At 39.1% G+C, this 144179-nt stretch overlaps 1 protein-coding gene and 1 pseudogene across 4 annotated transcripts; one reads left to right on the top strand and one right to left on the bottom strand.

Moving 5' to 3' along the window:
• Positions 1-27868: 27868 nt before the first annotated feature.
• Positions 27869-121397, top strand: LARP4B (La ribonucleoprotein 4B). 4 transcript variants are annotated; one of them, XM_075550139.1, is made up of 18 exons: positions 27869-28206; positions 56317-56451; positions 57726-57785; positions 80808-80958; positions 82135-82275; positions 87933-88014; positions 89621-89757; positions 95517-95620; positions 96186-96296; positions 97668-97721; positions 97813-98022; positions 102358-102464; positions 103220-103471; positions 110995-111055; positions 114042-114206; positions 115077-115201; positions 115293-115401; positions 117529-121397. In XM_075550139.1, exons 2-18 carry the CDS (start codon positions 56371-56373, stop codon positions 117814-117816), a joined length of 2238 nt encoding a protein of 745 aa, XP_075406254.1. In that variant the 5' UTR covers positions 27869-28206; positions 56317-56370; the 3' UTR covers positions 117817-121397. The 4 variants fall into 4 exon arrangements, with proteins under 4 accessions (XP_075406254.1, XP_075406255.1, XP_075406256.1 ...); XM_075550140.1 differs by having other exon boundaries at positions 27870-28206; positions 110995-111040; XM_075550141.1 differs by lacking the exon at positions 103220-103471 and having other exon boundaries at positions 27870-28206.
• LOC142448532 (calcium uniporter regulatory subunit MCUb, mitochondrial pseudogene) lies at positions 92134-93114 on the bottom strand (annotated as a pseudogene).
• Positions 121398-144179: the final 22782 nt, after the last annotated feature.

The raw sequence follows: 144179 nt of genomic DNA on the forward strand, positions 1-144179 counted from the left end.
GGGAGTTTTCTCAGGTGTGTGGCCTCTTTTTGAAGCACACCCTCTGGAAAGTCTTGGGCCTTCTTGTTGGCTTGGATACTGTGTCTTGTTTCATCAGCCTCCAGTTCTTTGGACTTGAGCCTTTGCCTGCTGACCTGGGGACTGTCAGTGGCCTGCCACATTTCCTGCCACCCTTGGATTCATCCACCTCTGCCGCCATCACCCTGCTGCTTTCCTGCTTCCTCCTGCTGCTTTCCTGCTTCCTAGTTATTTTTCCTGCTTCCTGGTTCATCAGCCTTGGGAGGTACACAAGTGAGGAAAACCTCCAACTTAACACTTGACCCAGGAACCTGAACTTCACTTCTACAAGCCACTTTCTTGATAGAATTATTTTTCGTTATATACACATATAAGCCTCACCGGTTTTGTTTTGCTAGAGATCCCAGCTGAAGACAGCGATTTAATTCCCAATAGCCCAAATGGAAAATAACTCTGATATCCTTCAATGGGTAAATGATTTCTTTTAAAACTGTGTTATATCCATACCATGAAATATTACTCAACAAAAAGTAACCAGCAATTGACACACATATTTAGACGAAACTTGAGAAAATTGTGCTGAATGGAAAACAGCTAATACCAAAAAGTTTCATACTGATTGACTCCATTCATATAACATGCTTGAAATGTCAAATTTATAGAGATGGAGAACAGCCTCAAGATGGAATGGACTGCACAATTCTTCTTAATATGATTGATTAAATTGTATGCTACGTGAATTATATGCCAATAAAACTATCTTTTAAGAGATGGAATGGAGATGGAAGGGAAGGGGGTCTCACAATAAAAGGTACCACAAGGTAGGATTCCTTGTGTGATGGAAATGTTCTGTATCTTAATTGCATCATCCAAATCCTGACTGCCAATCACACTTGGGATATAAACCAAGCTAATTAAGCACAAAGGGAAAAAATTTAATTAAAAAAGTTAAGCACAAAGAAGCAAGGAGAAATGGGGGAAATGACATGTCGTACCACATGAGATCTCTAAGAAACAAAAAAAACCCCAAAAAACCAAAGTTGAAAAGAAGTAAGGAAATTCTCCAAGAACCAACAGAGAAAGAATGCCTTCCCCCTAGAGCTGGCACCCTGGATATGGATTTACAACTGTCTAAACTGTGAGAAAAGAATTGTGTTTGTTAAAACTAAAAAAAAAAAAAATCCTGGCTGCAGTAAGGTATTAAAACTAAAATTTTGCAAGATGTTATCTTTAGGAGAAACTGGGTGATGCAAATTATCTCTGTATTATTTCTTAGAAATCATATGAATGTATAATTATTTCAAAATTAAACATTATTTTAAACAAAAGTATCTTCTATATTTATATATAATCATATATGTATATTATATATAATGTACATATGTCTATATAATACCACTTTCCAATTCAACATTTTTTCAGGGGTAGGATCTAGTGATATCAATTACATTAACCATGTGCATTCACCATGCATAATTGTTCCCAAATTTCCTATGACCATGAACAGAAATTCACTGCTTCTTAAATAACCACTCTCCCTCTCTCCTCTCTGCCACTAACAAACTTTGGAGAGAGAAGCTTTTAACAGTGCATCACTGTACACAGTGTGTCCCTCCAGTGGAAAACTGCCCCGTGGAATTCACATATGTTAGATGACCCCTGCTCAAGAGCAGGAAAAAAAGGCTCAGCTTTCTTGAATGATTTCTTGTAATGCTCAGGCTGTCCTTACAAGTTCTAAATTTCATTCTCTCTTAGAAATGGCTTAGGTGTGCTACATTTTAAGCTACTTGCTTCCAATTTAAAATATTATAATTAGCATCATAATTTGGGGTAGCTTTTTACAGTTACATAAGAAGGCAATAAAAAAATCTGAGCTTCTATTACCTTAACTTCCCAGGATCACAGAATATTTAAGTCTCGGTTCCCAAAGGCTAAAGCAATCGCTTTCATCATTCCTAGCACAGTGAAAACGCTCAGAGCCGGAGCTCAACACGACTACCTTGTTTTTCAACTCTCACAAGTTTTCTGCCTTTAATAGGGTACAGTCTTCTCACTTTTCTATTTTTTGGGGGAAGGGGGGAGATATTTGACTTGTCCTTCTCTGATGGGCTTCTGACTCCCACAGGCTCCGGTTTTTGCAGATCTTACTGTATTCTGTTCACACTGTATCATCTTTAAAAGTGGTAGAGTTTTGATGTTAGATTTGGAACACCGGTTATCCTGTTAATCAGTGAACCATGGCACATTGGATATTTGTATTGTAAAATGGAATTATGGAATTTTTTTTTCGTGCCCCAAACAAATCTGTCTTGGAAGAAGGACAGCCAGAATGTGCCTTTGAGGCAAGGATGATGAGATTTAGTCTCACGTACTTTGGACATGGCGTCAGAAGAAGGAAATCATTCTTGACAAAGTAGAGGGGAAGGAAAAAGAGGAAGACAGTCAAGAAGATGGGGTGACACGGTGGCTGTAAAAACTGGTGCAATCAGAAGAGCAATTTGAAGGATGGTGCAGGACCAGGCAGTCTTTGGTTCTGCTGTGCATGGGGTTACTATAGGTTGGAACCAACTCAATGGCACCTCACAACAATAACAAAAGAAGTAGAACAGTCACTCAACCAGTTCTCACTAATAGAAGGAGGGTGGGAATGATGTGTGTTATTTCTGAGCAAGGCGGTGAAGAGCAGGTTGCCTGCTCCAGACACCCACCCTGTTACTGGAGGATGCAGCGCATGCAGTGGAGGACTCTGAGACCAGACTGATGGAATTCCATCAAGGAAGGAGCCTGGGTGCCTGGATGACTGGATAGAGCAGAGCTCCCCCTACTTCACTGGGCTGTGACGAGAGTAAAAAACAAGCCTTTACTGTCATAAGCCTTTGGGGCAGGGACAGGGGAGGGAAACAAAGAAATAGAACAAAATGTTTGTTTAAAAGAATTGTCCAAATGTACTAGTTTGGGTTGTGATATGCTGGTTCTTAGTTCCTTTACAACCTGAAATAGCTCTGGCGTTCAGCACATACAAATAGTTCAAAGTTATGACTGCTTTTATCTCTAGTTGGCTTTGGTCAAAGCCCTTACACTGAATGCTAAAAAAAAAAAAAAAAGGAGGCGAAGAAAAATGTTTTCAGGTGTTTTCAACTAATGTATCTATTCTATTTAGTTATAGCATGTAGTAGAGTTTAAATTCTGAGCATTAAGTTTGCAGAAGGCTAGGGTTTACAGGTGAAGCCTTAAATCCATTTTGAGTTATCTACATAAATTTAGCCTCCGTTGAATTCTTTTGACCATTAACCCACAATGTGAAAAGCCTCACCTTCAGAAAGTGGACGGTTCCCACTCTCTTGTCTAGTCCCGGGAGGGGAGCTTAGCCCTTAGGGACTTGCCTGGGTGTACCTTTAATGGAAATGAAAGCACTAGGATCTCAAAGTCATGAGTCATCTCCTGACTGCCTTGGTTGGAGGGCCCTGAACCAATCTTAGAAGCTGTTCATGTCCCAATTATGGTGCTCTGCCAGCTCCTGTAACCCTTTCTGCAACGGTGATGCATTGGTGTGCTTCCAATAATTCTTTTGTGACAACTTCCTTTCATGTCCCATTTAAGCAGCCAGTTCTCTGTAAATCCTTGGACGCCATTAGGGCCACGTGTCGATGGGTGCTCTCATCTGGATGAACTGATTTGACTTTTTCCTGTTTAAGACATTATCAATGTATCTCAGTAAATTGTATCTGACTCCAGGGTCTTTTTTGTCCTCTACAGGAAGATTAATTCAATCCTTTTTAATGGAAGAAGCAATGCTCACTAAAGTTAAGTCACTTGCTAGAAGTTAAAGCTAGAGAAGGGACTCATAGGCCCTATAGTCAAACAAACAAACAAACAAAAATATTTTCATTTAAATCTGAGTATACAATAAACATCTAATTCTTAAAAATAGCCAAGTTTGTTTTGATTTTTACTAGCTGATTTTTCAGAATTTTATGATGTGGTATTAACCAAGAACAGATAAACTTGGGAAAGTACCAGATAATACCCATAGATGAATATTCTGGCTTTAACAATGATGTCAATGAATCAACTCTTGTTAGTACCCTCTTACTTTCAACTTCTCTGGGGGCTGCACTATGTCCCCCTACTATGATATGTGGTAGTAATTTCTTTTAGAAGAATTAATGCCAGATTGGTCCCAAGGACTTTGAGATAAATGATATCCCAAATGTCCAAACTTCCATAATGCTGTTCAGCTTATTTCCCCACTACTCTTTCCTTGATAATATTCCTTCGAGTCTCTGCATTTTCATATAAAATCATGCAACTTTGAGGAAACATCCCAAAATCTGAAAGTTAACAGAGCTAAGCCAAAGGCAGGATCTAGAGCCAGAACCCAAAAATGTCCAAAAGTCACAGCAAGTCTTCTTGCTTTTATCAAAGATCAATCAAGAAACAGCGGTACGGCTTTCCAGGTGAGGGGATGTGCGTCTTGGAACTATGTGGTGGTACCAGTATATATTCAAGGAAACAAAGGGTGTGCCTTGATTCACACTTTTGACTAAGGTTAGGTCTTAACCCTATTCCTGTCTATTAGTAGAGAATGCCTTCCAAAATGGGACGATAGCCACAGGTGTCTGAAGTCCAGAATGACTATATCACATAAGGAATTACGGCTAGAAGGACCATATTAATTGACTATAACTAACCATGTGCCAGGTTCTGGGGATAAAACAATGGTCCCTGCCATTATAGTTAGGCAATATATATATAGATAGATAGATAGATAGATAGATAGATAGATAGATAGATAGATAGATAGATAGATATAGATATAGATATAGATATAGATATATAAAACAAGTATCACCAGTCTTCCTATGATATGGCTTTCCCTATTGTCTTCCTGATGTTCTACAGCGCCTCGGGCATCAGCACTCAGGCACTGTTCTATCACCTCACTCCTCTCTAACTTTGATTAAACAAACAATCAACAAAAAAAGGGAAGATTTATATCAAACTTAGTTCAACCAATTATTTCTCATTGTAAGAAGTGTGTGTGTGTGTGTGTGTGTGTGTGTGTGTGTGTACTAAATAGCAATCTTTCCCACTTAGAATGAAGGTCAAAGAACAGGCCTCTGAGTCACCCTCTTGCATTTGTTCAAAAATGATCTCCACCTACATGCATGTCATTAGAAGAAAGTTAAAGGAGGAGAAAGGTTGGATGAGACCAACCCTCAGGACAATAAGAAGAGGGCCAGTTTACCTTTCTGTTTTTCCTTTTAAATTTACCATTTTTAAAAGCAGTTGGAAATTCAGGTGATTCTACTTGGAGTCTCCCACAGCTTCAGGAAAGAAGTCAGGTTAGGATGCCGTCATCTGAAGGTCTAACTGGGGCTAGAGGATACACATGCAAGATACACTCCATGAAGAGGCCTCACTTCTTTACCATGAAGACTTCTCCCTGGGGCTATGCCATGCCAGTTGGTTTCTCCTAGAAAGACTGGCATGAGCAAGTGAACCATGATTTTAAAAGTGTCATTAGAACATGAAATTGTTATAATTTCCCATATTTATTGTGACATTTGCTCCCATGCTTATTGTAATCTTCCTATAGGGATTCCCCACACATTCAAAACTGGGCACTAGTGTAACTCCTAATAGTAGAGTGGTATGTCAGTATTCCCTTTTTTGAAGTGAGATATGGTAACCCATCATATTCCATACTTTGCAGCGGCTGTTCCATCTTGAAGAACCAACTTCCAGAACTGAGGCTCTGAATTCAATGTGTCTAAATAGGTTTACTGGGAAAATGGATCTTACCCTGGTAAGAAGAAAATTTTTAAGTGTGTTGGGGGTGGGGGTGGGGATGGGGTGAGAGCATATGGAATCTGGTCCTGAAGAAAATGAGGAAGGTCTAGGCATGTAATTTAGGATGTTGCTTTTCCTTCTCTGCCTTTATTTCCCTATTTCTGTGACCCAGCCTTATATTTTCCATAACATAATTATTTTCTCCCCTGTATTTCCTCTGTCTCCATCAGAGGTTTCTTTTGCCAAATCTGGATCCAAATTGGTTAGAGAAAAATCGACATGACTAGTACATGATAAAATGTGTTCAAGCTCAGTAATTAATATAGAAAATATGAGTAAAAATTAAAGTCATAATAAATATCTGGGAAGAATTTCCCAAAGTGGAGGTATGTGGGCAATGTATTATAAACAAGGGAAGCTTCATTCACCTCAAAGTTTAATTATGTATAATTCTGTAAGTTCAGTTCAAGAGCTGTGTGATTCAATTTCAAATATAAATACAGATGAGATACTATAATTCCACAGAAGCATTGCTGTTAAATTTAAATATACCATGAAATACCAGATTAACTGAAGGGAGACACTGGACAGTGAAAGATATGGCAAAAATAACAATTTATAAATTATCAAGGGTTCATGAGGGAGGGGGTTGTGGGGAGAGAGGGGAAAAATGAAGAGCTGATACCAGGGGCTTAAGTGGAGATCAAATGTTTTTAGAATGATGAGGGCAATGAATGTACAAATGGGCTTTACACGATTGATGCATGTATGTGTTGTGATAAGAGTTGTATGAACCCCTAATAAAATGATTTTTTTAACCCTAAAAACAAAATAAAACCTTTCCAGTCAAAAAGAAAAGAAAAATACCCAATTAACAAAATACCCAAAACAGGTATTACAATTGCTTATACAATTACAATTGCTTATACAATTACAATTACTTATACAATTACAATTAGTTGTAGGGAATTGGGAGGCCCTTTGTTCTGCCATCTCAGATAGGGGACAGAAGAGGGACTTCCATAATAGAAGATGAGACAAGAGGGATAGGAGCAAGCTGACTCACAATAATGTGTGAAGGAAAGGGGGCTGATGTGTACCACAGAATCTGATATTTGACTTAGCAAAAGACATATTGTGGTAATCGTTCACATCCACGTTCATATTCTTCCAAATACATTCCTTACAATAATTTTTCCATATTGCCCAATTTACCCTTCTTTCTAGAACAAACTCATTTTCCACAAGTGACCTAACCTCTTCATTGACCAGACTTAAGTTCTGGATCTCTGCTTTCTTCAGCCTTAGGATAGTAAAATTCCACTTCTATGCCAACACTAATTTCTTCACCTGAGCCAATTATGCAACCTGTCATTCAAAATTCAATACCTGGTCTGTAGACTTTAGGTTAGCCTATAATTGTCATGTAAACTCCACAGTTTCAAAACAAAATTAATCTTTCCAAAGACTTCCACTTGCCTTCAGGACACAGTCAGAATTCCTTAGTTTGGTTTCACGATCATCACAAACTGTAACTAACTTTCTCTCATTCTTTCTCATTAACTCTCATCTTGTATTATCGGATTCCTCTTGTCTCATTTTGTTGCACTTCATAAATGGCAAGTTCTTACTCCTGTTTAGAATACTTTGTTTCCACTGGGTAAACTCTGTCCATTTTTGAAGTTCTGGCATGACCAGCTAGGATACCTCTCCCAATCCCTATGTCCATAGCATTTATTTTTAGTAGTATATATACATTTTGGCTTCTGGTTATTTAATATTTTATTATACATAATCTGTTCCTTATCTCTCCTCAAACACTGTAACATCTTTGCGAGTACAGCCCATAGTTTATATAGCTGTTTTTGCTTGTTTGTTTTTTACTACCCCTTAGTATGAGTGTAGAGCATAATGCATCCTCAGTAGTCATTGAATGGTCCTGGCTTGGGGATAGGAGTGGGACGGTATACCAAGATAAGTCATATTCGCCTGAATGTAGGCAAACCTTCCAACATTTGATGATAGGATCAGGATTGAGAGATTTCTGATTTCAATTAGATTTTTAAAAGCTCTTGCATTGATTTAGTAAAAGTTATATAACCAGAGCTGGACCCACAAAACACATTTATTTCATTGAATAGAATTGAAGTTATTGTTCTTAGTGCTAAAATGTCACAACTGACTGAACTCTATCAGATAGCAATATATTAAGCCTGATTTAATTTTTCATGGAGAAAGCTATTTGTCTTTCAACTTGCTCTGTTAAGCAAGCATATTGCAAAGAAATTTCCACCAACTTAAAAGGTGAAATTTCTATATTGATGAAACATCTGTTCTGCTGACAGAGAACATCAAACACACTTGTAGACTCCGCATCTGGAGTTCAATTTAGTGGCACATCTTGGGCAGGAAAATCTTGGGCAGATTACCTCTTTTTTTCTTATTTATAAAATAGAATTATGACACTCTACATCCCAGAGTCATTTTAAAAATGTAAAGTACTATCATATGTGAAACATTTTCTAAATCCAAAGTGGTAAACCAATGGTATGTGTTCAATATTAGTATATAAAATGCTTCGGATTGTTGGGAAAAAATGCTTTAAAAGTTTACAACATTGATGTTGTTGTTAGATGCCGGCAAGTTGATTCCAATCATAGCATCCCCATGAAGCAACACTGCCCGGTCCCGCACCTTCCTCACAATTGTAGGTAACTGTCAGCCCATTGGGGCAACCCATCTCCTTGATGCTCTTTCTTTCTTTTGATGACCGTTTTCTTTACCAAGCACGACGTCTTCTCCCAGGGACTGGTCTCTACTGAGTATGTGAGACCAAGTCTAAGGGACATTCTGGCTGTATCTCTTCCAAGACACATTTGTTTGTTCTTTACCCGTCTCTGGTACTTTCAATATTCTTCACCAAGACCACAACTCAAACGCATTGGTTCTTCTTTGGCCTTCCTCATTCAAGTCCAACTTTCGCATGCATGTAAGACAATTGCAAATACCATGGTTTGAGTCAGGTGCACCTTCGTCCTCAATGTGATATCCCTGCTCTTCACCACTTTCAGGAGGTTGTGCAGCATAGGTGGCCAGTGCATATGTCATTGAATTTCTATCTGCTACTTCCATGAACACTGATTGTGGATCCCAGAAAGATAAAATCCTGGACAACTTTGATCTTTTCTCTGTTTATCATGATGTTACCTATGCTACGGATGGTCCAGTTGTGGACCAATATTGATAGAAATTGCAAATAACATCTTTGTCAATATTGATAATATTACATAAATTAGGCAATTAAAATCAGAAATATGACAGTTTTGTACACTGCTGTAATGTTTTCATATCCTCTTTCTAAACACTCTGTTCTTTTCATATCATAAAAGAAAAACAAATCTTTCATCCCATGGTATTATCACTATTTCTTGATATTATCACTATTTCTCCTTCATTCCCTTCATGTTCAAACATTTTCATAATTTTAATAAATCATTTTACTTGGGTCTCTTTCAGCTCTTATAATGATCCATACATCCATTGTGTCAAGCTCATTTTGTACATATGTTGCCATCAACATTTCCAAAACATTGTCTTTCAACTTGAGCCCTTGGTATTAGTTATTCTTCCCCTACCACCCCCTTCCACCCTCATGAACTCTTGATAATTTAGAAATTATTTTTATTTTCATATTTTATACCATCTGCTTTATCCCTTCACCCACATATCTGTTGTTCATACCCCTTGAGGTAGGCTGTCAATCACTGTGATCGGTTCCCCCTTCCCCCCCTCCCCCACCTTCTCCCTTCCCTCATGGTATCGCTACTCTCATTAGTGGTCCTGAAGGGCTTATCTGGACTGGATTCTGTGAGTCAAGCGCTCCTATCTGTACCAGTGTAATGCTGTGGCCTCATGGCCAAACTTTTAAAAACAAGTATCTGTGATAGAGACTGCAAACTCAGGACTGTGGAGCAAATGAATCCTTTTGTCTATATACCAATTAATTTTTTTATGTACTAGTAGTTTCTTTCTTTTGGATGAATTCTATTCCATTGATTGGCTATGTCCCATTTCATTCCTACATTCATGAGTTAATGACATTGTGGGTTATATTCACATATTGACAGCTATAAATAACGTTGCAATGAATATTTGTATGCAAAGTTTTTGTTTCCCTGTATAAGGAAATATCCAATTCTTTGAGCTATATACCTAAGTTTGGGATTGCTGAGTAATACACATGTAGTTCTATGTTTAACTTTTGAAAAACCATTTTATTAACATATACTTCAAGTATGATACAGTCCAATGATTTAAATATATTTAAAAGTATTGTGCAATCACTACAATAGTTTTTTGATAATTTTCTTCATTCTTTTTATCTATTTTTATTAGCTACCTGTTTTCTCCCTCACCCCCCACTTGCTCTGCTATATCCCTAAAGATCTATTCATCTAGTTTCTGTCTCTATAGATTTACCTATTCTAAGTTTCACATAACGAAAACCAAAAAACCAAATTCACTGCCATCAAGTCGATACCAACTCATAGTGACCATCCAGGGCAGAGTAGAACTGTCCCTGTGAGTTTTTGAGACTGTAACTCTTTAAGGGAGTAATTTTGTCCATTGGAGTGGCTGGTGGTTTTGAACTGCTGACCTATGCTTAACAGCCCAAAACATAACTACTGTACCACCAGGGCTCCTTCACTTATAGAAAGTCATACCAAAAAAAATAAACCATTAGTGACAAGAAAATAAGACAGATACACTTCAACTAAAAAGAAAGCATACAATAATATACACTAGGACAAGTTAAAAATGGGTCAAGAGGTAAAATATACTGTAAGGTGTTAAATTTTAAGCTATCCATACCTGCAGTAATCTATTTTCCAATGCACTCTATTTTAGAACAAAGCAATTGACACATCTGGAGGATGGTCCAAGGAGGCTCAGTGGAGGCTTAGTCCATGTGGAGACTCTGCAAATGAATTTGGGACCTTCACTCTTTTTTTTTTTTTTTAAAGTACTTTTTGGGGCTCTTACATCTCTTATCACAATCCATACATTCCTCCATTGTGTCAAGCACATTTGCCCATTGCCATCATCATTTTCAAAGCACTCTCTTCCCACTTGAGCCCCTGATATCTGCTCCGTATTTCTTCTCCCTCCCTCCCCTGGCCATGTCCCCCACGAACCCTTGATAGGTTAAAGACTATTTTTTCCATATCTTGCATCATCCTCTGTCACCCCTCACCCACTTTTCCATTATTTGTCCCCCTGAGAGAGGGTTCTAGTTTGATCCTGTGATCGGTTCCCCCTTTCTCCCCCACCCTCCCCTAATCCTACTGGTATCTCTACTCTCCTTGTTGGCCTTATCTATCCTGGATTCACTGTGTTGTGGGCTTTTATCTGTAGCAGTGTGCATGTTCTGGTCTAATCTTATTTGTAAGGTAAAATTGAGGTCATAATAGTGGGGAGGGGGGAGGAAGCACCAAAGAACTAGAGGAAAGTTGTGTGTTTCATTGGTGCTATACTGCACCCTGACTGGGTCATCTCTTCTCTGTGACCCCTCTGTGAGGGCATGTCCAATTATCTACAGATGGGCATTGGGTCTCCACTCCATGTCCCCCGCTATTCACCTTGGGCATGGTTTTATTCTTGATCTTAGATGCCTGATACCGGATCCCATCAACGCCTCATGATCACACAGGCTGGTGTGCTTTTTTCATGTGGGCTTTGTTGCTTCTCAGCTACATGGTTTTTTGTTTATCTTCAAGCCTTTAAGACCCCAGATGCTTTATCTTTTGATAACCGGGCACCATCAGCTTTCTTCACCACATTTGCTTATGCTCCCATTTTGTCTTCAGTGATAGTGTCGGGAAGGTGAGCATCACAGAATACCAGCTTGTTAGAACAAAGTGTTCTTATGTTAAGGGAGTATTTGAGTTGAGGCCCAATGTCCATCTGCAACCTTAATTCTTAACATACAGATATGAATGAGTACATAGTTCTAGTCCTCTCTCCTCTCTCTCTCTCTCTCTCTCTCTCTCTCTCTCTCTCTCTCTCTCTCTCTCTCTCTCTCTATATATATATATATATATATATATATATATATATATATATATATATATATATATATATATATATTTATATTTACATCCCTCCCTAGACTATCCAAGATGGACATCAACAACCTCAACAGACCCATAGCAATAGAAGAAATAGACAAAGTTATCAAGGGATTCCCAACAAAATATCCCCCAGGCCAGATGGCTTCACAGGAGAATTCTACCAAGCATTCAGGAAATAACTGACACCAATCCTACACAAACTCCTCCAGAACATAGAAAAAGACAGTAAATTCACAAACTCTTTCTATGAATCTAGTATAACTCTGATACCTAAAGCAGGCAAGGATCCCACAATAATTGAGAACTATAAACCAATATCCCTAATGAACATCAATGTAAATATCCTTAACAAAATACTGACTGATAGAATATGAAAGCATATAAAAAAATAATTCACCATGACCAAGTGGGATTCAAACCAGAGGCTTTCACTTTCAACCAGAACCTTCTGAAAACCAGATGTTTGAAATTTAAGCTTCAATGCAATTCCTTCCTCTGCTCTGGGATTTTATCGTCAACAATTCTTGTATCACAAGGGCCAGTGTGCTTCTACACTGGTACAGTGGCCCCTGAGATTGTCCTGTGTCTTAAAAAATCTATTAAGATGACTCCTGTGAAATACTAAAACATAGTCATTTTAAGTTTCTGATCTGATCCAGGAAATCCCCTCAAAAATCCACTGTTTTGATTGGATCTGTTTATTGAAGGCACCTAACGAGATCAAGACAAGTGTATTGCTGAGACAGCTTGTCTGCAGCCACCACTGAGGGCAGAGACATGTTAAGCATCGTTTGTTTGGAAGAAGCTTATGCATATATGAACTGGAACCCTAGTGCAAGATTTTTTTTTACTGAGTGCATGTAATTATTAGCAGTTTGGTTTTGCTCACTCTTTTTAATTACATAGTTTAAAATTCATCATAAAAGCTAAGGGATGCCTAGTTAGCTTGCTGAACATCAAGAAAATAGGCCTCATTGTCTCATTCCTCAGCTCAGTGTCATTCCAATCACAGGTTATGAACATTCGTGAATCATAAAATCAATAAGGTTGTAACTAGAATTTTAAAAACAAATATGGAGTAGAAGATACCTGAGTGAATTGTAGAAAGTCAGGGTAAATATTTTGTTGTTAAACTTTTGCATCGGGTGTGTGTGTGCGTGTGTGTGTGTGCACGCGCGCGTATGTGCATGTGCATGTAGTAGGCTGTAATGTAAATTATGAATCATGTTTGTCTTTATTTTAAAAGTGTGAAAAACAGGCCTCATCTCACTTTTCCCATATGTAAAATACTGGATAACATGCCAAAAACATGGCTTCTCTAGAGTTTGAGAGTTCGAGAAGTACTCTAAACCTAAGGATAAAAATGTTTTTAATTTTAAGGAGATACTTCTAAAAGAAAAGGTAAACTCAGAGAGTTGAGGCAATGAAAATTTTGGACTGCATAACTGTCTTGTGTGTGTGCTTCATATTGTATACATCTAACCAATGCATGAAGATTGTAAGCTCAAGAATTGGAGAGATCAGAAAATGCGCGTTTGCAACTGCTGATAGAAAGAATGTACACAAACTGGTTTAGATCAGCATTCTACAGCGGTAAGTAAGACTGTGATGACTCTCAATATGTGCCTGATGAGACTCAAACATTTCACAAAGTGGAGCAGAGGAGCAATGTTTCCAAAGTCTAATCAAAGTGACTAAAATATATGCAGAGGAAAACACGAGTAGAATATAACTAATGTATGGAAAATTATAATTTACTCAACTATATTATATGGTATCTAAGGCTAAAAATGTGTTGTCAAAACAAACAGAGAAACAAAAATAACATCACCATGGAATCCAGAAATAGGATTGCAAATGATAAAAATTCCAATTTGACTGAATTCACTACCATCTTCCCAATCCCCGTGGTGCTGGAGCTAAAGAAGGGAGGCAAGTAGAGGTAGGCTCAGAGAAAACCAGTTTAAAAGCCCCCAAATGCAATGTGTGTTTGAAGACCAATTCTTACTTCATAAGCTTTGCTAATAAAACTGAATTCTTCAATATGTAAAGTCAGGACTAAATTTTGCCTGGGTGCTACCCTTAGACCACTAAATATTTCAATACAAGTTTACAACTATTGTTTTAAAAACATCAAAATCAGAAAATTCAATAGATTTTCTGTGTTATGCAAGTCTCACTTCTTCAGACTGTTCATGCCTGCGTTTTGCCATGGGGTGAAATTCTATTTTTCCTAACCCCTGGTGGCACACTGAGTTCCCCATTGGGTTGCTAACTCACCAGGTCAACAGTTCGAACTCACCATGGAAGAAAGATGAAGCTTTCTGTTCCTTTAGAGATCTACAGCCTTAGATCAACGGAGGCAATTCTACTTTGTCTGTAGGGTCGTTATGAGTCAGAATGGACTTGATGGCAGTGAGAATTACAAAATACCAAACTGGAAACTCCCCAGGACATACTAATGCAGCTAAGAATTATTTTTATTTGATGCCACATAAACAATGTTTTATTAATTATCAAGGTACACATCTAGTTTGGAATAAGTCAATTATGAGTCTAAGACTTTATTAAAATAAATTCAGAAAGTTTGTAATATAGAGCGACAATAAGGATTTAATTATACCAATCTAATATCTCATTAAAGAGCCTTGGTGGTGCAGTGGGTTAGGTGTTGGGCTCCTAGCTGAAAGATTGGTGGTTTGAACCCACTAACCCCTCCTGGGGAGAAAGAAGAGAGGGCTTGCTCCCTTAAAGATCTGCAAGCTCAGAAAATCTATAGAGCAGCTCTACTCTGTCTCATATGGTCACTAAGACATAGAATTGACTGAAAGCATTGGGATTTTAATATCTCATCATTTCACATTTGTGTAAACTGATTATAGGCCATAATCTGAGTAGATACCCTCTTTTCAACCTTTCGACTAGAGGTTATTCATTAATATTATAATCTACTTATGCCATCATATTTCTTCACTTATAATATCCTATAATTTTTAAGTTAATGAATATTTAAGTTACTATCCTATTATGCTTGCTGCTTTATATGAAAATGAGGCAGCTTATTTTGAATTAATTGTAGGTGACACAAAACTTGTAAAACAATGTAGCTATCAACTCAGCAGCAGGTGTAACAATGTTTCAGCAAGAGGTGAAGATCAGAATAGAATTTGTTAGATTGTGTTTTTGAAGAATGGGATAAAATCAAAGCAGCCTATTAAGAACTTTTGGAAACTTATTAGAGGCTGATAGATACGTTGCCATGTTGGGGGGTGATTTCAACTACCAGTTGCTTATTGCGAGTCATTGTGAACAATAATGAAGATAAAAATCCTAAGATTAAGTGTATACTTTAATCTTTGTCTTCCTTATAAGGAAACTTATGATGAAGCAAGACATTAAAAACAACGACAAAATGCATGCACTGAGGCGTCTATGCATACAATGCAGGGAGTTCTGTGAGGAAGCTGCCGAATGGAGCAGTAGTTTGATAAGAGTGGACACGTCACTTAGTGTAGGATGGAGGGAAGGTAAGTGTGGATTCACTCCGTGGTTTCCACAGAAGTAATAGTATTTAAATTCCTGGAAAGAGTAGAAGATGATTGGGCAAGAAGGAAGAGTTGAGCAATAGGACAAAGGATGGGGAAAGAGATGGGAAAAGATAGAGGGGTGTGAATTGGCACAGTATGGCCAGGAGATTCCAATTCCATAATTCAGGAGGAACAATTGAAGACCTGACGGCTGGTTGTAATAACTGTTAGTCAGAGTTCATTCCCTAGACCTCATAAATTCCTCATTACTAGCAAATAAAATAGCCATCCACCTTTGATGACTGAATATTGAATATACGTGCCCATTTCTTAGTCCATGGATGACACAAAAGGAGCCCTCTTGGCATAGTGCATTAAGTATTGGGCTGCTAATTGGAAAGGTCTGTAGTTCAGGCCCAGCAGCCATTCGGAGGAAGAAAGGTGAGGCAGTCTGCATCTGTAAAGATATACAGCCTCAGAAGTTGGACGTCCTATTGGGTCACAGTGAATTGGAATCAACTCAATGGCAGTGGGTTTGGTTTCATTTTGGTTAATAGCAATTGTTAAGCATTTGGCGGTGAACCAAAATGTGAGTGCTTCAATCCACCCAGAGTTGCCTCAGAAGAAAAGCCTGGGCACCTACTGAAAAATCACAACCATTGAAAACTCGATGGAGTACTTCTAATCTGACATGACAACTGGCTTTGTAGGTCTGTTTCAGCAACAAGGAAGAGAATTCTTCCCTGGGAAACTATTCAGAAGAAAAGAACCACATTTTCTCAGAAGGCTTTTGTTTCCAATCATAGGATGAAAGACAGGAAGACACTGGTACCACTCCTCCTTGAATCATTTTGGAGCTGGTGGCCGAAATGAGGCCCTGATGTCATGTTACAGCAGTAGCGGTGGAGGAAGAAGACTGGGAAAAGCAGGAAGTGAGCTTCCTGGGGAGCTTCTGGATGAAAACTAGGCGGGATCCTTAGGGGCTGCCATGTGGTCTCTAGAGCATATTGAACATTGGACAACATTGAGACTTTGGCCTTCTTTTCTTAGCAGAATGTCTCTCATTTCTTAAGAAGCTAAGAGTCCACCTTGCTAGGTCAAGGAAGTTAAAACTTTCCTAAATCAATAAAATCACAAAACACTAAGTCTTATTTGTCTGCTTATATTAGGGCCTAATATAACCAATCCCAAACTGAAGTGTCTTTAAAAAGCCACTGCTATCAATCCAGGAGATTCCAACTTCATAGCAACCTTAGCGGTTCCCAGAGCAGAACCACTCCTTAGGGTTTCTGAGACTATAAATCTTCATTGAAACAGACAGCTTCTTCTTTCTCACAAAGACTGGCTGGTGGAGTTCAACAATTAACCTTTCAGTTCACAGCCCAAAGCTTAACTCACAGTGCCACAAAGTCTCCTGTGACATGTCTTAGTTATCTAGAAATACCGCAAATGGATGCTATTAACAAGCAGAAATTAATTTTCTCACATTTTATGAGATTGGAAGTTTGACTTCGGGGTACCTATCTCTATAGACTTAAAGCTTCCTCTCTCCATAGACTCTAAAGCAGTGGTTCTCAATCTTCCTAATGCTGCCACCCTGTAATAGTTACTCATGTATAGTGTGACCTTCCAATCATAAAACTATTTTTGTTGATACTTCATAACTATAATTTTGCTGCTGTTATGAATAAGGCAACACCTGTGAAAGGGTCATTAGATCCCCCAAAGGGGTCATGACCCACAGGTTGAGAATCGCTGCTCTAAAGGCTCTAAAGTTTCCTTTGAGATCTCATGTGGTGCAGCATCTATCTTACCCCATCTGTCTTTGTGAACTTGCTTAATCTATTCTTTTATATCTAAAAAGAATGACTCAAGACACACCAATACTGCCATCTTAACGTAACAGAGAAAAATTACTCACAAATAGGATTATAACCATACTTGTAAAGGTTAAGATTTGCAACAATTATTTTTGGGTGATACCATTCAATTTATTACTGTAGTCTCACCAAAATGTCATTTTGTGCCTCATCAACTCATTATTAGGGGAGCTACCATCAGGAAAGCAAACCTAGTGGAAATGCCCACTTTTCTCCTATCTAGAGAGATAATTTCAGAGGGAAGTTAGATGCTATGTATGTCAAATATTCTAGATGACATTCTTCAAGAATGTATGTAAGTCCTCGCAGGCCCTGAATGCCGTTACTTTTAAGGGAAAGCCAGATCCAACGTCAGAAGCCTGAAAAACCCAGCCTAGGTCCATTACTGCGCAGTTTTCATTAGGGGCTAGCCCAAGGAGGTTTACTAAGTACTAAAAAACCCAAACGCATTCCCGTGGAGTTGCTTCTGACTGCCAGTCTCTGAGAACACGGCACGGTTTCCAAGGCTGTCATCTTTAGGGATACAGAGTGCCACATCTTTTCCCCACAGAGCGGATGGTGGGTTCAAACCCCTGACCTTTAGGTTAGCAGCCAATTACTTAAATCACTGTGCCACCAGGATGCTTTAGAACAGTGTTTCTCAAACTGTGGGTCGTGACCCCTTTGGGAGTCAACTGACCTTTCACAGAGGTCACCTAAGACCATTAGAAAACACATATTTCCGATGATCTTAGGAACCAAGACACCATTCCTCTATCCATCTCCAGGCAGATCCGCCCACATATGAGTACCAGTGTGAAGACTGTTACCCATGCTACCCCATGCTTCAAGACAAAATTTCATTTATTTGTCATTAGAAATAAATAGTTCATAATATATAATTACACATTGTTTTGTGATTAAAAACTATGCTTTAATTATGTTCAATTTGTAACAATGAAAATGCCTCCTGCATATCACATATTCACATGATGATTCATAACAGTATCAAAATTAGTTATGAAGTAACCATGAAAAATAATTTTATGGTTGGGGGTCATCACAACATGAGGAATTGTCTTAAGGGGTCACAGCATTAGGAAGGTGGAGAACCACTGCGTTAGAAAGTCATCTACATAAATCATTTTGAAAACCCCTCTAGATATGGTTCTTTCTTTCCAAAATTTCATAATCATGCCAATCCTAAAATCTCTGGTGGCTTCTGATCCCAGCAGTGCTTTCATCTGGCTGCTCATACCTCTCCTTTGCCCTGCACTTCTCCCTCCAGGATGCCACTTGTCAACATAGGCCACTCCTGCTCCTCCCATTTTCCTGAGTGCTCTAAAAGGGCTCCAATCCACAGAGGGTTTGCGCAGGCTCCCCTTGTCCCTCTAGAGCAGAGGTAGGGAACTTTTTCCCTGGCAAGGGCCATTTGGATATTTATAACCTCATTCTTGGTCCATGTTAGCCAAGCATTTCATTAACTCATCCTTAAGGTGCTGGCTGAAACTGCTTCTCTTCGGTGAAGCATGTGATGTTAGCTGCTATTGATGATTTCTTGACCTTATAAGTTCCCCAGCCCTGATCTAAAGAAAGGATGCAGTATGTCCTGGGAAATGTAGTCCTTTTCTTTTTTTTAAACTTTTCTTATATTTTTAATGATTTTATTGGGGCTCATATAACTTTTATCACAATCCACACATATATCAATTATGTAAAGCACACTTACACATTCGTTGCCCTCATCATTCTCCAAACTCACTTTCCACTTGGGTTCCTGGGATCAGCTCCTTTTCCTTTTTCCCCTCGCCTTCCCTCCCCGCTCCCCCTCCCTCATGAGCCCTTGATAATTTATAAATTATTATTTTATCTTATCTTACACTGCCCGGCGTCTCCCTTCACCCACTTTTCTGTTGCCCACCCCCCAGGGAGCAGGTTATATGTAGATCCTTGTGATCTGTTTCCCCTTTCTACCCCCACTTCCCTCCCGATATCGCCACTCTCACCACTGGTCCTGAAGGGTTCATCTGTCCTGGATTCCCTGTGTTTCCAGTTCCCATCTGTACCACTGTGCATCCTTTGGCCTAACCAGGTTTGCAAGGTAGAATTGGGATCATGATAGTCAGGGGTAGGAAGCGTTTAAGAACTAGAGGAAGGTTGTGAGTTTCATTGTTGCTACACTGAACCTTGAGTGACTCTTCTCCTCCCCACTACCCCTCTGCAAGGGATGTCCAGTTGTCTACAGATGGGCATTGGGTCCCCATCATGTACTCCCCTCATTTATGATGATATGATTTCCCACCCTCCCCGCCTTTGGTGCTTGAAACCTGGTCCCCTCGGCCCTTTATGATCACACATGTTGGTCTCCATAGCTGGGCACCGTCAACCTTCTTCACCACACTTACTTATGCACACATTCGTCTTCAGTGTTTATATGGGGAAGGTGATCACACAATGATGGTTTTTGCTCTTTGGTGTCTGCTACCTGATCCCTTCAACACCTCGTGATCACAAAGGCTTGTGTGCTTCTTCTCTGTGGGCTTTGTTGCTTCCGAGTTAGATGGCACTTGTTTGCCTTCAAGCCTTTAAGACCCCAGACACTATATCTTTTGATAGCAGGGTACCATCAACTTTCTTCACCACATTTGCTTATGCACACGTTTGTCTTCAGCAATCATGTCAGGAATGTGGGTATCCATGGAATGACCATTTAGCTGAGCAAGGTGCTCTTGTTTTAAGGGAATGCGCTTGAGGAGGCCCAATGTCCACCTGCTACCCTATTACTAAACCTATAAATATTCTCTGCTTTTTCAGTGATACAGTTTCATCAGATATCTGTGGTGATTTAGAAACCCTCCATCTCACTACAATTTTATTATCTTGGAGAATTTTAAATATATACAAAAGCAAGAAGAGTTTCATGAACCCTCATGCATCAAACGACCTTCAACAATTATCAATACACCAGTTTGTGCCATTTTTTCCTATATATCTCTAATTTCCTTTTCCCCTTAAGATTATTTGAAGCAGATCTTAGATATGATAGCATTTTTAAATCCTTCAATGTGTGTCTCATACTTGAAAGAGTCTCAAATGTACAAGCAAGTTGCAACACTTTTATATGCTTCATCTAGATTTATCAATTAACACTTTGTCATATTCTCTCTGTAAGTATGTGTGTGTATAAATGTACAATATAAATAAACATATATTTATACATAAGTATATATTTATACACATATATGTTCTATGGAATATACATAAATGTATATGTGTACATATAAATATGTTTACATTATACATATAAATATGTGCACATAAATATAGGTATAAATGTACTGATATAAGCTATTTGAGAGAAAGTTAGATATATTAACTCTTCATCCCTAAATACTTAAGTTTGTACCTCAGAAACTCAAAGACATTCTTTGACATGTTGTTGTTAGGTTCCCTTGCATGGGTTCCAACTCACAGAGACCCCACACACAACAAAAAGAAACACTGTCCAGTACAGCACCATCCTCAAAATTGTTACATTTGAGTTCCTGTTGGATCCCACTGTATCAATCCTCTCTTTGACTGACTAAGTATGCCGTACAGCTCCAGGCACTGATTTCTTCTGATACTATGTCCAAAGTACATAAGGTACAGTCTCACCATGCTGGATTCAAAGGACCATTCTACCTGTACTTCCTTCAAGAAAGATTTGTTTGTTCTTTTGAGAGGACGTGGTACTTTCAATAATTGTTGCCAATATCACAATTCAAAGGCATCAATTCATCTCCAGCCTTCCTTATTCATAATCCAGTTTTCACATGCATATGAAGCTATTGAAAATACCATGGTTTGTGGCAGGGATACCTTAGTCTTCAAAATGACATCTTTGTTCTTTAATCCTTTAAAGACATCATGGATTACACGTTGGGCTCTCAAAAAAAAGCACTGCCATTGAGTTAATTCCAACTTATAAAGACCCTATAGGATAGAGAAGAGTTGTCTCTGGGGGTTTCTTTATGGAAGCAGAAAGCCTCATCTTCCTTCAGTAGAGTGGCTGATGGTTTTGAACTGCTGCCCTTTCGATTAGCAGCCCAATGCACATTTTTTTTCCAGTGCATAATTTACATAGTGGGACACTAACTGCAAAGTCAGCAGTTTGAAACCACCAGCTGCTCCTGCTGAAGAATCTGAAAAGGGTTCTGGCTAGCAGTGGACCCATGGACTTGAGTTGGATTGGGCTGGGAGACCTTCTTGATATAAAATTCTTTCTTACACATAGATGAGTGTCACTGGTTTTGTTCCTCTAGTCAACCCAACCTAGCACAGGGTGTGCATTTATGGCAGGAATATCAGATAACTGATGCAGGTCATAGAGTTCTGCAAACATGTTCCAAGCCCAGAGGCCAGGTGATGAGAAGAGTACAAGAAAAAAAGCCAACTTCGCCAGCACATACATTTACATACTGGAGGCAGGCCATACCCATGAGAAACCCTACCGCTTTCAATTAAGTGACTGTTCGCATCCGATCACAAAGTGGAAGATGATCACACAGTATCTGCCAAAGCAGGGAGAATCTTAGCCTAGCCAAAATGACACCTCACAGTGCTCTCCCAGACACTGGCTACCTAGCACTCTTTACTTCTGTTGTCTGTTGGCATGCTCTGCTTTTGTCATTAGACAGAAAGCTCCCAGAGGGCAGCGGATGTGTTTTGTTCTCAATTATCTCCCCAGCTCTTAGCAAGTTTGGTTGGCCTGTTTAGATATGTCATGTATATAAAATGCACTTATAAAATGATATATTCACCCACTCCCTCCTTGCTAGACATGCAAGCAGCTTCAAATCGTTGATCATGACAAACAACATTTGTAGCACACTCCCTGAGGTTTGGTAGGTAATTAGTGAATACTTGCTTAATTAATGGGTAAACCAATAGCTCTAGTCATTGCAAATGAATGCGAGCCATGTAGTTAAGGCAATGGAAATGTGTCTGCTAACATACAAGTGAGGTGCTGTTCAATGATCACATATGCGATGGGAGGCTGAAAGAAAATGGTGAGCTAAAAAAAAAATCCCGATATAATTCACCAATTAATGTACTGAATGCACAAAACCAGAAAATACTGATCTCAGAAGGCTAGCTGAACTTTAGGCCTTCACTGATAATGTCTTGCTCTACTCATTGGTTACAGGCAATCTGAGTTACGAATTAGATCAGTTCCTAATTGTGTCTTTAACTTGAATTTGTAGATAAGTAGAAAAAGGTGACAACAGTTTTTCCCCTTTCTTATTTATTTTGCATACAGTTCTTATTTAGCCTTACTTTGTTGAAGAAAGGAGCCTTGGTGGTGTGAAACTGCTAACTGCAAGCTTGATGGTTCACACCCACCAGTCACTCTGAGGGAGAAAGAGGAAGTTGTCTGCTCCTATAATGACTTGGAAATCCTCTTATTGCCGGCCCCACTATGAGACATGACATCCCTCACTGACCCATAGCCCTACGAGGGGACACTAGAGACACAGTGTGGGAATTGTGCCCTATCTGACCCCACCACACCGAGGCAAAACACTAAGGGCGTGCAACAGAACAGCAAGGGGAGCAGAGCAAGGAAGTCCCAAGGGAATACCAAATATAGACATTGGGGCCAGAGATGGGCACTCCATCACACCGGAAAACACTCCTAAAGGTCAACAACCAGACCTTGAACTATTTACAGGCTTTTCATTTTCTTGTCATTGGCTTTTTGTTGTTGTTGCTGTTGTTGATTTGTTTTGCTCTATCTTGTTTTTGTGCATATTATTATCTCTGTAGGTCTTTCTAGAAAAGATACATGGGATAAACAATCTGGAGGAGAAAACAACAAGACCAACAGTTCTGGGGGACATGGGAGAAGGGGAGGTGGGGGAAAGGAAGTGGGTGTTAACAAATCCAGGGACAAGGGAACAACAAGTGATCCAAAATCATGGCGAGGAGGGTGTAGGAGGCCTATTAGGGCTTGATCAAGGGCAATGTAACCGAGAGGAATCACTGAAACCAAAATGAAGGTTGAACATGATAGTGGGACAAGAGGAAAGTAAAAGGAAACAAAAGAAAGAACTAGGAGGCAAAGAGTATTTATAGAGGTCTAAACACAGGCATGCACATTTGTAAATATATTTGTATATGATGATGGGGAAATAGATCTATGTGCATATATTTATAGGTTCAGTACTAAGGTAGCAGATAGACATTGGGCCTCTACTCAAGTACTCCCTCAATGCAAGAACACTTTATTAACCTGGCATTCCATGATGCTCACCTTCCTGACATGATTGCTGAAGACAAAGTAGGTGCATAAGCAAATGTGATGAAGAAAGCTGATGGTGCCCAGCTATCAAAAGATTTAGTGTCTGGGGTCTTAAAGGCTTGAAGATAAAACAAGCAGCCATCTAGCTGAGAAGCAACAAAGCCCACATGGAAGAAGCACACTGGCCTGTGGGATCATGAGGCGCTGATGGGATCAGGCATCAGGCAATAAAGAACAAAAAAATCATTATCATTGGACTTGAGGGGGAGCACGGAGTGGAGACCCAAATCCCATCTGTAGGCAACTGGACATCCTCTTACAGAAGGGTTACAGGGAGGAGACGAATCAATCAGGGTGCAGTGTAGCAATGATGAAACATACAGCTTTCCTCTAGTTCTTTAAAGTCGGTGAAGGGAGACAGTGTAAGACATGACAAAATGATAACCTATAAATTATCAAGGTTAAGGGAGGAAGAGAGTGGGGAGGAAGGGGGCAAAATGAGGAGCTGATACCAAGGCTCAAGTAGAAGGCAAATGTTTTGAGAATGATGATGGCAACAAATGTACAAATGTGCTTGACGCAATGGATATTTGTATGGATTGTGATAAGAGTTGTACGAGCCCCAATAAAATGATTTTAAAAAAAAGACTAGGAAATCCTAAGGTCCATTCCACTGTGATCAACAGAGCTGCTGAGTCAGATTCAATGGAAGTGGGGTTTCTTCTGGTTTCAGTACAAGAGGGAGTCCTGGTTGTGCAGTAGGTTAAGCACTGAGTTCTTAACTAAGAGATGGTGGCTCCCACCCACTAGCTGCTCCCGAGAAGAAAGCTGAAGCTGTCCACTTCTATGAGGATTTAGAGTATTGGAAACCTACAGGCATTTCCACTTTGTCCTCTAGGATCACTGAGTTGGAATCAATGACAGTGGGTTTGGTTTTGGTGAAAGAGAGGAATTCTGGTGGCAGAATGGGTAAGCAGCTCAGATCTACGAGCTGCTTAGAGGGAGAAAGCTGAGGCCCCGTGCTTCTGTAAAGAATTATAGCCTTGGCAAGCCAGCGCGACAGTCCTGCTCTGTCCTGCAGACTGCTGTGCAGTTCAGTGACAGTGTGCTGGCTAGAGCAGGAAACAGGCCAAAGCCTTTCCCGTGATTTAAAAGCTCCCTGGGCAGCAAGTAAAGCTGATTATGATGAAGAGTATGCGGTAAGTAGGGGTGGGTTCAGTTGTTTCAAAAACCAAACTCACTGTCACTGAGTCAATTCTGATTCATGGTGATCCAAAGTGAGGACAAATTTATACATCATTAAAGGGGAAAATGGTCCACAAGTTTGTTTCTAAGTTTGATGTTTATAACCCAGGGGACTGTAAATCAAAAAGTATTACAATGTGACAGGTACTTTGAGAATGCTAAGAAAACCCAGAGGGAGACTAACTATCCAAAAGCAAAAGATTTGCATGACTCCTATTTGAGCTAGAGCTTGCAAAGTAAGATTTTACCACAAGTAGTACACAGAGGCAGGAAACTTTATGTGAAAGACACAGAAAGGACCCAAAATGTACACTAATGAAAAGACATTCCCTCCTAAAGACATTCCATGCTTAACTTGGACTTCTGAGAACCTAGTTTGCCTCAATTAAAAAAAAAGGATCATATAAAGATAATGAGGGAGTAGTATTAATTCTCACAGAAAATGTTGAGACAATAAAAGAAAACAATGGATGGTGAAACGTTTGTGCTTGTCTAACCTCAAGATCTGTGGTTCAAAAACACGCGGTGGCACTATGAAGAAAGCTCTGTGGGAGCTGTACTTGGTAACAAATGAAGTGTTGGAGTGGACTCAACAGCAAGGGGTTGGACTTTTGGGGGTGAGGGGGTTGAATATATATATATATATATATATATATTTCAAAATTTGTGAAAATGGAATTACGAGCTAATGGAATTTTCCCACACACTTTCTGAAGCCCCTTGGTACATAATGGACCAGAGCAGTTCTGTGGGAATTGAGGCTGGAAGTGGAAAGGAAATGTAGCATATTTCACCTTTGGGTTCTCTATTTCTTCCCTCATAGAGAAAAAAATTGATTAGTGTGTAGGTAAGATGTTTTTGTATGATAAAAGTTGCTCTAGTCTAGAGTCTTCAGCCTTCTTAACTTACATTGCAGTGAATGCAGCTGATCTTGTTGAAAAGAGACAGGTTGTTCCTGACTTATGACATAGTCTGTGCTAAGATGAACCACAGACAGGCCACCAGTGTATCTGGAACAGTGCATCTTTCTGGAAGTGACAGGAAAATGCATGCAGTGGGTATGGAAAGGGAAAAAAAGCTGAATTATGTGAACACACTTCAAACACTGGATATGGGTAGGGATCATTGAATGGATTTTGAAGAGGAAAGAAGTGCTAAAGAAGATGTAATGAGAAAGAGGAAAGCGAGAAGTTGTCAAAAAATGTTAAGTGAAAGGATTATCGATGATTTTTAAAAAAAGTGAAATCAGGACCTTTAGTTGCTTAAAAACATAGACCCAAATGTTGATTTCCTTGCTAAAGTTGATAGGTAGATTTGAGCAGCAGTGAGATGTTATATTAAAAAATTTTTTAAAAAGAGGACCTCGGAGACAAGTCTCACTGCTTTCACTAGGAAAATGTCCTTATTCCTAGACATAATCCCATTACCTAGAACCTTCCACAAGTGAAATTATTAGTGCAACTGACAAAATGTCAATGTGATCCAACTCATTATAGGAGTGCATTTTCATAATTTGCACACTTTTTGCATTAAAAACATATCTAAGTTTATATGTAATGTTTCCCACCCTACAAATATAAAAAATACAAAATAGCCAACTCACTGCCCTGTGGGTTTCAGAGATACCAATAATAAACGACAGTAATGAAAACTAAATTACTTATGAGAGAAGAGTGTTGAGGTGTATCTCTACTTTTAAAAAATTCTTTGATTTAATAAGGAATCAAGAAATTAGAGGAAAGATAATAAAGTGATAATTGAGTGACAACCATTCTGTAGATGGTTACTGTGCATCAATGACCAGTTAATACCCAGCTGCTTCCACAGGGGAGGCAGAAATGGGTGGATGACATGTGGGGCGCTATGAAGCACGGCTGGATAAAGGAGATAACTGTACTGGGAGAAGAAGGTACTCTTGGTACAGACTTGCGTGAGTAAATGACGCCTAGAGAAGAGAGCTAACATTTACTGAGCGCCTACTATTGTGCTGGGTACATTGTACCAAACAAGGCAGGCTTTCATTAATATGATTAAAGACCCAATTGTCTTTGAGGTGTATTTCTAGGATTGTTTCTGAGGTGTATGTCTAAGATCAAAGGGCATCAAGCTACAGATAGTATATAGCTCAAATTGCATAGGGGAGGAGACACAAATGGGATCATTTAAAAGTCAGGACCGACTGCTAACTGACGGTTGGACAATTTAATTACTTCAGTGAAAAGCAACCATTGGAAGTTGGGATTACATTTTAGGGGCTGACCAGAGGAGGGTGGTAGTTTCAAGGGGGGAGGGGGAGCTGAAAGTAAGTTGAGTGGGAACATAAATATTTGCATCTCGCATTATAAATCAGACGCCCTCTGCCTTTGACAACACCGATTCTGGTCCCTGGAGTCTGGATGCCCAGCGAGCCCGCAGTGGGTGAACCTGCGGCACGGAGCCGGGGAACTTGCTGTGGCTGCAGGGTTCACCAGGCGCCCCGGGCGCCCACTTCCATATCCGCCACCACCTGCCGACGTCCGGGAGCCGCCCGTGAAGGGGTCGGCCAGGAAGTTGGGGCTTCTGGCCTCGAGGGTTGGCCGGCGGTGGCAGGAGTCCCTGCGCTCCACCCACCGCCGCTCCAACCCAGGCGAACGCAGCGCCCGGAGGCTGGGGCAGGGAGGGCAGACCAGTCCCAGGGGTGCGAGGAGGGACCGTGGAAACGGACGTCGCCCAGGTCCTACGGGCGCCGTCTCCCCAGTTTGCCAGAGGGCCGAGGCCGCGGCGGCTACGTGCAGCCGGCGCCAATCGGAAGCGCCGGGCGCCAGGGGACGCGCGCCGCCGAGGAACCGGGGGCGGGGACAGGGCGGATAGGGGCGGGCCGGGGCGGGGAGCGCTCGCCCAATGGCGGCGCCGCGTGGGGATGACGTGATGCTCTCCCGGCCTCCGAGACCGCCAGAGTCCCGGCCTCGGTGAGCGAGGGGGCGACGGGGACCGGGTGGAGGGGAACGGGAGGGCGGGATTTCCGCCAGAGTCCCGGAAGTGGGAGGCTGTGTGTTCTCATGCGAACGGGAAGGAGCGTTGGGGATTTGGAGTCTCGAGGTTGAGACATTTTCGGGCCCGAAAGGGGAAGAGTCCTCGTTCGTCGCCGCCGCCGCCAGCCCGCGCCGCTCCCCACCCTGCCCTCCCCCTCTTTCCCGGCGCCCGCCCGCCCGCTGCGCCTCTTCCTTCCCTTTCCCTTCCCTCCCTCTCCTCTCGCCCCAGTCCCCGTGTGTGGCGCGGCCGCCGGGGGCAGCCAGGGCTGCGGCGCAGGAGCCCGGGGCCGGGTGAGGCTTTGGCGGCGGCGGCGGCTGTGGTTGGGACGGTGCTGACAGGTGAGTGTCGAGGCTGCGGCGGGAACGGCGGCGGAGGGAAGGGCTGGGGCAACTCTCCGGTACACTTACTCTTCACACCTCGCACTTCCCCGACACCCCCTCTCCCGCCGCCGCCCCTAGAGCCGAGCCTCGGGTGGGGGGAGGGGAGGAAACGAGAGTTGGGCGGGGACTCCTCCCTTTCCCCTCCCCCCCGCCGGGCTCGGACCCGCCGCCCGTCTCTCGCCTGTCACCGGAGCCGCCATCTTCCCGCCGGAGGCAACTCTCCAGGCCCTGGTTGGGTCGGCCCCCGGGTTTTGCCTAGCATTTCCCCCGGTTACCCGGCGCCCCGCTCCGGGCCCGAGTCTAGGAGGCGGAGGCCCAGGGTGGTAGGGCCAGGGAGAAGGGAGCAGCTTCATGGGGGAGAGGGGGTTGTTTCTCTGGCCCAGGCTCTTCCCGATTCAATGAAGTCGCCCAATCTTGCTGCGACGCCCCCCCCCCCCCAGGGCCAGGCTGTGGGAATGGGCACCCAGCGAGGGGGCGCATCTGCTGGGCCTGGCGGGCTCCGCCTCCTGCTTCCCGACCCCTTTCCGGACTGCCCTTGGCACGGTGGGTTGCTCCAGGAGGATCCCGAAGAGCCTGGGCAATTGCTGAATACCAGGAACGAGAATCTGGGTCTTCCCTGGCTTCCTTCTTCCGAGCCTGGCTCCGGAGTGGGGCGGCGGCGGCTGCTGCTGCTGCTGCTGCACTCCATGCTGTCAGCTTCTCCCGGACCTGCACTGCGGCGGCTCCGGCCTCGCCCCCTGCCCCCTCGGCCCCTTCCCTCCCAGTGCCAACTTGTGCGCGCCGCCCGCCCCCACCCCGGCTGTAACCCCCGCTCTCCTTCATTTCAGCATGCTCTGGATTACTCCGAAGTGATTATACATTCCTGTCTAGTGGGGTTCCGTGCCGCTTTGCCTTTAGGACGGCTGGCCGGGTCACCCGGTTGGTGGCACCCCCGAAGGGAGGCCGATGGGGTCATAAAGGGTGTCCAGTTTTATTAGAACCAGGAAGTTCGGATCCTGTTGCTCTGATGTTTGTAATACTCCAATTTGTCTCTTGGTATGCTTGTGCAGTCGCACATTGCGAAAGGAATAAAGAAAACCGAATGGAAGGATTCCTGTGTTTGCAACAAGGCGGGAATACACAGTATCAGATCAGGGAAACTCTTACCGGTGCGGTTCTCCATTGTGTAAAATTAGAACTTGTTATTAAAATCAGTTATTCCGACGTCATGTTATTTCGTATTGCATCCTGTTATGAATTAGCCTTACGTGCCGCCTCATTTTTATGGAAAAGTGTCCTAGATTGTGAGTGTGATGAAACTTGGAAAACATTACCTGTAGGATAACTCTTAAAAGTCGCATCCATCTGCCACTCTCATTTGCTGCCTGGTAACTTGCCTTAGTCATAAAGTTTGAAGTTTTGGATAAGTTTAAAAAAAAACCCAAGCTCGACTGGTTTTTAAGTATAAATATTAAGTGTTTTTTCTCATCGAGATAGTAGCAACTTGAAGGTGAATGTTTAAAAACCAATTACCCATCCACTGCAGTCCAGCCATTGCACATCATAGTGACCCTATAGGGTTGGATAGAACTGCCCCATAGGGTTTCCCAAGCTTTAATCCTTATCCAGGCAGACTGCCACCAAGCGGTGTGTTCTCCCACCAAGCGATGCACTGGTGGGTTCACACCAGTCACCTTCCCCTTGGCAGCTGAAGGATTGACCACTGTGCCACCAGGACCCCAATTTTAAATAATCTTGCAAGTTACTCCCCAATAGAAAGTATTTTTTCTTTTAATACTTCTAGGTCACTTTGGCTGAACTGAGGATACTGTACTGATCTTTGAAGCTGTGTTACATATCTAACATACATCCAAAATAGATGTTAGTAGTTTGCAAAGGAAAATAGGGACAACAGTACAGGTGCTCACTTTTTTCCTGGGGTCAGATAATGTGTGAAATGTTTTCTCCATGCTTCCCCAACCTGCATGACTCCTTTTACATTCTGGGTAATTTACTGAAGTGGTTGTGGCTTTTCAGCTTTTCTCTGTATTCAATATATTGAAAGGTACAATAGTTTTGTAATCGAGCTATATAATAATTAGATTGAGTGGGCTTGCTTGGGTTAGTGAAATCGTTTCTGAAAGGCATAGTATTAAAAATTTTTTATTTAGCCATGCTTTTGATTTGTATGCTCCACTTTGAAACTTAGGTTTGGTTAGAAAGAAATATAGTTCTGTATTTTGAAAAGTTAATGTGAGTTGACATTTTTACATGGAAGAATGGCCTCACTTACTTTGTTAGAAATAATTTACTTTCTTGGTGCTTTGGTTTCCTCATCTGTTAAAAGTGGATCAGAGTATCAGCCACACACCAAACCAGACTCACTGTCGTCGTGGTGTCCATTCTCACTTAGGAGAGTCCAACTGCTCCACTTAGTTTCGGAGACTGTAGGTAATGACAGGAGCAGATAGCATGATTTTTCTCCCCCCAGAGTGGCTGGTAGGTCTGAACTACTGACCTTTCTGTTAGCAACCCAACCCTGTAACCTGGTTCCATAGGGCTCTTGTAATAGAAGCACAGTACTATTGACTGTTTTTACTGAAGGCACGGAAACGCCACCCACATGTAGGGAGAAGAGAAGCCAGGGCCATGTGAGGGCTGGCTACAAGCCAAAACCCAGCATTAGGACGGTGCTACTTACCTTATTATTTTCAAAGATGTTTTACTTGTGGCTGTTGATTTTAATTTAGTAGAATTTCTTAATCCCATATATCTGGACAGAGAACAAAATTGGAGGTATATTGTATCTCCTGAAAAAATGTATTTCAGGAGGAAGGGGTTACACTATATATTTGAGTAGAAGGGAGGGCCAGGGAGGGAGAGAGAATCTGATAATATGGGCACAAAAATTTTGTAACATTTGTTTGAAATTGATCAAAACTCAGAGAAATTGAAACAAGCTTAATCAGAGCAGTTACTCATCATATGTAAAGGGCGATCATTCTGATCCATACCCACCCTCTAAAACAGCAAATGGCTAGAGTAAGCCCATTGATTACATTGATGCTTACAAAGAGGGAGACTGTAAAATCAACCATTGGTTAATATTAATGTGATTGATTGAACCCTACCTTCCCCCATTTACTGAGATCAACTAATGATAGGCTGACCACTGCTAGCCGCCTGTAGCCCTAAAATTTTTTGAGATTTAAATTAGGAGGGCCTAGTTAATTGGCTTAATAATATGTGTAGTGTTTCTGCTTTACCACCTAGTTCTTTGCTCAGTACCTGGGGCCTGAAAAGCTTACAAGTGGCCATCAAGGGCACAATAGTCGGTAGCTGTTAACCTGGAGCAGCTAAGAATAGGAGGCAAAAATGGAATGTGTGTTTAATAGCCTCCCTGAACTCCCTCCTTTGCTCTAGGACCAGAAGAACTGGACGGTGTCTGCCTATCATTACTAAACATTTAGATCAAAGATTCTAGAAGAATCCTGATCAAAAGAGGGAAAATACAGAACAGAATTTTAACATTTTCCTGGATCCGAAACTTTCTAGAGCCATGTAGAATGGAGGAATCTTGAAAATTATTGCTTTGAATTAATATTTTTAAAGTTCTGCCTTGAGCATTGTGCTTGTTTAAAAACTATTTTGGGGGGAGCAAATCAACTACAATAGTGAGAAAGATTAGACAGGGACGTTAGTGGCCCGTGAGGAACAACGCGAGGAGGAGGGTGGGAATGCTGGCACAACTCAAGGAATGCAATCAATGGCGTGAATGGTACGTGTAGAAATTTGTGTATGTTCTGCAACGTGTATGTTCTACTCAACAAGAATAACAAAATGCACTAAAAATATTTTTCAGCATTAAAATAGAGGCTTTGAGAGTTTTAAATTAAATCAGTAGGTAATTATGGGTTTTTTTTTGTATTTTTTTCCAGAAGCTAAAGGTTTTGACTATCCTTGTTTATCAGGAGACAAATTAATAGTGCTGTAGAGCAGCAGCTGGCAGAGTTTTGCAATTTGAGTCAGACTTCTTATGGTTAATTTTTGTTTTTACTCAAAAAGAAAGCCTTACATGGGGGAGCAATGGGGGAATGAATGCATAATCCCCTCCTCCCCCCTTCCCTCTCCCCCCCCTCCCGTGACAAACAACAGAAACACGGTGAGACAGCAGCCGGTGTAAGATATGAAAATAATAATAATTTATCAAGGGTTCATAAGGGTGGGGAGGGAGGGGAAAGTAAAGAGGAGCTGATACCAAGGGCTAAAGTCTAAAGAAAATGTTTTGAATAGGTTGATAGCAATATAAGTACAAATATACTTAATACAATGGATGTATGGATTGTTATAAGAGCTGTAAGAATCCCCAATAAAATTTATTTATTAAAAAATGGGGAAAACCTTACAATCAAAATAAGATATGTTATTAATTTTTCATTTGAACAAAATAAGAAATTCTCAAGGAAAGTAGTTGAAATTCAGTAGTAGCAAATTGAGAAGTAGCTTCAATTTGTTTACTGTTTCTGCGAATTGCCTTTAAAAAAGAGGGAGAGAGGTGGAGAATTTGTCAAACCTTGTGATTTCTATGGGGAAGCACACTTTCTAGCAATTGTGAGGGTAGATTCAAAGGGTCGCTGCTACTGTTCCAGTTCCCACATGCATGAGTTTTTTCCAAACAACCCATTTAAACATGGCGCTGCAGTCAGTGGACAGCTGCGAGCAAGTTCTATCAGTAATACATTTGTCTTGGTCTCATTAATGTGCATTCATATCTCTATATATACTTTTTGTGCCATGGTACATTTTTTGTACCACTGAAATGATAATGAAATTTTTAACAACATCTCAGATTATTGAGTATAACACGTTAATAGGAATACTGCCACACAAAAAATAACAAGTTTTAAGAAAGGTTGGGAACACCTCATGACGTCTCAGTGGCAGAGAGGGTTACATGTTCTGCTCACAGAAAGGCCAGCAGTTTGACTCCCATCAGTCTGCATGGGGAGAAAGATGAGGCTTTCTGTTCCTGTAAAGAGGTGGTTCTCAAACTGTGGGTCGTGACCCCTTTGGGGGTTGAACAACCATTTCACAGGGTCACCTATAACCATTGGAAAACACAAATTTTTCACAATATATAATTACATATTTTGTGATTAATTACTGTGCTTTATATTCAATTTGTAACAATGAAAATATATCCTGCATCTCAGATGTTTACATTATGATTCATAACAAAATCATAGTTATGAAATATCAACGAAAATAATTTTATGGTTGGAGTCACCACCACATGAGGAACTGTATTAAAGGGTCACAGCACTAGGAAGGTTGAGAACAACTGCTGTCAAGATTTACAGCCTTGGCAACCCAAATGAGCAGTTCTGTTTTGCCCTATAAGATTGCTGTGAGTGGAAATCAACTTCATGGTAGTGTGTGTTTTGGGGTGGGAAGAACTCAAAGAAGCCACGGGATGAGAAACCATTAATCTCATTGAATCTTTGGCTGTCAACCGGAAACTGGAAGATCATGGAGTTAACTAGCTATTGAAGTTAGGATTTCACGTGGTTTGTTATGTTTGATTCACACAAGCAAGCTTTTGATTCAGGGGGTACCAGAAGTATTATGCAAAGTTCATTTAGCTTAAAGAGCCAAATCTTTCCTTTCGTCTTCAATGAAGACAGTTTTAAAGAATGAAATGTAACTGGCATGAGTCTTTGATGGACCGATTCTATCCAGTGCACAAGGTTCAGTCAAAACAGTGACTTCTGTGGGGTTCTGCTGGGCCAATTAAATGCAAAGCAGAGTGTTTTAACTCAGAAAGTCAAGGCAACTTTGTTTTGGTACCCCAATGGTGATAATCTTAATAGCTTTCCTCAGAGGAGCACCTGCTTTCAAGGTCTTATTTTGAAGATCTTTTAGAAGAATTGAAACTGCATCAGTGAGAGAAAGGCCTGAAAAGACACACTGAAGAATCGGCTTCCATTACGACAATGTATCTGCTCTTCCATTGATGGCAACGACTGTCCTATAAGATTTCCCTTGGGAAGCTTTACCCCATCTACCCTAAAGTCCTGATCTTACACTTTCCAACTTCTTGCTCGCCAAACTGAAAGTGCAGTTTAAAAAATTGAGTCTGGAGGATGCCGATCCTGCTGCAAACTAGAGCACAGAGTTTTTAAGGTGAGGGTTGGAAGAATGAAATCACCACCTTAAGGAAACGAGTATAGTGATTGATTGTGGATGTATTGAGAAACACTAGCTTGGCATTTTGATATATTTGTTTACTGAAGGTTTTGAAAGGAGCCTGGTGGTATAGTGGGCTGCTAACCGCATGGTCAGCAAATCTGACCTACCAGCTGCTCTTTGGGGAAAAGATGAGACTTTTGCCCCTGTAAAGAATTACTTCCTTGAAAACCCAAAGGAGAGAAAGTTCTACTCTGTCCTGTAGGGTCCCTGTAAACCAGAATTGACTTGATGGCACTGGGGTGGTAGTTATTCTGGGGGGTTTCTATTATTTTTGTAGCAGTATCTTAACTGTTGTATATTTAATCTCAAGTATTTTCATTATTTTGTTTTTGTTTTGGCTCTTGAATTAAGTCTGATTCATGGCCACCCTGTGCGTGTCAGAGTAGAACTATGCTCTACAGAGTTCTCAAGGACTGATATTTTGGAAGTCAATCATCAGGCCTTCCTTCCTTCCTTCCTAGGTGCCTCTGGGTGGGCTCAGTGAGTGCATACTGTGAGCACCACCCGAGGATAGTCGCTTGTTTTTAGAAAGCAAAATACTCACATTCTGAAACCGTTCTAAAGCATGCAATTGCAATTTGGAGTATTCAGTTGTTTACAGTAGTTAGAATAAACAAGGACCTTCATCTATTATGTACCTTTGTAACAATATTTACAAGTTTTTGTAATGATCAGTGTTACCAAACAGGAGGTGACTGACACACTTTTTAAAGAATCATTTCAAAGTCTTCTGCCAGAGTTCATACTTTGCATTGCAACAGTAAAACAGATAGGGTTGTGATCCAGGTACCATGTACCATCCTTCTGATGACCTCTTGAGGCTGTAAAATTCCATTTGTTATTTGGCTTAATACTAAAGATACACATTTTATGCTTTCATAATGCAGCATACTTGTGCTTCGGTAGCTTTCTCAGATTTAAGGAGTCCCTTCAGATTTCTAAATGCAAGAAAATAACATGTGCTTGTAAATCCTTCAATGAAACACGAAACAACCCTTTTATAAATGGGGAGGGAAGACATGAATATTGAAATTCCATTTAAGGAAATATGTTAAAATTTTACATTGCTTCAGTGGCATGCTTGCTTATGCTTCTTAATGAAATTTATTTTATCTCGATAAAACCATTAGTTTATCCCAAAGAGCTCCTTTTTCTCTTAAGGGCTAACTTTAGAGTACAGAGTATATAATTGAAGCATCACCTTCTGCAGAGGTTAAACTCACCAGGCTTGATTTTAGTTTAGTTGAAAAGTTTTGCTCTTTTTTCCCCTTAAATAATTTTATTAGGAACTAATCCAGACATCATACCATGCCATAGTTCAAACACATCAAGCAGTGTTGTACAATTGGTACTACAATCAGTTTGAAAACATTTTCTTCCTTCTTGAACTAATTTTTATGCATGTTGATAGCTTTTGAGATTCTCTTTTTCTTTTGTAGTCAGAAAACCCGTTTGATATAAATGATAGGAAACTGTAATGTAGGAAACCATCATGTTCTCTTATTTTAAAAAGATAGTTCAAAGGCTGTTGGGTTGTACAGCGGAAAGGGTTTTCTTAACATTCTAATACTTTATTTTTACTGATGAAAATGTCTTTCTTAGTTTCCACCCTCAGTGCTTCTATAAACTACCCTTTTACCTTACTTATAGTGAAATGTCATGGCTCCTGTTTTAATCTTAAAGGATTAAAAGTGAAACACTAGGGCTACAACCAGTTTTATGTCTTCTTACTTAGTATTGCTCTTCAATGTCAGTGTTACTGCCCCTAGGACATCAAGTGGTTTGTCATTCTGAAATATCTAATATTTTAACTCAATTCTGTAACTATCTTATTTAATTTTTCAGGGGAAGTTTCATAATTACTGAGATGAGACCCAGTCTTCACAGAAAATACTTTGCATGAAACATGGCTTGAAAACTGATATATTAGTATATTTATTTATATAATAAACATTAAAAGTGACCTATTTGCATACATTATTTTAGCCACTACAGTCAAAGAGATTGTTTGAAACCATTTCTTGATTTCTGGACACTTGAAAAAAATTCATCAGTGACTCTCCCTTGCATAAACGTGAAAAGCCCAGGTGCCTACACACAACATGCCTTGGTATATTTCTGTATTTTTTATTCTCACATCCCCTGGTTTATTTACTTGATTACTTTTGGTTGTTCCTGTGTATGAAATGGTGCTTTAAAAAAATTAGCATCATAAACCATTAATCATTAGTAGATTCTGACATCTGTGTCTGAGTAAAATAGTACTCGCTAAGCTCAGTGGCTGGTTTCTGGAAGTCAACCACAGATTTTTCTTAACTATCTGAGTGGATTCAAACTTTCCCCTAATTTCAGTGTATGCCTAATCATTGACACAACCCAGGAACTCCACTGAGTTTTAGCCCATTCCGAAAGATACATTTCGGGAGTCTTTCGGGAGTTTTTCCATAATTTCTAAGGTTGTACTAAATGTACTTCTGTTTTCATAGTTCTTAAGCACACTTTTTGTCCAACTTAGCACACTGATCTTTGCTGCAGAGATCCTGGGTTTGTATTTGGTCCACGACTTGGTACATTATAGATGTTTCATAAAATATATTCAACTACAGAGATAAAAACTTGTCTAAAGAAATCGCGTTCCTGAGTTTTAAAGAAAATGCTGATAGATCATACATTAAAATCTTAATTCTCAAAAGATCTATTAGGTAATTTTTATACAGGCTTTTCTTGTGCATAATAAAAATTGCACTTATGAAATAGCAAAGAATTAGGAGGCAAAAGACATTTATAGAGGTATAAGCATAGTCATGTATATATGTAAATATATTAATATATAATAGGAATATAGACCTATGTACATATATTTATATGTTAGGTATTAAGGAAGCAGATAGACATTGAGCCTCTACTCAAGTACTCTTCTCAACTCAAGAACACTGTTCTAATAACCTGGCATTCTATGACACTCACCTTCACAGTAGGGTCACTGAAGACAATGGGTGCATAAGCAAATGTGAAGAAAGCTGATGGTGGCTAGCTATTATAAGATATCGTGTCACAACAATAATATATCACACACACAGGGGAAAAAAGATGTAGTGTCTGGGCTCTTATAGGCTAAAAGTTAAACAAGCAGCCATCTAGCAGGGAAGCAACAAAGCCCACATGGAAGAAGCACACCAACTTGTGATCACCAGGTGTCCACAGGATGAGGCATCAGGCATCAGAAGACCCAAAACAATCATACGGATGCAAACAAGGGGGTTCAGAGTAGAGACCCAAAGCCAATCTGTAGACAATTGGACATCCCCTCACAGAAGGGTCACGAGGAAGGGATGAGTCAACAAGAGTACAGTATAGCGCTGATGCACACAACATTACTGTAGTTCTTAAATATGGCCACCACCACCGTTCTACTATCATTGACCCCAGTTCTATCTAACACACTCCGCTAGACTGGTGCATACACACTGGTACTGATAAGAGCTGTCAACACACGGAGTCCAGGACAGATAAACAACCCTCATGAACAGCAAGGTAGAGGGATAAGGGAACTGATTGCAAGGTTTGACATAAAATAACCCCCTCCCCCCAGGGGATGAACAACAAATGTGGGTGAAGGGGAGAGAGTGGACAGTCTAAGATAGGAAAACAATAATTTCTAAGTTATCAGGGGTTCACCGGGCAGGGGAAGGAGGGAAAAATAACCTGATACCAAGGGCTCATGTAGAAAACGTATAGAAAATGATGGCAACATATGTACAAATGTGCTTGATACAATACAATTGATGTATGGATAGTTTGGGAGCTATAAGAGCACCAGTAAAATGATTTATTTAAAAAAATTATACTTACAAGTTTATATTTCCAAAGTTTTGCTACCTCTGCTGTAGAAAATGTTTTAGGTAGAATCATTCATATGATTTACATTTCTCAGTTAAAAAAAAAAGTCCATCCTGCTTTTATTATAGTAAATATATTAATTATATTTATTTAAAATAAGTATGTAAAAATACATTGAATATTATAATGTATGTAACAAAACATAATTTCATCATTTTCATATGCACCCTTCAGTGATAGTATGTTTGTCATATTATTCAGCCATCACTATTACCAGCCTCATTTTTCCACTGTGCTTCCCAGAAGCTCTGTCCCTTCAACAATGAGTTGCTCTTCTACTCACCCTTCAACTCCTGGCAACCACTAATAAACTTTAGTTTCTGTACAATCTACCTGCTCTAGATAGTTCATACAAATGGAATCATATAATATTTATCCTTTTGTGACTAACCCATTCCACCCAGTACACTACTTGTTAGTTGGCATCAGGACCTCTCATTTCCTTAGGCTGTGTACCCATAACTGTGCATATCAAAAATCCCTGACTTGCTTCATTGTCTTTTAAATTAAAAGCAATTGTATTAATCAAGAAACGCAATCAGACTATTGGGAGCATTTTAAAACTTAAGCAGATGTTTACATTTTTTATTTTTAAGCATCTTTGCTACAACGCCTTTAACACTAGTGCCAGTGATAAACACTGAGGATCACTGAAAGGAATTCTTTCTTTAGCACATGTTTTTTAACCAGTTAGTTAAACCACAAAACTCACTGCCCTTGAGTTGTTTCCAACTAGGACAAGGTAGAACTGCCCCTGGGAATTTCTGAGACTAACTCTTTACTGGAATTGAAAGCCCATTCTGAATCCCAAGGCTAGTGGTTCCAAACTGCTGACCTTGCAGTTATCAGGCCAAATGTAACCACGATGCCACCAGGATTCTTCCAATTAGACACTAGGGATACAAAAATGAAAGTGATACCAAAGCAATTTTTATAAAGGTAGTAGTCTAGGAGGAATTAAGGAAGTTTAAAGTAATGTAAACTGCATTTGAACACCTGCAACTTCTAAACCTGAAATTTCTTGATATCTCTTAGTGCCACACTACATATTATCCTTATAGCCAAGACATTGATTATAGCATATCCTGTGCTAGGCATTCCTTATCTCTTGCCCCTGATTTAATTTTCTTCATAACAAATATAATTTACTTTGTGTATTTGTCTTCACGTAAATGTCTGCTTTAAGGGCAGAATCTGTTCATTGCTATAAACAAACAGTAGTATTGGCACTAACAAATAATACAGGGCTATAATGTTGAACAAAAAGATAAGTATCCTTATTTCGTTGGAGCTTGCTGTCCAGTAAGGTAGATAAGCAAGTAATCAAATATAAAAAATATGATAAAATATAACAAGTGGAATTGATGTAGACAGTGAAGAATCAGGAAACATTTTTAAGGAAGTGATGGTTGAGTTGAAATTTACAGGACTGAATTTGAGTTGACTATAAAATGGACTCTAACCAAATAATCATGAGGATGGTACAGGACCAGGCAGTTTTTTGTGTTTTTTAATCTGTTTTATATGGGACTGCTGTAAGCCGGAACCAACTTGACAGCACCTAACGACAGCAAAGCAGCCTGTTCACATAAATATTTACAGCCTCAGACACCCTATGGAGCAGTTGCAATTTGTCCTATCACTTGGTCTCATAGAGCTTCTGTGAGTCAGAACTACCAGATGGTAATGGCTTTTTTGTTTTGTTTTGTTTTTGATTAGGTGAAGTAGTGGGGTGAAAGTGAAAGAATAGCAGAGTGGCATGTACAAACTGAGTGAGAAGGGACACAGCATTTTGGAGGAACTAATCAATATGCTGGGGGCCTTGATGGGGTACTGGGTTAACTATAGGACTGCTAACTGCATGAACCTACCAGTTGCTCTACAGGTAAAAGGCTTTCTGTTCCCGTAAGGATTAACAGCCTCAGAAGCCCACAGGAGCAGGTCTACTCTGTTCCACAGTGTTGCTGAGTCAGAATCTACTCATTGGTAATAAGTTTTATTTTATTTATTTTAATCTATATGCTTGTAGAGGGTAGGCAAAAATAAGACATTCCAAGAGATGGATTCCCAAGTTGCAACAATGAGCTCAAATAGAGGAATGATTGTGATGGTGATACAGAAATTCTGTGAAACAGCAAGTTTGTAGATTGTACATTGAGCTGCTAACCTCCAGGTCAGTGGTTCAAATTCTCTGGCTGTTCTTGGGAGGAAAATTAAGCTCTCTACTTTGTAAATATTTAAATCCTTGGAAATTGCAAGTGGCCTTCTAACTTTGTATTAGAAGGTCATGATGGGTCCACCAGTGAGGTGTTTTTTTGTTTTGGCTGGGTTGTTAATGTCGTTAACATGGCTAGGAGAGGTAGTATAGAGTCCTGGTGGGATAGTGGTCACACGTTGGGCTGTAATCCAAGTGGACAGTTAAGAACCACTAACAGCTCCTGAGGAGGAAGACTTGGTTTTCTACTCCATTAAACAATTACAGTCTCAGGAACCCATGAGTTAGCATTGACTTGATTGCAGTAAGTTAGAAGTAGGAGAGGTAGGCAAAGAGCCAGATAATTTTATGAGTGAGACGAAAATTGATCACTAACCTTGATTAATTTGGTGTTTAGGGACAGGACGGTTGAGTTTTAAAAATAATTTATAAAGAACTACCAACTGTCAAATAACATTTAACTCTCCTTATGTATTATTATCCAGTTGTTTAAACTACTGTTGACCCTTGAATGAAACAGATTTGAATTTAAGAGCCATTTATTTTAAGTCAGGTGATGTGACTCACCTCTATGTGAAAATTTTGTCTCCCCAATAAATGGCTTTAATAAAGTGATGTCTGTCAGTTATTGCATGCTTTTCATTATGTTCAGCGCAGTACACTAAACCTTGAATAATAACATGAGACCCATGTGAGACGTGCTTCCTAAGCAGCAGAGAAAAGTCATATTAATGAGTCTATAGTAGCAATTGCCCATCATTACATGACAAATGAATCCAGTGTAAGAATCATTGTAAACAAAGAAAAGGGAAATTTTCCAAGTTGGCACTGCCATTTTATGCAGCAGAGGCAAAACCTTGCATTTCTTTATGTGAATTTTTCTCACTGAAAGTGGATCCTTTATGCGCATGCTCTATGTTATTACATATAATGTATATGTTAAGTGACTTATTAGCAAGGCTTCCTGTTAATAATAGGTTATTGGTCATTAAACTTTTGGGGAGTTAAACATTCATAACTTTTTCAAAAATTTCTTTAAATAGTTCAGTCATATCAAGCAGTGCTATGCCATCACCATGACAATCAGTGTCCACACATCTTCCTTACTGCATTCCTTGATAACGGCTCCCTGTTACCCATGGCCTACCCCCATGAACCCTTATTCCAGTTATTATCTCTGTGGACTCACCTAACTTGGGTTTCATATACAGGAAAACATAAAAAGATACACAGCAGAGAGTCAAGAAAGCTACTACCAACAATAACCAAATACTACGTAGATCAGCCCTAAGCAGGAAAAACCAAGCAAACAAAAAACAGAAAATATTCAAAGCCACATTAAGCTCAAAGTATCTCTAAAGGGAGACCAAATGACAGTTTTTTGTTTGTTTCTTTTTTTCTTGGTCAAGATTTTAAATATTCAAGTCAGAGTAATCATTTAAATCTATAACTATCTCTCCAATACTCTGATAAGCAGACGATTCCCATTTCTCAATTATGGTCAGAGGGAAATCACTGGGGTTTTTTTAAAAATCATTTTATTTGAGGGGCTCGTACAGCTCTTATCACAATCCATACATACAGCCATTGTGTCAAGCACATTTGTACATTTGTTGCCATCATCATTTTCAAAACATTCTCTTCTACTTGAGACCTTGGTGTCAGCTTCTCATTTCCTCTCCCTCCCTGCCCCGGCAATCACTGGAGTTTTACTCCCGATGTAGATCCTGCGAGTGTATTTTGGGGTCCCACTGTTATCCATAGCTTTCTCCAAACCACATTCACAATTTAAGCTCTAACTTTGGATTGGAATTATATCTTTCCACTCCTTTGGATAACACGTGTTCCATGTGGGCTTATTTGATCTCACTTAGATGGCTGCTTATTTGAAAACAAGAATTTAAGACCCTAGTCTCTAGTCTTTTTGATAGCTGGGTACCATTCCAATTTCTTCACCACTTTGCTAAAGTACCCTTATCGTCTGTGTTTCCTTCATGAGGATGAGTATTAAGCATGGCCATATCATGAGAACGAATTGTGTTTAGATTGAAGCTAGGATTAAGTGCAATTACAAAATCTATTCTGTTTTTTATCTGCCTCTGTTTTACCTGAGAGGAGATGTCATTGTGATTTTATGGTAGAGAATCTTACCAATCATCTCTTTTGAGCATAAGATCCTTCTGTTTATAGTGTCAATGATTTAGCCCATGGTAATGTATATAAAACACAATTAAGAAAGAGATTAAACAAATGAAGGCTAAATACAAATCATCATATATCTGTTATTGACTTGCACAGATCAAGTCCTTACATGCCTGGACACTACACAAACAGTGGGAGTTGGTGGTCAAGCAAAGATGATATATATACTGACAATGGCAGGCACAGGTCTACCAGAATAATATTTTAATAAATAAGTAGGGCATCAAAGCAGTAAGTAAATGTTAATAATTCCTGCCATCAGATCTATACTCTTGGTGTAACTACACTCTGCTTTTTTACACTCCTTGTAATTTCCACCTTAAGTCTTCAGAGAACAGGTGTGTTAGAGGTAGAGCCCAGTCCACCTACTGGGATTTCTACATCACATCTGTGGGTAACTATTTTTGCTTGCTTTGTATATTGATTATAGATTTTTAACAACATACAACTTCAGAAACTGAAAAATTCATGAGTTATCACCCTCAACAATGGATTTGGTTTATGGAGTATGCTGTGTACCTCAAAGATCCAGTATTCAGTGTCCCAGTATTCTACGGCCCTAAGTCTGAAAGTGAGGCATTTTTAACTTTTAACTATTCATATATAATTAATTATAAATGAATACTTTAAAATAGAATTGTCGCATTTTCTGTCACTTTATGCTTTGATTTATATCTTTTTATCAACTGAGATGTGATAAACCGACTTCTAAAAATAACTGCCCCAAAGTGGTGTACCCCACTTTCGTGTATAACATGCCCACATAAATCATGCTCTCAGACACATAGAATTTACACAGTGCTCAGAGGAAACTGCTAAGGCATTGTTCCTTTTGAAGCAACATAATGTACATGTCATTTGTTTAAAAATATGGTCATATTGCAGTTGTAACTTTAGGGTTTTACATGTATAAAGCTTCCAAAATTGAAATAAGCCCATTGGGAGAAAATTAGAAATAACTTTGGTCTTGACTGTTAGTTCAGTATTCCATTATACTGTAGTTATCAAAACTTAAGATACTTTTCAATATATACCCTTTAAAAAGACATTTCAAAAAGAAATGCGAAACTGAAATTGGTGGAAGCTGAAGTGAAGGTTCTTAAAGCAGCTATTATACTATTATACTTTCCTTATGCTTTAAGAACATTCATATCATGCTTTAACACCAAGAAAATTAAGGCTTTTGTTTTTCATTTTAGGTGATAAAAAAGGTTTAATTCAGATAGGAAGGTGCTAACAGATCTTATAATCAACACTTCAGTTTGAATCATAATAGTTTACATTTTCTTTTTTGGGAAATAGTCTTAAGAAAACAATCGAAAACCCAACCAGACTCGCTGTCATCAAGTCAATGCCAACTCCTAGGGAGCCTATAGAACAGGTAAAATTGTCCCTGTGAGTTGCTGAGACTGTTAACTATGGGAGTAGAATGCCCTGTGTTTCTCCAGCAGGGCAACTGCTGGTTTTAAACTACTGCCTGGCCTTTCAGCTCCCACCCCACTGCTAAGCCGCTATGCCCCCAGGTCTCCCTTAGTCTAAGAACAACTCACATAAATTAGGATTTTCTTCCTAAAGCATTCAGACAGTTAATTTTTATATGTATTCTGCCAATAAAAGAGTCTGTGTTCAGGTTTTGGAAATTTCAGTGTCCATGTACATACATAGAAAACCCTGGTGTGCAGTGGGTTAAACATAAGATGGCACACTTCAAGTTTGGCAGTTCAAACCTAGGAGCTTCTCCAAGGGAGAAAGATGATGTTGTCTGCGTCTGTAAAGATGGACAGTCTTGAAACCATAAAGATCAGTTCTACTCTGTCCTGTAGGGTCACTGTCAGTCATAACTAATTCCATGACAACAATTTTGTTCTTAACTACTTCTTTATAAAGACCTCAAACTAAGCTAAAGAAAAAAAATGACCCGCTATGAGCATTATAACCACTTGAACTTTAATTTACCATCTGTGGGTAACTGTTTTTGCTTGCTTTGTATATAATGATAACAGATTTTTAACATCATACAACTTCAGCCAACTGAAAAATCCATGCCAATTAAATAGTTATCACCCTCAACAGGGGATCTGGTTTATAATTCAGAGGACTGAAAGCCCTACTTTTTTTTCCCCCCTGTTCTTTGGAACACCCAGGAAATTCTAATAGTAATTCTTATCTTGATTATCTTCAAAACATTTCAAAGATTTTTGTTTCAATCTTTTAAAAATATATTTAATGCTTATTATGCATACACAATAAAATCTGTGAGAACTGGAACTTGCCAGAGAAGGAAAATGCAAGTGTCTTCACCTAATAAAAACAAAACTTTACTGTCATCGAGTTAATGCTGACTCATAGTCACCCTGTAGGACAGAGTCGAACTGCCCTGTAAGTAATTGAGACTGTATAACTCTATAGGAATAGAAAGACTCCATCTTTCTTCCATAGAGCAGCTGGTGGTTTCAAATCACTGACCTTGTATTTAGCAGCCCAACTAGTAACCACATGCCAATAGTGAATAGAAAAGATTGCGTCTTGAATAGAAAGGTGGAAAACTTGGGAGACCTGGAAAAATGAGGTAAAACTAGAAAAGCCCCCAAACAAGGTAAAACTGTAGAAAAGCCCATTAAATTGTGTGCATGCTTCAAAATACAACTTGGCTTTTCTTTGTGAATCTTTTAGCATTCTTTCCCATTGACCTCTTCAAACCTCTTTTTATTAAGACTGTGGCTTGCATTCATGCATTATTTATGTTCCTCATGGAATTGTGTGGCACGAAAGTTACAGTGATTATCTGTGAGGTCAAGCTTATTCCATACCATAAGATGGCGAGAAACATATCCACCTTGCTGAACAGTGATCCAGAATTGTTGAGCAGGTTGGAATTCTAAATGGCCAATTCAGATTTTGATCTTTTGATTGAAACTTTATTATGATGTTAGGCATGCTGCCTTTTGCAGTGGAAATCGAGAGATCCCTGTACCTAACTGGACTAAGAGTTGCGATCCATTATAAAATGGAGAAAGTATTATGTCCTGCTTAGATATAATTTGGAATATTAAACTGAAAGATTATCCAGTCATTAATACACTCATTTTTTAAATTTCTTTTTTTTTTAACACCTGCCTTCTTGTATTTTTTCTTTTTTAAAGTAATAATCACTTTAGGAGTCCTGGTAGTGCAGTGGTTAAGCACTCAGCTGCTAATCGAAAGGTTGCCAGTTCAAACCCACCCAGCAGTTTTTTGGGAAAAAATGCTGGCAATCTGCTTTTGTAATACTTATAGCCTAGAAAAGCCCTTTAACTTTATACGTAGTTTTTTCCTGTTACATGGGGTTACTGGGAATTGAATTGTCTTGGTGGTAGACACCACCAACAATGTCCCTTTTCATGTTCAGGAGATATTTGTTATATGTTCTTAATATTAAATAGTTTGCACTGTCATCTTGGAAAGCTTGAAAAATAGCATAATATTTGGATATGCAGGTTGATTTTATGCTTAGTGTGAGAATCTTGCTTTCTGAGTACATTTAGTATTTCATAGCTTTCCCAGTTCCTGGAAATTAGTAATGGCTGAAAGTTTTAAGCCTGTGCTCTGTGCCATTTGCATACTAATACATTCTCGCAGTCCTCTGACACGAAGACAAGGTAAGTACTATAGTTGGTGCACCCAAGACCACCATCTGCTAAGAAGGGCAGTCAAGATTGGTAGCAAGCACTTTAAGTATCTAGTATCTGACAGTTCTGCCTCAGACATTTTAACCTATTTATAGATGGACTTAGGCAATTATTAATTTGTATCTAAAATTTTAGGGTTTTTTTTAACAGTGAAAGGATTAGAGCTTTCAGATTTTTTTTTTAAAGCGTCTTTGACTTCTCCCAGTACAAACAATTGCTTTAATGTGTATTTGTCACATAGAAACTTCCTGGATGGTTTGTTTTTTGGGTAACTAAATTTCAAAATTTAATGTTAATAACACTACATTTAACTTCTCTGTATGTTTATATACCAAATGCACATTTATATATATATGCACATACTGTATTCCCACAGTAACCCATTATTTGGAATATGTAGCAACAGAGCTATCTACTTGGGATCATCGTATTTTCTGAGCCCTATATCCTAGAAGAATTAGAACTAAATGTAAATACTAGAAATTTCTTTCCAAATGTTTATTGCCATGAAAGAAGGAAATATTTTCTGAGATTCAAATAAGGTAGACATATTTCAGCCATCCCACTAATAAGTGATTTTCCTTGTTGAGTTGGAGAAGCAATTATAACTTGATATATTATCAGGTTTTAAAATGTTTGTGAGAGTATATAAAAAGAACATATAATGGAGACTAGAAAAAACATTTTTTTACAGAAACATAAAACCTCATCATTCTTTGGTGTAGCCTTCCAGGGATTGCAGTTTCTAACCTTTCAGCTGAGTGCTTAATCCCAGTGTCCCACCAGGACTCACTTAGATGTAAACTATTTTCAATTTATCCTGAGTTCAGGTCATCGTAGGTTTTAAGCTTCAGGATCATGAGATGAATTTTTTGTTTTAGGACTATCACTCTGTTGATGAATCAGTGGAATTTGGGGGAAATTGGTAAAAAGGAGACTATTGAAGAAGTTGGAATAGTAATTAAGTTCAGAGATGATTATCTGCACAATTCAGTGACATGAGGAATGGCGACATAACATATTTGAGGAAAAACGTTAAGAACTTTTTCTTTTATTGGCTTGAGTATTGAGATAAGTGATGTCTTCCCTTGAGATAAGAGGAATTGATGGTCAGTCTTTTGTCTATTTAAGGAACCCTGCTGACTCAGTAAATTAAGTATTGGTCTAAGAAATAAGACCATTTGTTCAAACCCACTAGTCACTCCTTGGGAGAAAGGTGAAATTGGGTGCTTTCATGAAGATTTACTGCTTTGGAAACCCTACATAGTCAGAATGGATTAGAAGACAATGGGTCTGGTTTATTTGTTAAACAAGTCATGGGGAATGAGAATGGTTTTCTTTGTGTGTCAATGCTTAAAGGCTTTATAACAGGTTCCTTGGTGCCAAAGTGGTTTATACCTGAGGCTGCTGGCCACATGGTTGACAGCTTGAAACCAACTACTCCAGTTTGCATCTTGGAAACCCACCAGGGCCAGTTCTGCCTGGTCCTGTAGTATTGCTGTGAGTTAGAATCAGCTTGATGGTAGGAAGAATGCTTGTGGACTTAAGTATGTCTCTATAGTTCTGTTCTCACCGGTGAAGTTGTGCACTTAACCAAGAATCCTCTCCATTCATCCCTAAACTTGTTCATGTCACCATATATACTAGAGTATAAGCCAGCCTGAATATTAGCAGGGCACCTAATTTTGCCACAATAAGTGTATAAAAATGTGCTAAAAAAACTCAGCTTCGACATGAGTATATAAGGTAATTTAATATAAACTCAAAAGTATAAAAATAATATGGAACCTTTTCAGTGGTTCAGCACAAAGTAAGGTGGTAAGAAAACTGCTTTGAATGAATGTGGCAACTGTGAAACATTGAAACAGTCTGGAAGTACTGTGGCATTTGTTCAGTTATAGAAACAGTTGCCATGTGTGGGAGCCAACTTGACAGCAATTAACAATAACAACAACTTTTAAATTATGCATTATGGATGTGAGAAAGAAATAAGAAAACACAATCAACCAATTCAACCCAAGAAAAAGGACTTGGTGAAAGAACAGGTGTGTTTAAGTTAGAATGATTACATTTTCATGTAAAATTGGCAATTTTTACAACTTCCTTGTATAATTCTAATCACATAAAGCAAGAGAAGATCATGTTACATTCAGATCAGAAGATCATTCCAAGGAGGTTGAGAAAACAGCAGAAGCAGAAATACCTAGGCAAGTGTGGGTGTCAGAAAAGTTAAAAGACACGTTTTTAGGAGTGAATGGCCAATGTCAAGTGTAGCTGAAAGAGTCAGTAGATCTACCAATAAGCAGGAGATTGGTCATCTTGGAAGGAGCATTTTCATCAGAAGTTGTAGTGAATTAGTGACAGAGTTGTTGGGGAGATGGCAAGAGAGAAATTAAGACAAGCTGCAACTTCAGAGGCAAAGGGTTATAGTGCTAGGGTAGATTACCTCTTTTCAGTCAGTGGCTTTAGGTTTTACCCTCCCTCCTTTATTCTTTGCTTCTCTCCATTTCCTATTCTTCCTCTTTTCCCCTTTCTTTCCAGACAGTGTAGTCTTGTGCCATTGAGTCAGCTGCACTTCAGAGCAACCCTATGAAGAAAACAATAAAACACTCCCCATCCTCACAGTTGTTATGTTGGACCCCATTGTTGTAGCCACTCTGTCAGTCCGTCTCCTTTTTTTCCTGACTCTGTTCCACCAACATGATGTTCTTTTCCTGGGACTGGTTTCTATTGGTGTTCCAATTCCAGGTCGTCACACATTATAACGAGAGACTTGGGCATATTTTTTTAAATGGTAGGAAGAACCCAGGGAATAAGAGTTTGGGTGAGGGGAGAAGCACAGTTGAGAAGGCAGGCGGAAATGCGATCCCGAAGAGGGGTGGAGGACCTAATGTTAGATGAGCCCAGTGCACCTTCAGTGAATAACATTTGTTTCTCCAAGCCTTTATCTCTAGTGTAGCTTCTCTGGTGTAGAAACAGAAAACTTCCTTTTAACGAAGTTGTGTTAGTCTGGGTAGACTAGAGAAACAAATTCATAGACACTCATGTATAGGAAAGAGTTTTACATGAAGAGTAAACATACATTAAGAAAACATCCCTATCAAGTCCATAAGTCTAATATTAGCCCATATGTCTACTACTGGTCCATAAATTCCTCTTTAGATTCATGCAGCCAAGCAATGATGCCGAATGCAGGAAGATTCCAGGCCAGTGGGTGGAAAGTCTTGTGCATCCAGTTGACAGTAGAAGCATTGGCAGGGGTGTCCACATGGCTCCTATAGTTCCCAGTGCTCTGGCTGTTTCAGTGTAGCTCCATTGGCTTGTTGTCCTGCAGCAAGTGTGTTTGTGTCCCACCTCCAGCAAGCTGTTATCTCCATGGTGCCTCCAAATGAGGTCTGCAAGCAGCATCCTGATTGACAGGCTAGATTCCACCTTCCTTAACTCTTCAGTCTCAAATTGACAACACAATGGCAATGTAACTACCACAATACAACAAATGTAACTACCACAGAAGTTTTAAAAGTTGACCTCTGTGGAGGCCATATTTTAGGAGATCTGATTTTGAGAGTTATTTTGGATTGTAATTGTTTAGAATATTATTTATTCTCAGTTATAGAAGTGCTAAGAAATATATATTTTAAGAATATTAAATTGAAGAAATGATCACAGTGCAGAACTTGAAATAAGGTGCTTTTTACCATCACTTACAAAGTTTTAAAATGGCTTCTCATTTTTAAAGAAAATTATATTCCTGTTCGGGTAATAAGACTTTAGGGAATACCAACCTGTAGGACTACAGTCAGAACTTAAGGAAGGTAGCTTGGCATATTTATGCTGCTATATATTTTTGGTCATTAAACAGCTGCTTACAACTTTACACATTCAGGATGCTTTGCTTTGCTTTGCTTGCTGGTTGATTACTATAGATCCAGAACTGTCTTCTCCCCAAAGCAAAGATTTTTTAAAAGAATTTAACATACTGGAAAATTCTATTTTGGTAAAACTTTAAGATAATAGTATTCTCGGAGAAGTGATCGCAGTGATTGATGCATAACCCCGACCCTCACTCCCCAGGGAGACAGACAGTGGTCTGTGTAAAATACGAAAATAATAGTGTTTTATAATTCATCAAGGAGTCGAGGGCGAGGAGCTGATACCAAGGGCTCAAATAGAAACTGTTTAGAAAATGATGACTGCAACATATGTATAGATATGCTTGATACAATTGATGTATGGGATGTTAGAGCTGTAAGAGCTTCTCCCCCTCTACCCACCTCCATCATGACCCAATTCTACCTTACAACTGCAGCTAGACCAGAGCATGTATACTGGTACAGATCAGAGTTGGCAATCGGGAATCCAGAACATATAACCTCCTCAGGATCAATGATGAGAGTAGCAATACCAGGAGGATAAAGGGAGGGAGGAGGGTGGGGAGAAAGGGGGAACCGATCACAATGATAAACTTATAACATACACATAGGGAGACGAGCAAAAGAAAAGTGGCTGAAAGGAGTCAGTGTCATTGTAGGCATGAAAAAAATAAAAATTTATGTCAAGGGTTCATAAGGGAGGGAGGGGAAATATGGGCTCAAATAGAAAGAAAATGTTTTAAAAATGATCATGGCAACATTTGTACAAATGTGCCTGACACATGGATGTATGTATGGATTGTGATAAGAACTATAAAGAGTCCCCAATAAAATGTTTGTTTTAAGCTATAAGAACCCCTAATAACATGATTTTTTGATGTTATAATTTTATAGGTTAAGGAAATTAAATGGACAATGACAACTATAAAGTTTTTTTACTAACTGTATATATATGTAGTTTCAAGCCTTCAAATACTCGCATTCTAGAATTTGGAATACATCATTATTTTACCTTATAAACCAAACTCATCATAGTTTTGTCGTTTTCAACTCGTAATTTTACCATATCAGGAACCACTGATTGCTTCTCTAGTTGTGTTTTTTCTAATCAAATTAATTTTTTTATTATTAGTTGGGATTTAATACATACATCATTCCAAATTCAATCACGTCAGGTAGAATGTACAATTGCTACCACCATCAGTTCAAAACATTCTTTTTCTACATGGACTCCTTGACGTCGTCTCTCTTTCCCCCCACTTCCACCCCTGTACCCACCCTCCCCCCTATCTAGTTATGTTTTTTGGCTCCACTGTTTGAGAAGTTTAAGATTAAAGCTGGTTCTGAGTGGTTTTTTCAGCTCTAAAATTCATTAAAATGTTGAGTTCTAAATTTTCTAACCATCACTCCCATCTTTTTCTTTTAAGTATTATACACTTTAATGGAAAAACTGTAGTGTTGAGATTATAATTTGGAAAGCTCAATAAACTAGATCTGTGGTCTTTGAGAAAATTCTAGACATACTAGAATAGTTAGGCCAGTGAGTTTTTTTCCACTCGAGTTGGGGCAATATTGGAGGACTAGTAGGTGTTTAGAACGTCCTGTATTGTGGAAGTATCTGACTGTTCCTTTGTATGAGCACTTAGTAAAACTGGAATTACCAAAGCTGTAAATAAGAATTAAAAATAACAAACAGGAAAAGACCTAGCTTCTATGCAATTCTGTAGAGCATCAATAAATTATTAAAGATGTTGACTCAGGTAGTTGTACTCTTTGTCCAAAAGATGACACTAACATGATATATTAATATGAAATCTTAACTCCCTCTCCTCTCCCAGTGTGAACCAGACACATTTTGCTTGCTGTGAACATGATTGATGTTTAATCAAGTAAAGACCAAAAAACTGACTGCCATCGAGTTGAGTTTAACTCATAACAGCCTTATAGTACAGAGTAGAACTAACTGTCCCTGTGGTCTTCTGAGACAGTAAATTTCATCTTTTCTCTTATGGAGCAGCTGGAGGTTTTGAACTCCTGATTTAGTGATTAACAGTTCAACTCATGGAGCCATCACAAAGCCATAGTTCCACAAAAGCAGTGGTGCAGTTCAAAGTTTCCATTTGCAGCAAATGAGCAGACTGATATAAAAAGGCTTGAAGAGATACTAAGGCAAGGAAAGTTTAATAGGATTCTTAGCATGGTAGTGTATATTACTGGGTCAAAAACCATAAATTTGGCATCCTGCTAACATATCAGGTGTTGTCTTTCTTAACATAAAACCAAAAAAAATCACAGCCATTGGTCAATTCTCATAGTGATCCTACAGGACAGGGTAGAACTTCCCCAGTGAGTTTCCAAGGCTGTAAATCTTCACAAGAATTAAAAAAAAAATCTATCTTTTTCCTCCATAGGAAGTAATTTAATATCTTCTGTAGTTCATTAAAAACTTTTCTTTGTTGCACAGAAAATTGGAGGTCAGAATATAGTCTTCTAAATTAACTGGACTTAGAGGCAATTAATTAGCTTTTCAACTATGGAAAAGCTTATTATTGAAAAGTTTTTCTTATATTTTACTTAATTTTTAGCTTAAATGATGTAAACAGTCTGCATTGTATTCTGCTAAGGTTACAGAATTGAGGTATAACACTTATTTGCACAGGTGGCTGTGGCATGGTGGTTAAGCATTGTACTGATAACTGCGAGGTCAGCAGTTTGAAACTACCAACCAATCCTTGGGCGAAAGAGTCTTTCTACTCCCTCAAAGAGTTAGGAAGAATGGCGTTTTTCTTTCTTTTTTTTCCCCCCAATGGCACTATTGCACACCTGGGCGCTTTATTGGGCTTGCTGGTAGATGGAGATAACATGCACAAAGGGCTGTTAACAGGAGCAGGTACAGGCGTCAGGCCAGGTTGCCCAGGGCAGAGCTGGAAGGTTCAGGACATAGCATGGTGCAGTGGCTAGTGGCCTTGCTGGCCCATCGGTGACAGGGCTTGGAAGCTCATCACTTTGCCCATGACGAGAAGAATGACGAAAATGAGGATTCCCAGGAGACTGAGGACTATAGAGAAGATGTTCAGGTACTTGGTGCTGGACGCATGGCTCTGGGTCCCAATCATGTCTCCCACCATCTTTCAGTCCCTAGACTTCAAAGAGTAGGCATAGGCCATGAGTCCTGGGCAGCAGGAGTTGAGGAAGATCGTGTTCAAGATGGACCAGACGATGTGGTCAGGGACATGGGGTTCACTCTGGGCGTAGATCACGGTTGACTGCTTAGGGGTGGCGTGGTATGGGACCCACAACCCACCCATCTTGAGCTCCTCTTGAGCCATCTGGGTGTGAGTCCACAAGAGAATGGGAGAGGCTAGACTGGCATACTTAATACTATTTTAGGAACTCAATAGGCCCATCTCTAAACAGAAGCATTTGTCTTTAGTTTGATTTGTCTATATATATTTATATACATATTATATACATATATACACACTTTGGATTGTTTGTTGGAGACCGAGAAGGAGCAATTCTACCTTGTCCTATGGGATTGCTATGAGTCAGAATCAACTTGATGGCAGTGTTTGGTTTGGTTTGATACTGTGCAATAAGGGATCAAAGAAGATCATGTGCTTCCTGTAAAGAAGATCCATACGCTGGCTCTTGGTTCTGCTGCTGCTCCTCTGATGTTATAAATGTCTTCTGGATTTAGGAAGTCTCTATGCAGGGATCTTGGCTCCAGAGGATGCATTCCACTCCTGACTCTTGCTAATTTTATACGCAGCAGGATGGCACTCCGGGAAATTCTGTTCACAATTATTCACAGAGAATCCTATTAGTATCTCCCTCCATCATCTTAACCAGATCCATGGAGGAAAAGGTTGGTTGGTTGGGAGTTATAGACTTTGGTTATATGAACCACATTAAATAATTCACTGCTCCTACATGCAGATTGGTGGTTTCCAGGAATAGGACGTAGAAGAAATGGGAGACTATTGTTTAATGAGTACAACGTTTAGTTTTGAATTGTTGAAAATGTTTTGGAATTAAATAGAAGTGGCAATTACACAACATTGTGAACTCTGATAGAAAGCCCTGTCTTTCTCCAGTGGAACAGCTGGTGGTTTTGATCTGCTGACCTTGAGGTTAGCAGTCCAATGTATAACCACTACACTACCAGGACTCCTTCTAAGATTCTGGTTTGCTCCATTTTTCACCCCATGCGCCCTTGAGTATATTCCCTCATGTCTCTGAGTTGAGCGATTTGCTGCAGCATCCCATCAAGTCAGACTCATTCCCTTAGAGCCAGTGCTGACTCATAGCAACCTCCCTGTGGGTTTCTGAGACTGGAACTGTTTATGGGAGTACAAAACCCAATCTTTGTCCTGCGGAGCTGCTGGTCGTTTTGAACTGCCATCCATACAGATGGCAGCCTAACTCATAACCACGACACAACCAAGGTTCCTGCAGAATCCCACAGAAACTCACAAAAAAGTCCAGATAAAATATACCATATAAGGAACTGTGGCTAGAAGGGCCATATCATTTAACCATCACTCAAAACCATGGCATATTTACACTCCATTTTGCAGATGTAATTTATGTATATAGACCATAAAAATCCCCAATTCACTGCCATTGAGTCGATTCTGACTCACAGTGACTGTAGGACAGGGTACGGACGGACCCCTGTGGGTTCCTTTCGTTCCTTTCATTTGTCTTTATCACTGAATAATACTCCAATGTGTAGGTGTGCTGTACATTTTGTTTTACACTCACTTGTTGAAGGACATCTTGATAGCTTCTAATGTTTAGCAGTTAATGAATTACATTGCTTTAAGAATTTGTGTGTAGGTTTCTGTATGGACTTAGGTTTTCAGCTTATTAGGTAAATACCTAGCTAGGCACACTGTTGCTGGAGCATGTGATAAGCCTATCTTTCACTTTGTTAAAAAAATTGTCTTCCAAAGTAGCTGTGCCATCTTGCATTTCTACCAACAAAGCATGAGCGTTCCTGCTGCCCTGTGGACCCCGGCTGACATTTGATGTTGCAGCAACGTTCTGGGTTGTAGCCAGTTAATAAGGGCAGTCTTGCTGACTTCATTTTGCTGTCAAATGGTGATGAGAATCATTTCATTTTTACCATTCCCTGATGGCATACAATGCTGCATTTTTATTTTCCACCTTTATAACATTTTTGATGAAGTGGCCTGTTTTGAACTTTAAGACATTTTGGTGTATTTTAAATTTGTCAGTTATCAGATAAAGTTTTGCAGATATTTTCTGACAGACTGGCTTGTTTTTTCTTTACAGTGTTTGTAGAACATAGGCTTTGTATTTCATTAACGCCTGGCTGAGCAGTGTTGCCCTTTATAGATTATACATTTGGTATATTTTATCTAAAAACTCATTGCCAAACCCAAGGGCCCATAAGTTTTCTCTTCTGTTAACTTCTAATAGTTGAATTAATTTTTATGACAGATTTAAGATGTATGTCCAGATTCATTATTTTGCAATGGATAAAATGTTATCCTATGCTTAATTTATGTTCAGCTTGATTCAAACACAGTTCTCCTACTACATTGAGTTATTTTGGTTAACGCTTTACTTTGCAGTGATGAAAATGCATCTTTTAAAATGACTGATTTGCTATAGATAAGCAGATCATTAGTCTTGTAGAATGTTCCATATTTTGAATTTAGCTGATGACTTTTTCCTGGTGTCATTTGACATGTTACCTGATCCTAGTGTTTCCTTTTCATTTGAGAGATCTAGACGTTTAATTAATGTTGGGTTCTTTTTTTTGACAAAAATTGCTTAACAAATGACAAAATATGCTTAACAAGAATTGATGTAATGTTTCATTGTTTGGTCACAAACTATAATTTGAGGGTGTGAAACTATATGCAGTCTATGTTTTTATTTCTGGATTTCTATTAATTTCATCTTAAGATGCACTTGAAATGACCTATTTCCTGTCATTGTCATTTTATAGCCTCCCACGGTTAACATCAAGCTTCTCCCAGTGGAGCCAGAAAGTAAACAGCTCATGACTTCTGATCAGGACACTAAAGTTGTGGCTGAACCGCAGGTGCAGCAAGTACAAGAAGTGAAAGACAGTTCTCATCTGGTAAGTATTTTCTTTTTAAAATTAGAATTGATTTAATACATTTCTTTTAATACATAATTTTTATTATAAGATCTACATTGGATTCAATAACAAAGTAATAACACTAGGATATCTTAATAGAAATTCTATATTTGGAATAAGTTTATGAGTAGCTTAGTACTGAAGGAAGAGCCGTAGGGATACAATAGTTAAAACATTGGCTGCTTACCAAAAGGACTTGAACCCATCAGCCTCTCTTTGGAGAAACGAGATGGCAGTTTACTACTGTAAAGATTAATAGCAGAAGGATAGCTATTGAGTTGAATTTGACACAAAGTGACTATATAGGACAGAATAGATTTCCCCTCAGGGTTTAAGCAGACTGTCACATCTTCTGGTGAAGAATGTCCGGTGCAGTGGTTCTCAACCTTCCTCATGCCGGGACCCTTTAATACAGTTCCTCATGGTGTGCTGACCCCAACCATGACATTATTTTCGTTACTACTTCATAACTGTCATTTTGCTACTGTTACGAAAGGGTTGTTCCCCAATCCAAAAGGGTCGCACAACCCACAGGTTGAGAACCACTGGTCTAGTAGCGTTGAACTGCTGACCTTCAAACTAGTAAAAATTAGCTGGTTAACTACTACACCACCAGGGCGCCTCTCTGTAAAGATGATACCCTTGCAAATCCTACAACACAGTTCTGCTTTGTTCTATTGAGTCAATTAGAGTTGAAATTAACTCGATGGCAGTGGTTTTATTTTTTTTAAGGTGGTTGGTAAGAGGGAGTGGGATGGCTAGTAAAAGCTATTAACTATTATGTAATGTGGAAAATAAATGGTAACTGTACCTCTAGATACTTAAAGCTTTTATTTTAAAATCATCAAGAAAAATGCAGTGATACATAATACTTTTAATACTTTTGTAGCTACCTTACATAGTTTAATCATGTATAAATTGATATCTTAATATAGAATTTTATGTTTTAAGTGCCTTCATTCACTAAGTTTTTATCATGTGATGTAGTGTTTAAAATTTCAAAATGGTTTTGAAAAAACTAGAATTTTGTATTCTTCCCCCATAAAACTAAAGAATTTTGCTTATAATTTTCAGTAAGAATTAACAAAGGATTTTGAATGTCAAGTCTCATCCTTGTTTGACTATGTCACTGATTTTTTTTTGTCTTATAATATGTAGTAATTCTTGTGGGTTTTATTTTGCATCATTGCTTTGATTTTAAGATGTTTTCTTTACATTATATAATGGTATTTTTTGTTGTTTTTGATTCATAGATGAATGGTCCTATATCTCAAACCACTTCTCAGACAAGTTCCATCCCAACTTTGAGTCAGGTAATTCAGTTCCAAGATTAATCATAGATTGTTTAATCATATAGCCAACATACCTAGTCTTGAAGCTACATTCTGTGTAACACAAGTTTATTATAAAACATAAGAAAATGTAGCCTTTTTGTAAAGCAATAATTTCCCAAGAAATTATAAGCAGTTCATGTAGATGTTAAAGGAATGAATAGATTATTAAACTACTTTTAATAAAGTAGAATTAGAAAGTAAGATTTCAAACCATTACATTTCCTGATCTTATTATTTGAGTGTATTGATTTTGGTGTGCTATATATATTAATTTATAAATAAATTCTGTAGTTTTAATTACTTAAAGTAGAACTATAAGACTTCTGATAGTCATACAAAAGAAACTATATTAAAAGATAAGTTAGAAATTACTGAAAATTAGAAACCTTTGTAGGTTTGTTTGCTGCTGTTGTTATTTGCAATAGAATATAATAAATGTTTTTTAAACGTATCAGAGGGCATAGAACTAGATTGCAAGAATTTTAAAAGAAGACTTAAGTAACAATTTAAAAAAAAATCTTGGTCTACAGCAGTATTTATATTACCTAGGAGAAATAATGTGCCAGGTGCACATGCGAGTCATTAGACCTGGATTATAATTGCATCCTAGCTACTCGATCTCTTGGGTAACGCACAGGGAAATCACATCTCTGCTACTTTGTTTTACAAAATGTGGATATTAATATTTATCAACTTTAAAGAGTGTTATAATCATTGGGGATTTAAATTTTAGAGGTATAATATGTAGATTATCTGAGCTCATAACTTAGGTAGTTTTTATGTTTTTATTTGTAAAAATATTAAACACAACTACAAAAAATTCTTGGTACAGTTGTCCTTGGTATTCATGGGGAATGGGCTCTCAGAACTCCTCCGTTACCAAAGCCTGAGGATACTTAAGTTCCTTATATACAGTATTATAGCAATTGCATATAATATCTACACATTCTCATTCTTTAATCACCTCTAGATTAGACATAATAATTAATAAAAAGTCAATGCTATATAAATAACACTTTTGCTCCCTTGTAGTTTTTTTTTATTCCAGAAAACATTTAATGCTATCTCATGTTATTGTAGATGAATGTAAATGTATGTTTGTATATATGCATATGCAGTCACAGAAACATAAGACTTGTGGTACATGATATTAAGCATTTCGTTGCTAACTGAAAGGAGAGTGGTTGGTTCTAACACATCAGCCACACATTGTGAGAAATACAATATTATTGTTCTGATAAAAATTAATATTTCTATTCTAACTTCCCCCTTCATTTAATATGGTATATATATACATATATGTACATATACACATATACACATATACATATACACATATATACACACACTTATATCTTTTTCTTTTTTTTTTTGCGTGATGCCTTATACCTTGTCCCTTGTCCCTTGGCACCTCGTGATCGCACTGGTCGGTGTGCTTCTTCCATGTGGGCTTTTTTGCTTCTGAGCTAGATGGCCGCTTGTTCACCTTCAAGCCTTTAAGACCCCAGACACTATCTCTTTTGATAGCCGGGCACCATCAGCTTTCTTCACCACATTTGCTTATGCACCCATTTGTCTTCAGCGATCCTATCATGGAGGTGTGCAGTCAATGATGTGATTTTTTGTTCTTTGTCCCTTGTAGTTTTAAGAGATGGATTTGACTACTAATTGCTGGATATTTCCCGGGTGGCTCCAACTCATGGCAGTCCTGTGTACCCTGCCCAGCGCTGCCCCCCTTACTGTAGTCCTTCTTTGAGGCTCTTGTTGCCGTCCCTTGTCAGTCTGGCTCATGTTGTTGACCCTCTGTCAGACATGAGTCCTTCTCCAAGGACTCATCTCTCCCAAGTAACATTTCCATGGTACGCAAGACAAAGTATTGCTATCTTCTCCTCTAAGGAGCGTTCTGGTTGTACTTCCAAAACAAATTTGTTTGTTCTTCTGGCAGTTTATAGTATATTTAATATTCTTTACCAACACCATAATTCAAATGCACTACGTATTTTTTGGTCTTCCTTATAATAATTCACAATGTTGTACAATCATGACCACTATCAATTTCCAAACCTTTTCATCAACCTGAACACTCTGTGCTCTCTACCCCTGCAGGCCTTGATAGCCACTAAGCAACTTTGATCTTAATACATTTGCCTATCACAGATACTTCATATAAATGGGATCATAAAGTCAATATTTGTCCTTTTGTGTCTGGGTTATTTCCCTTAGCATAAATTTTAAATGTTCATTTATTTCTTTTTCATTGGTGACTAATATCCCGTTGTCTGCATATACCAGATTTTATGAATCCATTCACCTGTTAATGGGTACTTAACAGGTTTCTACCTTTTGACGATTGTGAATAATACCATAGTGAAGGCTGCTTACAAGTAGTTCTCTGAGTCCTTGCTCACGCATTTTGGGTCTCTACCTAGGATGGAATTGCTGGGCCTTAGGATAATTTTAATTTTAACTTTCTGAGGACTTGTCATCAGTTTTCCACGGCAGCTGCAACCGCTTTCTAGTCTTACCAGCAATTTCTTCACATCCTTGCCAGCACTTGTCTTCTGTCTTTTTGATAATAGCCATCCTAGTGATTTTGAAATGGTCTCTTGTTGTGGTTTTCATTTGCATTTTCCTAATGAATAGTTAGTAATTATTGACCATCTGTATATCTTATTGAGAAAAATGTATATTGAAGCAATTTCCCCCTTTTAAATTAGATTGTTTTTGTTGTTAATTTGTAGGTGTTTAAAAAATATATTTTAGATGCTCAAAAGTCATTAAATCTGATGAAGTGTAATATATCTATTTTTTCTTTTGTTTCCTATAGAGTTGTAATATAATTTTTAAAATTTTCATTGCCCCCACTAACATCCTCCATGCCCATTTATAGTTACTCTATGCCCAGCCTTAAACAATCACTATTTTACTTCCTATATATAGAATTACCTTTCACATATAATGTTAAACCCTTGTAGCTGGTTCATTATTTTGTATTTAGTAGATAGTATTTATTAAACTTTTGTTTATTCAACAAAGTTGAGCACTATGGTAAAGATTAATAAAACTGTTTCTGTGGATAGGTTGTTCACAGATATTACGAAACATAGACAATGTTTTATACATTCGTTTTGTACTAACCCTCTTACAACCTGCAAAGTTATAATACCAAGTTTTATGTGAACATAGTAACATAGACCACAGCTGGAGGATAAAGAAAGAATGGGATTAGGAAGTTTTCAGATGTTGTGAAAGCTACAAAAAGATAACATCTTTATCTCAACTATTTTAGTTGTAGGATCATTTTGAATGTTCTCGCTTTGTTGTAATAAGGATTTACTGTTTCTAAAGCTCATAATACTAGTAGTTAGGGTTACAGTACTAATTTATATTAAATTACCATGAGTTATAGATAATAATGAAATTCTTGAATCCATCATTTTTCATAAACTAGAAAGACTCAGGAAGTAAGAGTTTGAGAACTAAGATGAACAGAAGACTGTGTAGATGTGGACATGGAGGAATCCTGGAGTTTTGAATAGGGAAAGTGTAACCAGTATTGCCAACTGAAATAAAATCCAGTTAGTCCTGACCAGTTTGGTAGATTTGAGATGAAGGGTAGATCATCACTTGTGACCTTAGCAAAAGCAGTTGCAAAGGGCCGATAGAAATGAAAGTAAGATGGCAGTGGTTATAAAGGTGCTTGAAAAGGGGTGGGGGTGGTATGTACTACATAGACTAGAATAGGCCTAAGACAGTGGCTCTCAACCTTGCTAATGCGACCCTTTCATACAGTTCCTCATGTTGTGATGAGCCCCCAACCATAAAACTATTTTCGTTGCTACTTCATAACTGTCATTTTGCTATTGTTATGAATCGGGTGACCCCTGTGAAATGGTTGTTCCACCCCCAAAGGGGTTAGAACCCACAGGTTGAGAACCACTGTTGTAAGCAAAGGCTGTCCTACAAGAATGTCCATGAGGCCTTGGATCATCCATCCTATGGCATAGATCGTGCCCCGTCAGACTGTGTCATTGATTATATTCTTGGGGCTGTGAATGATTCTCTCACCCCTTTTCAGAGTCTTCCCTTCTCTCGTAGCATAAACTCACTGCCCTCGTCAAATATGATGAGGTGTTCACATCTCAGTAGCAGTCCCCTTTGGTGATCTTGACGATCCTTGAATGTTCCAGAACGAGGCTTTCTGTCTTCATTGTTTCTGGCATACCCTCTGCTCAGAAGTATGCATTGTTTGATCACTTAACCTTCCTCAGCATCGGCCTTCTTAAAATTTTACTCTGTTTAGTTATTGTTTGTTTTTATTTCCTGTTTTTGTTTTGTATGACGTTCTATATATGAAATCCAGCATGGATAACTATATAGAGAAAGTAATTGGGTTAATAATTAATTACCTAAGGACATGGCAGGGGAGGTTGGAGCGAATAGGGAGCTAGCAATAATGAGTATGAGAAAAAGAAAATATTCTGAAATTGATTGTGGTAGTGATAGCACAACTCTTCTTAATATGATTAAACTATCAAATTATATGGTATGTAAATTATATGCCAATAAATCTATTCTTAAAAAATTAAAATGCTTCCTAATCTCTGGCTTTCCCCACTTCCCTTCCAAAACTCACTGCCATCAAGTCAATTCTGGCTCAAAGCAACTCCAAAAGGACAGAGTAGAACTGCCCCTATGAGCTTCCGAGACATTAACTCTTCTGTGGAAGTAGAAAGCCTCATTTCTCTCCCCTATTTCCCTTACTCTCTCTTTAGTCCTCGATACCTCCTACAATGCTAGATATTAATGTTTTAATGTCAGTCCTTCTCTCCCCTCAATCTTTACACCCCAATTAGAATGTAAGCTCCATCAAAACTTGGATTTTTCTTGTATTCACACTTGTGTTCTGACACTTTAGACACATGATAAGTATTTCTTGAATAAATTTATTACATAATATTATAATCATAGCAAAACATATATGGTATTTAATACATATGTATTGTTTTAACACTTCACATACCTTTTTCCATGAATTCTTACTGCCCTATCTATACCTGTAATAGAGCTAGGTATTATTATCACTGTTTTACAAATGAGGACTACGGAAGCACAGAGAGACTTAAGGAATTCTTCAAATAGTACTGTAAAAAAGTGGCAGTACCACAATTGGACACCTGACAATCTAGTCTAAGCTCGACTGTAAAATTTCCACAATTTGTATAAAAATTGTTACATGAGAACTTAATTTACAACAAAATATATACATATTTTTAAAAAGTTTTTTTAAGGTGAAATACTCTTTGATACTTATTTCATTTTAAAAGTAAACCATCTTTGATAAGGCATGTAAAAATTCTTTGCATTGTTGATTGAAACTCATTTTGAATAAAGCTGGGTTTTTAGGTGGCCAATAGCATGATTTATGGCTTGGAAAAATTATTTTGGCTGCAATATAATAAGAAAATAGATTGTAGGAGCTCAAGAATGGAAGTAAAGAAATAAAAATGTATATAATGAGAAATAGAACAAGGATGAATAGATTATAAATTTATTTGGAAATAAACACAGCCACACTAATTTGTAGGTTGAATGTGGGAAGAAGAGCTCAGAGAAAGGTAAATCAAGGATAATCAAACAATTAAGATAGAAGACTAAAGAATTAAAGGTTTATGGTAGAAAAATCTGCCTGGTAGAAATTCATGCATATAAAAGTTAGCAGAGAGCCAGCTAGGAGCTCAGTAGATATCAGAGCTTCATGAGTAAATTTGAAAGTAAAGTGTTTTTGTTGGTTTGTTTTTTTTTTTTTACTGTGTTATCATGTAGGGAAAAAACGACTAAAACCATGATTGTATGAGGGGGTAGCTCCTACCCCCCAAAACAGATTTTTCTCCCCAAAGCTAAATATTTTTACCAAAAAAAAAAAAAAGCATTACAACTACATACGTACCAACTTAACACATTTGTCAAATCTGCAATTCCATTTTGGAAACATTTTTTCAAACTCCTCTGACTATGTAGAAGAGGTGAAGAAGAAAAAAATTGAGGGAGGTGCTGCCAGCCATCCAAACAAATTGCTGTCCTTTCATGACCCTTTGTATTCCTGGAAGAAAAAAACAGTCTCATGGAGTGAGGTCCGGTGAGTAAGGTGCATGGGACAAGAGAGGCATGCTGGTTTTTGCCAAAACACACGATATACTGAAATGGCTGCGTTAGGAAGGTAAAACCAGTCCCCCAACTGCCGTACTGGTACATAATCTTTTCAGAACCTCTCAATGGAAAGCTTGTTTAACAGTCTAACCTGGTGAAATGAACTCAGTGCATACAGTCGACATTTTCGTTGGTTTGGGAAGTTGACAGATGTCCAAAAGAGGTTTGTCACCAATCCGTATTTTCACCTTTTGTGAAACGAGACCATTTATGCACGTGAGCTTGTCCATAGTGCTGTCCTTGTAAGCTGTGTTCAATATCACAAGTTTCTGTGTCATTTTTCCTCAACTGGAAACAAAATTTCATAGCCACATACTGTTCTGGTAAATCGGCCATCACAAAAAATGAGGTTCGAGTGTAACAGCTTTTTATGAAAAAATTCACTGTGAGCAGAGAGAACCTTCCCAGGCAATGCCACTGTGTGTACTAACTCAGAGTGAGTTGCTTGATGCCCGTCCAGTGGGGAAAATGCATACTATGAAAGCGCTGCCCAGCGGAGCTTTTTTCCTGTTTTTTGTTGTTGTTTGTTTTGGGGGGTATCCCCTCGTGTAGTGGGCTTAGGAATATAAAACTATACAATGTCTGGGTTATGTAAAAATACAGGCAGTTCTTACCGCTGTCTTGTCACAGTAACCCTACTAACAGCTGCCCCTGTGCATTTCTAAAGCTATAAGTTTTTACCAGAGCAGAAAGTCTCATCTTTTCCCTTGTGGAATTGGAGCATTTGAACTGCTAACGTAAGCCCAGCGTGTAATGTACTACCCCACCAGAGCTCCTCAAATCAACTCCAGTACCTGTTACTGCCCTCTAGCTTCCTACCTATCGTTACGAATTTTAAATTCTCCAAGAGGATTCTCAAGTTACAGCTATTACCTTCATTGGTTCTTCTCTTTCCTAGGCGCATGTGCTACTTGTATGTATATTTGATTTAAATTCTTTGAAAAAGTTATTTTATACTATGTTACTTTTCTCTGTGTTTCAAATATGTAGCTTTTATTGTGGGAGTTTTACGACTCATAAGGTCGAGAAATATGGACTGTAGCTCCTGGATACTGTCATCAAGTGAATTCCTGCAGGCCAAGTGAGTTAGATGTTAGCTGCTAATTGCTTGGGTCAGCAGTTTCAAACCACTGACCACACTGCAGGAGAAAGGTGAGGTTTTCTACTCTCATAAAGATCACAGCCCCGAAAACTCAAAGGGGTGGTTCTTCTTTATCTTATAGGTATACTTCACTAACATTGAAAATAAATTTTATTAGCATTGAGATAACATAATTAATAGTTTAGTTACCCATTCTCCAAATTTGTCTTTATGTGCAGGTTATACCCCTACGTCCCAAGAATTTAACCTAATTTTCTTTGGTGAAAATGCTTTATAAATTTGTCAGCTACACTTTAGAACATGTATTCACATTGTATATCCAATTTAGAACGTGTGTAGTGCAGTTTTGTCTACCTAGCAACTCAAGCATCAGGGTTTTACAGAATTTGACCTAGTTGATTAGAGGTCGTTTGAAAGGCTCCCCAAGTCCACAAGATCTAAGTGTGGCAAATCTATAACTGTAACACATTTTAGCTTATCATGAGGTTCCTCCTCCCCTCAAAATTTATCTCAGTGCTTCAAATCCAGGGAATCTAATGCCCAAAATATCACCAAACCCTGGCCAGTGCTGATTCTGTTAGTAGGAGAACCCATATATATACTTGTATAGCTTAAAACCTAGATTAGCACATTCATCTTAATTTTAGGTTTCTTCTGCATTTCCAGAAGACATTCTCTTACATTTATCACATACTCACACTTCCTATATACTTGTAAAATTATGAGAAATAATGCTGTATATTAATATTCAACAGATGATGACATTGTAGCTAAACAGCCCTTTATTTAATTCAGAATACTGTGTTCTATCCCCAAATCAAACTTCTAGGGTATAATTCTCATAAATATAAGCTATTGATGGTTTTTCCTCAATAAATAGAAAATAATTCCTCTAATAGAATAGTACTTCTAAGTAGAGAAGGTGGCGGTAGGTTTGTTTGGTGTTTAGTTGGTTCCAACGCATAGCAAACCTATGTTCAACAGAAGGAAACTGCTCGGTTCTGTAGTAAAGAAGATTGGTTCTTTAGAATGAGAGGAGATTGGAGAGGTTGGTTGGGGTCAGATTATGAAGACTTTAAATGTGATGAGGAAGGAACTCTGGCGGGTGGGTTATATGTTGGTTATGTTTACAAACAGCTGTTTCCTAGGAGAATGTTGGGCTTTCTACTTCCATAAAGAGTTAGGCTCAGCAACCCACTGGGGCAGTTCTCCCCTGTCCTATGGTGATTCTGTTGGCATGAACTTGCTGACAAGTGAGGTTTTCTTTGGAATGTGGTTTGAAGGTTCCGTTCATACATGGTTTACTTATAATCCTCACAACAACTTTTTGAAGTTAACATTAGTATTGACCCCATTTGAGAAAATGAAAACTGGAGCAAAAAGAGGTTAAGTAATATAACAAAGCTCACATTTTCAGTAAAAATGCATCGAGGCACAAAGTTCTTATTACCTCCTCCTTTAACCACAACTACATTTACCTCAGTAGCACATTTGAGTGGTTTGTAGCCTGAGTGAAGACTCTTTTGTTTCGTATAAATAAACAATTCTTTTCTAGTGATATAAAGAGAAATGTCGGGTGTGGTCAAATCTAGCCAGTGGTATCATATCTGAGTTTAGTGGTGCCATCCTGAGCAAGTTACTTACGCTTGGGCTTTTGTTTTCTGCATCTGTAGAATGGAGTTAATAGTATCCACTATCCACCTCAAGGACCCTTGGGAGTGTGACTTCATATATGTAAGCTAAAAACATGTTTATATAGTTCAAATTTGTGCTTGAAAGTATAATCATTAGCTTAAATCTAAAAATCCAGATCTATACATTTATACTTTTGGATTAAATCTAATACCTGTGCCTTGTTATCGTCTACTGCAAAAATGTACCGTCTCAGAAACCCCCTAGGGTCCAGATTACTCAGAATCTACGTGTCAGCAGTGCTTGTTGTGTTTGTTTTTTCTTTTTTGGCTTCAGGTTTAGGGATTCCCCTTTATCCTCTCAGAAAAAGCTCAGTGGCTCCCAGCCTCCACTTTTGAACCGCTGGCCCTACTACTCTTTGAATTTGATAGCTCACTAGAATGACTCACGGACAGTGCTATACATAAGATTACAGCTTTATTCTAGGAGAAAAAATAATAAGATACCTCATATAATGGTGACTTCTGGGAGGGTTCCCAGTGCAAAGCTTGCATGTCTTAAAAAGGAAGAGACACAGTACCCTGTTACATAGAGTTGCTCTGAATCAGAATTGACCCAAGACAGTGGGAAGAACCCGTTCACTTATGTGAATATCTTTTACTAACCTGAAAGCCCAGGGAGCTTCAATGTGCAGTTTTCATTGGGGATCGCATTATTCCCCTGATCTCATGAGGTGGTCATTTTGGTCTGGCCAGTCTCCGCCCCAAATTTACCTCATCACCTTACCTAAATGTTAGATATGGTCTATAGTTCTTATTGAAGATAACAAATCTCAAGGTAGGTACAGTAAGTAGGTAGGTTAGTTTTCCGGGGAGTATCTCTTAGGAACCAAGGAGAAGGCCAATTACTTAAGGTATATCTCAAAGTGCTGTAGAAAGTGTGCTGGAGTTATTAATCCCTTTCGTTGTGAGCGGTTCTCAACCTGTGGATTGTGACCCTTTTGGGGGGTGGGGTGTCAAATGCCCCTTTTACAGCGGTCACCTAAGACCATTGGGAAACACATAAATATTTCACAGTATATTGTTTTGTGATTAATCACTGTGCTTTAATTATGTTTAATTATGTTCAATATGTAACAATGAAAACATATCCTGCATATCAGATATTTACATTATGATTCATAACAGTTATGAATTAAGTAATTAAGTAGAAATACTAAACTTATTTAGCATGAAAAATAAGTGTTTGGTAAACCATTAATAGAACACCAGCCATAATTTGTAGATTAATAAATAGCAAAATATCCCTCAGAGGAGTTTTAATAGAACTGCTTGTTTTTTTTTAAAGTATTATCTTAGAATCAGAGTCATACTAAGAAAAACAATCATTTGTACTAAGAAGGAACCATCATAAATGTTGAAATGGGACAAGACCCACAGTGCAGTTTGGCATGGACTGTAGTTAGTGTAGGAGCAATAGGGCTGTACCCTTATTAAGTGCTGTACATTCATGTTACAAGTGCTTCTGAGTAATTTCCTAGTTTTTGTACTTTGTGGGTTCTCTTTTTTCTTTTGCCTTTTTTCTTCCTTACTTGGAATTTTCACAACTCTGTAAAGGAGCAGAGGTTAATATATTTAACCCTAATGTACCCATTAAGAACTTGCGTGATCACCCTTATATTTTGCTGTTGTTTTTTCTGTCTTTTCTTCCTTTTTTAGTGTGGTTTTTTTTTTACACATTTAAAAATATTTTACCTTTTTGGTCATGTATGTTTATTTACAGGAATATTTTATAACAAATCTCAGATGTGCCACATTTCACTCATAAATGCTTTAACACGCATGCATCTCTAATTGATACCATTACATTTTTGTGCCTAATAAAATTAGCTTAAAATATTTTTTTGATGCCCAAGGATATTGTTTGATAAAGGCAGATATTAAAGAATGTTGACTGAATCAGGAAAAAAACAGGATTCTGAAATGTTTTCTTATGGCTGGAATAATGATCTTTCTAATTGGCATTTATGAGCATAAGAAAAAATAGTGTGCACCTTTTTTGTTGTTGGTTGTAATATTTCAGTTCCATATGCTGTTTGATATAAGAGCATGCTTGTTATGCAGTAAGTACCCTCTTGTAATTAGCATTTTGGATTTGAGTGGCAGTGACTTGTGACTGCTGTGCAAGGGGTTATTTTTGGTATCTGGGTGTTGGCTTCCCATCAGAAACCATAGAAAGTTAGCTTGAGGTGGATTTGTGGAGGTTCCGAAAAGGACAAGCATTGTAATGTGAATGTTGAGCTTAAGAACATGGGTTGTTGCTTCAGCAAAGAATTAAGTAGTGACAATGAGAATGAAAAAACTGGCCTGTTAGAAAAATCTGTGAAGGAAAACAAACCAGGAAATAAGATAAGTAAAACTTTATCTTCATTATTTGATAGCCTTGAAGTTAAGGAGCGGCATAATGAAGCCAGTAGGACAGCTGCTGATCTTAATATGTGGACTAGAATTCTTGAGCGGTTTGGCTACAGGCAGAGTCATAGACCAAAACAGTCGTTTAGCTTTATTTCCACTCTGAAATACAAGTTCTTAACTAGGTATGAAAATTTAGATAATTCAGACTTTACTTTCAGGGAGCAGAATTCAGAAAGTGTTTGTGATACATTGTGTGTGAGTAATGACAGTGAGCCAGCCTTGTCTGAAGGTCTTTGTTCTGAAGATCGCGTGTCTCTTTCATGTGTAGTAGTTCCTTCTAACCAGAGAGTACAAGCAAAAACTATTCTAAATAACCATCTGTGCTATTATCCAGTTACTTGTAAAAATTCATTGATAGAGAATGACATAGTAAATGCTCAAATCAGCGATAATGATGAGAATAATTCTTTCGGTATGTGTGATTTAGAAGTGAAAAATGAAAATCCTATTTGTGTTGATCATAAGCAATATAAGACTTCAGAAGATAGCATGTTTTATAGTATTTGTGTTCTAGACCCTGGTTGTCTTGAAGAGGAAATATGCTCTCCCGCATTTGGAGCAGCTGCCTCAGAAGACTATCATTCAGCTGTTACCTTTGAGGGACTTAACCAAATGAAGGGGCCTCTAGAGAATGGGGAAGAATTTTTAGCCACACATTCTTTACAAGGGACAGGAGACTTAAAGGCTCACCAGGACAGGCCATCACCACAGAATGTGGCAGATCCAAATGAAATAAATGAGGAAACTATATCTGATTCTCAATTCTTGACGAGTACTAATCATCCTTATAAAGCTAGTAGTGATGACAGCATACAAGCTGATTCTTTAAGGACAAAAGTTGATGCTGAGTTTCCTAAAGATTACACAGAAAGCAAAACAGTACACAATATTGGCGCACTATGTGAATCAAATGTTAGCATAAGCAATGACTCACTAAAATGTTTGCATGCTGTTCCAGAAGAGAGTGAGAGCAATAGTTCAGAAATAGTAAATCAGATAGGTGAGTCACCTGTCAATTTTCTTAATGACATGACATGTCTTGAAAGAGATGAAGAATCTGAAGCTGTAATAGTTAGTGTAGTGAAGAGTTTAAACTTGAGAAAAAGAGAAAATAACTCTATAAAATCACTAAAAGATAATGATGATTTCAATTTAGATGTTAGCAGAGCAGACAGTGTCAGTCTAGATAGAATTAATGTAAGTCCAGAAAAAGATATCACTTTGGTGACCTTGGAAAATGAATGTCTTCGGGTAGTGTCTAATGTTAGAGAAGCAGCAGATAAACTACTTGGTGATGACAGTGAACCTAAACACCTTATAAATTCAATGGTGATTAATGTTGACCAATACCTAGGTGATGTCGGCTTAGAAACTGAAACTCTGTACCTCACAAACAAAGACAAATTATCATTACAATCAGAAAATAGTTCATCTCACCAAAATAAATGTAAATTTAATGTTTGGGGAGATGTTGGGCCTGCTAAGAGGACTAATGAATTGGAATCTTTATGCCAAGTAGATATATGTGTAGATACAAAGGCAATTAATGTTCAGACACAGCCCTATAATTTAACTGGTGCAGTATGCGAAACAAACACAGATGGACTAATCCAAAGAATAAACAACTCAAAACTTAAGACGTCACAAGCATTGCCCAAAGCTGGTGAGCCTCTTGATTATTCCAAATCTTGTATGAGTAGCTCTGTTTCCTCTGTGAATAGTATTTTCCCCTGTTCTGAAGAAGAAGGTGAAGCAGGACTGAGCTATGAAACAGAAGATCAACTAAGTGAGCCTTACCAGTTAGAAGATGCTGAAAAAGAAGCACTAACATTTCAAATATTAGAAGCTAATCATAGAGAAACAAGTGGAAATGAGGAAGAGAAGGCCAAGTCACATTCTACAGCAGTCTTTGAACAGAAAAAAAACATAAAATGCAAGGAAATGCTCAGTCAGAACGTAATTTCATTTACTTGTGTTAATTCTAACATAACAAAAAACTCTGATTATGAAACAAACCAAATAGGAAAAAAAAGCAAAACTTGTAGCATGAATAACTACAAAGACGAAGACCATCATATTTTATCACCTTTAAGCCAAAGCTCAAGTCCCAGTAAACAAGAGGGAGTAGAAGAGAGAAAGTTTACTAACAATGGTGAAAATCCAGAACCCACGCAAAATTTCTCTAAATCAACTGAAGGAATTTTGTCTGCTTTTGCTGATAGTGTGTCAGGGTTGAATAAACCAGCACTACCAAGTAAAGAAGAAGAGAGGTTTTATTTGATGAAAGACACTGTTGATGCTAGTGTTGCTGGCTGCTTAGTTCCCTGTGGAAAAGGTGAATACATATACCATTTTAAAGGGGAAAGAGCCAAATGCACAATGCAAGAGTCTGCTTTGAATGGACAAAGGGATTTTGTGGGAAATTCTAAGATGGAATTTGAAAAAATACAGTTACTTGATATTGCTGATGAGCACTCATATTTGGTTGGTGTTGATACTACCCAAGTGGATCAGTACAGAGCTACTCCTTATGATGTACCTCAGGTAATTCCTGTTTTTCCAATTGATGGCAATGAAATAGTACCCAGTAGTGAGAATCATGTTTTAGCAACCCCAGATGATATTTTAAATATGTCTGAAAATCCCTCGAAAGTAGCTTTCCAGGATTTCTCTGAGGAATTCTATTCCCAGTGTTTGAATGAACCTTCCTGTTATCCAACTAGAGGGTTAACAAGCCAGATATTTTCTGAAAGACTGGCCAGTGGTTGTAGTGGATACCAAATAAACTATCTCTGGACAAATCCAATTGCAAAGACTGCAATAGAAGATGAACAAATAATCAGTGAGGATCTACAAAATAAGCCAGATGACTTAGAAATTTCTTCGTTTTCATTGGAAAAGCCCTTTCATGAGCTCTCAGCCTCAGACGATGGTGTTACTTGGGGATGGAAATACACAGGTAGAAAATTAGTAAGTATATTTTATTAGTTTTTGTTACTTGTGTGTGCTATGCTAGCCTTTACATCTTGATTACTTTTAATTTAAAGTGAAGAATTATTCTTAATGGCAGGCAGTTAAATGCTTGCATACGGCTATGAATTTATTATCGCATCTGTTTAACCATTTTTAGATGTGGAGAATATAAATTCATTCATTGTGTGATGATATGTTTAGGTCAGAGTTTGTGTAAACTCCTTTTAGCACTAACACTTTGCAGTGATAATCATCTGCATGCAAATTTGTACAGCCCAGCTTTCTGTTTAAGTATATTGCATGCTAACTAAAACTGACCTTTAGCCATTCGTTTGCCCTTGCCCTACCATGAATAGTGTCAGAGCATTTTCAGGAGCTCGTTGTGAATTTTGTTGAGTGTGCAGTTTTGTAGTTTTTAAGTCATATTTGCAAATATAGACATCTGGGTGCTTTTGCTGCTTTTAAACTCTGTAACTCTTGAGTCTGTCTTCTTGCGGTCGGGATCGCCTGTAGAGCTTTGCCAACCTAATACTGTGCTCAGGCCACAAAAGTTCTCTACTGAGTTCAGCTGGTCTTTTTGTTTGGAAAACGTTTCACCGACAGTGTTGCTGGCAGATAGTAGTTTGAATGTCCTTGCAGAAACGCTGTAATAAATGCAACCATTAGTCCACAAAGAAAAATTAGTTTTGCTTTTGGACATCTATCAAAGCAGATTAATTGAAAGAGCTGCTTATAATAGCAAAATCTTATTTATTTGGTGATTAGTTTATTGATGGTTTTTATGGTATTAGGCATGAAAATTATTGATGATGATGATAAAATGTGGCTCAAATGTATAGGAATAAGCATGTAAAAGTTATCTAGGTGCATAGTCCTCCCCCTTAATTTACAGAATTCACCAGTTAATCTCTTTTTTTTCTTTACATGCTCACATTTGGGAGTTACGTTTGAGTTAAATAAGTTTTGCTTCTTCAATAGTTGTGGGGAAGCAGAACACTATAAAATTAAGCATTTAAAATAATATGCATATAATCTTTTATGTAAGTAATAATTGGCTACTGATTTAATGCCATGTACTTAAGCAGAGTGCAAGTGATTTCTCTTGCTGTTTTTAATCTGTATACCTTTAAGTGAGGTGCATGCTTACTGTTCTAAATTAAATTAGCTTTTCCATTTTGAGGCATACCCAGACAGTATTCTAATTTTAGGCATTAGGACATTTAATAACAGTGCCCTGGTTTTCAGAACTCAGATTTTCAAAGTGCTTTAACAAGGGTTCATTTTTATAGCAGGCATTGCTTACATAAATAAATACATAACCAAAGATACAGGCTTCCTTGACTTTAACCCTTTCAGAACAGAACTACTTTCTGATTCATGGTTGTTTTTTTTTTGTTTTTTTTTGAAGCCATGTGTTTTCAGCACTGGAAGGCATTTTGAATGAAATGAAAAAAGAATTTTAAGATAATAGGGATTTTGACACAATTAGTGGGTCATATCTCTGGTGCTGGGGTTGATGGGATGAGGCCTATTTTGTCAGTTTCACCCATATATACAGTCTCCCCACTCGATGGCAGCACATACGAAAAACCTCACAGGCAGAAAATGTTTTTATCTGTCCCACAGTTCACATAAGGGTGAAAACCAGTAAATTTCTCTGATTTTAAGCTTAATTAGTGACAAATCTAGAGGAATAATCTGTGCTAGCTATTACACAGCAGTGATTCAAGGCAGTGAGTGAGGAGCTGTAGTACAAATTTAAATATTTGTTTTCCTTGTCTACCTACTTTTACCACGTCTCGTTTAGCTACTACTCAGTGTCTTTCTTGTAAGTGGGCTCCTATGCCCAGAAAAATCGAAATTTATAAATCAGTAGACTTAAAAAAAATTGTGAGAATTTGGAGGGTAGAAGAGTTTTAATCTAGCTGCTTTAGAGATTCAGAATTTTGGAATGTTTTACTTTTTAAAGAGGATTAATGTTAGTCATTTATATAAATTTATAAGACTATCATAATTTTCATTTTACCATTTAATTGTCAGGGTAAAAATGGACTAATATTATCAAACACATGAAGCTAGATATCATTTGACATTCTGTATGATTACAAGAGTTCTACTTTCTGTCATTTCGTGGATAACTTAACCGTTCACTCATTTGGTGGTCTTGTTTGTGAAATGAGCTACTACCTGTATCACAGGGTAATTATGATTAGATATAGGTAAGTACTTAGAATATGCTCTCAGGTGTTGTTACCATGATGCTTCATTAAAAGTGTTTAGTCGTCATCCCTGTTGCCAGTGTATTTATTGAATATTGGTTAATTGTGTAAAGTTCCTAAACCATGATCCGAGCTTCAGTGTCAATGAGGTAGTAAATTGCTTAAGGAGACCTAGTCACGGTGGCAATAAGCTTTGCACAGATACCCTGGTGGTTCTGTGGGTTAAGCATTGCACCGGTAACTGCAGTATTGTTGGTTTGAGCCCATCCACCACTCTGTAGGAGAAAAATAAGGCTGCTGCTTCTGTAAAAATTCAGTCTCAGAAACCGTAGGAAGCTATCGTGAGGGTTGAGGGATTGTGAGGGAGGGGAGAGGGGGGAAAGGGAACTCATCACAAGATTGGATATATAGTTCCCCCCACAAAGGAGACGAATAATGGAAATATGTATAATTTATATGTGAGCTAAAACAATAAAGAAATAATATATAATTGATCAAGGATGCAGGAGGATGGGAGAGGGGGACAGAGGAGTTTAAATCGGGCTCAAGCAAAAAATGTCTTGGAAATGCCGATGGCAACTTATGTACAAATATGCTTGTTAGAATTGATTTATGGAATGTTAAAAGAACCCCCAATAAAATGATGGGGGGGGGCATAGAAACCCAGGAAACAGTTATTTCTACCCAGCCCTATAGATTCTTCATGAGTTGGAATCTACAAAGACAGCAGGTATTGTTGACATTAATTCAGCGTATTTCATGAGTACCTCTTTACTATAAATAGGACTGTGCTTCGCAGTAGCAGTACTGTAGTGTAGTACTTCATTTGTGAATGCAGGTCTTTATAAGAACTAGTGAAGCGGCTGTTGAGGGCAAAAACCTTGTAGATCAGGTAAGATTGCTGCCCTAGTAGTTTTACTCACCCACACTCAGTTGTAAGAGATTTTTTAAAATTGCTTGACTCACCTTAGTTTTCCCAAAGTATTCAACTTTCTTTTCATATCTGTACTCATGTTTAATTAACAAAATCATGACAGACAGTAATTAACTGCTATTAATAGTTAAGAACCAACACAGTGGTTATGTATTAACCATATAGCTTAACTGATATGGGTGAGTAGCGATGGTTAAGCCTGTTTCGTAGGCCTTGGGTGGTGTACTAGGTGTATTACATGATTGACTACAAATCTGCATGATCAGCAGTTTGAAACTATCAGCAACTCTGCAAGGGGAAGACTGGACTTTCTGTTCCCATAAACAGTTAACAGTCTCAGAAATCCACAGGGGCTTGCTATGAGCCAGCTGTTACTCCATAGCAAAGTCTGGTTTTGTGTATTTATGAGGTATAACAGCAGTTGATAGCAAGTTGATTTAGAGTCATGGGAACCTCAAAGCCAGTTGGATTTGAATTGCCAGCCTGTCAATTAATAGCTGAACACTTAACAAATTCTATGCCTCCCAGGAACTCTTTATCAGTTAAAGACATCTGTTTATACAGAAACAGAGAACATCACTTAATCTGGTAATTTGGTTAAGTGGAGAGCAGTTTAAAAAAAGTAAAAAGAAGGAGAGTATATTTGATCTTATTCACAGATTTCTTGATCATGGTATATCCCCTGCCAGATAAGTATGTGTTCATGGATTTCCGTTAGGATTTCTGAAAAGAGTAGATCGTGTTTGCTTTTATTTTTTTGAAAAAATTTTTAAAGAACAGCAAATAAAATGTTATAGTAGGAAAGGGAGTATAAATGCTGTCCGGGGTGGTGGTGCGTATGGAGCATCTTCTGGACCTCTCAGGTTTGCTCCAGGCGGGGAGGAGTTGTATAGATTCTGTTTAACCACCATAGCCCCAATACTGCGTGCTCTATTTTTAGAATGGAACATTTTGAAAGTATTTGGGTGGGTAGGGCAATAAAAGAGAAACTGTCTCTGCAGTTGCAAAAACCAAAATGAGCCAGAATTGAAGTATAATAGAAGAAACGAAATTTAAGAATCAGTGTTTCTTGAGTATAATGTTCTTAGATGAGAATGAGCCCTGTTTTTTTCACCATCACAAATACTTAAAACAAAAACCCAGAGAGGTATTCATTAACGTGTGTGGATACATCAAAGGTCTTGCTAAGAAATTGTAGAAACTTATCCTTAGCAAGATTCGCAAAACGTGAAACTGTTGTTTTTAAACATATCCGTTTAGGTCAGTACACGTCAGAAGGTGGTGTTTCTGTCACGCTTAACCCTTCCTTGAAAGGTTCCATTCCCTTTGGTTTGCACCACATCAAGAAGGGAGAAAATGTTCCAAAGCGGATTGTGGTGATGACTCTACAACCCTTCTGAATGTGATTGAACTACTGAATTGTATGATGTGTTAATTATATCGCAATAAAATTATTTTTTAAAACATGGTTTTGGCATCCTTGAGAGACTTAATTGTGTTTTACAGTTCTTTGAATTTGGTAAACACAAAAGTCTGACGGGTCAAGGTTAGGGTGGTGTAGTCCTTCCCTCCCCTAACTAACTACTCTGTTGGAGAAAGGCAGTAATCTGCTTCCACAGACATACAGCTTTGGAAATCACACGGGCCAGTTTACTCTGTCATATAGTGTCACTGTGAGTGAGAAACAGTGGATTTCATGGTTATTTTACTGGAAACTGTCAATCAAAGATTTTGTATTAAATGCATTATGCATTTCTCTTTGTTATTTTATTGGGGGATCTAACAGCTCTTATCACAATCCATACATCCATCCATTGTGTCAAATACATCTGTACATATGTTGTCATCTTCTTCTTCAAAACATTTTCTTTTTACTTGAGCCCCTGGAATTAGCTCCTCATTTTTAACTCTCCCTTCCCAATGTCCCCTTGATAAGTTAAAAAAAATTCCCCCTATGTCTTATACCGATTACTGTCTCCTTTTACCTACTTTTCTGCAGTCCATCCCCCTGAGGGGCTACATCCAATTGTGATCCGTTCCCCCTTACTCCTTCCCCTCTTATCTGTAACAGTATACATGTTCTGGTCTAGCCAGATTTGGGGTCTTGGTAGTGGGGAGAAGGAAGCATTAAAGAGCTAGAGGAAGATTGTGTGTTTCATTGGTTTTTGCACCCTGACTGGTTCTTCGCTTCTTTGTAGCTCTTCTGACAAGGGGTGTCCAATTGACTACTGATGGGCTTTGAGTCTCCACTCTGCCCTCCCCCTCATTCCCATTGGTTTGTTTTGTGTCTTTGATGCCTTATGCCTGATCCCATCAATACCTCATGAACACACAGGCTGGTGTCTGTTGTGCTTCTTTCATGTGGGCTTTGTTGCTTCTCAGCTAAATGGCCACTTGTTTATCTTCAAGCCTTTAAGACCCCAGACGCTATTGGTAGCTGGGCACCATCAGCTTTCTTCACCACATTTGCTTATGCACCCATTTGTCTTCAGCTGTCGAGTCAGGGAAGGTGAATATCATAGAGAGCAGTGTGAGTAGAACAAATTGTTCTTGTGTTGAGGAAGTACTTGAATGGAGCATTATGCATTTCTTAGTCTGTTTTAAAAATTGTTGATCTACACATTGTTTACTCAATAGCTTATTTTAGTGATTCCTGATTCTATTCCACTCTAAAGTAACCCAGTGAGACTGCTTTCAGCTAGAAGCAGTTGTTTTGGGATACTCCAGGACCTTCCTGGCTATATGCAAGGGCTTGGGGCCAATACTATTGTCCTTTAGTTAGAAAGCTCTAACAAACTGAATAGTAGCATGAAGGCATGTGTTACATTTCAAAAACCAAGTGTGGTTTGCCTAGGTTTCCTGAAGAATTATGGTAGTGAAACTCCGAGGAGTAACTACCACCAAGCATTTTACTTTTCTTTAAGACCTTGTGAAGCCATTAAGGATTTTTCAGCAGGAGAACATCAGGGTTTTATCAGTGTGGTGAAAGTGTGCAATGTAAAAGGAATATCAGTGTGGGTGGGAAAACTGATGTGGATTTAAGTAAAAGTGCATCAGGAGCAACCTCCCTCATTCATCATACCCAAAGGATATGAAAGAGTGAACCATTGTCTGGTAGAAGTGTATTCTACACAAAGGGGACAGTACATGCAAAAGTGTTTTGCATGCTTAGAAATAGGACAAAAGTCAGTATAACAAAGTAGGTTCAGAGAAATAATGGAAGGGGTGTTGGTGGCGAGACTATGTGACGTTAGCTTTGTCCATGATAAGAACTTTATCTTTTAATCTAAATGTGACAAGCATATCTTAGAGAGGATCTTTATTGTTTAGTTCTGTATCATAAAAATAACACAAAAGGATGGCTTTACCAAACAAATCTATTTGCTTATGTTTAGGAAATTAGAAGTCTGATTTCAGGATACTAGCCCTGAAGCTAAAACCAAATTCACTCCATTGAATTGATGGTAATATTAGCTCTAGACTCTAGAGAAACATCTTCTTCCCTGTTGATTCTGGTCGAAGGTCCTTATCTTCTTTCAATATCTGTGGGCATTCCTTGGAAATCGCTGTGTGTCTTACTATCAATCTCCTCTAGGTTTAGTGGGTTCTCAGCACAAGGACCCGGTCTTTTTTTCTTTATGTAATATGAGGGCTTCAGAAAGTTCATGGAAAATTTCTCTTCTCTTGTAACTCCAGTTACCCATGAACTTTTGTAAACCCCCCTCATAATTAGGTTCTTCTTTCTCTGTTCAGTTTTCTCTCCTTTGTTTCTTGTATGGGGAAAGGTGATACAAATCACACACCAAGGAAGCTCCACTTACATCAATCAAGACTTTGGCCCGACTAAAGGTGTTCTATCCCACACTAATTCCCCGTACAACAGGTCACATCAGAGATTACATCATGGGGATGATCACTTCATTACATAACTACTACCAATGCACTGAGAACAAACTTACTGTGTACCCTTTATTGTAAGAACTAATGTTGATTGAGAGCTCAGTGTATGCCAGGTGCCATACTAAGTGCTTTATTACATGTATTAACTCGGTAACCCTATAAGATAGGAGTGAATACAGTCACTTTCTGGGTGAGGTTTAAAGGTTAAGTAACTAGCCCCAAATTGCACAGCTATAAGCAGCCAAGTTTGGTCTTGGCCCCAGCCTTATGAAAGCATATTTCAAAACACTGGACTAGCATCCAAATTACTACCTGGAGAGCTTTTTAAAACTACATAATCTCTCCCCTTGAAGATTCTGATTAAGTAAGACTAAGTGTTAGCATTTTGATAAAATTCCAGTGGTGATACTAAAGCTCTTTTGGGATTGGGAACAATTAGTTTTGTTAAAAATAAAAAAAATATTTTGGTCTCTTGCTCAAAGGCAGTTTGGGCCTCATCTTTTCTTACAGTGGCTCTGGCAGACTTTCCTGCTTTATTATATGTCTTAACTTTATGAGGAACTTTTATACATCCATTGCTTCTATGCATGTTTAACACTTTATATTGCAGTTTTATTCATCTATATTCAAGTATGTGTGGTAGTCATGAACAAATTTGTAAGTCTATGAATTGTGATTTTATATTAGGTAGTATAGAAGAGTTTATAATTAAGTCACTAGTTACTAGCCAAATGATCCAGTTTGTAAGATAATGAAATCTCTTACTGGCATGAACACTGTCTTACCCAGCTTTTGTTGAGCTTTGTACATGGTAGAAACTTAAAATACAAGTGATGAATTGAGGGTTAAATACATCAACTTGTTACTTTTAAATCTAATTCCATCCCAGATGCATGTGTAAATAAGTAGACTTAGTCCTTTTAGTCTAAATACTCCTAACATACGAGGGGGTACCCCCCAAAAAACCGGAACCTCCCCTCAAAGCTATATATTTGAATGTTTTTACAAAACAAGCTTATTACCTTTAAAGTACTCTCCATTACACTTAATACATTTGTCAAATCTGTGATTCCATTCTTTTTTTCCTATCTGTTTGGATAGGTGATAGTATCTCCCTCATTTCTGTTTTTGTATTTTCACTTTTTCTCTGTTCTCAAATCGCTGCCCTTTCAAGTCCCTCTTCATTCACGGAAACAAAATGTTGCACAGAGCAAGGTCAGGTGAGTAAAGTGTGTGGGGCAAGAGAGGCATGCTGTTTTTTGCCAAAAACTGGCGCACTGAGTTGGCTGCGTGAGCAGGTGCGTTGTCATGGCAAAATCAGCCCCCCATCTTCCACAAGCCAGGCCTTTTTTTGTCACACACTGTTATGCAATCTTTTCATAACCTCTAAATAGAAAGCTTGATGAACAGTCTGACTTGGTGGGAAAATGCATTATCGCCACTCCCATCCCATCTGTTTGGGGGTGTACCCCTCATGGGTGCATCTTTAACTCTAATAAGTGAAATTACATTTGCTTGGACTTTGGATATAAATACATCAATCATATTCTTTTCAAGGCACCAGCAACCAAGGTTTCAGAGCTAAACCCTAATGCAAAAGTATGGGGGGATCATACGCTACATTTGGAAGCAAGTACTACAACTGATGGCAGTGTGACTAAAACTTGGGAAGAAATATCTGAGCATCCTCCAGACTTCTGCAAAGAGGGTAAGTTTTGAAAAGGACTCGCTTGTCTTTGGTTCCATTTCAATCCACTTTTAAGAAGTCATTAACTGCAAATGGTGCTGCTTGGGGCTTGAGCAACTACTCTTGGACACCAAAACTTTGACAAAAGCCAGCACTAAACTTGAGTTTCCAAGGAAAAAAAGATCAATAAATGTAATGTTTTATATAGTTTTATTTTTTTTAAATCTTTAACGTAGAGGCATTACGTTAATGCACAGTTCATTCCTATAACTTGGAGCATGAAATGTCAGAAGTGAGCAAAATGTGATCAACTAAAACAGAAGGCACTTGACAAAATCATTTCATTGAAACCATTAACATGCCGTAGTTAACATCCTTCGTGTGTGGCAAGAATGTCTTGGTAGGTGGAAGAGCACATAGAAATGCAGTTTTGTGGCAGTAAAAGTAAAATACACATAGGGGTGAGCCCTTGGCAACTCTTTGTGTTTCTTGACCTGAAGTCTCCGTTAGTCTACTGAACTCTCTTTCCCTAAGAGGAAAAAGGAGACGATCAAAATTGGAAAAAAGCGATGGAAATTCCAGAAATTGCACTTTTCCCCCTGAAGTGTACTCAGCCTTTTGTTATTTAAGCTTAAGGTTTGTGAATCAGTAAATTGAAAAAGTGTTACATTCATTATTTTAGATACTTAGGGTACTTAGAAGTATGAAATGTTACACAGTTAGGTCGATGACACACACATTAAACAGACTCTTTACTATGTAATTGAAGTTGCAGTTCTCAGCTTTGGTAGAGAAAAGCCCTATGAGAGGAAACACTGCAAGGAAAGAAAGGGAGAGATGGTTTTCACATATGGGGAACATAAACTATCTTAAATATTATCCAACCAAATTGCATTATGTGTTCTGTGAAAGTTGTGGTTTATTTAAGAGAACGAACTTCTCAAAATATTTTGTTCAGATACATGGGTCCAAATATTTTCTTTGACTTGCTAAATAAACTATTTTGCAAAAAGTATGAAATAGACCTAAATTAATGAATTTGCTCATATTCTCTGCTTCTACCAAAGAAAGAGAAGTAATTAGAAATTTGTCATGATTTACAGCAGCACAAAAGGGGTAAGCAACTACAAGTATAAGTTTTTTTTTTCTTTTTACAAAAAAATGTGTTCTGACTTTGCTTAAAATGTCTAATTATAGGGTTGGATGGCAATGGTGATGGTGACAAGAGTCATGAGAATGCAGCGTTACCAGATTTACAGGAGTCAGACCAAACGGATATGAACACTTTGGCTCTGGATCACTCAGAATATGAATCTCTGCCTGAAAATAGTGAAATTGGTAAAGCTATTTTATGGGTTTATTTTCATGTAGATTATGGATTTTCTTTTACTTTTGATATAGTTCAGGAACACTCTGCCTAAATAACATGCCTCCTAGTTGATTTCTGCTGCTTTAAGCTCACTCTTAACCTGGTTGCTAAGGTGAGAAGTGAAGGTGGAACCCTTTAAGCTCTGGTCAGGGAGGAGGTTATAAATAATATAAGACTTTAGTTGTTCCTGCATTGCTCTAATATTTAACTAGGAAAACTATATGTAGGTGTATTTAACTAGCTGAAAACTATATGTAGGTGTATTTTGCCTTCTTAGAGATGGAAATGATAGTGTTATAATTGAGAGTAAGGTAGTTTGTAAAGTGAAAGATTTAAAAGAGTGTTAATGTAGGAGTAGATAAGACTAGTTGAGGTCGATCTTGAGAGTCTTGGAAGCTTATAGTATTTTGAAATATCCACTTAGGGAGTAAATGACATGACGAAAGTAAAGTATTTGGGAAAAATAACTTAAGGTATTTGGGAAAGAGTGGCTTAGAGGAAAAGAAATCTTAGAACAGATAAAAGAAGAAATTCTATTGATCATCATTCTCCCCATCCCCCATGTTATTCTCCTTCAGGGTCTCTAGTCATACCCACCAGTATTAGGCCACCTGACGGCACCATTCACTGATCCTCTGGCCATCTTGTTCAGCTGTGTGTGTGTGTAAATAATTTTACTCTAGTACAGTGGTTCTCAATCTGTGGTCGTGACCTATTTGGGGGTCGAACGACCCTTTCACTGGCGTCACCCGATTCATAACAGAAGCAAAAGGTCAGTTAAGAAGTAGCAACAAAAATTTTATGGTTGGGGCGCCTCCACAACACGAGGAACTGTATTAAAGGGTCGCAACATTAGGAAGGTTTAGAATCACTGTTTTGGTTAAATAAAGTATTGGCCATTTTTACATGACTAATTCCTACCATTCAGAGATAGTAATTACAGTCAAGATGTTGTGCAGCCATTAACAGTTTCTTATTCAAAAGTTTTTTATTATACCAAACACAAACTTAGTACCCCATAAGCAATATTCTTCATTTCTTCCTCCTCCAAGCCCCTGGTGACCACCAATAAATTCTTAGCTCTTGGAATTTGCCTGTTCTAAAGAAATCGTAGAGTGAAGTGCAGATTTGTGCGTGTTTGACTTGTTTTATGTAGCATAATGTTTTTAAAATTCATTTATGTAATAGTATATATCAGAATTTCTCTTCATGGCAGAGTATGTATTGCCACATTTTTTTCCTATTTAACTTTTCTTCAATTCTTGTTTCTTTGTTTTGTTTGGAAAGGGTCAAGCTCACTAGTCTTTTATACTGTCTAGTTAATTCAGTCATCTGCATTTTTAATTTTACAGTTTTATTTTTGTGCAGTGGTATTTGAGTAATATTTTTCATGAATGATTTTTTAAATATGTACAGTGCAATTATTGTAATTGTTTTAATGCACTCATTAGTTAATTTTAACACCCTTTGTCAGCTCTGAGTTGGTTTCTGTTTGCTGAAATTTCTCTTTAAAATTATTCTATTTTCATGCTTGGCGATTTTTGACTGGATTGAATTTTAGTTTGTTGGGTGCTTAGTATTTTTATATTTGTATAAATATTTTTAACTTTGTTTTTAGAATACGGCTAAGTTACTTGAAAACAATTTGAGTCTTTCAAATCCTGCTTTTAGGTTTTTTGTTTTTGGGGTTTTTTGGTTTTTTTTGCTTTTAAGTTTTTTAGGCATGACTGGAGTAGCGCTCAGTCTAGGACTAATTATTCCCCACCACTAAGGTAAAACCCTTGCCCTTCTCCGTATTCTACCCAATGTGCCCAACGCTCTGAATCATAAGTTTTCCCATTTGAACTGGTGGGAATAGATGTTTCCAGTCCTGTGTGAGTGATGTGTAAATACTGTTGCTGCCAATTCTTTCTGGTGCTTCTCCCCCTCCTGCCCCTCTCCTTGGCTTAGTTTTATGTATTCAGTTGACACCTCGATGGGGAAATCCCCTACAGCTATCCAGAGTTCTCTCTGTGTGTATCATCTCTCTGTGTTCTTTGTTCTCCACCCCCAGACCTTGACCTTTCTGTACTTGGTGTCTCTTAAGAAAATCCATGCGCTAACGCCTGCATTCGCACCCTTTGCATGAGGCTTTCCTGTGGAACTAAGCTGCGGGAGGCACGCTAAGGCCTAGCAGAAGCTTCATCTCCCTCGGGGACCACTGCTCTTTGATTTGTTTTGTAAGCCCCACCTTGGCTGGAAGCAGATGATCTCATGTCTTATTTAACTGTGAAAAATGAAGCCCTCAGAACTTCCTCACCCGAGGACCACTAGATCTAGCAGGATGTGCCAGTGAATCCTCCCACACTGCATTGTATCCTGTCCTTTTGTACATTCTCAGGGTCTTTGTCTGTCATCTCCTTTATCTATTGTATCATGATTTTTTTTTTGTTTCCATGTATCATTGCTAATGTTTATTATACAATTCTTTATTATCTCCCACCTTAAATGAAACTGCACTTAACAGCATATCTTCCTCCAGCAAAACTCTTCCAAAAGAGTTATCTGTATTTACTTTGTCCATTTCCTCACCTCCCATTATTCCCTGAGTCCATTCCAGGTAGCTGTTTTCTTCATCTGTCACTGAAAACTGTTTGTCAAGGTCTTTAATGACCTTAGTGTTGCCAGGTCAGGTCCCAGCTTACCTGATCTTTCTTAGCATTTTTAGTTGATGATTTCCTCCCTGTGAAACTTTCTTGGCTTCCTGACTTCACATTCTACTGGCTCTCTTCCCACCTCCCAGTTTTCTTTCTGCTCTTTCTTACCTCTTAATGTCAGAGTGCCTCAACGGTCAGTCCTAGGCTTCTTTTCTACATATACATTCGTAGAGATTTTATTTAATGTCATTGCATTAAATACTACCTGTACATTGAATAGTCTTGGTAGTGTAGTGGTTACGAATTGGCCTTTGATCTGCAAGACCTGCAGTTTGAAAACACCAGCTACTTCAAGGGAGAAAGAAAGATGGGGATTTTTACTCCTGTAAGTAGTTACAGTCTCAGAAATTGAACAGGGGCAGTACTACCCTGCCCTACAGGGCCACTCTGAGTCAGCATCGACACGATGACAGTGAGTTTGTTTTCAGTTTGGTACCTGGAAGGAACCCTACTAATACTGTTGGTAAATATTGGACTGCTAACCACAAGGTTTGCGGTTCGGACCCACCAGCCACTCCACCCACAAGAAAACTAAAGCTGTCTACTCCCATAAAGATTATAGTTTCAGAAACCCTATCTAGATTTGCTGTGAATTGGACTCAACACAATGGCGGTGTTGGTTGGCTGGGTTGGTACCTTGAAAAGTCCAAATTATATAGTATAATGTCGTAATAGTTCGATTGCTTTACATCTTGTGGCTATTACACAAACTTGCAACATGGAACTCGAGAGTTCTAAACTGTGACTACGTTCTCAGCCCTAGGTTAATATTCTAGTATCTTTACTGTAGCCTGCAAGGACCTACTTGCTCGAATCCACCATCACCATTCCCTGTCCCTTCCATCTCTGTGCCCTCATTTCTTCCTATTTACTCCTCAGTCACTCTTAGCTGTATTGGCCTCCGTATTGTTTCTTGACCTCAGCTTAAATGTTAGCTCCTAAACAACACTTTCTCTGACCATCCTTTCTAAAACTCACCATGATTCTATTCCCTTATTTTAGTGTGTATCACTTTCTGGCATTATTTATTTATTTAACTCAGTTGTTTGCCCTTCTTGCTAAAATGTTGGCCTCATGGGAGCAGAGAATTTGCTTTATTTATGCTGAATTAACAGTTTTTGCTGCATAAGCCGGGAGAAAGATGGGCTTTCTACTCCTATACACAGTTATGGTGTCCGAAACTCAAAGGGACAGTTCTGCCCTCTTCTGTAGGGTCACAGTGAGTCTGCATCGGCTTGATGGCAGTGAGCTTGGCTAAGTAAACCTGTTAAATACTCGATGGGATGGGTTATGAATTTAACTGAGGTGATTAGGCTAGAGTTCTTTCTGAAAGAAGGAATAAAATTAGGTTATGTGTTCCTGTTTTTTAAACTGTAGGCAATTTATTGAGACTTAATTTCATAACATGCAGTTCGCCTCTTTAAAATTTCCAATTTAGTTTATTAGGTTTTTAGTATATTCACAAAAGTGTACAAACATTATCATAGTTTTATAATTTTTTTATCGTCCTCCCAAAAGAAATATCTTACCATATTAGCATTTAATTTCATTCTCTCTGGATTCTGAGCATTTCATATAAATAAAATCACAGTATGTGACCTTTTTTGTCTGGCTTCTTGCATTCATCATAATGGTTTCACGTTTCATCTATGTTGTAGCATGTACGTCTTTGATAGTCCAGTAGTACTCTACTGGGGTCCTGGGTCGGACAAGTGGTTAACACACTTGGTTGCTAATTGAAAGATTGGAGATTTGAGTCCACCCAGAAGATAGGCCTGGCAATGTACAACGAGCTTCAGAAAGTTAGTGGGAAAATTAATTAGTCAATTGCATTTTTCCATGAGCTCTTTGAAGTGCCTTTGTACTTAAAATCAGTCAGCCCTTGAAAATCTATGTAGTGACACACATGGGGCCGGCTTATGTCTGAGCGACTTCTTGGCAGCTGGCTTTTACTATTCCACTGGATGGTTATGTTGCATTTGATGTATTTATTAATCAATTGAAGGACATTGATGGACTTTTTGACTCTTAAGACAGTTTGTGTAAGTTTTTATATAAATTGATTATTTTGCTTTAATTTTTATTTTCTATAAAAATTGACACAGTAGTTTAGGCTCCCAGTCAATAATTTCTACACAAATTGTTCAGTGATATTGTTATTGGGAAGGAAGGGGCCTGAGAGGTCTAACCTCAACTCCAGTTCACTTTATTAGAAAGCATCAAGTCCACTGTACATTGTTACATGTGAGTTGTATGCATCTCAGTGACATATAAGTCACGGAGGACCTTCATCTGCCATACCAGTAACATTAGCTTTTGTTTCTCCTTGTTGATCTGATTTCTGTAGTCTGCTCCAGGAAAAGCTCTGTAATTTGACAACTTCTCATTGGTTGCTTTTACTACTGAAGAATTAGAAGGAAGTGTCAGACTCTCGTAGAGAAGCTATACAAAGGGCTTTGAAATGCCCTGGGAAATGGAATGAAAAGGTCATATTGTCTCCAGGCATATTTTGACGCTCCCTTGAATAAGTTTGCATAGCATTGGCCTTTATGACCCCAATTCTGACCTTTTTGACCTTTCTGTGCCATTCCTTTCCTTTTGACTCTGGTATTTCATCATTGTACTAATGTCCATTGTTCTTATAGGCTACCTCATACGCATATTAAATTTTGAGATAAAAGTTATTTTAAATTTTACTAATAAAATGTGCTTTGCAGATAATATTTATAAACCTTGTTGGGTATGTGTATAAGATTGTGTTTTAGAATTATGTACTGTGATTTCCCTTATTTAGTAGGTAAAATAATATTTACTTATAGTCTTTACGCACTTATGTAACTATATTAATATATATGTACGTGTTTGCTGATGCATCTACTTAATGAATTTTAAGCCTTTTTTCCCCTGAGTTGACCATTGTTCTTATATAGGAGGAAATGAGTCTCAACCAGAAAACCAAGAAGAAGACCCTCGTGAAGTGCTTAAAAAAACATTGGAATTCTGCTTGTCTAGGTAAGAATGATAGTGGATTTTCTAGTACCTGTGGTGTTTGCACTCGTTGTTACATCTAAATGTGACTTTTCCATGAAATAATGTATTGTGTATATCAATAATAAATCTTGAATACTGAGTGATAAGTTTTGACATGTTGGAGAATCGTACATTTTCATGTAGGTCCGTGTTCCCCAAAGTTGAGTCCACAAATTCATCTTTATCTAATCATTTTCTTGATTACCTCTTACCTACTAATTCAGAATATCTTCCAGGTAAGATTTTAGTCTTCAACATCGCAAAGAGATTTTTTAGTACACTAATGCTTGATAAAAATTTTCTTAGGTTGCTTCTCAAGATAGGCAAAACACTACAGTAGCAAATGGTTTTAGTTAAAACTATATAAGATATAATGTTTATATTTTTAAAACTTTCCCCTGAACGATGCTACTTATGAAAAGTATGGTAAAACCTTTAAAGCTCGAACCACAAAACTAGACATACAAAAATGGCTATTTGGCCGCCCTGAAATTTCTATCAATAATGATTTTTCCCAGATGTTTTCTCTGGAGTCCTTAAGATTGCACAGAGGTGGTCTGAGGTCTGCCTCCGTATAGTGGGATTGCGTGAAGTTGGAAGTGACAGACCGTGCTCTGGTGTTCTTCCATTTTCATATTCATAATTAATATATTGGGTAGTAACATTCTTTAAGTTTAAAAAAAGTTATCTTGATAAATTAAAGAACATAGCCCTATGCCATCCACAAACCAGTATCTGTTCCTTATATTGCCAGAATCATATCACATGAGCAACAAGCCAAGATGAGGGAAACAAAACAGCATTTCACTCTACAAATCAATGACCACTATTGAACTTCAAGATTGAAAGATACTGTAGGAAGAGGTCCTGTGAAACCTATTATTGTATTTAGTTTTTGAGACTTTTTGAGAGCCTTGTTCACTACATTGCATATTGTCTTCTTTATGAAAACTCATGAGGAATATTTATCTTAGAGCAGAATACCAGGAAATGGCTAATGCTCACCTAATCTCTACTGGCTTAAAATAACATTTAAGGCCCTGTGGGTAATTTTATTGCTTGTTTTCCTTCTAACACTAGCTGCTGGGACTCACAGAATTAGATTTGCACCGCCTTGAGCGGGTGTTCCAGATTGTACAGCACAATTGAGTATCAACCTTGTCACTGGCTTTATTTGTTCATTCAGCTAGATCTCTTTACTTAAATAGTGGTTAGGAGTTAGGTTGTCAGCCACAAGGCCAAGAGGGCAAAACCACTATCTGCTCCTCGGGAGAAAGATAGGTTTTCAATTCCTGTAGAGTTGTAGTCTCATAAGCCCACAGTTCTGCCTTGTCATTTAGGGCCCCTATAAGTCAGAATCAACTCGATGGTTGTGTGTGTGTGTATTTAGTAAGTTACTCAAATACTTTTCAATACTTGAGAATTTCTACCTAAGGTCGTATATGAAAACATAACATGAGATTTGAATGCAGCTTTAACTATAAAACCATGCCCTAAAACAGTAATATCAGGTGTGAAATGAATAATGCTATAAATATTAAGGAAATATTCATCTTTAAAAAAACAACTCATTTTTTTCTTTCAACAGGGAGAATCTTGCTAGTGATATGTACCTTATATCACAGATGGATAGTGATCAGTATGTGCCAATTACAACAGTAGCGAACCTTGACCATATCAAGAAACTCAGCACTGATGTTGATTTGATTGTTGAAGTGCTAAGATGTAAGTAAATGAACATTTAAAATGAATAACAATTGACCTTTATTAACATTTTTCTTATTAGTACTTTATTCTTAGTATTAATCTCTTAAGGAGCCTTGGTGATGTAATGGTTGCATGTCTGTTCCATCTGGTAGCCAAGAGATAGGCAGTTTGAACTCCAGGAAGAAGACGTAGCAATCTACTTTGGTAAAGATTACGGCCTTGAAAATTATGAGCCACTTCTACTCTGTCCTATGGGGTCATGATGAGTTAGATTTTACTTGATGGCAAGAAAAAAAATGTTGTGCGAAACTTTACGTTTACATCTGTTAAATTTAAAAATATTTGATGGTGAATAAAACTTTACATGGGCTTTCATTTCTTTCTCACCATTCCCCATTTAAAGTATCATAATAAAAACTTCAAAAGTAGATGGCCTTTACAAATTATGGGTCTTTTGGATTAGAAAAGGATCTTTTTTCACGAAGATTTAAAAGACAGCTATTAGAATTAATAATGATATTTATAGTTAAGATGAAATATATTTCAATTAGCATTTTAGCAGCTAAAGTACTTTCTTTCAGTTTCCTACTTAAGTTCTCCTGAAATGGTATTACATCTTTCCTTAAGAGGATATTGTAAATGAAGTTATTTTTTCTTAATTTAAAAAACTCAAATAAATCTTTAACATTATATCAAGAGACCCACAAAAATATCAGGAAATTGACACAGGTAAAGTATTATTTACTTATGAATTATACATGTGAAGCTGTTGAATTGGAGAATGTTTTGTTGTATGTATTTTTGCCACAATTAAAATAATTACACAAATAACAATGAATGCAAGGAATAAAAATTGTTCTAAAATTGATCATGGTAATGAGTGTACAATTCTTAATATGATTAAACTATTGAATTGTGCGATATGTGGATGAAATGCCAATAAACCTTTTAAAAATATCCACACAAAAATAAAGTGTTATGTACTGAATCAGAAGTACAGGGCTTTAAAAAGTTTGTGGGAAAGATGCATTTTATTTTAATACATTTTTCTGTGAACTTTTCAAGTCCCCATCTTTACTTTGATTTTGTCTTGGTTTGCTTTGCAGAGTTAGACTTCTACAGCCTTTTTCTGTTATTTATAAGACAAGAAAACTTTTATTGAGGCATAATTGACATATAATAAACTGCATAAGTGTACAGTTTGTTAAGTTTTGACATATTTAACCATCCTTGACACCATCACCACAATCAAGATGAGTCTATCCATCACTAACAGTCTCTCACCATGCCCCTTTGTAATGTCTGCTTCTCACCCAAGATGGGGAATAGTTTTGTATTGAATGTAAGATATATTTAATTTCTTATTAAGTTATCTCTTTTTGATGATAAAAACCTACTTGTTATAATAGTGCTGTAAATATAACTGAGTTACCTCCAGTTTCCCTCCTTAGCAAGCACCCTTCACAAGAAGACAGTGATTTATTGTTGTCTACCAGTGAAACTGCCTAAATAAGTTTAAATGGTTGAACCTTCCAGTGCCTGACTTAAAAGCCTACCTATACCCTGGTTTGTATGTGCAAATAACACAGGTTTTGTTGTTGTTATTTTACCTTCTGTGAATTTCACTAGACTGTAGTATGAAAAGATGACCATTATTTGAATTCAGTTGGATTTTCTATTCATGAATAAAGGTTGTGCTCTTATGAAGTACTTCACTGGAAATTTAAATTGGTTTTTTTCCCCACCCAATATTTGAGCAGAAAGAAATGTGCATGTGTAATAAATAGCCTGTGATCAATGGGGAAATGGATTGAAAGATAATGGAATTTTTCAAGTTCTCTGGTATAAACCATAATTTTACATATGTTTTAAATATATGATTGATTACATTTGACATATTTATATACCCATGATACTATCACCTTCAAGGTAACATAGTCAACCATCCTCCCATAATTGCCTTTTGCCATTCCTCATTCTCTATCTCGTCCCTAAACAACTTTCTGATGTAGTTTACTTTGCATATTCTAGAAACTTTATATAAATGGAATCAATCATGCTCTTTTACTTTTTCAGGGAGAGGAGTTATTTGGCTACTTTTCTTTTGTTGTTAGTGTATCAACTGATCATTTACAGAGGCTCTGTGGGAGAAATAGGTTGGCAGTCTGCTTACATAAAGATTCACAGCCTTGGAAATCCTTTAGGGTTCTGCTATGTTCTAAGGAGTTGCCCGGAATCAGAATTGACTGGGAGTATATAACAGCCTTTTTTTTTTAATCACAAGAAACTTTTTATTAACTGAAATAGTCTAATTGAAATGAACTGTGGGACTCAAAAACTTCCAGTTTCTAAAGTGCAAAATGGGAAGACTTCAATGACATTTACAATGGAAAGTCAGTCCTTGTCACCAGGCTGCTCCACTGGCTATTGGAAATAGAGAGTCCGTTGCAGACGTCTCAGGGCTGCTTGAGCCTCACTGAGGTCATCTTTTAGCTTGTTGTATTGCTTTGATTTCTGAAAGAAGAAGGAAATAAATTGCCTACCACTAACAACTAAGTAAGTGTAATCTTGTCGAGTGACTACTAAGTATGCAAAAAAGACCAGGGAATTTGCAAATGTGATGAAGTATGTAACTGGGTCCATGATGTCCCAGGAGTACACCCACCAGTGAACTGTGCCAGGGCCCTACCCTGAGCAGACAGCAGCACTCACCCGCACCACAGGAGGGTGCTGATTCTGACTTCCGGATGGCCTTCACTTCGAGCTTTCAGCTCTTCCAGGGACTGCAGTTGCTTCTTCAGGTGGTCAATGTTCTCCAACAAATGCGCCTCTTCCTTTGCTGATACTCATCGAGATGTATGGCTATAAACAGTCTGTGAACCAGCCTTCACGGTGTCGGTCTTGGCAGCGTGCTCACTACTCAGTGTGTCTTTGCTTGGGGCAGTGCACGTTACACGCTACTGTGTTGATGGCAAGTTGAAAATCATTCATGAGCAAAACTCCCATGAAGGTTGAAGCTGGAATCTTGTGCCATCTGCTGTGAAGACGGCTGCAGTTTTCACTGCTTTATCTTCATTCTGTGTGTCCTGGAGGAATTAACCAACTGTCGATAGCATTTGGCTTCGCTACAAATTGACACTGCTCTTTGCTGGATGGTAAAGGAAGGCCACATCGATAACTAATCGTTGTTTCATCAGGTGGCACCACTGTACTATAAAGGGATAATAGGTAATATTTGAGGTGTCCACGTAGTTTCACACGTAAAATGGAAGGCGTCGTGAGCAGTGGCGGCGGCGGGTGCAAGTGACACCCAGCCCCGAGGGCCAGCAGTAGTGGCAGGTGCCACAGTCTGGTACCCCGTCTGAAGAGCATCATCCTCCGCTGGGTGGCAGGGCTCCCGCGGAGTTATCAGGGCATACTGCTCGGCGGCAGGTGGCTCAGAACTGGCGTTTACTGTGGGTGCAGCCCGACCCGCACAGAAACACCCCACCCTGGCCTACCTATAACAGCTTTTTTAAAATGATGGTTTGTATTTTTAGATTTATAAATCTGCCTTGCATTACTGAAATAAACTGTACTTGTCTTTAACTTTGTACCATTTTTATTTATTGTTAGATTCAATTTGCCAGATTCTGGGTAGGAAAATGTTTGTCTTCATTCATGGGTGTTGTTAGTATGTACTGGTTTACTTCAGTTGTTCGGGATGTTGTTGTTTTATGTAATATTTTTATTTAGCCTGTCTCGCTGCCGCCATTTGTCAGTTTGTCATACTCTGGTGGGGTGTGGGTTGCTATGACTCTAAAAGCTATGCCCCCGGCATTTGAAATAACAGCAGGGTCACCCAAAGTGACCGGGATTCCGCAGAGCTTCCAGTAAAACTAACTAGTCAACATTTCAGTCATTTGATCAAGGACCAGTGGCCCTGAAGGAAGACGTCCAAAATGCCCTGAGGGGACTAACCAGAACAAGCGTCCAGGAATAGATGGCATACCAATTGAAGTGTTTGAATCAGCTTATGATGCACTGGAACACTCACTAATCTACGCCAAGAGATTTGGAAGATAGCTACTTGGCCACCTGACTGGAAGATCTCTGTATTTGTACCCATTCCAAGGGGAAAAAATGCATGGATTATAGAACAACATCGTTAATATCACATGTAGGTGATGTTTTGCTGAAGATGATCCAACAATGGTTGCCAGCTGTATATTGACAGGGAGCTACCAGAAGTTCCGCTGGATTCAGAAGAGGATGTGGAATAAGGAATATCCTTGCTAATGTCTAATGGATCCTGACTGAAAATACCAGAATGACAGCAGCTGTGTGTTATTGACTGTGGAAAGGCATTTGACTGTGCGGACCATTACCTAACTGTGTGTAACTAACTGAGAAGAATGGGACTTGTAAAGCATTTCATTTGGCTCATACACGGATACAGAGGCAGTTACACAACTAGAATAAGGGAATGCTGCGTGACTTCCAATCAAGAAAGGTGTGCGGGGGTCCTGTCCTCTCACCACACTTGTTCACCTGACCGCTGAAGCCAGATTATATGAAGAAGAATGCACCATCAAGGTTGGGAGAAGGGTTATTAACAACCTGCAATGTGCAGATGACACAACCTAGCTTGCTGTAAGTGAGGAGGACTTGAAGCACTTGCTGATGCAGATCAAAGACTACCGCCTTCAGTGTGGATTACAGTACAACTCAGTGTAAAGAAAGGCAGAGTCCTCATGACAAGGCAAGTAGGTTACAATTTCATATAAGCAGAGAAAAAGGTTGAAGTTGTCAAGGATTTCATCTTGCTTGGATACATGGTCAATGCTTTTGGAAACTATGGTCAAGAGATCATTGGGTAAATCTGCTTCATGAGACCTCTTTACGTGTTAAAAAGCAAGGATGTTATTTTGAGGACTGCGGTGTGCCTGGCCATGGTGTTTTCTCTTGCATGTAAAAGTTGGACATTGACTAAGGAAACCCAAAGAAGAAAATTTATGCATTTGATTTATGATGCTGGTAAAGAATATTTAAAACACCATGTATTGCCACAAGAAAATACAAATCTGTCTTAGAAGAAGTGCAATCAGTATCTTCCTTAGAAGCAAGGAGGATGAGATTTTGTTTTCACGTACAACGCACCTATTATCAGGAGTCCTGGGGAAATGGCATCGTGCTTGGTGTAGCGTGGAGGGTCAATGAGAATGAGGAAGGTCCTCAACAAGCTGGATTGGCACAGTGGCTACAACAGTGGGCTCAAACATGAGCACAGTGGTGCGGACAACACGGGACCAGGTGGTGTTTTGTTCTGAGGTATGCAGGATCCTTGATTCAGAACCAGCGTCTGGCGCCTGCCTGACAACAGCATCTCTTGTTCTAGCACTCTGCTATGGCTGTACAGGAGATTATCTTTGGGGAATATTGAGGGAAGGATACATGGAGTCTTTTGTGAATCTTTATTTCAAAATAAAATAGGAAAGTTATCTTTTAGAGAGTTATAAAAAGGAGAAAGTAATAGTGAATTTTCTGTTTGAATCGTTTAGAACTTTTGTTGCATAGTGTTAAATGTACTTGTAAGTCTTAAATTTTTGTCTTCTGTGGTCATGTAAAATTTAACGTGCAAAATTGGTTTAAAACTTTTTGATAATTTTGACTGTTTACAATTTTTTAACATGTTCAGTTATATAAAACATTCCATTAAAATGTCTGTATTATATAATAAATAATTGATTAATTGTAATACTATTGTTTTACCATTAATTTTAATCTCCTATTTGTAGCCTTACCTTTAGTTCAAGTGGATGAGAAGGGGGAAAAAGTAAGGCCAAATCAAAATCGTTGCATAGTAATACTGCGTGAAATATCTGAATCTACCCCTATAGAAGTAAGTATTTCTCCTCTGAAAAATACTTGGAAAATATTCTTGTGGGGATTTTTTTAATTTATTGATTTTGATTTTGTGTTTACTTCTGGGTTTTCTAGAGGGTGAATTTTTTAAGAGTAAATACTTAAGAGGAACAAATTTGTATCCAGAATTTACATACATTGACAGTGAACAAATGACTCATTGAAAAGAGTGGTTCTCTTAACTTTTTCATCTCAGGATTCCCTTTTACACATTTTATATTAAAAATCATTTATTTTGATACTTACAAATTAAAAGTGAATAAAGTTAAAAAGCTTATTTGTTTAAAAGTAGTAATAGACGAAGTTAAGCTAAAGGACGTTTTTACAATGAATACATTTTGACTGTCTGTAATTTCAAGAACGCAGCCTGCAGTGTTAGCGGCTTTGACTGCCAACTGGAGTCCCTGTGCCTCCTTTTGCCACTCACTGAGGAGCGTGCTTCCTTCGGGGGATGGCATCACGAGTCAAAGGACAAGAAGTTGTTTTGGTGAAAGCCAAAACTATCGTTAAGAATTAATTTTTGCTTCTCTTATTTCCTTTAGGAAGTAGAAGCACTTTTTAAAGGAGATAATCTACCGAAATTTATCAACTGTGAATTTGCCTACAATGATAATTGGTTTATTACATTTGAGACAGAAGCTGACGCACAACAGGTAAGCTCTTCGAACCACAGCCCCACGCCTCCCCCATGAAGTACATAATGTGCTGAGTTAGTGAGACTGCATGTAGCTTTAAGAATAGCAAGTTGTAGAAAGTTTGAAATGAATATTAATATACAGAGGAAACCATGTTGCAGATATTTAAATTGGACCATTTTAGTAGCAGTAAAAATAGATTTCTAGGTGGCACAAGCTGTTTACACTCAAACAGTGATTTCAGTGGTAATGGTTCAAACTCAGCCAGTCGTGCGATGGCAGAAACTCCTCGGGATCTGCTTCCGTGGAGACCTTACAGACAAAACTATGGAGCCGTTTGACTCTGTGGGAGTCATCAGAAGTCTGAATTGATTCAGTGGCAGTGGATTTAGTTTTTATGATTTTGTAGCAATATAAAAAGTGTGCGATAGTGTTTGTTAAGGATATTTTATGATAAACCATCTAGAAAAATAAGTTCTATTAGGCTACCTGGGCAAAGAATAGTTCTAATATTTGAAAAGGGTACTGTGAACATGATCCTTCATTGAATCTCTTTGCATGTTACACTATCATTTTAGAGATACTAAGAAATAAGCTCCTGTTAGGTGACATAAGCAAACAACTAAGCCCCTTGCCCTCATAAGGAACAACTCCTTATGAAATGACGTAGGGAGTTAATATAGTTTCCTTTCCTTTAAAAGGGAAACCAAATTAATAGGCACAAAGGTGTGGTAGTATATTATAAAGAGTTAGAAGGTATAAATGTTTACTGAATGTTTAGAAAATTTTAAATAATAACTTGAAAGATGGATTTTACTTAGATAAAAGAGAAAAATGAGCAAGGGCATGGGAGATAATAATAATTATGTAAATTTTTAATATGCATTTTAAATATGGTCAGGCAAGGTTGAGTCAGATGACACAGCTTTAAAGTTATATAGTAGTGTTTCAGTTTAATTTGCAGAAAAATAAGTTATATTAATGACTTTTTTAATATTGCCATCCTAATCTTGCCCTCAGTTTATTTCCATTCTTGCTTAGTATTTTCTGTTCTAAATTGTGTGATTGCAATTTCAAATTGCATTTATTACTAAGAGCTCAGTACTCATTGTTTAGCCCTCCAGCAGAATTCTTACCTGTGGTCTCTGGGAAATGTTTCTACTACTCCTAAAATTGTATGCAAATATTTATGAGAATTTTGACTAAAGCTTCCGTAGCTTTCATCAGATTCTCTTTAGTGATCTGTAGTCCAAAGAAATTTAAGAATTACTGTCGCAGGTGTTACCATAATTTCACTTAATAATCATTTATTTGAGCTGTTGAATTAACTACTAGCTTTCATCTTTGTACAAAGTTAACAAAAGGTATTCTGGGTGGTTTTGTCCTTAGGCTTACAAATATCTTCGAGAAGAAGTCAAGACTTTCCAAGGAAAACCAATTAAGGTAAGCAGGCCATTTATTTTTTTTCCACCTTTGTTTATGATGAAATCAATGTTCTTAGATATTCTAATAGAAATGTAATGTTTTCAAACAGGCACGGATAAAAGCGAAGGCAATAGCTATAAACACATTTTTGCCAAAGAATGGATTTAGACCTCTGGATATGAACCTTTATACCCAGCAGCGTTATACAACATCGTTTTACTTACCTCCAGTATATAGTCCCCAGCAGCAGTTTCCTCTCTACAGCTTAATTACCCCACAGACATGGTCAACAACACATAGCTATCTTGATCCCTCCTTGGTAAGTTTCTCTTTTTACTTGGAGTTTATTAATTAAAACTTTGTGGTAGGCACTGGATATGGTGTTCTTGAAATTGCCCGTCAACTTAAAAACGTATCCTGGAACCAGGTTGTTGTTTTGTTTTTTTAATCATTTTATTGGGGGCTCGTACAATTCTTATCACGATCCATACATACATCCATTGTGTCAAGCACATTTGTACATTTGTTGCCATCATCTTTCTCGAAACATTTGCTTTCTACTTGAGCCCTTGGTATCAGCTCCTTATTTTCCCCGCTCCCTCCTTGCTGCCCCCTCCCTCATGAACCCTTGATAATTTATAAATTATTATTATTTTGTCATATCTTGCACTGTCCGACGTCTCCCTTCACCCACTTTCCTGCTGTCCATCCCCAGGGAGGGGCTTATATGTAGATCCTTGTAATTGGTTCCCTCTTTATACCCCACCTTCCCTCCACCCTCGCGGTGTCGCCACTCTCACCACTGGTCTTGAAGGTGTCATCTGTCCTGGATTCCCTGTTTCCAGGTCCTATCTGTAGGAACCAGGTATTTTTATTGTTTGTCACCAGAGCCTTCAGTTTGTGTAGTGGTGGTATTATTTACTCTCCAAATTCAATTTGGAGATTAAATAATGGAATCATATTACATAAAAACCATTCACTCTAACACTGTGATCTTGAGCTTCTCCCCAGTTTATCTCACCTCTTGGCTAACATTTCCTTTCCTAAACTGTGTATTCCTTGGTAAAGCACAAAATATAATCAGAGCAGTAGTGTAAATTGAATATTTATGAGAATGGGATAGGTCTCAAATTTAACTAGTTGAGAAATAAGAGACTTTTATAAGAAGAAAGATTTTAATAGGGTCCCAATAGTTAAGAAAAATTGAAGACATGCTGTTTTATCCTCAAAATAGCCCCAGAGCTGTACAGATTGTTGACCAATGTTAAACGACCTATGATTAGAATTTGTAAATTTGAAATGGATCCAATCATTTTTCTCTAGTTATGTACGTTGATATAGGTGCTAGAAAGATTAAGTAAGACCTAATCTTGAGTTAGGTATGAGTTTATCAGAAGGGATCAGGGAGAAGGAAGTTGCATATGAATAAACGTGTACAAAAACATGAGTGTGATTTAGTATTTCTGAGCTAACTCAGAAGTGAGACTTTCATTGTGTCCTTTTAGAATCAAATTGTAAAAGTGCTTGCATGGTGTTCTGAGGTGTTTGGACCTTTGTCTTGGGGGTTGGGTAACTAAGGTTTCTAAGCTGGAAATTAAACCATAGTCTAGGAAACAGTTCTTGTGGCACTGCTGAGAACAGAGAAATGAGTGGGTGTTTGTAATACTTGAGAAGAAATTCTCAGATAGTCCCTAACCTTCTTACCCCCAAAGCGTAGGACCCACCATACAAGGGGATATTAAAAAAAAATTTTCCAAAGCCATGTATTTAAATTTTTTTTACAAGCCAACCTTATTACCTACAAAATACTCTCCATTACACTTAATACATTTGCCAAATTCCATTTGCAAAAATACATTGCAAATTCATTTTTGGAATCATTTTGAAAACTTGTCTCTTTGGATGACTGACAGCACTTCGTTGTTTTTTCCCCCACCTCTTCTGCATTGTCAAATCTCTGTCCTTGACAGAAACAAAAAGAAGTCGCAGGGAGCGAGGTCTGGTGAGTTAGGTGCGTGGGGCAAGAGAGACATGCTCATGATTTTTGCCCAAAATTGGCACACTGAGATGACTGCATGAGCAAGTGCCTTGTGGTGGCAAAACCAGTCCCCGTCTGTCTGTCACTGTTAGGTAATCTTTTCAGAGCCTCTAAATTGAAAGCTTGATTAACAGTCTGGTCTAGTGAAACAAACTCCAATTGCGCTACAAGTAAACATTTTCATCCATCTGGGAAGTTGATGGAGATCCACAATGAGTTTTGTCATCAATCAGCATTTCTCCTTTTTGAAAGGAGAAAACCACTTGTACACGTGAGTTTTTCCCATAGCGCTGTTCCTGTAGGCTGTGTTCAACATCACAACAGTTTCTGCAGCATTTTTCCTGAGCAGGAAACAAAATTTCACAGCCACATGCTATTCTCTTAAATCGACCATCACAAAAAATGAGGTTCGAGCAAAACTACTTGTACGAAAAAATTCAGAGACAACCTTCCCAGGCAAGGCCACCAGGTGCACTAACTCAGAGCCAGTTTCTTGATGCTCCCAAGCAGGAAAAATAGCAACTATGAAAGCTCTGCTCCATCTAGTGCATTTCTGGTTTTGGGTTTTACCACTGTGCTTTAAAAGACTATGTGCATAAGTAACTAGAGTAGCTGTTTCTTTCTATTTTGTGTGAATCTTAAAAATGATACTATTAATTTGGAATATTTACATTCTGTAAAAGTAGACCCATAGTCCTTATATTCTCTTTTCCCAAAAAATATATAAGACCTTTTAAAAGAAACCTGTATTTCCTAAACTCTTGGTGCTGAATAATCTCCAAACTTGACTGTCATGTTTAGACCTTCCTGAACTAAGTTTCTCCTCTAGTCATATTTACCCTTTTATAGATGAAGATCCCTTGAGCCTCTGGATCAGTTTTCTGGCCTTGACTTCTTTTTCATGTTTAAATCATTATTTGGGACAATTACTTTGATCTTGATTTGCATCTTTGAAGACAAGTTCCCTTCACCTGCAACCCCCAACCCCCTTACTTACTCTGAACTAGTAGTTCCCGTAGTGGACAGCACCAAGCTCCGGGTGGTACTAGAAAAGAAGATAACTATACTTTACCCTGTACTGCGAGCTATACTACAAAAGTTTTTCAATTTCCAGAGTACACTGCCTAAATTTGTATGTGGAAAGCAGGGAGTAGGCCAAATGAGTTTGGGAACTTGTGCACTAATCCATATTGTATCATTTTGAGCAGAAGTAAAGATGGTCCCTGATAATTATGAAAAAGTTACTAATTAGGTTGTATTAGCAACCAGTTTTATTTTTAAACTCTTGAGCAAAATTACTCAAATACTAGGATCCTATATGTGAAATTGCATAGATTAATCAAGATTAGTCTTCCCACGGTTTGTAGTCTTCAAATCTAGGTCTGGATTTAACACGTCTTCTGGTGTGGTTAGTAGTACTTTTAAAATAGAGTCAGCCATATGTTACAGATTATAATGTTTCCCAAAGATGAATTAATGATTCTAACAAAGTTTTAAGTATATCTTTCACTCCAGCATTCTCCTTTGTAGCTTCAATTTTTTAAAAAAAATTTATCATTTTATTGTGATCCTAATAAATTGTCTCTACTTTTCATACTACAGTGCTTTCAGTTAGCTCTAGTTAGGACAGGTTGCTTACTTAGTTTATTGGGGTTTTTTCCTAATGAAGTGGGGACCTGAAAATGTAGGGTCAATATTGGAAGACACCAATAAGTGAAATGACTTTGAGCCCATTAAGGAAAGCCATTTATACAGAAAGTATTTGAAATTCGAACCCCAAATGCTGTAGTAATCGATCTGTATTTCAACACTGAGTTTTCACTAAGTTTATGTATATGTTAGATTTTTAAAATAGTCTATTGGTGTTTAAGATTTTGCACTTGATATTTTTAATTTTTAAGATATTGAAGATCCTAAAATCTTCTAAGGGTTCTGTTTCCCTTCTAATCTTCTTATGAATCTTATATTTGTATATTCATATACCATATATTGTCTTAAATTGTGGCATCGGAAATAATTATTAATTATCTTAAAACATAATGCATATAAATGTTCTATTTAGAATAAGATCTACCGGGAGGCACAGCTTCAAACATATATATAGCACCCTTGAAGGCTGTGACTATGAAATACTGATAGAACCAAGCAAGTAGCAATATGATTTGAAATTTGATTAATTTTAATAAAACCACTGGAAATAAAGAATTGTTTATTTCCAGTAATGCCAAATGCTATCATCATAAAGCTAAACATTGGTACTTTTCCAAGCAAACATAATACCTTTTTTAAGGATGGACTCGCTATGTGATTTTGAACAAGTTCCTTTCCTGCCGAGTATCTTTGTTGTTGCATCTTTAGGATTAAATTAGGTAATACAGAAAAAAGTTCTTAGTGCCATACTGGCAGTTGTGAGTTCTCAATAATTATTAGCTATTAATGATAATCTTACAAAAATATTTTCTCAAGCTTAAAATATTTTAAAGTGTAAAATGGGACATAACATCTCTGAAAATATCACGGAATGACCCAGGTTACCACAACATACAGTAGTAATAACTATAATGAAGTCTGGATTGTTTGTTTGTTTATTATGTGTTTTCTTTTTAACGAATCTAGGTAACTCCATTTCCAAATACTGGATTTATAAATGGATTTACGTCTCCAACCTTCAAACCTGCAACATCTCCTCTGACTTCACTCAGACAATATCCTCCTAGAAACAGGCAAGTTCCATAAATCTTTAAAATACTTCTGAATTACAAATTACTGTTTTGCCATTATTTTTATAACAAGTAGTTGCTATCATGTTGCATACATCTTTTTAAAACCTGTTAAACCCACATAACTCTAACCGTAAGTCACATTTACTAAATAAGATCACTATTTTCTGACTCTTTTTAGTGATATATATTTATTAATCATCAGAGATCAAATCAACCGCATTTTGATGCAAATAATGTAAAACAGTTTTGCTTTTTAAAAAAATCATGCCACAACCCTTCCACATTTGTTGCCTCTACATGCAGTGTGCATTATATGCATAGATTTATTACGTACAGAAAATGCTGTATGTGAATATAAAAGTACATTAAAATTATGCTATAGATACCTATAAAGGAGCCATGGTGGTGCAATAGGACCCATAGGGACAGTTCTACTCTGTCATATAGGGTTGCTATGAATGGAAATCATCTTGGAGGTACACAGCAACAGTTGCCTATTTAGAGATTCTTTTTAAATAAAGGTTTCTGAGGTGACTTGTACCTGTGCATGTCTGTGTTTTAGTTTGGGCCTGGACTTAAAAAATGCTACATAGAACATTAACACTTAATTGATCATATAAGAGTTAATTATTTTAAATAACATTTTCTTTAAAGTAGAAAGCAGATTTTAGCTTAGATGTTCCATTATAAGTCTGCTCAATATGTAATGCTTTGGTCATTTTATAACTGTGTATATACAAAAATTTCATTTATAGGAATCCTAACAAATCACATCTGCGCCATACAATTTCTAGTACAGAGAGAGGACCTGGATTATTAGAAAGTCCTTCAATATTTAACTTTACTGCTGACCGCTTAATTAATGGTGTCCGGAGCCCACAGACCAGGCAAACAGGTCAAAGTAGAACACGGATACAAAACCCTTCAAATTTTGCCAAGAGAGAGATTGGAACTGGGCGAGTGGAACAGAGTAGTCTTGAATCATCTCCTGGTTTAGGTAGAGGAAGGTGAGTTTTTCAAATATTTTGTTGAACAGGTACTATGTACCTATCATAAATTTTTTATATTAATATTAAGCTCCTATACATTAATAAGGTCCCTTGGTGGTACTGTGGGTTAAGCATTGGTCTGCTGACCAAAAGGTCAGCAGTTTTGGACCCACCTCTTAAGGGAGAAAGACAAGGCAGTCTGCTTCTATACAGACTTCTGGCCTTGGAAACCCTCAGGGGGAGCCCTACTCTGTCACATAGAGTTGCTGTTAGTTGGAATCCTCTTCACAACTGGATTCGGGTTTTTTGGATATGTTTTATAATAATTATTTTGAAATATGTTACAAAAAATCAAATTGAAGACTATAAACATCAAAGATTTTATATAATTATGTGAGTAATTCTAAGAGCAGGAATTTAAATGATTTAATCATTTTTTGACATAAAATTGTTGCAGTGAGAACTATAATTGGAATTCAGCTATTTTAGGTATCAGTGATTACTTGCAGAGGATTTGGAACTTGACAACCATCAGTCTCTGTATTTTCTGTAAATGTATAATTTTCCCTATCCTTCCTCTTTACCACTGCCAACCTCTTACCCCACTGCTCCCTAGCTCTACTTCATCTTATTGACTAGTATGACAGAGTTGGCAGGTGCATGAGTTTTATAGCCAGACAGACCAGAGTTTAGATTTTAGCTCTACAGATTTATTTGTAAGAAGAAACTGTTATGGAAGATTTTACATGTTCCCATTCTAAGTCAAAGATTCTAATATTTGTGCTTGCTATCATTACTTGAAGATCATTTCTTTGCACCATAAAAATAAACTGGATTTGTGTATGTCACACTTTTCTGCTGGTACCAATTGCTCTTACTCTTGCTGTCTTGTCTTTTGTTACTTATACCTCCATCAGGGACAGAAGATTAGAAAAGAGGCTGATCAATGGGTGTACTTTTGGTTGATGGTGTCCTATTCAGTATTGATAGATTAAAACTAGGCTTTGTTCCTTTCATGGCTAGGCCAGTATGGACTTCATTCACTCAATGGTTTGTTTAATGGCTGACAACAGGCAATCCCCATCTGACAAGGAACTAGCAAGATACCTGGCCAGACTTTCTCTGACCTGCCTTGAAAGGTTTCATAAGTAGTATTTCTGAGTTTCCTATACATATATACACACAGCACGACAACACAGTGTGTCCTCCTCTTGCTACACTATGAACTTTCAGTGCAGTTTGGGACTACTAAATATAAACAGGGAGCTAGGAATAGTTAATTAAATCTATGGTTATTAAGTCAGCACTTATTACATCTCTGTAGGATCATAAGAAAGAATGGCAGCATGATTTACTAGAACTGACACTGAATGTGTTGTGAAAACAAGAGACACACCAGTTACTTTAACAAAATGTTATATAAAGTTGGCAAAAGGGAACAGTGAGCTAATACAAGGATAGTGACCCCAAGAACTCTCAGTCTGAGGATCAAAAGAAGAGTTGGGACTATTAAACCCCAGAAGTTTGAAGGAAAAGAGGTCCTCTCAGTTTCCAAGGAAGGGACACCAACCAAGCTGGTGCTGTTACCTCTGGGATTGGAGGGTATATAGTGTAAGTCAGGTGGTGCTCGTGTGTCTGAGAGGACACAATGAGACTGGTTTTGACAATATTAAGAAAACTATAAACTGGAATCTGCTATTGTTCCTAGAAGAATGGACCATTTCCAGAGAAACATTGACAGAAACAGCATTAGACTAGGAAAGATCAAGTTCCTCTCCCCACCTCCAGCCATATAACCAATTCTTGACAAATGAAAAGTGCTATTTTCAGAATCCAGCCACAATAGCATAAAAAAGTATGAAAAGCATATCTGAAACTGTAAGATAATATCTTAATAGCCAATATTTTCTTCCTCTTTGGTTATAAAGTCTCCAAATATTTTAATTTGAATCAGCAATAATAAGTTTATTCTTTTGTGTAATATTTATATAAGTGAAGCTATAGTCTACCTTCTCCAACAAAGGAGTTAGGCTCTTTTTTGTTTTTATTTATTTTATTGGGGGCTCAAACAACTCATATCACCATGTATCCATCCATCCATCCATCCATCCATCCATCCATCCATCCATCCATCCATCCATCCATTGTGTCAAGCACATTTGTACATTTGTGGCCATCATCATTCTCAAAACATTTTCTTTTCTACTTGAGCCCTTAGTATCAGCTCCTCGTTTTTCCCCTCCCTCCCACACAAACCCTTGATAATTGATTTTTTTTTCATGTCTTACACTGTCAGATGTCTCCCTTCACCCACTTTTCTGTTGTCCTTCCTCCAGGACGGGGGTTATATGTAGATCATTGTGGTTGGTTCCCCATTTCTTCCCCAGCTTCCCCTTACTCTCCTGATATTGCTACTCATTATTGGTCCTGAGGGGTTTATCTGTCCTGGATTCCCTGTGTTTCCAGCTCTTATCTGTACCGGTGTACATCCTCTGGTCTAGCCGGATTTGTAAGGTAGAATTGGGATCATGATAGTGGTGGTACGGGGTGGGAAAGCATTAAAGAACTAGAGGAAAAGTTGTATATTTCATCAGTGCTATATTGAACTCTGACGGGCTTGTCTCCTCCCCGAGACCCTTCTGTAAGGGGATATCCAGTTGCCCACAAATGGGCTTTGGGTCTCCACTCCACACTCCCCCTCATTCACAATGATAGGATTTTTTGTTCTTTGATGCCTGATACTTGATCCCATCGACACCTCTTGATCACACAGGCTGGTGTGCTTTTTCCATGTGGGCTTTGTTGCTTCTCAACTAGGTGGCCACTTGTTTATCTTCGAGCCTTTAAGATCCCAGACGCTGTATCTTTGGTTAGCCGGGCACCATTAGCTTTCTTCACCACATTTGCTTATGCACCCGCTTTGTCTTCAGCAATTGTGTCAGGAAAGTGAGCATGATGGAATGCCAGTTTAATAGAACAAAGTGTTCGTGCATTGAGGGAGTACTTGAGTAGAGGCCCAATGTCCATCTGCTACCTTAGTACGAAACCTGTAAATATATGCACATAGATCTATTTCCCCATCATCATATATAAATATATTTACAAATGTACATGCCTGTATGTAGACCTCTATAAATGCCCTTTGAAGGAGTTAGGCACTTTTCTAAACAATCTGTTACTTAAAGAATGCACTATCTTTAGGACTAACTGCAAGACTGGCATGATCAGCCACATCCTTAATAAAACATAAGAATAGTGAAAAGAATAATTTGGTTAGTGTGTACTAATATATATATAGCATTCCAGTAAAAATAAGCATAGCTTCTATAGTCCTTACGTCTGTTGTTGGTCCTGAACCTCCATTCCTAAAAGACTTAGATCCCTAGTCATCATACCCTGCCCATCTATATGGGTTGGAGTTTTGTTTCCCATTAATTTTTTTTAATTAAACATTGAATACTAAGAGACAGCCCATAGAATCCCTTACATACCAACAACTCCTTGTTAGTCACTCCAGCCAGTAGCCTTGCCTGTTGGTTCAGTGGAATGAGTAACCAATCCCAATGACTAAAGGTTGCTTCTCGCTCTCTATTTCAGTAAAACTATGGTTATAGCACCTGTTGGCACTTTGGGGGTGGGGGGGTGTCCAAATTACTAGAATTCAAAATTGTGGGGAGCAGAAGTTTAAATTCTGCAAGTAGATTATTAGGTATAATAATGAAGAGTCATTTCTGATTCCTGGAACCAAATATTCTGACTGTGTCGTCAGATGGTAGTAATTGATTAAAAGCATATTCTTAAGGGAGTCGAATGCCACATCTCTCTCCTGTGAGGTGGCTGATGACTTTGAACTGGCCTTTTGGTTATCAACAGGTCTTCATTTTACCAGTGTGTGATGGAATACATGATAAACCAGTGGATACTGTGGGCTTAACTTTTTGCAATACTTATTTGGCTGATCAAGAAATATTGGGCTTATGGGTACTGTTTACCCGGAGTGTCTGGAGAAAGAAGCTGAACATAGATATCTTTTCACTGGACTGTAGTTGGTGCGTTGTGGTAAGGAGACTCTTGCAACACAAATACCTTCCTACTCTGTCCACTCCTAGAGGCTATCTCATACTTCTTCCTCCATCACCTTGCCATCAATCTCTACACCTGCCCTTTGGAAGCTCACATCTAATCAGACTTCGAGCGCCCCTGTTGGTGAATTGATGTAAACTTAATTATTTTTCATCATACCCAGTACACTGTTGTTTGAGTTGTAATAATATAGCAGTCTGGCATATTGTATTAGCACATGTCCATTTGTAATCCGGCGCCAGGTTTTTTCTCCTTAGATGGTGATAAGGAATCCTGAATGAGGCCATTGGTATAGATTGAGTGAAAGCAGGCAGTACAGTAGCACTAGTGGTTCAGGGATCTGAGCTATCTGTTCTTGCAGGTTACTTGTGTCTTACAGACTTGTTAAGCTCAATTTCATATGTATTGTTTCTGTGTGGTGCTGAATTGCAAGGATCTTTACTCAGTTTTGTTGACTTAATGCCCAGCTCATGATAGGTAGTTCAAGTCTCATGATCATAAGATGTTCCACAATTCAGGCACTTACTCTCTTTATTCAGTAAAAACTCAAGAGTTATTTCTGAAAAGAAAAATGACTTTGCTCAAGAATACTAAAGATTTGGATTGATCAGAGGCTCCATATGCCATTCTCATCTGGCACAGAAGTTCAGGGACCTTGTAGTACTTTTATTTGGTATACAGAGCTGAGTTGTCATTCTAATTAGTTCTGCCATCCTTGACCAGTTTAATCTTTTATTTTCCACAAAATAAGTGATTAGAAAAGATTATGGATAAATTCCTTTCCAATTTTTATAAAACAAGGCTTCAGGCAAGTCTATGCATTCAATTAAAATGACGAAGGGATTAATAACCAGAACTTGATAGGTGAGTTCTTAGACCAAATAAACCATGTAAATTGTCTCACCCATCTTTGTCTCCCTGGTGCCTGATATGAAATACTTGATGGGTGTGTGTGTGTGTGTGTGTGTGTGTGTGTGTGTGTGTGTGTGTTTTATACCTAGTGCATGGCATGACATCATGCTTGTGGATGTTTTTCTGTGGTTGGAACTACACCGTGTCTTATGAGGCTGTCAAGTATGTATAGAAAGTTCTTGATATTTGGAAATCCACCTATGATTTTAGTGGTAAAGCATAAGCCATTTCAATAGTTGCGTAAAAATTTGTTTAATAAGAGAAAATAGAGTAAATTCTTGTGGGTGTAAAATTTTTATCATAAGCAACTATTCCTTTGATACATTTTTTATCATTTTTTAAAATATCAAATTTTATAAAACATTCCAATTGAATGGACATTTGAAATTCTTCTTTTTTGTTTTGCTTTTATCTTGAATTTCTTGAACCAAATGTGGAACATTCCCAGCAGTTGTCGTTGGGTGGCTGTAAATGTGTTTACACATTCGCGAGGCCCCTGTGACAATTAGAAATTCTCATGTGGCTGACCGCCATCTTTCCGGGAGCACATGGCCAGGGTTTTCTGTCACAAGGCCATTAGGTGGATCACACCACCAGCTTTTCTCAGAGCAGCTCAATGCTGAAACCAGTGCGCCACCAGGGCTCCTTGCCCAGGCTTTTTCTCTGTAAAGATTTTGCCTGATTCATGAACCTTTTCTAGGACTCCAAGTTTATTTCAGACTCTTTCACCATGTCTCATATAGCTCTCACACTCATTTTTGTATTTTCTTCTATGTTTCAGTTTGTCTAGGCTTGCTAGTTAAAATAAAAGATACAAATAAGTTTGTCTGAAATTTTCATAAAATAATTTTATTAGGGGCTCATACAATTCGTCACAATCCATACATACATCAATTGTGTAAATCACATCTGTACATTCATTGCCCTCATCATTCGCAGAACATTTGTTCTCCACCTAAGCCCCTGGCATCAGCTCCTCATTTTCCCCTCCCTCCACACTCCCTCATGATCCCTTGATAATTTATAAATTATTTTTTTCATATCGTACTGTCTGATGTCTCCCTTCACCCACTTTTCTGTTGCCCATCCCCCAGAGAGGAGATCATAGGTAGATCCTTGTAATCAGTTCTCCCTTTCCAACCCACCCTCCCTCCACCGTCCTAGTATTGCCACTCTCACCACTGGTCCTGAAGGGATCACCCGCCCTGGATTCCCTGTGTTTCCAGTTCCTATCTGTACCAGTGTACATCTTCTGGTCTAGCCAGATCTGTAAGGTAGAATTGGGAGCATGATAGTGGGGTGGAGGGAAGCATTTAGGAACTACAGGAAAGTTGTATGTTTCATCGTTGCTACACTGCACCCTGACTGGCTCGTCTCCTCCCCGAGACTCTTCTGTAAGTGGATATCCAGTGGCCTGTAAATGGGCTTTGGGTCTCCACTCCGTACTCCCCCTTCCCCCTTCATTCACTATGATAAGATTTTTTGTTCTGATAATGCCTAATACCTGATCCCATTGACACCTCATGATCACACAGGCTGGTGTGCTTCTTCCATGTGGGTTTTGTTGCTTCTCAGCTAGGTGGCAGCTTATTTACCTTCAAGCCTTTAAGACCCGGGCACCATCAGCTTTCTTCACCACATTTGCTTATGCACCCATTTGTCTACAGCGATCGTATCAGGGAGGTGAGCACACAGTGTTCTTTGATGCCTGATAACTGATCCCTTCGGCACCTCGTGATCACACAGGCTGGTTAGCTCGTGAATAATTTTTAATTCTAAAATATTGCCTCCTTTGCCATCACTTGTTTTTCTGTAGTGTCAAGTTTGTGTGTAACATTGGCAGTTCAGCAGTATTCATGTATAGAGTTCAGTGGCAATAATAATGTTTATCCTAGTGTTTGACCAGCAACCTTTTTAAAGGATGCTATTACTGGGAATAGAATTTTCGGATGGTGATTATTTTGTTTCATGATCATTTCATGGTATTCTTGCTTTCATTGCTTCTGTAGAACCATCTTCTAAATTCAGTTAAGAAGAGGCATGCTTGAAGTTAAAAAATTACTTGTTTTTCTGAAATTCCATTTCAATGGGACATCCTCTATTTTTCTTTGTTACATCTGGCAATCCTTGCTATATTCAATATGCTATTAAACCCAAAATAGTAGTGAACTATAATTTATTGTACTTTTTAGTTGTAGAATTTCCATTTGACCCTTAAAGATTCTAGATTTTTGTGTATTTCTCTAGTTTGCCCTCACATTGTCAGATCTTTTATTTTAAAATCCTAAATATCCATCAAGTCATATCTTTTGTTTAAATGCTTTCCATTCTTTTTTAAAAACCTACATAAACATCAGTCTCAGTCCTCAATAGTAAAATGTCTGTTTTTATTTTACTCAAAGCTTTTAAGGTTGGGACTATAGAAAATCAAAAGTCATTTTGAAAGATTACAAAATAATAAAGACTGATTTGATAGTTTTCTTTGAATGTGTGCAAAAAATTTTAAGCGAGAAAAATTAACAGTTGTTTACTTTCCACCCCTCTAGGAAAAATTCCTTTGGCTATCGGAAGAAAAGAGAAGACAAGTTTACAGTGAGTTCACAAAGCGTATGTCATTTTTACAAGTATAAACCCAATTTACACTGATCAAACATGAAAATTGATTGATTATGTCAAGCATTTTAAAGTGATATCAAGGAATGAATGACTCTGATAGTTGAAAGTGAAGATGATCTAAGGTTTTACAAGCTTAACATTTGTTAACCAGTTTCCTGGTTGTTATTGAAATGTATGTACCGTATAAGGACAGCCAAGAACATAGTACTGCACACATTACAGTTAATGTGCAGGTACCCAGATTAGTTATTTCTGTCTAGGCTACAATACAGTACAATTTAAAATAGCATAATCTATAACTTTAGCGAGCAAAATAAACTTCCCTCACATTGGTTTTACAGAAATATTTTGCATTTGAAAAATTTGTATTGTATACTTACTGTGTACAAAGCAAATGAGCTCTGATGGCTGTCAGTTAGGCATTGCCCTGTTAACTGTAAAATCAGTCATTCAAATCACCAGCAGCTCATCAGGAAGAAGATGGAGCTGTCTGCTCCAGTGAAGACTGACAGACCCCCAAGCCTACATCGGGTCCCATGCGAGGGCAGCCAGGGGTGTTTGGGGTTGTATTTTTTTAATGTAAAAAGCAGGACTGCCTCCTGCTGTAACCTTCAGTCAGGGCAACCCCACTCCACCCCCAAATAGGTCCTCCGTTTGTGTGATTAGTAACTACATGGGAAATGATCACTTTTTCTTTGGTTGAAATGTCTCATGGGATAACATTTATGCTGGGTTAAATTTACTGGAGGTTGATATGAACTCTCGACATGCAATGATGAGAAAATATTCTGGGCATAGTAAACAATGTGCATGAAGATATAATAAAGCTTATTTTGTGGGTTTGCAGATTGTAGTACCGATATTTGAAGAACTAGGGTTAAAACTGAGAATTTTTGGCCCAGTCCTCTGAGGCCTTATGTAGGGAGATTACATTGTAATGTGATGTAGGGAAAATCTTCATGATGATAGATTTTCCTTGTTAAGAATTTAATACATGTTAGTAGTAAATAAACACCTCAAATTTTACTTCTAATTCTAATTTCATCTCAGTTTTTATATAACCCATAGGTAAGACCTATGGGTTGGAATTATGGAGTCTTCTAACCCTTTGGGCTATTATGAAATGGCCAGACAGTGTTAGGTACCTTACACGAATTATTTCTGTGGGTCACTAAATGGCCTTCAAAAGCATTTCCCCCCTTTGTTGCTTGTGTTTTATTATTCCGATTCGTGTATTCGTATTGGAAGTGAACGAAGAGTGTGATTCGCGTTATAGTAGACTTGGTATACTTGTTGCACTTTCACTTGTGAGACTTAGATATTTTTAACCCTTTATAGAGTGGTAACAAAAGTACATATGAGTAATTAGGCATAAGTACATAAGCACACCCTGGAGCCAGGGTCAACACTCACACTTCACCTAAAGTCACTCCAATCCTCGAAGTTTGAACACTGCTTTTAGAATCAAATGTCGTCTGTCATTTGTGTAATTTTGTGCTCATACAGCCAAGTTTTTGCCTGCCTCTGTCCCTTAAGATGCAGGATTTAGTAATTTTATTCACCTCAAAAACATACATAAACAATATTTTGAAATCATCATGTCTCTGCACAATTCAGAATATTGCTAGATTTATTTGAATATGATGTTCATTATATTAAATTATCAAGAACCTCCAGTAGTCAGGTGGTTAATAAGCACAAGCTTAGTACTAAAGGCACTTAACAGAACAAAATTAAGTCACAATTAATAAAGTAGAAAAATGAGACGTGGATACCCAGAAAATACAGTGGGAAATTTTTTTTTAACTTAGGTTTAGCCTCCTTCCATTTGCGCTTTTCCCTGTTTTATCTGTGTTCTTTAATAGAGGACAGAATCTTATAGTTGGTATTACTTTCTGAGAACTGTTGGCCTTTTCAAATTAAGATGAGCCCCATGCGATGACCTCTCTTTAGTCAAAGCAGCTGACCGTCCCAACATGAAAAATATTCGAATTAGGGATGGAAGGGATAAAGAGGAAGAAGCAAATACCAAGGGCTCAAGCAGAAGGAAAATATTTTGAAAACGATGATGGCAACATAATGTGCAAATTAGTTTGGTACAATTGATATATGGATTGTTATAACAGGTGTAAGAGTCCCCAATAAAACGGTTTATTAATTTGAAAAAAAAACACCCTGAATTATATAAACTCAGTTTGCTTTTTTGTTTCTGGTATTTTCCAACCAAGAACCTGGATTTTTTAATAAAGTGTCATTAAGCTTGTGGAATGCTACTTTTCAATAAGCATATACCTAACTGTCTTTGTATAGGCATTTGGAGGTTAAACTTGGGTATCTTTATGCTGAGTTTGATTTCTTTAAATCAAAATAGGAATCTCATACCTTTTTGTACATATTTAAAACTATAAAGTTTTATAGTAAGTTAAGATAACTGAGCTGAAATCTTTCATTTTTGTTAGTTTTTTAATGCAAATCTTAGTAAATTATTGCCTGGGTATTAGGGAGTGGACAGAGCAGTAATTTTGCTTATTTTTCTTTAAATATTTCCTTTGTAACTTAGATGATAAATATTGACTTGTTATAGACACTGTGCTGTGATGTCATATGTAACTGTCAACTAGAGATGATATGGCTAGGCTGTAGACTCGGGATGTTCTGAATTTTGTTTAATGGGGTAAAGAGAATCTGTGACTCATATATTTGTGTTTTAATTTGTAACATATCTTGGCTATCAGTAGTTTTGAGATATATTTTTTACTAATCTGTTCTAGATAGTTTGCCTAATAAATTACTTTTGATATGACAATTAAGTATTTGTATATTTATCTGTCCATGGTTTGTTTAAAGACTTTGTTTTCAGGAAGATGTAAAAATCAGAACATTTTAGAAGTTTGTTTTTTTAATTTTGATGCATTGCTTATGCTATAAGGATTTTTTACATTTGTCCTAATGTTGTGGGATATTGTTTTTATTACAGAGGAGTCAAACGCAGTCTCCAACGCCACCCAAACCTCCATCTCCTAGCTTTGAGTTAGGGCTCTCCAACTTCCCTCCTTTGCCTGGAGCTGTAGGCAACTTAAAGACAGAGGACTTGTTTGAAAACAGGCTATCTAGCTTGATAATAGGATCATCAAAAGACAGGGTAAGCTGCATGTGACAAGAAAAATTACATTTAAAAAACATTCACCAACTGGGCACTTTTCCAAGCTCTTTGCATACATTATATTCTTAATATGCAGGGGAAACATGGTGTAGGTATAATATTACCCTGGGATTACCGATGAGACTTATATGTTAAGTAATTTTACAGTGACAAAGATTTTGAGTAGTAAGGTCAGTTGAGCTCAGATGCTCTGTAGTCATGGTTTAATAGAGTTTTAGTTATGTTGATGTTTATGAATTTTAAAGGATAAAAAATATCTTGCTGTGATCTGTTGTGTAGATTCTTCTTCTCATGGAAAGTATCTCTTTAGCTGAGAAAGGAGACTTGCAAATCATTACAATGGAAGCTAATAGAGAGGGGAGGGCCTGAGGCATGAGAATCATTAAATATTTGCGAGGAAAATGGACTGAGAAATCTGTAGGTAAAAGGCCAAACTTGGAATCTGGCCATTTTTTCCTAGAGAAGATCTTGCCAAGTTTTGTGGGGGTTTTGTTGGGGTTTTTTTTGGGGGGGGTGCCTTTATTATGTTGGCAACTTACTAAAGTGAAGTATCTTCCCAAGTTATGTATTTGTTTTATTTTTCTGCCTTTATTATGCTCGCAGGTAACAACTTTGCCTGTTCTAAGGTTGAGGTGGGTGCATGTCTGACTGACAGCTCCATTCAGCACTAAGCAAGAGCAACTAACCTTTGTTTCACCAAGAATAAGACCCACAAAACAGCAGTCTTAGCAGATGGATTAGGGATCTCTAAAACTTGTATTAATGAGAACATGTATTTTTGACCACTGTATTAAGATCTTATGAAAAAGATCTTCACAGTGTCATAAACATTACTGTTTTTATTTTCAGAACCTCAATGTGGATGCAAGTACAAACACTGTTCCTGCAGTAATCCCCAGAGAGCCCTCAGTGCCCGTTTCTTGTGCTGTATCAGCAACATATGAACAATCTCCTTCCCCAGCCCATGTACCTGAGTAAGTCATAGTCTACAATACTTTGTATCTACTAATTTTCAACTATTTGTCGTGGTTCCTGAAATTCAAATCATGGGTGCTGTTTTTACAGCGATTCCAAGATTATAGAGAAGCAGAGAGAAACACAAAGTATGGAAAGACTTTCTTCTACCCTTGCTACTACTGCATGTAAATCAATACAAGTTAATGGAACTGCCACAGTACGTAACTAGTGCTTATTTTCTTTTAAATCACAAAATCTCAGGTATAAAAAGATACCTAACTCTCCTTTCTGTACCAGCTTATTTTTAATAAAATCTAATTTGATGGGTTTTCTTTTGTGTGTGTGCCTTGTGTTGTGTTTTCTGTAAAAAATACCAAGAATATCTGTTAATAATTTTTAACTATTCTCATTGTCTCTCAGTATCACGGCCATAGATACCTTTTGTTTCCAGTATCCTTTGGTAGAGGTTATTTTTTTTTAGTAGTTCCAAAGATTCCAGTTCCGACTCTTGTATGGACTTAAGCCGTCAGTTAAATGTTTACCATAAGTATTATGTTTGTAACAAAAACAAAAATAAAGGCGAACATTTACTAGGCACTTTGCCAAGCTCTTTGCATACATTATATTTTTAATGTACAGTGATAACCTATGGTGTAGGTGATATTACAAAATAAGATGGAATAGTACTATGACCATTTCTCCTTATTCCCACAGTTATTTTAAGAATAAAAGTAAATAAATAAAAATTAAACAAAAGTTGTATAAAAGTACACTGGTCATTCTATAGTACATTTAAATTTTTTTAGTGTCTTAATGTTATTGTGGTAAAATACTTATAACACAAACCTTGCCACGCTATTTGTAAATGTACAATTCAGTGACCTTAATTACATTCACTGTGTTGTGCGACCAGCCTATAATCCACCTCCAAAACCTTTTCATCACCCCAAATAGATACTTAGTCTCCATTAAGCAATAGCTCCCCATTCCCTTTCCCCCAATCCCTGTAACCCTTTTGTTTCTATGTATTTGAATATTCTAGTAGTTCATCTAAGTGCTATCATAAAATATTTGTCCTTTTGTGTCTGATTTAATGTTTTCCACAGTTCGTTCATATTGTAGCATGTATCATTTCTCTATATGACTGAGCAGTAATCTCTTAAATGTGTAGTAATTACTGATAAGGAAGAACTTACTCTGCTAAACATTTTGCTATTTGTGTTCTGTCTTCCACCTTTTTCATCCCACATTTCCTTTCCTACTGTCTTCTTTTGTGTTTGAATTTTTGTAATGAGCCATTTTGAGTCTCCTTTCCTTTGTGTAAATGTTTAAGATTGTGCCCTTGTATTGCCATGGAAACTACACTGGCAATCCTAAATTCATAACAACCTAGTGTGAATTGACGCGGTTTTACTAGCATACAAACATTTATGCATAGCTACCCTGCCCTAGGTTGTTGGCACGGACTGCCTCTCTCTGTAGTGTGTGCTGTAGTGTTTCTAAAGTGTTTTCAATCTTCACTTTTTACTATTTTCTTTTTTAAAATGCTGCTTGTATTTTACCCTCCACTTCTTCTTGAATCTTTAAGTTCTAAATTCTAATTCTCTCCCTCCCCTCACTCCCCTCCCCCCACTCTTTCTGGCATTTTATTTTTTTTTGGTAAATGAAAACTTTATTTTAAAAAAACCAAATCTTTTGTTATTGCCCTCATTTTAGTATTTGAGTGAGATTTTTATTTGGGATATAAACCTTTGGTACCCATAGAGTTGAATATTTATAAAGACAACTTAAGTTTTAAAATGGTTTTTATAGCTGAAATATGTTTCTTAAATTTCCCTTTTCCTCTATTACATAGCATTCGGGTTTCACTCACCTGAAGCCCCTCTTAAACTGTTTTGTATTAAGTACTGACAGGAGACCATGTCATTGCTATTGGACTGACTGGTAAGTTTGAAGGACAGGTGGGACAAGGAAAGGGTTTGCTGTTGTGTCATTTCTAGGAAATGGCACCTTTCTAAGAGTATCACGTTTGTTTCCTTAGGCTTCAGTAGAAGAGCTCAAGAGTGTTTAAAGACCTAAATGCTGCCAAGAGTTCACTTACCATTTTTCATCTCTCTACATTATTTAATCTTATTCACTTTTAAAATGTATTTCTAGAATATCTTGTAGAGAAAGTTGTGCTGCTGGAGAAGAATCTTTGTGACTACAACATTTTAGTAAAATTTATCTTTTATTTTAATTATTATTATTTTCTAATTGGGGCCTTAAGTGAACTTCATTGTCCCATGTCTTCACTGGAGACATTGTTTATGCATGTAATTTCAACATCTTGTTTGTTTCCCAGGAATTGCGAAAACCTAGCTACGCAGAGATTTGTCAGAGAACAAGTAAAGAGCCTCCTTCTTCCCCATTGCAACCCCAAAAAGAACAAAAGCCAAACACTGTCGGTTGTGGGAAAGAAGAAAAGAAACTCACTGAACCAATGGAGAGATACAGAGAACCCCCTCCCCTGAAGTCAAATCCAGGACAACCCAAAGATCAGAGAAGGCAGTTGGGGCGCAGATCCCCGCCTCCAGCCATTGGGAAGCGTTTAAATAGAGAACAGAACACACCTCCCAAGTCTCCTCAGTGAAGTGTATGCCTGGGAGGGGTTGCAAAAGCCGTTTCTGTGGAACCACAAATGAAGCACTGTTCCCACTCAATACAGAGAGTGAGTTGCTGGTTAGGAGCTTGCAGTGTATATGAGGCATGTGAAATGCCTACGAGTTATTTTTCTTCTGTGAGTTGGAATTCCCCGTCTTGGAAGAAGAAAATCTATTTTTCAGGATTAATTAATATAAACCTTATTTTAGGTTGGTGCTTAACTGGAGGTGATGCATAAGTCTGACTTTTTTTTTTCAGGATAGAAAATGCATTTATCCCTACAAATTGATGTTTTTTATTAAGCCTCCATATGGCTATGAATGCAAGCTATATATAGTGAGTTTTTCTAAATTAAGTGGAACTATGCTTTTTTTTAAGTAACTGGTTTGCAAGTGCATATCACTAAAATGTCAAATTGATGAGAGCGGATGACAGCTAGTCTTGTGAGGGCAAAATTAGTTTTTGCAAACATGATCTTCATAAAGGAGTAGTATTGGGTTGTTGGCACATAATCTGGTAGCAGGTAATTCTAGGATGCACTTTATGTTTTCAATACAACTTTTCTCTTGGATCCGGGCAAAATGAACCTGCAGAGAGCACCGTAGACAGAGCAATCTGCAACATCTGCGTTTTCATGTACTGCAAGCAAGTAACCAGCTTCTCACTCCAGTTGTTTCAAGTGGCTATTATGTAAAATAAATTCAAAGCACATTGTTAATAGAATTGAAATGGAAATAGAAACTTTCTTGCCCATTGACATGTTACCACAAAATTGTACCATAGTGTTGTTCTAATAACTTGTGAGTTGGCGCACGCACGTTTGTGCTGGCAAGGAAGGTGATAAAGTTCCCACGTACTTTGTGGTTTTCCCTCTGCCTAGTGCTCATGCTCTGTATGGATTTCTGCCCTCGTTCCCCAACTACTCTTTGAAAGAGTCCATATTGTAGTCAACTCTGTGTTGGCGGTTTCTGTACCTCTGCATTGGCCCATGGATTTAAAAGGTATTTACTGTGAGAGAAGGATGCTTGTGTTCCCCAGCCCACCTGCCCCTTTTGGTGGTAGAGGATGAAAATCCCTGTGCTTGTTACCTCCCAGATGAGGTCTCATTGGTTCGTTTCTAGAAGTGCTACACTTCTGGAGAACAAGGATGCACTAAATTTAGCAAGTTTCTAATAAAGTTAAATATAAATTATTTTGTTTTAAAATGCCTAAAATTTTCTTTACGTATTCTAAGCAGCAGCAGACATTAAAATAAGAGTATTTCCTGCTAAATGTAACCATGCAGTTTATTCCATAAAATGTTATTTAACAAGCCTGAGTTGTTTTTTGTTTTTGTTTTTTTAAAGAAAATATTTCCATCCAATATTTAAAGACTTGAATTTTATTTAAACTTGAAAATGACTTTGCCTTAACTTTTGTATAAGACAGCTTAGAGTTCATGGAGACCGGCCCCCCCCCCTGGGTTGGCGTGAGTGGATTACAGAGTACTCAGTTACTGTGTAGATCTATTGTTGCTAGTCTCAATGAGTAAGCAGCCTGGAGTACAAGAGCTAGCAGTAGTTTTTGTAATATACCATAAAGATCTTAAACAGTTGATCTTTTTTCAAATTGTTGAAAAATCCTGTAAATGCAAATAGTCGATACTGTATTAAATATGTGCACTTGGAAGTGTGTGCTTTGCTTGTACAGTTGTAAATAATCAGAACATATTAAAAAGGTACCCTAAAGAGAAAAATCTGATAAAAAATTATTGATATATTATAAATGTTGCTGTTGAGCTGGATGTAGATAAACTAAATGTTGTGGTTTGAATATTTTAATTTGTTCGGGTTTTTCCCTTTTCTTTTTCTCTTATATTGGTGTGTTGAACTGATTCTGCCTCTTTGCTGCAAAAAGGAAATGGAAAGTCTTATTAAAAACTTTCAAAGGTTTTATCTCGTGAAAGGATTTTGAAGTATAATAGAAAGCAGAAACTGGCAGTATCTTTAAGTAATTAAAAAATAATCTCTTGATTAAAATCATATAACTAAGCATTATTTTACCCTGCCAGAGGAAAATATACCCTAATGCATTTGATCACAGAGCATTGGTCATTATTTAAATATCTTGTGCTAATAATTTCAAATGCTTGTAAAAGGAACATGGGAATTTGTGTCTTTGTAGTTGTCAGATTACTGACCAAAAAAATCAAATAATTGACCTCTTAATCCCAAACTAATGACTACTGTACAGTTGGAAAGGTGCGCGCTGAGACCTGGTCATGATTAATGTAATCTTTGCTAGAGGAGGAAACGTGATGCTGTCAGCCATTGTCATCACCAGAATGACAAATCCTGCTGAGTGCAAGGTTTCTCATGACGACAGATTGTTTTCCCTGAAGGCAGTGAACATTGCAGCTTGATTTGTATATGGATAAAGCCAGGTGTAGTTTTGTGCTTTGTTTGTTGGCTGAAAGTAAAGCTCAACAGCTACAAACGGGGGGAAAAAAGGTGGTCACGTGTAGTAGCAACAGTGTACAGCTAATCATTAGAGTGAACTGGTACATTATAAGATAAGATATTGAGACCAGCAGGGTGTTGTGCTGTTCGAATGTATTCTGCTGCCATTTGTACTAGGTCAACACACTGTAATTACTGCTCTACCTAGCAACAGTCCGTTGCATCAGGCGTTAAAACCTAGCTCTGACATGATTTTTTTTAAAGCATTCTTTTTAATTAAGCAAAAGTGATATGCCAAATCGCTATATAATGTCAAAAACAAAACGGAACAAAAAAAAATCCCTTCTGCTATTACTTTGAGATTTGCCCCCCACACATAGACACACACAATGGGAGATCTCACAAGAGAAAGCTTTAGTGGTGTATGCATTGTTGCTGTTTACATACAGCTAATAATATGTGGTTTGCATCTTTAAAAAGTTTAAATCTTTCCTTTCCTCCAGTAGTATCGCCAGTTACAGAATTAGAGATAACGGCAATCACCAATGACATTTTAACTTGTAAAATTGTGTGATGGTACTTCCTATTTGAAAATGTAAGAATAAGAATCTGACCCTGTTTCACCAGAGATGAATTTAAAGTAGAATAGTTGCTTTTTCAGAGTTAATGTCATGATGTTTCTGATCAGTCCCTCTTATAACTGCATCACTGTTTGTCACTAGCCGGTGGCAAAAAACTTTCAGCGTTGATGTATTATTTGTCAAAATTTATTCAGTTTACATTTTACAACTGGTTCAATGTATCACAAGGGCAACAGGTGACTAGCGGTGCACACCTATCTTTGTATCTCCATTCAGCTGTAGTCGCGGGTTTATGTGCTTTGTAACCTGTCACACAGAAAGCAGCAGACAATCGAAGATTTAAGGAAAGGTAACAGCTGCCAAGTTAAAAAACAGGGGTGAAATGTGGAAGCTTTCTTGAAGGTTTTAGTTTTTGTTGTATTTCATTTCATTAAGACTGGAATCAAGCTTACATGTAAACTATTGGTAATTTAAGTTTCCTTTGTGTCATTGTAAAACTGTCTAATTTGAAAATGTAGGTTTTGAAAAATAAAGATTTAGGCACTGTTCAATTTTTCTTTTGATTTATTTTAATTAAAAATTTCTCCAAGAATGAGTTTTTTAAAAGTATTTTCTGTTCCCATCATCGTATATGCATTAAAAGGAAAAATTCCGGTGCATCAAACCTGTTTGAATCCTAAAGGCTTAATACCCATATGTATAAGTTAAGTACAGTTTAATGGTTTCCCCAGCTGGCTTACTGTTTTAAGGTAGAGTAAGCATTAAAATCAAATGTTCATGAGAACATGTTTAATAAGTTTAAGATTTACCATAAAAACAAACACAACCCTGTCAGGACTTTTTTACTATAATTATAGTACTCTACTAAAAGTCTCAGTTGTTGCTGGATCATCATGATCATTTTAGATCATGAGTGAAACTTGGTAGGAGGGAATCTCACACACACATAATTAACTGATCCTTATGCATGTGGTGGCAGTACTGGTAAATGGCTGAAAATGAAACTTCTTAGACTATAACTTAGTGGACAGATGGTCTGGTTAAGATTGGTTTTCCTCTTGGAACGGACTTTTCATACTCCTTTCTCAGTTCCTACTGGGCTGTCTTTCTGTTAACAGATTGGTATTCTTTGAAATATATTTTTCTTTTGTATGATGTATGCTACAGTATTTTCTCAAAATCAGCCAGTTGCCTTAACTTTACTTAGATTACTTTTTATTTTACAATTTGAATTGTTGTATAGTAAAATTTTAATTATATAGTAACATTTATCGCCTGCCTTTATAGTTCAAGCTCTTTGGTGTTTAAGACGTCTTTCATTTCTTCAGAGTCATAAAGATAATTTCCTTCGTGATGCGTAAGTATGTAGGTCTTGGATCCATCTAGACTGGGGTGTATAGTCTTTCTGTACTGAGACCATAGCATTTCATGAATAATTCTGCGTGGCTAAAATTTTTCTCTGTAGAACTCATCACAGTTGTGATGAAATATGCTCCGTGTTGCCCATCTGGGTCATTGCACTTTCTGTCCTTAGTGTGCTGTCAGCTCAATAAATATGTATTCATTTTGTATTTAGTGAGCAGGTAGTCTCTACACAGCCCTAGCCTAGGAAATCTATGGAGAAGTAGGGTGAGTTGTATTGATTTATTATTGCATAAGCATTCTAAATCTCAGTGGCTGAAAATAATAACCACTTACTACTCAGGTGTTTGGATTGGCTTATGTAGCTAGGCTCAGAGTGGTTGCTCATCTTGGCTGGACTTGCTCGCAGATTGTGCATTGATGATGGGGTAGGTCCGCCCTACAATTGATCTGGATACCCCCTCCCCTGCGTTTTGCTCTTCGCCACATGTCTCCTCTCTGGACAGCAGGCTAGCCAAAGCATGTTCTTAGAGACATGGAAAGGTGCAAGAGACAAACTCTAAATATTTATCTTTGCTTTTACCCAGAAAAATTTTACTTATCCTTTTTATTGGTATAGCCCTATGTCTCATTCTATTAAAATACGTATCGTAAAAAAGTGCCACTCGTGTTCAATCTATTGGGAGTAGCTACGTTCACCATGTTGTGCAACCATTTTTGCCTGATGACTTCCAAAAGTTTTTCATCACTCCACATGGAAATACTGTACCCCTTGAGCAGTAATTCCCTATTCCGCTTCCCCACAGCCTTCATAACCAGGTACCTGTGTCTCTGCATTTGCCTATTCTAGAGAACTTCATATGAGGGGACTATATAGATCTGTCCTTTCTGTCTAACGCTGCATAATATAATCAAAGTTCATTGATGTGGCATATATGGCTGAGGTAGATACTGCACTTCTATACCACACTTTGTTTATCCAACTATTGATGGAGGTGGCTTTTGGACTGAGAATACTGGTGCAGTGAACACTGGTGAACTAGCATCTGAATCACTGCTTTCAGGTTTATTGGGTACATACCTAGGAGTAGAATAGCGAATCAGAAGATAGTTTTCTGTGTTGAGGAATCACCAGTTTTTCACAACAGCTACACCATCTTATAGTGCAGTCAGCCATGCACAAGATACCCATTTTTCTGTCTCCTCGCCAATGCTTGTTTTCCATTTTTTCTGATACCGTCGTAGAGATACTGTGCAAAAGCAAAGACAATTTAAAAGTAAACTGGGTAAGTGTTGGGCTTGCTTGTAGCCAGGCAGCAGGGTGGAGACTGGAGTAGTAATTCTTCTTCCTAAAAAGGCTCACATCCACCACAAGCAGACTCCGTGTAATGTAAAAACCAGAATTCAAGCATTATCCCAGGTCTACTAAATCAGGATAAATCCTTCCAGCTGAAGGATTTAGAAATCATTTGTTTAAGGCTTCCCAAATGATTGGAGACGCTAGGGATGAAGTAAGGCGTTGAACAGTTAAGTTGATTATGATGCCTGCCATGGTGACTGATGAAGAATTTTGTCGATTACTATAACTTGGAAGGTGTCCTGTGAGACCTAGCTAGCACAGTTGTAGTAGCTGAGAATTTATCAAGAGGTTATAACAATGTAAGGACAGCAAGGACTGTTTTTGTTTTATAAGCAGTGGAGTCGCCAGAGAAGAAATTACAAAATAGCCCGCTTATGTTCTGTGGAATTTTCATGGAAAGTTCAGCATAATGTTTGAATCAGATCATAGCTGGAAGACTCCAGTACAGTGTGTCCCTTGACATCCCCACTGGCCACGGTGATTGGGTTGGATGGACATGTGACGAAATTCAGGTGCTGGGAACTTCGGGCCTTCGGTTTTCTTTGACTTCTTGTTTTAGTCTCTTGAAAAAATTAGACTGATCTAAGATATTTCCCCTCAATGTAACTATTGAATGTTATAAATTTTCCTCTCCTTATTGCTCTAACTGCATCCTGCAACTTTTAATATGTTGTGGCTTCCTTTTCACTTATATATACAAATTTTTAATTTTTCTTTTAAATTTTCTTTTCAGATGTCCTTTTTGACCCAGAGATATGTAGAAATGTTAGGATGTTTTCCTGTTGTCTTCTGTTAATGATTTAAAGTTTGGGTCCATTTGCGTCTGAGAACATACTTTGTATAATTTCAATTATCTTGAATTTGTTAAGGTTTATTTTATGAAGTGCTTAAAAGGATGTGTCCTCTGCTGCTGTTTAGTGGAATCTTCTCTACATGTCCATTAGTTCCTCTTGTTTGATGGTGTTTAATTCTATATACTTGATGGTCTTCTGTCTGGTAGTCTATCAATTTCTGGGAATTAGTGCTTTGAATCCCCAAGAGGTTTGTCTATCTCTCCTTTCTACTTAATCAGTTTTTGCTTCAGGTATTTTGAAACTCTATTGCTTCCTGCATATGTACTTAATATCCTCTCTCTCCTTGGTGGATTAATTCATTACTATTACGAGATATCACTCAGATCTTAGTAAATTATTTGACTCCAAAGTTTTTGTTCAATATTAATATACCCACGTGCTTTTTTCTTAAAGTAATGTTTGCATTATGTACACTTTTGGTCCATTTACTTTCAAGTTACCTCTCTCTCTTTTTACTTTCCTGTGGATTACAAGTCACTGATTCTTAATTCCCAGGCCAAATGTTATTTTTAAGGCAACTCTCCATGGCAATTACGAAGCACTGCTAATGCGAGCTCCACAGGTGTGGGGATGATCTCCCGTGCAGGTGGCTCTCAACTCCCAGATAACCTAGGAAGAATTAATTAATCTCTACACCTGGTTGCTTACTTACCAAAAGGCCACTACACATGTGTAGTAGATATTGGGAGTGGCCTTCCCAGGATCTTAACTCCTTGCAGGTCCTTTGAGAAATTGCCCACCTGGCATTCTCAGTCAGGCATTTGGGGTGGTTTGATCCCACTCAGATACAAAGATTTCCCCTATGGGTTAACTTTTACCAAAAAATTTCATTTTTCTGGTCCCTGTGATTGCTGTGTGGGTTGACGTATGACCAAATTCAGATCAATAACATGCTGGGAGACTTTGGTTGCTTCTGGGGAAAGCTTTTTTCTCTTTCTGTGACTAGGGAACCTGGTGTCATAGTAGGTATGCATTTGGCTGCGATCCCCAAGGTCAGCAGTTTGAAATCATCAGCTGCTCCATGAGAGAAAGACAGTGCTTTCTACTCGCCTAATGAATTATCGTCTCGGAAACTCACAGAGGCAGTTCTGTGCTAACCAATGGGGCCACTGTGAGTCTGCATCGACTCAAAGGCAGTGAGTTGGGTGTTTTTTTGTTTTGTATGGTAACTATTTTGAAAGACCCTCTTCTCTGGATGATATGAGTGAGGACGTAAGAACTTGGACACGAATGCCAGAAGCTATTGTTACTGCCAGGACAGGTGCCACCATGGTGACAGAAGGATAGCCGACGTAGGATGGCGCCTAGAGAGTCACAAGCTGGGATCTCAGTGACATAAGCCAGGAAATAAAGCCAGAAGTACCTTGGGCTGCTTTTTCAGGAATCAGTGCTTTTTGGTCTCACTGTAAAAGACACAGAGGCCCACATCAGGGAACCCTTTAGCACTGTGCTCAGCCCGGAAGTACTCTCAGTACACTGTGACCCAAAAATATGGGGAGAGCAACAAGTGGGTTGTATTTTGCAGACTGAGCACAACGCCTGACCTTTTCTGACTCCGCTCGCACCCTTGATTTCCTTGGTAGCCACCCTCACAAGTCGGTCAGTTCTCCAACTGCCAATGAACTACTGGATGAACATGCTCTCTTTACGGAATGTGAATCTGGGGAGGATGAGGAGACTCACCCTTTAATTGATAGTTCTGCTGAAGCTAAAGTATTATCTATCCCCTGACTACCTTTCCATTGTAAACTTCAACTACAGTTCACATGCATCCACTCTGTCATAGGCTTCCAAAGAAGTATTCTTTTTTGGTATTATTTATTAAATCATTTTATTGGGGCTTGTGCGCTTATCACATTCCACACTTACATCCTTGTGTCAAGCACTCCTGTACATTTGTTTCTCTCGTCATTCTCAAAACATTTGCTTTCTACTTGAGACCCTGGTATCCACTCCTCATTTTTCCCCTCCCTCATTAACCCTTGATCATTTATAAATTAGTATTTTGTCATATCTTACATTGTCTGATGTACCCCTTCACCCACTTCTCCACTGTCTGTCCCCCATGGAGGAGGTTATATGTAGATTCTTGTAATCTGTCCCCCTTTCTTCCCCTTCCCTCCACGCCCCCAGTATCACCATTCTCACCACTGGTCCTGAGAGGTTCATCTGTCCCGGATTCCCTGTTTTCAGTTCCTATCTGTACCAATGTACATCCTCTGGTCCAGCTGGATTTGTAAGGGCATTTATAGAGCTCTAAATACAGGCATATACATATCTAAATAAATTTATATATGACAAGGGAGAAATCTATATACATATATTTATAGGTTTAGTATTGAGGAAACAGATGGACAGTGAGCCCCTACTCAAGTACTTCCTCAGCGCAAGAACACTTTGTTCTAATAAGTTGGCAGTCTGAGATGCTCACCTTCCTGACACGATCGCTGAAGACAAAGCGGGTGGATAAGCAAACATGGTGGAGAAAGCTGATGGAGCCCAGCTATCAAAAGATATAGAGTCTGGGTTCTTAAGGCTTGAAGATAAACAGGTGGCCATCTAGCTGAGAAGCAAGATAGAAACAATGCCCACATGGAAGGAGCACACCAGCCTGTATGATCATGAGGTGTTGAAGGGGTCAGGTATCAGATATCAAAGACTAAAAATCACATCACTGTGAATGAGGGGGAGTGTGGAGCGGGAACCCAAAGCCCATCTATAGACAACTGGACATCCTCTTACAGAAAGGGTCGCAGGGAGGAGACGGGCCAGTGAAGGTGCAGTGTAGAAACGATGAAACATACAACTTTCCTCTAGTTCCTAAATGCTTCCCCTTCCATCCACCCTCCACTCACACACTATCATAAAAGCCTATTCTTTGCACTCAACAAAAGCTAACAAAACACAGGTACTTTAATTAGAAGGTTGCCACGATAATTCAGGTTAATACCGGTGAAGATTTGAATGGAGGACCAGCAATGAAGGGGTGCTGAATCGGAGTGCTTCTGTCCTCCAACTCTCACCTTCACTTATGTGTAGTTGACTTCTCCACTTTCTGAGAACTGCCTCCTTTCAGCTTCAATTTCTTTTCCTCCTGTGATGGTGGCATTTCTCTGAGTGCTAACTTCTTTCCCTCTCCCTAGCTCATAATTGTTGGCGTGCCTTGCGCCCTCTTTCTATGTTCTACACATGTTCGTTGCTTTTTATTTCATCAAAATGCTATAAATTCCAACCCAATGGAAATGCTTGTCAACCTCAACAAAATGGCAAGAAAAAAATTTTTTTCAAGCCAGGACTTGGATTAGCAGCAATAAAAATTACCACGGGAGAGAAGGTGCAGAAGCAGGTTGATTTCTCAGCTCAGTGACATCATAAAGAACTTACCTGTTCTCTTTGCACGTAACCTGTTCTGTTCCACTACTGTCAGATCGGCAGCGTCCCCGGGCCGGTTCTTGAAGCCGTAGCAGCTCAAGGCATCAAAGGGTGATAACATTCAGGAGAAGAAGCATGTCAAATGATGTGGCCTTTAAGGAATGCAGAAAAAGCTGCCCATGAATTATATATTTCACTCGCTAAAGTTGGACCTGTTTCCATTTTCAAACCAATCACTGACCCGGGGAATGTGCTTTCGGACCCACGAGAACTACCGCAGGGGCTGTGGGGGAAGGACAGCTCCCTCCCAGGCAGCTAGCAACGTGACGGGTTCAGGAAGAAAATCAGGTCTCTGTCAGGAAGGAACTGCTAAGTATCCCTGTTCCTCTCTTGTATCTCAGTTACATCTCCAACCTGCCCTGCCCCCCAAGCTCCAGGCCTGGACATCTAACTGTTAGCTTGAAACCCCCACGCCCCCAACCTTTGACTTTAGTACCTGTCTCAGACATCAGATGTCCCTAAGTGCCCTTGATGCTTCCTGTTGCGTGCCATCAAGTCAATTTCAAATCACCACCACAGAGAACTGCCCCATGGGGTTTCCTGGGCTGCAATCTTTATGGGGGGGGGGCGTTGGGGTGGGAGGAGATCTTTAGGTACACCGTGTTTAAGCACTTGGCTGCTAACCCAAAAGTTGAGAGTTCTAACCCCCTAGCTGTGACGGTCTGTTTCCATAAAGTTACAAACCTGGAAACCCTGGGTGCGAGGCTCCTCCGTGAGCTCTAGGGGTCCCCGAGTTGAAGTGGAATGCTAGTCGTGACTGCAGCAGAGCCTGCGGCGCCAGGGCTCCTTGGGTTCCTGCTACCCCGCACAAAACATCATTGTAGCCCCCCACCCCCGCATTGTTCAAGCCGTCTTTTATTCCACTCTTTCTCATTATATCAAATTCATCAGTGAGTTATTCCAAAACACCCCCAGTCTCCTCGTTTCAGGCATCGCTTTCTCTTCTTCAAGTTACAGTGATCGTATCAAGGTCACTCGAGTACCTTATAAAGCCATTCTTCACACGGCAGCCAATACAGAATATAAAAACCACGGGGAGTTCTTTCCTTGCTTAAAACCTTCCCATCGTGTCCCCCAACACAGAGTAAAATGAAAACACTTGTCATAGCTACAAGCCCCTGGCTACTATGAGGTGTCCCTGACATCTGGTTTCATCTGCTGATCACTCCATCCACGCTGCCTTCTTCCTGAAGGAGGCAGACTTGTTCCAAATCAAAGCCTACAGTTCCCTTGTTTGGAATACTCTTCTTCCAAACTCCTGCAGGACTGCTCCCGTCTTCTTATCAAAGTTTTGGTTTAAATATTGACCCTTCAGAAAGGGGGTCTCTAATGATCCTCTAAAACCGCCCATGGGAGCAATTCTACCTTCCTTTCTTTGCAGCACTTACGAGTGTTTGCAGGCGCCCTGGTGAGGCAGTGGACACCGGTCGGCTGCTAAAAATAAGGTCGGCAGTTCGAACCCACCAGCTACTCAGAGGGAGAAAGATGGTCCTTCCTTTACCCGTGAAGAGTTACCAGTCTCAGAAACTCGCAGGTGGTAGTTCTACCTGTGCTATAGGATCGCTATGAGTCAGCATTGACTTGATGCCAGTGAGTTTGGTGGTGGTTGTGGTGGTGGTGTGTGTGTTTACTTGCTTTAGGCCTGAATTCCTTAGACCTCATCTGCCTTGCGTTTCTGTATCTAGTGCCTAAAACACTGCCTAACCATGTGGTGGTTCACTCTGCCATCAAGTTGGCCCTGACTCAAGATGACTCCATGCACAAAGGGAAGGGGCCATTGTGAACTGTAGTAATTTTGGTAGTTAATTTCCAGGCCTTTCTTCCTAGTCTATCTCAGTCTGGAAAGTCCACTGAAACCTGTTCGGCATCACAGTCACATGCTCTCCTGCAGTAGCAGGTGAGTGTGCACTGCACTTGAGGTAGATTGGCTGGCACTCCAAGCTGGCTTTCCCACCGGGAAGGTAAGAGATGTAGCACGGAACCACCACTGCCTTCTGCGTTACATATAATGGATGTTAATAAATCCATTCATGTATTGATTGAACAGGTAAAGAGTATCAACTTAGTGTCCCAGGCACTGAGATTAAGGCAATGAACAAGACTTAAATAAACATCCTGCCATCATAAAACTCACCTTCTAATGACAGAAGGGGGAAAAAGAAAACCCAATTATGTCATGTCAATTAGGCCCACTAAGGGGGAGAAGTCCCTGGATCACTGATATGGGTTAGGCTCTGGGTTGCTAGTGGACAAGTTGACTGTTCAAACCCAGGAGCTACTCTAAATGAGAAAGATGAGGCTGTCTCTGCTCCCTCAAAGGTGTACAGTCATGGAAACCCTATCTAGGGTCACTGTAAGTCAGAATTGACTGCATAACAGTGGATTTGGTTTTGAATGATGCAAACAGTTTGTTTACATGCTTGGCCACTTACCACCAGGTTAGAGTTTCGCATCCACCTGGACTAGAGGCACCGCACAAGAAAGGCTTGATAATCTGCTTTCTATCCACGGTCAGTTGAATCCATTGATGAGAACCCACTGATATGGAGTGAGTGCATGCATGCACTGAATGCTATGTCCCTGTGCCTGGAACTGTATAAAAAGTATTGAATAATAGTGTTTGATTAAGTGTTGAATGAATCTATTCATGTCTGAAGGTCCGACATGCCACTTTGTGGGACCAAGGATGAAGAAAGAGAGGTCAGGAACACGTGGAAGTGCAGATGGAGGGAGTGTGGATGAGCTGTGAGCAGCACGCAGACAGAGCTCTGACTTAATGCCTACTATAAAGAGAGGGCCTCCAGACTGGCCGATGGGAGGATGGTAGGGAAGGACGCAAAGTGCGTCGTCAAACACAAATCCCAATTTCTGGCCTAAGCAGCTAGGTGGATGAATAGTAACTACATTTCTTGAGAGGAGGAAGACTGTGGGTGGAAGCCAGGCTAGGGAAATGGAGGAAATGGGGGTTCTATTTTGAACTTCTTCACTTTAAAATGCCTATGAAATAGCTAAGGGCACAGATCCAACAGACAAGTCATTCACGAACCTAGAATGCAGAGGAGAGTTTTGCACAGAGCGGCAAAGGTGGACACCATCAGCCTAACGAGATCCTGGGCTCAGGGCTGACAGACTTCCAGCCCTGTGGACAGAGAGGAAGAAGGTTATGTGAGAAACAGAACCAGACTGAGGAGGGAAATGAGATCCAGAAAATATTCGGAGCGCATCCTTCCTCTGAAGAACTCATCCATGCACTCCCCTCCCCCACCCCACGAGGGCCATCACCCTCAGACTGGTGTAGCATCGTGGCTGTTCAGTCACCCACGCCGTTCATTTGCCTCACAATTCTCCACCGTCTTCCCACCAGCTTCAGGACCAGGAGGAATACTGCTGGCTGCCTGCTCTCTGTAGTGGCGGAAGGGGTGTGATATTGAAGCGCCACCTCTTTGATCCAAGTAGCCATGGTCTTCCTTGTGTGGATCTTGTTGGGGCTCTGTCCGCTTTGGTTCCCAGCACCTTTTTGCAATCTCCAGGACAGCTCCCAAGACGACAAAACAAGAACCCTCTTGCAGCATGGGTTTTGGTTGGGTTTGATGCTGGAACGTATTACTGAACACTTTGAGTTCATGTGGAGAGGCCCACACTTGACGCGTCCTCTCCACCCACTTCCAATCTCGACTCATGCCCACGAGCAAGGTTTGCAGCCTTCGCCATTGCTTGCCAGTGCATTGTGACACACAGTGGTGTCATTTGCTAAAGGAAGTTTCCACTGGCTTGTTCTGTTTCTTCTCAAACGTAATACTTATTTCCTTTGTACATGGCTCTGCAAGCCTCTTGGTGTTCCTTAGGAGAACAACTCCAAAGAATGCCTTCCACCTTGTAGTCTCTTCCCCAATTTGAGTGGAAAAGCTATCGTTTTTATTCTGCATATTACTTGGTCCTTGATCTGGGAAAAGCTCCACGGGTTGAGAGAGAGAGGAATCCCTTGGTGTTGCAAACAGCTCATGCTAATTGAAAGGTTGGAGGTTTGAGTCCACCCAGAGGCACCTCAGAACGAAACACTCACATTCCACGTCTGAAAGCCACCCACTGGGAAACCTGTGGGGTAGTGCTTCTCTGACACACCGGGAGTCACCAGGAGTCAGAGTCCACTTGATGACAACAGTTTCTTATCTAGCGATGTCCATTTGCTTAGCAATGGTCCAAGACACATGGCTTCCTCTCTGTACTTCATGAAGTTTCATAGCATACAAGCATGCTATCTATCTATCCATCCATCCATCTATCTATGCATTTATTTATTTACTAAACATTTTATTGAGGGCTCTTACAGTTCTTGTAACAATCCAAACATCAATTGTATCAAGAATATTTGTACATGTGTTGCCACCATTTTTTTCTAGACATTTACTTTCTTTTGAGCCCTGAGTGTCAGTTCCTCCCCACTCCTCTTCCTGGCCCCTTGGTAAATTATAAATTTTTATTCTTTTCATATCTTTTTAAAATCATTTTATTAGGGCTCATCCAACTCTTATCACAATCCACACATACATCAATTGTGTCAAGCACATTTGTACATTCATTGCCCTCATCATTCTCAAAACATTTGCTCTCTACCTATGCCCATGACATCAGTGCCTCAGTTTTCCCCTCCCTCCCTGCTCCCCACTCCCTCATTAACCCTTGGTAATTTATAAATTATTACTATGTCATATCTTGCCCTGTCCGACATCTCCCCTCACCCACTTTTCTGTTGTCCGTTCCCCAGGGAGGAGGACACATGTAGATCCTTGTAATCGATTCCCCCTTTCCACCCCATCCTCCCTCCACCCTCCTGGTATCGCCACTCACACCACTGGTCCTGAAGGGATCATCTGTCCTGGATTCCCTGTGTTTCTAGTTCCTATCTGTACCAGTGTACATCCTCCGGTCTAGCCAGATTCTTTTCATGTCTTACACTGACCACTGTCTCCTCCCCCACATGGTTTCTATTATTCAACATCCCCTGGGGAGGGTGGGGAGGCTTGAGGGCAGTTATGTGTTCATCATCGCAAGTGTTTCCCTCTTCATCCCCTCCTCTCTCCACCTTGTCCCTGCCCTCCTGGTATCACTACTCCCATTACTGTTCCTGGATTCTGTGTGCCATGGGCTCTTATATCTTATCTGTACCTGTGCACATGCTCTGGTCTAGCCCACAGTGAAAGGCAGTACTGGGGTCATGATAGTGTGGGTGAGGAAACCTCAAGGAATCAGAGGAGTATTGTGTGTTCCATTGGTGCTTACTGCACCCTGACGCTTCTATGAGGGGATGTTCCATGGTCTACAGATGCACTTTGGGTATCTGCCCCAACCTGCCTCATTCTCAACAGTATGGTTTATTTGTTTGTTTGGGGTCTTCTGATGCCTGTTAACCGGTACCTCGTGGTCACACAGGCTGGTGTGCTTCTTCCATGTGGGCTTTGTTGCTTCTGAGCTAGATGGCCGCTTGTTTAACTTCAAGCCTTTAAGACCCCAGATCTTTTGATAGCTGGGCACCATTAGCTTTCTTCACCACATTTGCTTATGCACCCATTTTGTCTTCAGCGACTGTGCCAGGAAGGTGAGCATCACAGAATGCCAGTTTGTTAAAACAAAGTGTTCTTGCATTGAGGGGGGGGGGGGCATACAAGCATTTTAACTGAGAGGATCACCAAGTTAATGGAGTCCAGTTTTCAGAGAATCCGTATCATTGTTTTCATTGACACTGCCTTTCTTTTGTGCAGCTGCCTGGACAGAATAATTATATCTACTGATGTCTTTTTCCAAGTTAATGTATATCCCATGCTGAAAGCCCACTTCATATAGAAAAGAGTAAGAATAAAGTTCTTGCTACTTGGGTACCAATTCCTACATGCATGAATTTATTCCAAAGAAAATGTGTTTAAACTTGTCTCTGCAATCGGTTGGTTGAAGACGAGTTCTCTCAGTATGATTTATACTTGTCTTGGTCTTGTTAGGGGGTCTTCCCAAAGAAGGGTCTTCTCACATAAACTGCTGAGCTAGTTAAATTCAAGGCAGGGAGCTCAGCTCAGAAAGTTATGGTGACTTTGGGTGGGGGTAGGGGGCTGCCCAGGTTGGGGGGAATCTTGATAGATTTTTCCAGGTTGGGAGGGATCTTGATAGATTTTCTCAAAAAATAAGAACAATCATAGAGACTACCAGGAAGAAGTTTTTAGAAAATTGAAAACTGCATTGTTGAGGAATCGACCTGGACAATTGTGGAGCGAGTTTCCCCCATTCTGACAATGCACCTGCTCATTCTTCAAGGGTTATGAGGAGGCCTCACGGGAATGCTGTTGGGAAGCCTTCGCCCAACCATCCTGCCGCCCTGATCTTGCCCTTGCAGACTTCTCGTTGGTCCTCACGCTCAAAGGACATTAAAAGGGAACATGATTCGAATACCTCCAAGATGCCAAAACTGCCACCAGAAAGTGCCGAGAACGGTTAGGCAGCTGGAAATACCACCTTCAGTAGGGACTAGGCCTAGATGGAGGATACGTCAAGAAACAGTAGCTTCGCATTTTGACCTTTGCTTCTATGATTCTATAGCAATGGTTTTTAAAACTTATCTTTGTATATACTTGTACCTTCACCTACTTGTATACTTTGAGTACATTTGGTTGAAGCGTGTGAACGTGCCCTTCTTGAGGGCCAGATGGGTTGACTATCAGTTAGTTCGTGTGGTTCAATGGTACTTAGATTTTGTTTTCCAAGTTTTATGCTTCGATGAAACTGTTTTTGTGCCACTGACATGCTTCTTGTGGGCTAGGGACACACAACCAATGAATGACACAATTACAACTGCAAACTTAAATATAAAAAAATAATATTAGCTGAGATAACTTAGAGGAAATGACTAACTCTGCTTTTGTAGTACTTGCATAATTGTTAAGAAGGTAAACGTTCTTTAAGCATATATCACAATTTCAACTCTGTGGAAATCACAATTAATTTTGATATTCTGAATTTGTTAAATGCCTTTGAACTAAATCCTCTTTTTTGCTTCTTCTCAAACTACAAACTGCCAACAGACCACTTAATATACTTCTAGGAATCGCCATGGGCCATAGTTTGCAGAAATGCTGGTCTAAACAGGCATCCACCCTTGATTGTACCTGGGAATGAAGTGATTAGGTCAAGACTTTAAGGCCCATTCTCCCTTCACTGCAGCTCAGTAAAGCACTGTATCTTCCTACAGTAGAATGGTATCCTGAGATGAGGCAGAAGAAAAAGCTTAGGCAGCACCTCTGTGGAACACCAGTAGATACATAGGTAAGGTGGACCATCCCACTCCCAATTGGGATGTTTCCATCACCCAAGAGCATCTAGAAACACAATAGGCTACAAGGGTTGGAATTTATTTCCAGCCTCTGATTGGGGCACTCTAGGATCCCTGGTGATGTAGTGGTTACTTATTAGGCTGTGATGCAAATGGTCAGCAGTTCGAAACCACCAGCAGTTCCCTGGGAGAAAAACTGGACTTTCTACTTCCATAAAAAATTACAGTCTTGGAAACCCACGGGGGGTCACTATGAGTCAGCATGGACTCAGTGGCAGTGAGATTGGTTTGGGTTGGGACCCTCTAGCCTTGAGTGGCTTTGCTGTCCCACACACTGTCAGGAGCAGATTCACAAACGACAGACCAACTGTGTGTGAGTGAAGAGGTGAGGGGGAGTGAAAGGAGGTGGGGTGGGGGTCACGGAAAATGAGACAAAAGAGAGGAAAGGATTGAAAAGGATGATGGCAACATGTGCACAATGTGACTGATACAATGGATTGTTATAAAACCTGTAAGAACCCCCAATACAATTATTTTTTAATAATAATAAAATAAAATAGAAAGGGGAGGAGAAAAGGGTTTTGTTTAAAACTCAAACTCACTGCTACCGAGTTGGTTCTGATTCAAAGCAACCCTGTAAACTCAGTGACTCTATAACACCCCATAGCACTGCCCCTGCGGCTTTTCTGAACTGCAGCTCTTTATGGGAATGGAAAGCCTCTTTTTTCTCCCACGGAGCAGCTGGTGGTTTTCTACTGCAGACCTGGCCCTTAGCAGAACAATGTGCTCACTTCAGTAGAACCCAGGCACTCCACCGCATCCGTACTCAGCATAATCGGATTTTGACGCGAAATGTTGAGAAAATTTTGCTTCAGAGCTCAAACAAAACATCAGAACCCAACCCGACACACGTGATTTTTGTAAGCAAAAGCCGTTGGTAGTATTTCAGTCACTCGGCGTTAGTTGGCGTTGTTAGTACGAGTGGTTGAACCCTTTGTGGCTCGTCCTAACCATTTTGCTATAATTTTCTTAGTTTTAATGGCTTTTTGTGCTGTTTTTAGATTTTAAAAATGGGTCATAAGAGTTTTTTGAAAAGAATCATCACAATACAGAATTGGTTAACGTGTTATCGATATTGTTGATGATAATTTAGTAAACCCTTTTAGAAAACAGTTAAGGAAACGCCAACAGCAGACCACATTAGACTTGTTTTGTTGTTGTTGAGAAAACCAGCCAGGTCCTAGTGAAAAGAGGCAAAGGAGGGGAATAAAACCCAAACCTGACAAGTGGCTACCCGCTGATTTGATGGAAGGGGATCCCCTCCCAACAATGACTCTCTCTCCACACCGCCTCTCCACGACCGTGTCCGCAGATCCTGATCCTCATCCTTCCCAAGGTATGGGCCATACTGTAGCTGTTAAAGACCTTTTTAATGTAGTGGTTCTGATTTAAATGATATTATTTAACTCTGAACTTACTTACTTTGAAATTTCTGTGTAATGGCAAGGTTAGGGTAAAAACTTGGGGGTCCATAATGGATTAATCCGTTTTCAGTTATTTCTTATGGGAAACATTGATTCAGAATTCAACTGCATCACATCTTAATGCACCTTCTAGAACAGATCAGCGTCGAGGTCCAGGGTTCTACTGTGTTGTCCCATCAGGACTCCATGGGTTTGTCTAAGAGCTGGAAAATAGGGTGGGGGGAGGGATTAAAATTTTTTTTATTGTGAATTGAGTAAAGATTTACAGAGTATATCATCAGCTTTACACCCAACAATGCAAGACACCTTGTCGGGACATTGATGGGATTTCATCCCATTCCTTGCAACCCCATCAAGGTGCCACCCCTGATCCTGATAGCGCGCATTAGCCTGCTTCTCATTAAATACGCATAATGTAATCTGGTTTGGGATTTGGTTAGTTGAGATTTAATTTGTAAAAAGGAAAGTGGGGTGCAACAGTTCCTTCCCCTATAGTAAAAAAAAAAAAAAAGACCCTTTTAAACCTGTTGATTATTCAGGCCTGAGCCTGCTGTGAAACCTGTTGATTATTCAGGCCTGAGCCTGCTGTGAAACCTGTTGATTATTCAAGGATGCTGGGAAAGGGGAAGCAGGGCCATTTAAATAAGCTTAAAGGCTAAAACCCTATTGTTCAGCCCCTGGAGTAACGAAGATATCAATTAATAGTCTAATAATCCCATGGGGGAAATGTAAATTGTTTCCTGTGAACCGTCCTCTCTTTTGTTCCAAGCTAAAAAGTCCTCTGATCCTTGTGAACCCTGTTAATTACCTCCCGGGACGATCGCCGCGAAGCCTCTTTCTTGTCATGTTGGCTGTTTAAGGTCTATAACTTGCTAGACTTGGACTGAATTCTGAAGCCGTGTGGAGGTAGACATGGCACTGTTTCCGTCGGTCAGCGCGTGCTGCTTGCAGGATAAGCTTAGAACGGCAACGATCCACCTGGTCTCTCTCCTTGGCTTAAACCGCGCCACGCTCTGCTGGACCCATTGGCAGCTGGAAACAATTCCTCTTCCTCCTTGTCTTTCCTGTTTCCACTCCTCCTTCTTTCCTAAACCTTCTGAATTTTGTCTGGGAAAAAGGAAATTAAACAGGGAAGCCTGGACAGATGAGCCCCTCAGGACCAGTGGTGAGAGTGGCGGTACCTGGAAGGTGGAGGGAAGGTGGGGTGGAAAGGGGGGACTGATCACAAGGATCTACATATAACCTCCTCCCTGGGGGACGGACCACAGAAAAAGTGGGTGAAGGGAGACATTGGACAGTAAGACATGACAAAGTAAAAATAATTTATAAATTATCACAGGTTCATGAGGGACGGGGTAGTGGGGAGGAGTGGGAAAAATGAGGAGCTGATACTTAGACCTCCAGTAGAAAGAAAAGGTTTTGAGAATGATGAGGGCAACAAATGTACAAATGTGCTTGACACAATGGGTGGATGGATTGTGATATGAGCTGTATGAACCCCCAATAAAATGATTTTTTAAAAAGGAAATGAAGTTGTGCCCATCCAGGTCCGTGGGTCTAACGAGGCATCTGATGCTCCGTGTCCCTGTTGGCTACGGTGCAGGCCGGCATTTCAGGCTCACGAATTTGAGTGTTGTGGTGGCTGTCTAGTCAACACTGGCGCAGGGCGTCCCGTGGTGTCGGAGTAGAAGCGGACCCCAGGCGGTTCTCAGCGGCAGGTTTTCCACAGCATATTGCCCATCTTTCTTCCTAGGCACTGCTGGCTCAACTCCAGCAAAAACCTTTCAGCTAGGAGCTGCATGCTTCAGCAATTTGTCTCACCCAGGGTGCCCTGGCCTAACTTTGACGTCATCGTCCATGGAGAACTGAAACCCTTGTAGTTCTATTTATTTGTGTGCTATTTATGTGTTTGGCGACGGTGTAACTGAATTTGTGTAGGCTTTGTTTGCTCTGTGTAATAAAAAAACCCAAACCCAACTCACTGTCATAGATACCATTCCAACTCAGTGACCCCATAAGACAGGGTGGAACGACCCCTGTGGGTTTCTAAGACTAACTCTTTACCTGAGTAGAAAGACTTCTCTTCCTTCCATGGAACGGTGGGTGGTTTCGAACCGCTGATCTCAAAGGTAGCAGCCAACAAGTAACCACTGCTCTTACTGTTCAGTACAATAGAACGAGGAGAACTTTGGAGATGCTGTCTGTTGACGTTATAAGGAGCTTTATTTTAGCCTTTGCCTTTTCAATGGTAATGCCTCCCTATCTGGCCAGGGTCCTTGGTGTCTGCTGGCTGAGTTCTCCTGGCAGGACCAGTGCCCTGCAGGGCATCTGCGTGGGTCCCACACGCCCGGTTTAAGCTAAGTGAACCTCTCGCTTCTGGACAGCAGGGGGAGCGCTTCCATCGCGTTTAAGCAAGCCCGGGGCTTGCTTTCCCTTTGTCTACAGCCTTGGGAGAAGGTTGGATGTCTTCGTGGTTTTTGTTCTTGTTTAAAGGGCGAAGCAATCCGCAATTCGCCCAGCACTTCTGTGAAATGTGTCGTTTTTTCCCCAGCAACCTTTGTGCACTCTTTGGAGAACCTTCCCGGAGGGCCCCTTGGGTTTCTGCTCAGGGTTTTGGTTCTTTCCGTTCGCCATCAGGACCCGCCCCGTTGATGCCCTGGTGACAGACCTTTCCTCATTCTTCTTCACTTCCGCCCTCCAAAACGACAGTGACGCTGCCTGCAGCGACGCTCCCTCGTCTAGCAGAACCCGACGCCTTTTGTTAGGCCAAGCGGTTTACAGCTTCATCCTCGGGGTTTCTAGTGTTCACTTCGAGGCTGCAATTGGATCTTAATTAAAAATGAAGGCCCACCTGGCCTGGATAATGCTGCCCATCTGTTTTGTTTCAACAAATATTTCGTGAGTGCAGTGCAGGGAGGGGTTTTAAAGCCAATTGGGATTTAATTGCTGGGAATCCCCCCTCCCCCAGGCCGTTCATGGGCCAGGAAGGTGCTCCCAAGACCCACACGTGTGCACAAAGCAACGGGGTGTGGCATAACATGCCTTCCATTCGATGGTGGCCAGGCCACGGAGCCTCACACCCTCTGGGCTTCCACCTCCAGGAAACAGGCACCGGGGCAGCCCCGGGCCAGCAGGAGGGTTTGATTTGGGGATGAAAAGTCCCCATCCCCTAAGAAATGGAGCCAAGAACAAACGTTGAGGTGAAAGTACCGTTTTTGGGGCCTCCCCTCTGCAGGCCAAGTTGAGGAGGACTGCTGTCAGTAGGCTGTGCATAGGTAGAAAGGGGGGGAGAACCCTCCTGAAGAAGCAAGTGGGAAATCTGGATTGGTTTGCTAAACCAGTGGGCTGAGAAGCTAGGTGTTGCAATTGGCGTCCAGAGAAGCTTAATCCGGCGTGACTGGTTGTTGCTGGCTGCGAATGCATCTATTCCTCATCATGTGTGCCGGGTAGAACTGCTGTGACCTTTGGGACGCAGATTGCCAGAGCTGCCTTCTGAGCCACCTCTTGATGGATTTGAACCAGCAACCTTTCACATGGTCTCGTGCACAATTGTCTGTTTGTCTGAGCCAAGTGGGAATGGGCAGGAGGGGGGAAAGTACAAGTATCAACAACATGTACCTCGGAACCAGTCAGACCTGGGTTCAAGCCCCTTACTTTCTATGCACGATTACTGGTGAAGACTCAATCTGTCTCTGGGGGTTTCTAAAATACAATGAATGTCTCATAACCACACATACGCCAAGCCTACAGTTAGATGAGTTTGGACATACTGTACCCCCATGAAGCCATCCCCACCGTCCAGACAATGAATACATCCCGCGTCCATCTTCCCAGTTTCCTCGGGGACCTTTGCGATTCCCTCCTTACCCAACCCCCTCTACCAGGCCATTACTGGCCTGTCCTCAGTTATTGTAGACCAATTGGCATTTCTGGAATGATACTGAAGTGGAATCATATAGTGTTTTCCTTTTTTTTTTAATGGTTGCTGTCTGGCTTCTTGAGCTCAACACAATCCTTTTGGGATTCATCCCCGTCCTCCTGGCTGCTGAGCTGTACTCCGCTGCAGGGCTGTAACGCTTGCCCCTCCATTGGCTGGTGGCTAAGTGGGCTGTCTCCGGTGTGGACCATTATAATGAAAGTTGCTGGTGAACACTCATGGGCAGGCCTTTGTATGGACACATGTGTCCATTTCTCCTGGGTAAATAAGCAGAGTGGAAGGGCTGGATTATGCGAGAGGCATGCCTTTCACTTTTGAGAAACGCTTTCTACAGTGGCTGCCTTAGTTCACATGGCCGCCCCTCGTTCCTGCCTCTCTCTTCTCCAATTGCTGGCACCGTTGGTCGTTGGAATTCTAGTCATCCCACGGAAGGTGGGGAAGAGGCGGCGGTGTGGGTCAAGTGATGAGGACTCATCCTCCGTGTGTGAGAGGCCGCTTCAATGCATGTCCCATGACTTCTTATCTGTCTGTCTGTCTGATGCTGCGTGAATTTCAGAGGAGCTTCCAGACCAGGAAAGATGAGGAAATCTGCCCTGACAATTTAGTTCTAAAAGCAGCCAATTGAAAGCCTCATCCAAACCCAAACCCAAATGCACCGCCAGCAAGTCGGTCAATTCCAACCCACAGTGACCCTATAGAATTGCCCCCTGTGGGTTTCCAACACTGTACCTCTTCGCAGCAATAGAACACCTTGTCGTTCTCCAAAGGAGTGGATGGTGGTTTTGAACTGTTGATCTTTTGCTTAGTAGTCCAAATGTGAAAGCCTGATGCCATCCCAGCGCCAGCCCTGTGGAGCACAACGATTCAATGTGTAACCATGGGGGTCTTTTGAGCCCCTGTGCAAGGGGTTGCCACGAGTCTGAACTTACTCAAAGGTAACTCCCCATAGTAGTGGGCAAGTACTATCTCACTGTGGTTTTACTTTGTACTCCCCCTTGCATTGTTGGCTTTGCCTCACTTTTTATTTTGAGTTGGGGGAAGGTTTACAAAGCAGACCCATCTTGTGTTCAACAATTGTTACATTTTACTCCCTCTTGGTTCGTGTCAGTGATCCCATGAAGCGCACTGTTCCCACTTCTTCCCTGAGTTTCCCATTGTTCTTTTGCCTTCCCTCCTAACCCTTCAGAACTTCCTCCTCAGGCCAATGATGCTCCTTTGTTCTCAAATGATGATTGTTCTTATAGACGTGCCAGGTTTCTCATGGGGTGCTAACCATAAGATCAGCAGTTTGAAACCCCCAGCCGATCCTCGAGAGAAAGACGCTTTCTGCTCATGCGAAGCTTTCCAGCCTCAGAAACCCGAGGGGCAGTTCCATCCTGCCCCATAGAGACGCGGTGACTCAGAATGGATCCCGTGGCAGTGGATTGGTTTGGTTACAACTCAAGATTGAGCCAGGGGGTGGGTTTGGTTCCAGCTAGGAAGGATGACAAAGAGCCTTGTCCGTGTGCATTCCACTCATCTCTGTCCACCCACTCAGCCTGGCCCTTTTTTTTTTTTTTTTTTTTTAATGATTTTGAGCTTTTTCTCCTACTCGTCCCAGGCGAAGAAGCCCTTTACAGCAGACGGCAGTGAGATCCGGGTACCATTTCGTTCTGGTCTCCGGGTCGTGGAGAGCCTGGTGCATCCGTCCGTTGCACTATTTGTTAGCGTGTGTCTTTGGCTTTCTTCCCTCTTCTTTGCTGCGCACCGAGGGGAGACCCAGAGGTGCCCCTGAGATGGAGGTTTGCCATGCGTCTTCCCTGGGACTACCAGCACGGAACATCTGTCCTGTGTTGATTTGACGTGCAACTCTCTCCCTTGGGGAAGAGTCTGGCCACGTCCCTCGCCAGTATTTTCACGGAGGCCTTTGCCTTTATCGTTGCATTTCATCGCTAGATAGCGTCCTTTCTTGGTGTTTGTTCTCGCCACGATTTCACCCAGGCTGGCACTCGACGTTCTCTTTCGCCACTGTCCTGTGAAGCGGTTTTGCGCGTGCAGCACACCCCCGGTACGCCACCGCACCCGTACCCGACACAGTGCGAATTCGACGCGAAATGTCGAGCACATTTCGCATCAAAGCTAAAAATAACCTTACCGGCGGAATCCGACCCGACGCTCCTGATCTTTGTAAACAAAAGCAGTTCTTCTTTCAGTCAGTCAGCGTTAGTTGGCGTTGTTAGTATGTACTGTTTAAACCTTTTGCGACTGTGTTCCAACCATTTTGCTATAATTTTCTTAGTTTTGTCGCTTTTTGTACTGGTTTTAGATTAAGAAACCATGGGTCCTAAGAAAGAGTTTTTGAGAAGAATCATCATGATAAGGAACTGGTTAACCATGTTATCGATATTGTTGATGATAATTTAGTAAACCCTTTTAGAAAACAGTTAAGGAAATGCCAATAGCAGACCATATTACACAGATTAAAAAAATTTTTTTTAAAAGAGAAAGCCAGTCAGATCCCAGTGAAAAAAGGCAAAGAAAGGAAAAAACTCCTGAAAAACAGCTACCAATTGATTTTATGGAAGGGGATTCCCCTTCCAAACAATGACTCTCTCCACACCTCCTCTCCACATCTGCCCACAGATCCAGATCCTCATCCATCTCAAGGTATGGGGCGTATGCACCTGTTAAAAACGTTTCTAATGTGTTTCTTAACTCTGAATGTATTGACTTTGAAGTTTCTGTGTAATATTTTGAATAAAAAGGCAAGGTTGGGGTAAAAACTCGGTGGTGGTTAACGGATTAATCCATTTTCAGTTATTTCTTATGAGAAAAATTGATTCAGAACTCAACTGCATTGCCTCCTTCTAGAATGGATTAGCGTCGAGGCCTGGGGTTCTACTGTAATTAATTTTCAGTAAATGGATGTTGATGGTGTCAGCAACCACTGCAGGGAAGGGAGGAGGCACGTTTGGATGAGTGACGGTGGTCTGACTCACACAGTGGATGGGACCTGGGCTGGTGCCTAGGCCCCTGGAGAAGGCAGCGGGGCTTCTGAAGTTGCCTGTGCCTACAAGTGGTTGGAGGACCTCAGCAAGTTAGTCTAGAAAAAAAGGAGGCGTAAAGAGAGAAGGCAAGGGAGCTGGCTTCCTGTTTTCAGCTGACCATAGCAACCAATACCACCACCGCCAACCCTCCTTAGGAAATAAGCCCAAGTAGCTGCTAGCTGATTAACTTTGCAGCCCAAGGTGACCGTGTGTGTGTGTGTGTGTGTGTGTGTGTGTGGAACTGTACTCTGTAGTGTTTCCAGTGGCAGGTTTGTTGTTGTTTCTAAGAGTAGCTCCCCTGGGTTTGAGTTTTGAGGTGCCTCTGGAGGCATATGAAATCCCATCGTTCAGTTAGCAGTGGGCTTCTTAGCAATTCACACCAGCCAGAGACGCCGACATAGCTCATGGATGGACCTTCTTCATTCTTCCCACAAATGAAGGCAGCGCGATCCATTGATGCTGGTTGGTACCAGCAGCAATTGAGCCAGACAAGTTGGTGGTCTCCTACACACACACACACACACACACACACACACACACACACACACACACCCCATCACTCG

Source organism: Tenrec ecaudatus, chromosome 5 (genome assembly GCF_050624435.1).
Source record: "Tenrec ecaudatus isolate mTenEca1 chromosome 5, mTenEca1.hap1, whole genome shotgun sequence".
In the NCBI taxonomy this organism is placed as follows: domain Eukaryota; kingdom Metazoa; phylum Chordata; class Mammalia; order Afrosoricida; family Tenrecidae; genus Tenrec; species Tenrec ecaudatus.

Bases quoted from the DNA above. Each gene is read 5' to 3' on its own strand.
- LARP4B (XM_075550139.1), top strand. From the start codon at position 56,371: ATGACTTCTGATCAGGACACTAAAGTTGTGGCTGAACCGCAGGTGCAG. The intron at 56,452-57,725 runs GTAAGTATTTTC...TTTGATTCATAG, and splicing joins TGAAAGACAGTTCTCATCTG to ATGAATGGTCCTATATCTCA. The intron at 95,621-96,185 runs GTAAGTATTTCT...TATTTCCTTTAG, and splicing joins CTGAATCTACCCCTATAGAA to GAAGTAGAAGCACTTTTTAA.